Source organism: Amphibalanus amphitrite, unplaced genomic scaffold, assembly GCF_019059575.1.
Source record: "Amphibalanus amphitrite isolate SeventyFive unplaced genomic scaffold, NRLGWU_Aamphi_draft 001259F_arrow, whole genome shotgun sequence".
Taxonomy (NCBI): Eukaryota; Metazoa; Arthropoda; class Thecostraca; order Balanomorpha; family Balanidae; genus Amphibalanus; species Amphibalanus amphitrite.
The window spans coordinates 28-141,879 of NW_024882752.1; the positions used below are offsets into that span (position 1 = coordinate 28).

At 50.6% G+C, this 141,852-nt stretch overlaps 6 protein-coding genes and 1 non-coding gene across 11 annotated transcripts; 4 read left to right on the forward strand and 3 right to left on the reverse strand.

Moving 5' to 3' along the window:
• The first annotated feature begins 4,578 nt into the window (after positions 1-4,578).
• Positions 4,579-13,577, forward strand: LOC122371570 (transmembrane protease serine 9-like). Its single transcript, XM_043347991.1, has 9 exons — positions 4,579-4,844; positions 7,359-7,497; positions 9,470-9,588; positions 9,988-10,695; positions 11,015-11,118; positions 11,411-11,566; positions 12,040-12,346; positions 12,728-12,851; positions 13,038-13,577. The coding sequence occupies exons 1-9, from the start codon at positions 4,788-4,790 to the stop codon at positions 13,091-13,093; spliced, it is 1,770 nt and encodes a 589-aa protein (XP_043203926.1). The 5' UTR covers positions 4,579-4,787; the 3' UTR covers positions 13,094-13,577.
• Positions 13,578-13,828: 251 nt separating this feature from the next.
• Positions 13,829-25,922, reverse strand: LOC122371565 (E3 ubiquitin-protein ligase NRDP1-like). Of its 5 annotated transcripts, none has more exons than XM_043347980.1 (9): positions 25,857-25,922; positions 24,735-24,836; positions 20,638-20,745; positions 20,121-20,263; positions 19,577-19,733; positions 19,153-19,284; positions 16,420-16,575; positions 16,068-16,161; positions 13,829-15,658 (listed from the first exon to the last, which is right to left on the reverse strand). In XM_043347980.1, exons 3-9 carry the CDS (start codon positions 20,725-20,727, stop codon positions 15,456-15,458), a joined length of 975 nt encoding a protein of 324 aa, XP_043203915.1. In that variant the 5' UTR covers positions 20,728-20,745; positions 24,735-24,836; positions 25,857-25,922; the 3' UTR covers positions 13,829-15,455. The 5 variants fall into 5 exon arrangements, with proteins under 5 accessions (XP_043203915.1, XP_043203917.1, XP_043203916.1 ...); XM_043347982.1 differs by having other exon boundaries at positions 25,886-25,906; XM_043347981.1 differs by having other exon boundaries at positions 25,846-25,901.
• Positions 25,923-26,212: 290 nt separating this feature from the next.
• On the forward strand, positions 26,213-80,365 carry LOC122371566 (ATP-binding cassette sub-family A member 2-like). Its single transcript, XM_043347985.1, has 38 exons — positions 26,213-26,364; positions 29,287-29,390; positions 39,879-39,972; positions 40,230-40,347; positions 40,666-40,795; positions 41,034-41,121; positions 41,562-41,707; positions 42,193-42,282; positions 42,895-43,060; positions 43,418-43,590; positions 48,757-48,975; positions 49,295-49,485; positions 49,890-50,043; positions 50,433-50,637; positions 51,067-51,198; positions 51,547-51,730; positions 53,361-53,573; positions 54,015-54,211; positions 55,525-55,607; positions 56,122-56,477; positions 56,801-57,051; positions 57,249-57,454; positions 57,648-57,814; positions 60,812-60,954; positions 62,128-62,230; positions 62,784-62,948; positions 65,486-65,712; positions 65,962-66,197; positions 69,430-69,545; positions 74,171-74,318; positions 74,773-74,884; positions 75,076-75,196; positions 75,644-75,857; positions 76,204-76,442; positions 77,045-77,213; positions 77,639-77,938; positions 78,226-78,363; positions 78,733-80,365. Exons 2-38 carry the CDS (start codon positions 29,322-29,324, stop codon positions 78,811-78,813), a joined length of 6,144 nt encoding a protein of 2,047 aa, XP_043203920.1. The 5' UTR covers positions 26,213-26,364; positions 29,287-29,321; the 3' UTR covers positions 78,814-80,365.
• Trnar-ccu lies at positions 54,850-54,922 on the forward strand. Its single transcript has one exon. It is a non-coding gene; the product is annotated as a tRNA-Arg (tRNA).
• LOC122371567 (peroxidase-like) lies at positions 70,587-73,641 on the reverse strand. Its single transcript, XM_043347986.1, has one exon. It carries the CDS (start codon positions 73,430-73,432, stop codon positions 70,967-70,969), a length of 2,466 nt encoding a protein of 821 aa, XP_043203921.1. The 5' UTR covers positions 73,433-73,641; the 3' UTR covers positions 70,587-70,966.
• Positions 80,366-81,163: 798 nt separating the features above from the next.
• LOC122371564 (LHFPL tetraspan subfamily member 3 protein-like) lies at positions 81,164-103,810 on the forward strand. Its single transcript, XM_043347978.1, has 3 exons — positions 81,164-81,657; positions 101,565-101,760; positions 102,351-103,810. The coding sequence occupies exons 1-3, from the start codon at positions 81,418-81,420 to the stop codon at positions 102,764-102,766; spliced, it is 852 nt and encodes a 283-aa protein (XP_043203913.1). The 5' UTR covers positions 81,164-81,417; the 3' UTR covers positions 102,767-103,810.
• A 217-nt stretch (positions 103,811-104,027) lies between these two features.
• Positions 104,028-114,857, reverse strand: LOC122371563 (cilia- and flagella-associated protein 58-like). The gene is made up of 19 exons (XM_043347977.1): positions 114,495-114,857; positions 114,051-114,254; positions 113,468-113,683; positions 112,926-113,074; positions 111,263-111,437; positions 110,802-110,905; positions 110,430-110,502; positions 110,125-110,262; positions 109,385-109,646; positions 108,310-108,448; positions 107,961-108,156; positions 107,717-107,825; positions 106,833-106,957; positions 106,206-106,432; positions 105,815-105,977; positions 105,418-105,516; positions 105,066-105,191; positions 104,825-104,935; positions 104,028-104,575 (listed from the first exon to the last, which is right to left on the reverse strand). Exons 1-19 carry the CDS (start codon positions 114,510-114,512, stop codon positions 104,411-104,413), a joined length of 2,799 nt encoding a protein of 932 aa, XP_043203912.1. The 5' UTR covers positions 114,513-114,857; the 3' UTR covers positions 104,028-104,410.
• Between the last annotated feature and the right edge of the window lie 26,995 nt (positions 114,858-141,852).

Sequence of the window (141,852 nt, forward strand, 5' to 3'; positions counted from 1 at the left end):
TTTCATTGCGTTTTTCCAATTACGTTACCTAACCCTCACAAGCCTGAAGGGACAATTGTTGTCTCCCTGACAAATATTTGCGATAGCTTCCGAATGTTTGGGGATAGGAGTGTAAAACATTCAGTACCTTGTCCCCCATCAAGTTGACATCTTCTGGGGTAAACGATTTGGACCTAGTCCCCTTAATGACGGCACATACCGGGTGTCCCAAAAGTAAGGTCATGATTTAAAACTTAAATATCTCGAGAAGTAAGAGTCCGAATCACTTCCAATTTTAACACGTGCAAGGTACATCCATAAAATTATTTTTTTGCATGCTTAAACCATTTTTGATCATAACTACACCGAGCAGTAGGCATAAAATGAGAAGGTCGAAATTCAACTCTTAGAGAGGGTCCGTCATTAAAACAAAGGGTAAATACGCCCAGTTTTCGGCCCTAAGCAGACCCTATCAGCTCGCCCTATCTCTGAACTCATGCATAGTTTCGCCTCAACCGGTAAAACGTCAGAAAAAGGTAAAATGTACGCACAGGGCATGTATACTTAGCTACCTGTGCTTCGAGGTCCTGAGGACGACAGCGGGAATCGGGTGACAATAAATCAAGAGAGGTGGCCGAGAGTCCTCCCAGTGGTTCTTCCGCTCGTCGCAACGCAGCTGTGCCGACACCATCAGCCAGCAGTGGTTTCAGCAGGATGGAGACTATGCTTGCACCGTCCTGAAGATCATGCATTGTCTCCGAGAGTGGATGTGAGATCCCGTAGTTTTCAGTCAGGGCAACGCCATTGAATGGCCTCCGCGGTCACCTGACGTTACACCTTCATATTTTTATTCTCTGGATACACAACAGAAAGATTGTCTTTTAGGACAACCCAACGAGCCGGGAAGAACTAAAGGATGATCCCTTCGAGCAAACATAGGCGGCATCTCACCAGAGAATCGCTCCAGAATAGTGGAGGAAGTCAAACGTAGTCTATTCATGCACGCGGCCCGAAATGGTAGCCATGTAGAAAAGCAGCAAATGTGGGGCTACGAGCCAACGTATTGACTCATATGTATATCAGAATAAAATTTTATAAAATGTTCTTTCATATGATGTCCTATTTATATCTATCCATCGCGTATTTTTGGCAGTGTGGCCAAAACAAATGATGACCTTACTTTTGGGACACCCTGTAATCGATTTTTCTAGACCCTTGTACGGCAAATTTCGATGTCACAGACGTGCACCTCACATTGCTGGCAAAATAGAGTTCTAGACATAAATAGGCACAAAGTAGCCGTTTTCATGACGGCCATCTGGTACACATTTGGTGCACCTCTGGTGCAGATTAGGTGCAGATTTGGTCAAATTAGTTTCAGTGTGTCTCTTAGTAGCTATGAGCTAGGGTTGCACTTATTGCTTATATGCCTACTTTGTCATATTATCAGAGAGCATCATCGATTAAAACACTGAAATAAATTCATAAATGAAGATATTTGCTGTAAAAGAGATAAGGTGCAGATTTAGTCAAATTAGGTGCATTCGCCCGTCGTGAAAACGGCTATTACCAGCACTGTTTGTGCAGTAGATGGCCAAGGGAAAAATAGAAATACTTTTCGTGTCCTGACGTCAGAAGTCAAGTCAACGAACCCGAGCTGAGATTTTAGATTTTTTAAAGGAAATAACTTCAACAAAAATGATCCCAAAGTTAGGGTAGTAGTACCAACGCATTTGTCTTTTCAAGACGCATCGAATGCAATATATTTTGGGTGGAAAAGGTCAGATCTTTTGTTGCCTTTACGTGACCTCAAATGACCTATGACTGACCTTGACTCATGACAGGCGTTACATGGTGCATTCGTAGCTGCTGATAATACATTTTGGCATTCATTTTGCTCTAAGCGCTCATTTAGAGCCTCAGAATAGCAAACATGGCTGAACTTTTATGGCTGACTTGAATCAGTGAAATAGCCTGTAGCAATTATAATTGTGCGTGAGCTTGACCTTGGGGCAGCCTTGTATCGTAAGATGAACCACAAATAGGGGCCTGATAAGCCTTACAACATTTCAAAATATTTTGGAATTTAGTATATAACATAGTGCAAGTGTGCAAAGTTTGAGGTCAACTTGGAGCATGCCTTTGACCTTAATCTTGAATTTTGGGCACAACATCGGATTCTTCAGTTTTTTTTTTCGTTTCTCATCCGTTTCGACAGGCGTCATGCATCCTGCCCTGCCGTCCTCTGAAACACTCAGTTTGAGATAAATCACTACGTATTTGCAAGTTTTGGCTTTGACATTGACCCCTGGGCCTTGACCTATAAAATGTATATAGGTCAAAATGTTTTTGCTGGTTTAGAGTTGTCTCGTAGATAACTTTTGCTACCCAGTAAACATGACGACGTCGGCCCAACGTCGGTTTAACCTCGTCCCGACATCGGTTGGACGTCGGATATGCCCGCATGTTCCGACGTCCAGCCGAAGTCCAGCCGACGTCGAGCCGACGTTGGGCCGAGATCGTTTGCCGAGGTTGACGAGATCGTTTGTCGTTGGACCGACGGGGCCGACGTCTGCATGTTTATTGGGACAACGCGCCAAAAATATCAACCGGCGGCGGGATTCGAGCCCCCCAGTCGCCGACGTCGGCATGTTTACTGGGACAACACGCCAAAAGCATCAGCCGGCGATGGGATTCGAGCCCCGTGCTACTCGAACGCAAGGTTAGGGCGCTAACCACTACACCACGCAGCCAGCTAACGAATGAGGTTTGTTTTGTTGGGTTATGCCCTTTCGGTCTGACAAGACCATTTCAGAGCCGGAAAGATCATAGGATGGAGACATTGGTCTTCTTGGCGAGCACCCTGGGTCCAGTTCATATAGAGTCCCTGGTCCCATTGCTGTTACGTGACACTTATTGGAAAGGGCGACCCCACAATGGGTTCATATAGCTACTCTTATACACCTGCACCAACGTTTCCCAAAGTGTCCCTTTGATAAGTGGCACTTTGGCAAAGTGACACTTGCCGACTGGCCTTTCTATATGAACTGGGCCCGGCCCTCGTGAGTTGCCGGGGCTGAGCCTGACCAAAGGATAGGCCGAGCAGCCCCCAAGCACTCACTGCACCCGGCTACGGGCGAGCTCGGCTTACGGGCAATCCCAAATGGGATAAAGTTTCCCGTCCAGTCCGGATCAGGGGGTTGCGACGTGGAGGAGGATTTGAGTTTCCTGAGGATATTTTGAATACAGAAGCTCTTTATTAAACATGAAACATGTATTTTATATTATTTTAACGGTCAAAACAGCGGCCGATGTCGGTCCGACGTCGCCCCGACGTCGGCCGACGTCGGCTGGACCTCAGCAATTGATCTCGGTCCGACGTCGGCCCGACGTCGGCTGGACCTCGGCTGGACGTCGGAACATGCGGGCATATACGACATCCAGCCGACGTCGTGCCGAGGTTGGACCGACGTCGGGCCGACGTCGGCATGCTGATGCCGAGTTGCCGACGTCACCCCGACGTCGGGCCGACGTCGGCATGTTTACTGGGTAAGTACCTTATATCGCTTTCCTTTCCGTGTCTTCCTTATTTACGGATTTAGACAGGGAGACAAACAATGTCCCCTCCGGGCTGCTGTGGCTGTGTTACCCCCGGGCCCGGCCGGGCTAACTATTGTACCTTTTGGCTAGAAAGTAGGCATTACAAATATTTGACTACTGGCTCATTCCAATTTTTTGATTCACTTACTTCATTTGGTTTAGGTAACACTTTTCTTCTTGTTCCATTGACGTGCATTCAACACCTCTGTGTATGTAACTTGGCCTTCGAGTTGAACTGAAAAGTTACCAAAACACTTTGATTACTTAGTAAGTACACGTTTTTAACGCTCCTTCGAAAGCCCCTCTTTGTGTGCTGTGCTGTGAAATATTCTTTTATCGCTACGTAGCTGGGGACCGATTTAGAGGGGGAGGTGTAAGCCTCCCCCTCCGCCTCGATGTGTTACGATCCGACGTCCGACAACCGCATTGACAAGTATTCCGTTTTCGACATTCATGGTATCGGGACCGTATCAGATTTCCAAAATATTTGAAATGTAAGAAAGTAAAACAGATTATGTCCGTGTATTCATATGCTCGCCCTGGCATCCGGTGTGGCACCATTTGCAAACAGTTTGGAATGTGTTTGCTAACACAATTTGAGCCAGTTCTGAGGCATTGCGCTGCTTTTCCAGAACTATCGGCAAGTGTATAAGCTCACTGTTGCATTTCTGTTCTCAACGTATGATTAACTATTGCACGGCGGTGCTAAGACAGCATTATCGCCTGAAACGTTGCAGCAACGAGTGTTGAAACCGCCAGTCCATCATGAGCGATTCATTTCCATGGAGAAATCAATGCTAATCGACTGCGCTCTGTCTCGAGAACAGGTTGAAACGCATGCATATGCTCGGCCAGGTATCCGCCGCGGCGGCCCCGTTTCCAGAAGTGCAATGACACCCGCGTCCGGCCTCCAGCAGACCTCGCAATCCTCCTGGCCGCAGAGTCTGGGCGGACCGGCCCCTGGGCGCCGCTGACGCCGCATACATTGACCGGTGCGTCGGCCGGGGGCCGGCTCCGGCGGCGGTCGCGGTCGGCGGTCTCCGACCTCTGGGGGGCCGGCCGGCCGGCCGACGGTCGCCGGAATTGGCCGAGCGCGTCAGCCGGGGAGCCCGGCTCGGGGAGATCAGGTCGCCGCCGGCCGCCTCCCGCACTGCCAGTCGGTCACAAGGCGCTGAGCCGTCCACAGCCGCGGACAGCTGTAGGCAACAATGACGTCATCGACTCTGCCTGCGGCGCTGGCGCTGCTGCTGCTGCTGCTGGCACAGGTGAGGTCACGGTGCTGGCACGGGTGAGGTCACGGTGTTGGTCTGGTTGAGGTTCTGGTGCTGATCTGGATGAGGTCCCACTGCTGCTCGGGGTAAGGTCACGGTGCTGATCTGGGTGAGGTCACGGTGCTGATGTGGGTGAGGTCCCGGTGCTGATCTGGGTGAGGTTCTGGTGCTGATCTGGGCGAGGTCACGGTGCTGCTCGGGGTGAGATCCTAATGCATCCACGTGAGGTCTATGTGAGGTCCTTTTGCAAGGTTAGGTGGGTTCCCCTTGCAAGCTAGGTCAGATTTTTGCAAATCTAGGTGAGGTCCTCTTGCGAACCTAGGTGTGGTCCCCTTGCGAGCATAGGTGTGGTCCCCTTGTAAGCCTAGGTGGGGTCCTCTTGCAAGCCTAGGTGAGGTCCTTTTCAAAGTTTAGGTGAGGTCCTCTTGCAAACCTGGGGTCCTCTTGCAAGCCTAGGTAAAGTCCTCTCGCAAGCCTAGGCTAGGTTAGAAGCTCTACGTCAATGTGAGGTCCTACTGTTCACTTATTATGCCAGGCTATGATGTTAATCCACGTCATGTTACACAGCTGACCTATTCTAGATTTCACTTGTTATTCAGATGAAGTGCTGATAAAACCCCATCTGAGATCTTACCACATCCAATGAGGCTTTTCTGTCGTCTTAGATAAAACAATGGTGCTGATGAAGTTGATGAAGTTATGACGATGGTCCATCTGAAGTATTATTGACAAGCCAGCTCAGCTTGAGCCTCAAATGGCATTTGTGATGCTGCTATTGCCAATATTCAGATATTCGCCTTTATAGCAAGTCGAGTTCAACAGCCAATGATCTCAAGATTCTCTCAAAGTGAATTGCTGGCGGTTTCATGAATTCAAATAGGAGATTAGCTCCTCACTATCACCGTATTAGCGCCTTTTCCCCTAACTGCACAATCTAAATCGTATCTGAAGTAGGTATAGCTTGCATACGTCAACCTAATTGGTCAGCTTCCGACCCCAAGATCAATCTCCTGGTATGTGTGCGAGCATTTTTATTGGAGCACTATGCGGTTTATCATAATCTGACCGCTACTTTTTTACAGGGAAAAACCATTGGTCTTGTTAGGTTATATAATGGAAGCGTCGGAGACATCGACATTTTCATATTTTTGGGAATTGTAAATGTGATCTGACCTCCCAATATTTTCATCTTATTTCTCATTTCATATTATTTCCATGCATACAAATCACTCATAGGTATGGGTGTTTTCGCCAAGATCCAGTTGTATCATGCCTTCGTATGTTATTTTTAACTGAGAAGAACAGGATAAACATTTTGTTCCGTTCAAAACTCACGCAAAAGTTATTCTTTCCTATAGAACTCAGTTGCTTTGCAAGCTGGTCCTTGAAATCGTCATTTTTCAGAAGAAACCTATGTATGATAAAATACTTGCAAATACTTGAAACTATGTGCACGGAGATGATCTGCAATTCGCTACCTTATTTTTTGTCTTCTTCCCGTTAGGCTCATTTTATTACCGTTATCTATAGTTTTTGCTCTTTCGATATTTATTAGAAGCATCCCCGCCTGATCACTAAGCTGCTTAACGATGCCTATCAGCTGTTCAGAGGCACATTTTGGTGAACACATCACCGAGAAAAATCACATCTTTTGCGGAGCAAGCCTGTTCTGCCGTCATGACTTTTTATATTGAAGCTACCAATGTCATTCTGAACTGATGGGTAGAATCACTCTACCGTCAAGTCGGGCTATATTTACTCCCACGTTTTATCGCTTCCAAGAAATGACGGTTTCACCGGCGGGTGCACACGGCTCTTTGCATTAGCGATATTTTCTGTTTTCACCATTGGCTTAGGCTGCACTCATCCTGCCGGAGCGACGTGTCGGTTTTCAGATTAACTCTGCACGGAAACACGCCAACCGGCAGCGGCAGCAAACCTGCCTGTCTCGGGCTAATCGGTCGTTTTTGTGGATGAACAATGCTCAGTGCCGGTGGGATGATGACTAGGGGCACTGAGCCTGGTCAGGTGGCCTGACGGGTGGCATTCGTGTAGTGCGGTAGAGCTTGTGTGCGACAAGAAATTTCCGGCTGTATACATGTTGATAACCTGCCGTCAACCCAGGAATTTAGGATGCATAAAAAACATACATGCATTCTTAGATGCTGAATTAAATCCAGAACATGAAGGAGGTCACAGGGGACAGTTCGTCAAGGCAGCAGCTGTGATCTCATGTAGATTAGTAGAACACATAATTTACATTCGTAAGTACTCGTAAGTAGGTTCATTTTTGCCAGTTCTGATCTGTCAGTGCGCATGCTAGACTGTTATCTTGTAACCAATCAGCTAAGCCACCTACAATGCCTATCTTTCTCTATATCTCCTTCTCTTTTCCTCTCTCTCTCTCTCTCTCTCTCTCTCTCTCTCTCTCTCTCTCTCTCTCTCTCTCTCTCTCTCTCTCTCTCTCTCTCTCTCTCCCTCTCTCACCGTCCCTGTTATCTGTTCCAGGCACAAGGCCAGCTGTCGGCGCAGGGCCGGCTGCTCGGTCTGCGCGCTGCACCCGGGGTCCGTGGAGGGGTCAGAGACTGGGTCACCTACTTCATGCTGCCGCAGCTGCCGCTTCAGCAAGTCAGCCAGGATGCCACCGGTGAGACTCAGCAACCAGCGTTCGTAAAAAGATGACACGCCAGGGGATAGAGACTGTAATATTGCACACACCAGTAGTATCATCGTATAAACTTCAACAGCACACAACAGTAACACCATGATATGGAGACTGCAATAGTGCACACTACAGAAACACCAAAATATGGAGACTGCTACAGTGCACACTACAGTAGCACCAAAATATGGAGACTGCTACAGTGCACACTACAGTAGCACCAAAATATGGAGACTGCTACAGTGCACACTACAGTAGCACCAAACTATGGAGACTGTTACAGTTGACACTACGGTAGCACTACGACATGCCTGCTACAGTACACACTACACACAGCAGTGAAACCACGTGATGGAGACTGCAATAGTGCACACAGCAGCAGCACTACGGCATGGAGACTGCAACAGCACACACGACAGAAGCACCAATATATGGAGACTGCAACAGAACACACGACAGAAGCACCAATATATGGAGACTGCAACAGTACACACGACAGAAGCACCAATATATGGAGACTGCAACAGTACACACGACAGAAGCACCAATATATGGTGACTGCAACAGTACACACGACAGAAGCACCAATATATGGAGACTGCAACAGAACACACGACAGAAGCACCAATATATGGAGACTGCAACAGTACACACGACAGAAGCACCAATATATGGAGACTGCAACAGAACACACGACAGAAGCACCAATATATGGAGACTGTAACAGAACACACGACAGAAGCACCAATATATGGAGAGTGCAACAGAACACACGACAGAAGCACCAATATATGGAGACTGCAACAGAACACACGACAGAAGCACCAATATATGGAGACTGCAACAGAACACACGACAGAAGCACCAATATATGGAGACTACAACAGAACACACGACAGAAGCACCAATATATGGAGACTGCAACAGTACACACGACAGAAGCACCAATATATAGAGACTGCAACAGCTAACACACGACAGAAGCACCAATATATGAAGACTGCAACAGTACACACGACAGAAGCACCAATATATGGAGACTGCAACAGAACACACGACAGAAGCACCAATATATGAAGACTGCAACAGAACACACGACAGAAGCACCAATATATGGAGACTGCAACAGAACACACGACAGAAGCACCAATATATGGAGACTGCAACAGTACACACGACAGAAGCACCAATATATGAAGACTGCAACAGTACACACGACAGAAGCACAAATATATGGAGACTGCAACAGAACACACGACAGAAGCACCAATATATGAAGACTGCAACAGTACACACGACAGAAGCACCAATATATGGAGACTGCAACAGTACACACACCGCTAGCACCACAGTATGGAGACTGCAACAGTGCACTTAACAGTAGCACCATGGCATGGAGACTGCGACGGTATACAAGACAGTCGCACCAAAATATGGAGACTGCAACAGAACACATGACAATAGCACCGAAATATGAAGACTGCAACAGTACCTACACAGTACACACTACAGTAGCACTAGAGGGAGGAAGATTGCAACAGCAATCAGATCAATAACAGTCGGAACCGAAAATTAAATCCGTGGCAGAAATATACAAGAATGATTCTTCTGGTTGGCGTGGGGTTGGAAGACAATTAAATTTCACATGAAAAAACCAAAAGATAAAACTGGTGTATCGATGCATTACGAGTCTGTGGCGCTTGCTTTTGTGATAATGTAAAAAGGTTGAACACCATTAGATATAGCTGGGGAAGAGCACAGGATCGATAGATGTATGACAATCTCAAGGTATTCCTTACATCGCGAAAAAATCCTATGTTATAATTATGTCAACAGTGATCTATCAGTAATTCTAGGGCTCTAGCAGGATAGCTGGCCGTTGCGATGACTTACCAATTGAATGATCTGTGCGATGACTAACCAGATGGCTAACCCGTGCTGCCCCCTTCTACTGCAGTGTCTGGACCGGGCCGGTACGAGCTCAGAGACGGCGTCACTGCCACCCTGGAGTCGCCCAACTACCCCGAACAGTACCCGCCCAACACCTGGGTCACGTGGCTTTTCAAAGTTAGCAATGTAAGTACCCACATGGCGTCTTCGGTCGTGACTGCATTTTTGCTATTTTCCATTGGTTTTCAATACAATATAAAAACATACTGCTTTGCTTCTCAGTACAAGTGACTGTCATTCGGCTTACAGGGTTTCAGTGTGGATCGCAAAATCACTTTTTGAATTACCGCTATCTAAATTATTGCTTTCTTATGTTCAGCACGTTCACAGGATCCTATAGCGCTTGTTTGTCTCGGCATCTGTTTTTTCTCTTCCTCTTTAATCTTTATATTTATCTGTCTCTCCTAGTCTCTTTTTCGTTGAGCTATTCTCCTCTGTTACGACTTGAGAGTCCAGAATTAAGTTCTTTCATCTCCTCCCCCCTCTCTAACCGCGCTCTAACCGTTCTACCCTGTCTCCCAACAGTCCGGGACCGGTCGGCTTCAGCTGCGCTGTGACGACTTCAGCCTGTCACGTAACGACTACGTAGTGCTGCGTCCCTCCGACTCTCGACGGCTGATCGTCGACGCCGGCAGCGTGGCGCCCGACCTGGGCGTCAGTGAGTCGATCGTCCTGGAGCTGCGCAGCGCGCGCACCGGCACCGGGCGACTTCGGTGCTCCGTCACCGCCGCGCGCGACGGAGACGCCGCGACCGGCGGAGAGTCGCAGCCGGCGGCGGCCAGTCCTGTGACGCCGGCGACGACTCAGTCCACAACGCAGTCCACAACACAGTCCACCACAACAACCACTCAGTCTACGACCCAGTCTACGACCACTCAGTCTACCACTCAGTCTACAACCACCCAGACGCCAACTCAGTCGACAACCCAAGCGTCGACTGAGCCGGAGGGGACGACTGTCAACGCCTGGTGGCTCACCACGACGACCACCACGACGACCACCACCACCACTACTACAACCGAGAAGCCAGCACCGGCGGAGGGGACGGATGCTGCCACAGCAGCCGCCGCTGCCGCCGCTGCCGCCGCTGCTGCTGCCGCTGCCGCTGCCGCGGGCACTACTACAGAGGCGCCGGCAGCGTCGGCCGACCTGAACTCAATCTGCGGCCGAAACAAGTACAGCACCAGGATTGTGGGAGGTGCTGAGGCCAAGAAGGGAGAGTTCCCCTGGATCGTAAGTACGCTTACATAAATACAGTCGCTTGGGTAAGTGTCGCATTTAGCTCGCTTTGTTTGAATGTGCGTTGTTTATACAGAAATGTGGCTTCGTATACAGATTCAATATTGGCACCGACGAAACTTATCGAACGATGAGGCATCCGCACGCATGCGGTTGCTGCAATCGGGTATTTTCCCGACTTCTTACGCCAAAAGTCAGCGAATCCTTTTTATTTTTCGTAATTATCAGAAGAGTTTCAGCAATATTATATTATTTTTTCAGCTGCCAATTCCCTATATGCAATATGCTTACATTACCATTTGTGTCTTCTCAGGTGGGATTGGCGAGTCCATTCAGGAGCAAATTCAGGAAGCCTTCTTGCGGCGGCAGCATCATCAACCACAAGTTCATCCTGACTGCAGCTCACTGCACGACCAGGTAAATGTCATCTACCTTTATGCGCCTCCATAACGCACTTCACTATCGCTATGCATGATAGTGAAATGCGTTGATAGTGAATGCATCGATTTGTCACAGTCGTTTATTTTAGATCCATCACAGAGTGGGAATGGTAAGACGATTTAAGGGTGTTTTTCGGAGGTAATATTGCTCATTTCTCCGTTGCTGTGATGCGCGGACAATTGTTTCTTTGCTTTATAACGCAATGTTATCGTATCGTGCATTTCATCGTTGAGGAATGCGCTGGCATTTTACGAATATTTTCCGGCAGACGTGGCAAGCCGAGGCCGGCAGTCTCCACGGTGGTGCTGATCCGGAAGCACACGACCTCGACTGACCCGGAGGAGATCGAGTTCAAGGTCAAGCGGATCATTGTGCACCCAGGGTACAGCAGCAGCACGCTCAACAACGATATGTCACTGCTCGAGTGAGTGAACGTGTCGCAAAAACAGCGACAGAACAGCTTGTCGATCTAATAAAAAATATGGTCAGCAGTAACATATATGACTTCATATAGATTCATATAGATGACTTCACATAGATATAGATAGATCACATCTTTCTGTTGAAAATGTTGTACCATAGAAAGGTATAGATATGCCGTTATTGTCTTTACTAGCGTGTTTAACCGTGGCTTTTGATGGGTGCTCATATTTATGATTGGGTATTTGTGTATTTTCTGAAGAAAAACACATTTTACCGTTGTCCGAGACTTAATCAGTTCGCGTACCGCTGTACCTCACCCCACACTGCTGTTTTTTCTCAGGCTGGATTAGTCTCCACAGCTGCTGTACCCTGTCTCTAACACCACACATTGCCGTTTTTCCCAGACTGGAGGAGTCTCTACACTCTACAGTCGCTGTACCCCTGTCTCTAACACCACCCCTCTTCCACCCCCAGACTGGAGGAGTCTCTGCAGCCGCTGTTTGACGCCGAGGACGGCCGGGTTCGCCCGATCTGCCTGCCGGAGACGCCGTGCTCCGGCAGCCGTACCAGCTCGGCCTGTTTCCCGGACCGGACGGCCGTGCTGGCCGGGTGGGGCGTGAAGCGCGCCGGCAGCCCCGAGCGGCCGCCAGTGGTGCACTATGTGCATGTTCCGGTGGTGGATAATGATAAGTGTGTGTCCAACTATGAGTCTCTCGGTCTGACGGTGACCGATCAGATGATCTGCGCAGGACTGGAGGCTGGCGGAAAGGATACCTGTCAGGTAAGGAGTAGGGATGGGGAAATGACGGGAATTGCAAAGCAAAAATGTTATGACTCCTCGGCCTGGGTATGATTTTCGTGTAAAATGAAGCTCGAGCGAAATCTACGTAGATTAGCTTGATGAATGATCGAGGGTCGGCTTCGGCTGACGTTCTCAATACGCGTCATACATGGTGACAGATGGTTGAACCAGTGACACTAAAAGAGCCGGAGACCGGACCTCCTTCTCCTGTTCGAGCGGCCGCCCGCTGACCCGTCCACAGGTTCAGGAGAGACCGACATCTCCCCGTTCTGCTGATCGTGCCGTGCGCTTCCTAGGCTAACAACAAAAGCATCAGATGTCTCTCCTGTTCTGACTGGTAGCTTGATGTTCTCCCCACAGGGTGACAGCGGCGGTCCGATGATGATGAAGTCCAGGGAGGAAGTGTTCACCCTGGCCGGAGTGGTCAGCTTCGGAAAGGGCTGCGCAGAGGCCGGCTACCCGGGAGTTTACGCCCGCGTCTCAGGTTAGTGGTGGCGAACACAAGGTTTCATTCATTCAGTAATTATGCTCTTTTTAGCATTATGATAATTGATGGTCGATACTTTTCCGACGTTTGCTGTTCAACTGTGCCGCTCCACCTAAAGGTCGGTGTCAGTTGACTCTGTAGCGCACCTTCCTCGTGTTGACTAGTAATGTGCTCCCCTTCCAGAGTTCCAAGACTGGATCGAAGCAAACGCCGGTAATGTCGGCAGAGCTCTGGAATAACAGAGCGACACCCACCCAGATCCAGAGACCGTATCACCTTGAATCTTGATAGCCGTGGCCAGCAATCGTACTGACTGTCTAACTGTCCAGCGTAGTTTATGGACAGCTGACCTCGCCTATTTTCGGATCGTATTGGTCTCAGTATACCATCCAGTTCGCGTGCTCAGTTTAGCGAGCATTGCAGCATGCAATGTGCTCATGCCATGGTGATAGGAAACAATGCACGAGCTCAAAGCTCCTGCCCTTAGAGTGAGCTGTGGGATCCTCAAGGTTCACTGCTTAGCTGCCTTACGATGTTTGCCGGTAGGGCAATGGCATTACGTAGTAGGAATAGTGGCCTTAATCCGTAAATTATAGCATTTCATGGTTCGTATTAGTGCTGCTTTGGCAGGCGTACAGGATGTCCGGATCGACCGAAGCTAAGCTGGACATTTCCATATTGACATACGTCAATGTCGATGTGAAATAAAATATACAAAACCGTAAAATGGATTATGACATCAACGACATGCGACCGACCTCTCACATACATCATCGGGTGTTTTTCTCAAGACCGCCATCCACCACCAAAAACAAATTGTTCACCCATCCGCCCCCCCCCCCCCCTAAATAAAAACTCCTAGACCAATCCACTGCGCTGCTCTATCCTTTGTAGAGGATGAACAGCAAACGTTCATACAATGCAATACTGTGACGTTCTGTGAAGAGGGATAACCGAATAACAATACGCTTACATTTAAAACATATTGTCATTTATTCGCACATGAAATGATCATAAAAAGGCAACAAACAAAAATGATACAACAGCGGAACTGCGATAAAACTTACGGAGCGCTCGAGTCATTCAATCATAGTACACCTCATTTACAGACGGTCACATGAACTCTGCCAGTCACAGTACATCTTTCACATGCACGGGCCCCTTCCACATTCACAGGACCCCTTCCACAGTCGCATGATCCCGCCTCATACTGTCACAGTTTCACCCCCCAAGACCAGACACTCGGGCTCGCCGCCGAGCCGGGCCGACCGCTCAGGAATGTGAACAGTGCGAGCCGGCCGGCACCCCTGCACAGCGGCGATAGCTGCTCTCTCTCAGATCAATATATCACAGAAGGGAAGACCTTACAGCGCGGCGCGGTGCGACCAGACCCGGCCGGAGGGTGTACTGGGTGTCCAGGGTGTTAGACGGTCTGAGTGGACATACAGCGGCTAGGCAGGCCTTCAGGCAGCGACTTCACCTCTATCCCACCCTAGAAGGCTGTGATAGCTGGACCTGGTTGCCCGGACACCTAGCCGACCGACCCTGGCTGCACCGTCACCGACAGTTACACCGAACGGCCTCTCAAATACAGCGCAGCTCACTAACATAGTGTGACGTCACAGTCACACAATAGCGCAGATCCTGGCAGCTCAACTCACTACGACGGCGACACGGTGTGGCGTCAGTAGGACGTCATCATCAGACGTTAGAACATTTAACACAACCAGTCTGCGGCAGTTACTAAGACAGCACAATTATGCACCTGATACCGTTTGCCCCCCCCCCCCACTCTAACAGGCGGTCAGTTGTAGCCGGTAAGTTCACCATCAGTTCAACATTTATAACCACGTGGCCCTGACGTGCCTGACGTTGGGGCCCAGAGGGGTAGATCCACGGTGAGAATGACTGAATAGCGTCCAAGAGAGAGAGGCGATCCGGTCGGGCTCTGCCTTTGGACGGCGACGGCAGGTGGCAAAATCAGAAGGGAGATAGTTCAACGCAGGAACACCAGCAGGGCAGCTTAACACCAGCAGTGGGGTGGCTCCAGCAGCTGTATCTAGCCGTTAGGAGCCGGAAGCACAGAGCATGCATGATAAGTCCCGCAACAGTGCCCTTTACTGTAGTGTAGAGAGGACCAGCGGCCGCCCGACAATGACCATCACCGGTGCACTCGGTCTGTCAGGCCTCCGGCTGGAGAGGTCTCAGATCAGCGTTTCGACCATATTCAGTAGTCCGCAGACCGGGGACGGGCGACACTCGTTTATCAGTAGGGACTTAAGATGCCGACCTCTTGACTCCCTCAGTTGAGTACCACACCGATATCGGTGGTGGCCCACAGTTCGTCGACAGAGTTCCAGACTGACCAATCGCACTGGCCACTCCTTCCCTACCACCGACCGGCACCAGTAGCTGCTCTACCTTTGGACACCTGGCCGGTCACAGGGCCACCTCCAGCGCCACTGGAGTCCTGACTCCTCCCCGCCGCAGTGCCCCTCGACTTACCAGTCCACACACGAGCGGGTCGTCTGTCCCTTGGCAGCATGTATCACCACATACCGGCTCGCCCGAGCCGTTTCAGACCGCTCGCTCTTGGCCCTCTCAGGCCGGTGGCTGGAAGTTGGCGTCCGTCTCCACGCCGTGCGCGAAGATGAGCACCAGACCGGGCTCGAGGATCATGTCCTCGTTCATGTGCTGGTTCTCGCAGGCCATCACGATGACGGCCTGCTTGCCGGGAATGCGGCGGCACACGTAGTTTTCGTAGTGACGCCGGTTCGCCTGGCGCGTCTCCAGTGTAGACAGACCTGAAACCGAAGACACAGATGGTGGGTTAGTACTGAAGGGGGATCTCCTGGGGATGGGTGGACGATGGCTTGGACGGTATTGCAGGCGAGAAAGGCGAATGATGCTCTTCGGTGTCATAAACGAAATGTCATCATCAGCAGTATAGTACACCATGAATGGCATTTAGTGAGCACCGCTAGCGGTCTGAGGCCGTTCGTCGCCGATCCCCTTCCAACAGTATCCAGAGAGGGGAAAGATAGGAAGGGAAAGAGTGAGAGGGAGAGGAAAGGGAATAGGAAGAGGGAGAGGGAGAGGGCAGGAAGATGAAGGAACAGAGAGGAGGAGAGCTAGGAGGGAGAGGAAGAGGAAAGGAAAAAGAAAAAAGTAAGAGAGCGAGATATTGGAGAGGATATGGCGAAATAGTCTTACCGGTGGGCCAGCGTCGTTCGTGCGAGTTGTCCATCAGGTCCTCGATAATGTGCGGCGGAGAGCCGGACTCGCACAGCGCCCGCTGGATCACCACCTGGATAATAGATGGCATAAATAAGTCATAGGTGGTGCGTACAAATACCATTAAACATGTCCACTTAGACGCTTTTCTGTCATGTAATTTTACATCACAGCGAGCTGAAGCTGTATTCACTACTAAATTCTGAGCCAGCACAGCCGCAATTAACCGAGAAGAGCCCAACTGCAAACAGTCCATGACCGCCTGTAGCTTATCACAGCTCGTAGAGCAGCAAGAAGTACCCACTATTCCGCTCGAGTACCCGCTCCATACCTTAAGGACCGCGTCTGGTGTGGAGATCATGCCTCCCCAGCGGGTGACCCGGGCGCGTGGCAGGGACGCCGACCACCGGACCACCTCGTCCTGCTCCATACGGTCAGCCAGGGTGCGCATACGCGGGTCGCTGCCACGCATCGCGTGCATAAACTCCTGCCGAGCGGGGAGAGAGGAGGGCCCAGTGTCAGCAACACCACAAAGGGAAAGAGACAGTGTAACGGTAACAAAGCGGAATGGAAATTGCGTAGGCGTACACAACAGAAACGCTATGGGAGAAATATGTAACGATGTGCACTACAGTAGCACAACGAGAAACAACACATCAGTATCACAAGAGCACTGCGTGACAAATAATGTCCCGCAAAAACATTAGGGGATGATCAGAAGACTACAGAACCATAGGCGACGGAACGGGGAGGGCACCGGGGCACCGTGCCCCCCTTTGATTTTGGCATTTTAACATTATTTAACATTAGCCCTATGGGCGTTGCAGGGAAAGAATGGGACCAAAAGTCGGAAGTGCCCCCCTTAATTGAGGGTGTTCCGCCGCTACTGTACAGAACAGCACATACAAACAGAAACACCCACGAGTAGACTACAACAGAAGACAGTTAGCCATGGAGCTGCAACAGCCCGCACAGCAAGAACACAGGCAGGGAGACTGCAATGGCCCACGCAACAATAACTTGAGCAATGGAACTGCAACAATACACACCAGTATAACGCCTTTTGGGGCGACTAACGGAGCGAGCGAGAGGGTGGGCATTGCACGTGCGAAATTGTGAGGGGGTACCTCCAACTGACTTGTGCACGGCACCCTACTAACCGGTTTCTACCGACGTGCCAAATTTGGGCACAATCGGCCCAGCCGTTCTCGAGATCTGGAAGCGGCACCCTGCACGTGCGCACGTGCAAAATGGGTCCCAACTGACTTGTGGACGGCACCCTACTAACCGGTCCCTAACTGTGTACCGAATTTGAGCGCAATCGGTCGAGCCGTTCTCGAGATCTGGAAACGACCCCTGCACGTGCGCACGTGCAGCAGCACCCTAACTCTGGCACATGGATATGCAGTACCTAGTGGGTGCCTACCTACATGCCAACTTTCAGCGCAATCGGCCAAGTAGTTACCGAGATATTGCAACAATTACAAAACGGACACCTCTTCGTTTTGCACGTGGCACGTGCATAAGGGGTCACCCACATGCATCAGGAATAGTCCAATACTTGGTAGAAGGAATGAAGCTACCCTACAAAAATTACCGCGTGTAAATCGGTCAAGTGGTTGCTGAGATATAAGCCTCGCAAAAGCGTGACCACGGCCGGCCGGCCGCTCATACTCAGAAATTTCCGTTAATCTAAGGAAAGACTACGCTCGCTTCGCTCGCTCCGTAAAGACAGTATCACCACTCTCTGGAGATCATCTCTGGAGACTGCAACTCATACACCAGTATAACGCCTTTTGGGGCGACTAACGGAGCGAGCGACAGGGTGGGCCTTGCACGTGCGAGATTGCGAGGGGTACCCCCAACTGACTTGTGCACGGCACCCTACTAACCGGTCTCTAGCGATGTGCCAAATTTCAGCACAATCGGCCCAGCCGTTCTCGAGATCTGGAAGCGGCACCCTGCACGTGCGCACGTGCAGAGTGGGTCCCAACTGACTTGTGCACGGCACCCTACTAACCGGTCCCTAACTGTGTACCAAATTTGAGCGCAATCGGTCGAGCCGTTTTCGAGATCTGGAAACGACCCCTGCACGTGCGCACGTGCAGCAGCGCCCCAATTCTGGCACATGGATATGCAGTGCCTAGTGGGTGCCTACCTACATGCCAACTTTCAGCGCAATCGGCCAAGTAGTTACCGAGATATTGCAACAATTACAAAACGGACATCTCTTCGTTTTGCACGTGGCACGTGCATAAGGGGTCACCCACATGCATCAGGAATAGTCCAATACTTGGTAGAAGGAATGAAGCTACCCTACAAAAATTACCGCGTGTAAATCGGTCAAGTGGTTGCTGAGATATAAGCCTCGCAAAAGCGTGACCACGGCCGGCCGGCCGGCCGGCCGGCCGGCCGGCCGGCCGCTCATACTCAGAAATTTCCGTTAATCTAAGGAAAGACTACGCTCGCTTCGCTCGCTCCGTAAACACCATGAAATGGAAACTGAAAGAGCACAAGACGAACAGCAGTAGCATATGGGGATGGATACCGCTACAACACAAAAACACACCACCATCACACTAGACTGGAAATTGCAACGATATGTACAGCCCTCTGCAAACTGCGTGGTAGGTATTCTTTTTTCGACAAAAATGAGAATAACGGGAATACTATGCTGTCGGTCATTCGGAAATCGTAACAGCAAGACGCGCTAGACCCCACCCCTTAGATTGGCATCATCACCGTATTCATTTTTCATCTAGTTCGGCAACTAAACCCAAAAGTTTATATTTGCCCCCAAAACAAACTTTGGCATTTTGTTGCCACACAAGGCGTATATTTTGTTTATTGATAGACCTAATCGAAGGAGTGGAGCATGGCGCATCTATTTGCAGTGAGTTCCGACCGACTGATAACATAGCCTTTGAGTTATTATCGGTTTTGTCGAAAAAAGAATACCTACCACGCAGTCTGCAGAGGGCTGTACATACCACATCAAACAGCGGCAAGAGCGGATAGTAAAAAAAAAAAAACTGTCCCCGTCCGTGCTCCCGGCGCGTCCCACCTTGACGAGGTTGAGCTCGCGGTTGAGCTGGCCGATCTGAAACTTGTTGTCGGCCAGCTCCTGCTGCAGGGTGGCCACTGTCTCGTTCTGTCGCTCCACAAGCGCCCGCAGCTCGCGCACACAGTTGTGCTCCTGGTGGGGTGGAGGCGAGGGTCAAATAATGATGAGTTTATGGGTTAAATAAGATGACACATCAGGTTTAAGGGTAAATCAAAGGTCATCGTAAGCCAGGTCACCGCTTAAGGACATTAGTAATTAAATTCGGGATCAGGTCAAATGCAGTCGTGAGACGAGTGGCCAAAGGAAAGGTCACCTGCAATCATCAACGAAGTCACGCATCAAGTCACGTTTAGCTTTGATTAACTGCTGTGATCCATACCGACTCATCAATCGTCACGCGCCCCTGCCCCGAGTCGTCTCCTACCTTGACCTCGTCCATGGGCACGACCATGCCGCAGCCCTGTTCGCACTGGACGGGCCGCTTGGGGTTGTGTTCGCACTCCTTGAGGTGGCTCTCCAGCCGATCGAGGTTGATGACCACCGTACAGCCGTACTGCTGGTTGTCGCACACGATCAGCAGCCTGGAGGAGACAGATCAGATCAGTCAGCGGGGACAGCAGGTTAGCACGGGTCAGTCGTCGTGAGAACGACTCATAGCTCGGTTTACCAAGGTCCAAGAATGGGCAGTTCAGCACTTCAGGTAGTTCAGGGTACTAAGTTCAGTTCTGGGCAGTGTTCTGGGCAGTTCAACTGGGTAGTTACTAGCTTCAGCCCTTAATCGCTACGGACCATCAGCATCTCCCTCTCCCGTCATGCAGGAATCAAAGGGCAGCCCGACGACCCTCCCGCCGACCAGTGGTCAAAAAGAGGCTGTCAGCCGCTCCTAAGAGTGCGGTAGCCGCTCAACAGGGGTCAAAAGATGACAGTCAACCGCTCAGCATGGCGTCACACCGCCACGCTTGTCTCACCTGGCGAGCAGGTTGCGCAGTATGCGCGGCACCGGTTTCAGCTGGGCGGCCGTGATCTCCTGCCGGTCCACGGGACAAATCTGCTGCCGTGACAACCACTCGGTGATGCAGCCCCGGCAGAAGGCGTGCTCGCATGCCGGAGCCTGCGGGAGGGAGACATGGGGGTCAGAGGGGAGGTGGGGGCAGGCGGCACAGTGGGCGAAAACCATTCCGCGGCGACGAAATCCAAAAGGTTCAAAAGTAATTTGTTCAGCAATACCTGACACAATTTCCCAATAGGCAATAAGCCATGAAAATTAGCATGAGAATGCTAAAAAAGAATTTGCAAATACTCAGGTAGGTTAACTTCACAGTAAAAAATATGCTACCTCAGCAATTGTAGTATTGAAGTATTGAAGCTAGGCATTGAAGTTCCACGACATGGACTATGACTCTTACTTCATATTTCCCGACCAAGCTTCCATCAACAGTTGACCTGTTCCCTTGTCCTGACCTGCAGATTCTACAGGTGTCCTACCTGAACGGGGTCCTCGAGGACCGACGAACAGATGGGACAGATGAGCTCTTCATCCACCGGCCCCTCGAATCGGTTACTGTCGATACCCATCACTGAGGCTGTGAGGGGCTGGAACAATGAATGGAGTCGTTATCGGAGTGGTAGAGGTGCGTGCCCGTGGCAAAGTCGGTGGGCGGGCGACAGGGGGCTTATGATACCATTTCCCTAGCTGCTGAGTGGCTGGAACAATAAAGGGGCATGAGCACAAGGCAACATATGCACAAATTGATTATACCTCATCACCATTTCTTTGTACAGTAGTACTAGACATAAAGCATTTTAATCAGTAACTTCAAATGTCCAGAATATCATGACGTCTTTCAGGTGGTCGAGTACTCGTAGACAGGATGGAACCATTCTCTAAACCTGATGGCACAAGGTTCGAAGGTTCGAGAGCAGCAAGTCATTGACCCACACACGTAGCTGCATGGGGCACACTTGTGTAGGTCTATACTTTCACAAGTATAGGTGCCGCTGGTAGTCGACGAGAGTGTCACACTGCATGGTAGTAGTTATAACAGAGACATTGAACCGATTGCTTATCGATTGCCTATGAACAAACTGAAAACGCAGCATAGTTTGAAGGTAGAGCCCTCAAGATCCCCCCCCCCCTTCAGTGCACCGTGCATTCCCGGTCGCTCTGAAGTGTGCGAACAGTAGTGCAGGCATATGGCATGAGATCGAAAAAGCGGACATGCAGCAACTGCAGGCACCGAAAGAATATCGCGACACGAAAAAATGAATATCGATACAGTACTCCCGGTCCCCGGACTCCCCGTCCAGTAGTGAGAGCCCATGTCTGTCGTTAAAGTCAGGCACTGGACATACCCCGTAACCCCATGCTGCTCTGCATGGCTCGCAGGTCAACGGGGAGTACTGGCTCAAGTTCAAAATCCGCACCAAGCCTTCAAACAGAGCCGAGAAATCCGCACCTAAGCAGACTGGGATAAAACAAAATCCGTATCGAACACAAAAAGACCAGTCTAAATCCGCACTAACCTCAGTTAATAATATGAGCCGCATGCCTACCATCTCCATAGTACGGAAATGGAAACGAAAAAATACGCACCACATGAGGAAAGCAGGTGATGCCAATGCAAGAACCATGTTCAGTACCTGCCCCTGGCGATCCATCCAGCGTGATTATTGTGCGATGTAACATGGTTAACCCAATAGCATGGATGAAGTATTTACTGGATTGGCAACTCTCCCTCGATTCGCGACCAAATATCGCAGTGCGCATGCGCCAACTCCAGATAGGACGCCGGTGTTTGGCGGCTATGCGTTCCAATGATGGGACGGGGTGGTTGGGTGGTTTTTGAGCAGTTTATCTTCGAAGTTCAACTCATAAAGGATAACGGCACTGTTTTTCATGATCTTTATGTGTTGATAAGCATTTAGCGTCAACATCTTAACCCTCGCCGGCCGACGGGGAGGGGGGCGGGTCACTCAGGCGTCGCCCCACCCTGACGGTTTTTTCGCGATTGATCGGATTGCGCTGGGGATAAAGAGCTGAAACTTGGAACACCAGGCCTTTGATTCAAGCCGGACCTTGTGACATCAACCACATTTTCAGGTCATGTCAGGTCACTGACCTATGACGTCATACGTAAACCTCTGCCGTCCTGCACGGTCCTAAAATAGTTCAATGCTGCAACTTATCAACGCCCTCAGTGCCAGACGATTTTCACTTGAAGATGAAACTTAGCAGGGCTGCAGAAGTGCAGAGTCGATGGATTTTCGATGACTCCGACTCCGACTTCTACTCCCACTCCGGGCAGATCTGTCGACTCCGACCGACTTCAACTTCGACGCCGACTCTGCAGCCTTGCCAGGTCTGCGGAGTCTGTGGATTTTCGGCGGCTAGACTCCGGTTCGCAAAATCGACTCCGACTCCGGCTCCGGCTCCGGTCAGGACTGTCGACTTCGACCGACTCCGACTCCGCAGCCCTGCTCCCAAGACCTCTTCACTTGTATATATTGAATTCACAGGACCTCACCATTATAAGCCTCTAAGTCAGTGCGGGGAACTATGGAAACTGTTATTTTGGCGCCGAAAATGATCTAAGACTAGGTATCTCGCATGCGAATCGCATGAAATCGTAACTATATGTACGCTCCGTGCGAGGTACGATGTTTAACTTTTGCATTATCTATTTAACCTTGCGTGACGTCAACAAGGTAATCAAAGTTCTTCGTCAATTACTCCCTATCAAATCGAGTTAGCGGGTCGCGAAAGTCATCACTGGACTCAGGAAGACCTATTGAATCGAATAAAAGGTATGCAATACAGCCTCCTTCAACCAACTTCCTGACCCAAGTGACTTTGATCTGACCTTGACCTAATGTCAACACCCGATTTGACCTTAAGTACCCACTAAGCAAAGAATATAGCATTCGACGTGCCTAAGTAAGAAGAGCCCGTCAGTGCCGAAATCGCGGCTCCGAGATTGTTTTTTTTTTTTAGCGAAGTGATTTGTTGCTTTGTTTGTTTTGTTGGGTTAGGCACTTTCGGTCTGACCATTTCAGAGCTGGAACGATTATAGGAATTAGGGGGGGGGGGGGACATTGGTCTTGGCAGGCACTCTAGTGAGTCACCGGGGCTGAGCCCATCCGAATGCACGGGTCGATCAGCCCCCCCCCCCCCCCACACACACACACTACTCACTACATCCGGCTACGGGTGTGCTCCAGTGGACGGCTGTCCGCATGGGATTAAGTTGCCCGTCCAGCCTGGATCAGGGGGTTGAGGCGTGGAGGAATAGGATTTGACTATCCTGAGGATGGAAAAGATGGAACAGTGTGTTTTCAAAAGATGGCGATGAGTGCATTTTACGCCGGCATAAGAGCCTGGCGACTGCACACGCATGTCCTCTACCGAGGCAAAATGTCTTACCCCAATGCTCCGATTACTTTGTTGAGGACAAATATGGACTTACTGGACGTTTCCGACACCATAACTTCGTTTTAACACACCGCACCCAGCCGTTCAATCCCTAAATTCGATTGAGCTTGGCCCGCAGTTTACGATAGGGTTTAGCGCCCAACCCTCCGCCGTCCTATCTCACCAAGCTTCACCACTCCGCCGCTAGATGGCCAGCCGTGGTCGCTTACATCAAAGGCGCCGACGGAGAGTTGCCGATCCAGGAATCTCTAATCCATGCCCAATAGTGTCGACGCTGCCATCTAGCTAAATGGCTATACAATCTAGTGATGCCCCAGTTATAAAAATAAAAATATGAACGGCTAAATGAGGGACCGGCACCTCGCTTCAGGTAACAACAATGTGTCCTCAACTGCCCAGGCAGTACGTTTCGACTTTCGTGTTGTAACAGTGCAAACTTGCTGCCGGATACAGCCAACAGCGTGGAAACATGAGTCGGGCTGTATCATCCCTCCCCCGTCCCATGCCACCCTAAGCCTCGGAAGTCGGAAGGGGGCGTGAACATACGTCTTTGTGATTTAAGCATTAGCATCTGACTGGGGAGCCAGTTTCAGTAATTAACCTGCGTGCCAGTGATTTCAGCTAACCTCTGCCTGGGTCACAGCGAGGGCTGACCCACATGATTGATGAGACCACCAGCACTGGCATATTCCAACCTGACTACAGCACACTCATTTAGAAGAGACAACACACTGAATTACATGTCAACAGTCAAAGCTCCAGCAATGTTTTTTATATTCCTCATCTATCTTGTCTGGTCTGCCAGGCCTGTCAGTTACCAAGCCAGCTCTGCAAATGCACCAGATCCACAGCAGCTGAACAAGCCCACACCCACCCTGAGCCCAATCTCACCAGTGCAAAAAAAAAAAAAATTGGCAGCACTGGCCGGATGTTACGGCACTGATATCAAAGATATCTCTTTATTTGCCTCCAAGCTAATCTTGCCCAATTATTTTGATAGTGTGAAGGATCATAAATCTCGCCTGAAAGAATGAATAAATGAATGCTGAATAGTTTTGAATGTTACCAAATGTGGTAAATTCACATTTACGGCATTTGGTAAGATTGAACCAGATCTCATCCAAACTGCCATACTTTGCAGGCTGGGACATACCTTCAACTTGCAAGACTGCTCGTAGGTATGGTTGTAACTAATTGGCGACTACTGGCTGGTGGGAACAGTTGCCTGTCACAGCCACTTGAACTTTGAACTCAGCTGAAAGGGACAGAAAGAACAGGTGAGTCACAGTGGTCATCAGCAATGATCGTCATCATGTGTATCAACAATCAACATCAATATTTAAACTGCCCCACTGCAATAGAGAAATTCTGGCATCCATAGCAGGCATCACTCTGGTTATGCTTCACTTACTTACTTAACTCAACTTACAAAGTACACACTTTGGATTGGTCAGAGGCCTTTAGAAACATTTCAAGTTGAGCTCCTCATGCGTCTGACTATTTGTATACGTGAGGGGTGTCATGTGCGAGACGTGCCCAGTGGGCGTAAAGCCAGAGCTATGTTCGCCCCCCGTTTCTTTGTCAGCAGCCTGCGAGCATGCTGCTACTTCTTGGCCCTCATTGGTCGCATTCAAGTGGTTTATTCGTTAGACCAAGTCACCAACGAATCCGATAGGCCAAGAAGCGCCAGCAATAACTTCCTTATATGGGGAAAACTGACAGCACGCTGATATAAGAACAGAGACAGAATAGAGCTCAGTTTTTGAAATGGTTCAGGGTGGTGTTTCACGGGATGCTGCTACCACGCTGCTATCAAATTGCGCGAGCTGACGTCACACTTGTAGTAGTGTTGGAGCAATGGGCCTGTTGATGTTTCCATGGAAACCCAATTTGACACGTGTAAAAGCAGCGTGCTGCTATCACCGGTGAAACAGGGCCCAGGGTGTCAGAGATGACACCCTGAACATAGGTGTTCGTTAAAAAGGTGCTGGTGCTTGCCAAACTGATCAGTTGATTGTCAATATGCTAAAATTACGAAAAAAAACAACTCAACCTCAGGACTGGGACCTGAAACTGAAACCACATAGACATTGATATGCCCAGCCACCATGCACATTGCACAATTCATTATTCACTTATGTCACTATGACCAAGCAAAATAAAAATGCTTAGGCAGGTATTCGACCAGATCAAAATAAGCAGATAATACACAGGAATACAAATAGGACAAATTGAAAGGTATATGGAAAATAATTAAAATTCACTGTCAGCCAACCCTCTCTCGAAAAATATTTTGATATATTCATGTGTCTGAATGTCTGAATGCGTTGACAAAAGTGGTTTGTAGGTCAACCGTTTATGTCTTGTTTTATTATTTCGCTTGCAGTTCACTTGTTGAATAAGCGCATTCGTTCATCTTCCCTTTTTAAAAAAATCGACAATCCTTTCAAAGTATATAGGACTAATTTTCGATACTTTAGAAGAAAACAACCTTTCGGGTGCCGCTCATCCCTCGATCATTTGCAAAACTGCAATATCTGCAATGGCCAACTTGTTTGATTATTCCAATTGCAGCATTTCGCAGCATCTATAGAACATGATCATCTAAGGAAACATCAACAACGGCGGACAACAACAAATGGCAACGACTGATACGGAACCGGACGGTTGCCGGACGTTTGGACAAGAATGGACGTGAGCAGCTTGATTTCTAATTTGTTTTGAATTCAAGATAAAACCAGGCTTTTTAAAAACCCTCAAACAACAACACCAGCAGGCAGCAGGTGGGGTAGGGCTAGGCGATAGAATAGACGTTGAATGTTGGTCCTTCTTTTTGCTGTGCAACTAACAGCAAAACTGTGACCTGTGGGCAGTGGGCTAAGGCCTAAGTGGGCAACTTTTGTGTTTAAAAAATACCTAGGCACGCATATATCAGTAGGTATCATCTTGATGGCCGATCTTAAAGGGACCCTCCCACCTTCAAAAAAGTTTATGAATTGGCATGAAAGTGATGTCGCTCGGTTCAGAAAGAGCGAAAACGAATATCTACCAAATTTCACCGAAAAATATTCACCGGTTTTCAAGATATTAGACTTCTACTTTTGTTTACTTTTTGGGATCTCCGCTGTTCCTAGCGACTTTATTTGAAAGTGCGGCATTTGTTGCGCGCAAAGCAGCATATACCACCGCGTGCTACAAAACGTTTTAGTCAAACATTTAAAAATCGTTAGATATCTGCGCTGACGTCACACATTCAGAGGGGTATTCCTATGCATTAGCCCCTCTGAATCAAAATGCTGCAATATTGAAATTCAATATTTCCGATTTAAGGCATTTCTCGATGTTGTGAGTGCCGAAACCGGTAATTGTAAGCCAGGGACCCCATTTTGGCTATCTCAACTCAAATCTAATGTTAAGGTGGGAGGGTCCCTTTAAGCTTAGATCAACTTTGTCAATGTTCAAACTGACATACATATAAGCCATGCTCAAGCTTCACCCAACACCAAGTCAAAATATCTCATTTTGATTTCAAAGACCTCAGCAAGACAATGTAGTTGGGTACCTACCTATGGGTCTGTTCCAGCGCCTCCAGAAACCTCCAGAAGGCTCCAGAAAGCTCTAGAAACCTCCAGAGAGCGTTCCAGCGCCTCCAGAAAGCTCCAGAAAGCTCTCGCCAAAGCTCCAGAAACCTCCAGTAGCCTCCAGAGAGTTGGGAGGTCCAAATTTCTCTGGAGGCTCTGGTCTACAATTATGGCGCACATGTGACAATCACGAATGTAAACAAAGGACTTTTGACTGATTATTTTACAACTTGAATGCAAAGAAAATCTCATTGCTATAATTTTGTTAATCTTTCTTAATAAAATTGAAAACAAATTTTGCATTTCAAGAGAGAACAATCATCATTCTTTTGGTATCTGTGATGCCAATCTCCAGAAATCTCCAGATTGCGTTCCAGCGCCTCCAGTGAAACCTCTGGTAGAGCCTCCAGTCAAGAATTTCTACTGGAGGCGCTGGAACAGGCCCTATTCCTTCACTGTGATCATTTTTGGTGGTGTTGGTGACAGTGAACCTTACGGGCTCCTTCAAGGCCAAAAAATAATTGCAGGCACAGAGAGAGAAGAGGGAAAGAAGAGAGTGAGAAGAGAGAAGAAAGAGTGAGAAGAGAGAAGAGAGAGCGAGAAGAGAGAATGAGAGAGAGCGAGAAGAGAGAATGAGAAGAGAGAGCGAGAAGAGAGCGAGAAGAGAGAAGAGAGAAGAGAGAGCGAGAAGAGAGAAGAGAGAGCGAGAAGAGAGAGTGAGAAGAGAGAAGAGAGAGTGAGAGTGAGAGAGTCCTTACGGTATCGGGATTGGCTTATAGCCTGTCGTACCCGATCTCATCGAGCTCCTGGTATTTGGCTTGTCGAGGATCAATCGGAATCGGGAATGGTGTGTCGTAAGTGGGACCAGTGTGCATCCATCCTCGCCTTGAAGCAGTTGATCGATGGGGCGCAGACCACCTCAGCCGGGAGTCGGTTCCAGTTGTTCACGACCCGTAGAGAGAACGAGGATCGTCGCACTCTCGAGGTTGCCGGATATTTCCTGACTTTGTATGGATGCCCACGAGTAACTCAATCGGCCAGCGTGAAGAACGTTTCAGGGTCGGTATCGAGCCCTCCGTGAAACAGCTGGTACATGAATATCATGTCTCCTCTACCTCGTCTGTAGTAGAGTGAGCCGGCATCTTCAGCATTCGGAGCCGCTGCACGTAGGGTTGGTGACGGATGTTCTCAACCAGTCGGGTTGCCCTGCGCTGCACTCTCGATCAGTCGCTGGTCCGCTTTGTTAAACGGTCCCCACACGAGGTTGCCGTATTCTAGGTGCGGACGAACCAGAGTCTTGAAGAGAAGAGGCAGGGTGATCTCATTAATGAGGGAGAACGACCGCCTGATAACTGCGAGGAGCTGAGTTGCCTTTGCCGCTGCTGATGCTGCATGTTCACGGAACTTCAGTTCGGCGTCCACATGAACTCCCAGATCCTTTTCAAGGCGTGTGCTGGCTAAGGAGGTGTTGCCCAGTGTATAAGTAGTTCCACAATTTCTTGTTCCTGGATGCAGCACTGTGCACTTCTTCTGGTTGAATGGCATCATCCATAAATCAGACCATCGTGACAAGGACGTAAGATCCGTTTGTAAGGCGGCCGAATCGCTAGGAAGACGAGTGCAAGCGTACAGCTTCGCGTCGTCGGCAAACTATTTCATGGTACATAGTAAATTATATCTAATATCTAATGTAGTAAATTAGATGCTACATTGTTTGTGTATCTACAGCCCATCTGTGTGTGTTTGCATACAACCACTAGAACCCACTTGTGTCTGTGTTTGTGCCCTGTCTGACTCTGCTGATAACGCGGCGCGTTTCCAATGTGACGTCACTGACGCCCAACCACCCAATCCGTGTGTCAGCGACTCGACACCGACTATCAGTTGGCCTCGCGGCGCACTGGGCGCAAGTACGAGTGGTGTCGCTCCGGGACCGACGGGTGCTCTGCGGCTGCTCTGTGACGGTGGCAGGCGTTTTGTGACGTTCCGTGACGTAGGTGCTCCGTGACGGTTTTGTACGGTACCACAGCCCTCCGTGACGGCTGTGTAACGGCGGCTGGCGGTCCGTGGCTGCTCTTCAACGTTCCTCGGGCCCTCCGTGACGGCTGTGTGACGGTCCCACAGGCGCTTCGTGACGCCGCCGTGACGCGGCTGGCGCGATGGCGTCCACGGCCACCCAAGTGGGGCTGCTGCTCTGGAAAAACGTCACCGTCCGGAGACGAAAACCGGTGAGTACTGGAAATAAATCCGTCCGTAGTCGGAGACGAAAACCGGTGAGTGTTGGAAATTAAACCGTCCGGAGTCGGAGACGAAAACCGGTGAGTACTGGAAATTATCACCGTCCGTAGTCGGAGACGGAAACCGGTGAGTGTTGGAAATTAAACCGTCCGTAGTCGGAGACGAAAACCGGTGAGTGTTGGAAATTAAACCGTCCGTAGTCGGAGACGAAAACCGGTGAGAAGAAATTAAACCGTCCGTAGTCGGAGACGAAAACCGGTGAGAACTGGAAATTAAACCGTCCGAAGTCGGAGACGAAAACCGGTAACCTAACCGGTGAGTAGCTCTCTGCGGAAATGTTTCCCCCGCTGGAGACAGTGACATAGCGGACGTGTTCCGGACGATAAGCGGCTCTTAGCCGACGCGTTTCTCCCGCTGGAGACAGTATTTGTATTGTATTTGTATTTACATATAAGAGCGATCCACATACAAAATGTGTGGTGATTACTGCTCAGTAATTCTCAGCGGGCGTGTTTCTCCCGCTGGAGACAGTGAATAGCTCTTAGCGGACGTGTTCCTCCCGCTGGAGCTGAACATAGTGGCAGCTGCTATGGGACGGTGGTCAGTCACCAGCACTTGCTACCCATCACCCCCGGACGGCGGGGGAGCAAGCTACCACCGCCCCTGCGAGACTAGCGCCGCCATGCGCCAAGAAGTGGAAACACCACGTGACTGAGGCCACGTAAGGGCAGGGTCACGTGATGGAGGGGCGGAGCATAGTAGCTTTTGCGCCCGACACTAAATGAAATGCGGCGCTGTGATTGGGCGCCTTAGCATGAATGAAGCCCCGGCGCCAGAATCAGCCGTTCGCCTTATATGGAAAGTGAGCCTGTGCGTTTCACTGTTCTGTGTTGGTTTGAGAGCCACGGCACCATACGCATTGTGAGCCCCTTTGAACGGGCCACCGCCCGAGGCACTGAGGCGACGGCTGTGCCGGGCAAAGCCTAGCCTGGTGGGAGAGGTGGGCCAGGGAAAGTGCGATCGAGCAGCCACTGGGACGTGGATTGGTATTATCTAACCGCGACAAACGATGTCAGCAGCCTCTTCTCGTGTCATAGACAGTGTCTATGACACGAAAAGTTAGACAGACAACGTGGGCAGTGCCCAATCAAAAGCTGCTAAACGATTCAGTTAACGAGGGTTAAGAAGTTGGCGAGGTAACCAGACCCAATAAAAAGTTTTTAATTCGATTTTGATTGACAAATGACATACAAGCCCGCTGTGATGGACCAAAAAAGGAGCTGAACAGTTCATGCAACTTCTAAAAAGCTCAACGGTTTAACAATTTAAAAGTTAAATGCTAAAATTCAGCCTGCATGTTTTAACTCTGGTCCGGCGCTGGCATGAAGCTTATATAGCCACTTGCAATTCCATTACGTTGTAATATAATCAAGACTTATGTGAGAGCAGCAACTGAAAGCATCGAGCCCCGTTGGGGGGGGGGGGGGGGGTGAAACGGCCCCCTTGCCCCTCTGTCCTTTTCAGCCGATATCTCCTAAAGTATAGCGAATGTCGCCACCAAACTTGCAAGACCCTTCCGGGCATCATTTTACACCTTGTGACCAAATTTTTCCAGACCTCTTATGAAAGGTTAGTCACAAATGACGTCAGAGTGACGTCATGTTCTGTCATTTTCTACCCGATAAAAGGTTTAGCGGAAAGAGCTGTCACGCTTACGGTTTTGAAGATAACGAAAAATATTCAAAAGATGTAAAATAAACAGCGCTACAAAACTGCTAGCTCTGATTTCTAAACAAAAATTGATTTCGACCATCAAAACTATAGAAGTATTACACCCCGAAAATACCAACAACTTTCAAAATTAAAAGTGGAATATATGTTATAGAACTATCTGCTCTAGATATGCCAAACTCAAACTCGATAGCTCCATCTTAAGCAAAGTTATGGCAAAAAATAACTACTCAAAATGTATTACGTAAAATTTTCAAACTCAATTTTTAGCCGTCACAGAACACACAGCAAGCCAAAGACCGCCATTGGATTTCCCGTGATGAGCTGCATCGAATAGATACCCCTTTTATGCAAAATATCAACTTTGAAACTTAACCTTCCTTGACCTGACCTTGACCTGACCTTCACCAGAACGTAACCTTAACCGTCCCCAATGGCCGTCTAGCCCACACCATTGAATTTTAAATGTAAAATTAACCATAAAACATGTATCACACGACCCTAGCATAGTTGGGCTCATATTGTGACCCTTAGTGACTTGACCTCTGTGACCTGACCTGGCATCAGTGACCTCTTTAGGTAACATATGTATTAGGCAACTGCAACGCTCCATCGATGCTTTTCGATAGCATGCCTTTTATTTGATGTGTTAACTGACTGTAACGCATTCTATAGACTAAATCGGTGAAAAAAAATGCCACTGTGGACCTGACTTGTGCCGTCATTAGTTGCACCTAGGTCAACGAAACCTGGTAATAAGGTAGTTCCCTGGTGAGGCTATCGAACGTTCTTTGAATTTTCAAAATCGGTCGGTAACTTTCCGAGATCTCAGGTGGAGGGCGAAACGGCTGCACCGCCCCATCGCACAGTGGGGATTTTTCCGATCTAGCACGTATTTATTCGTAGAGGGCAAACCATAGGTAGTATTGTAGCCAGATTGTGCACAGATGTTGGCTGGTGTGTTCTGGTGAGAGTGTTACCTGTAAATGTGCATAATCAACATAGTATAGGGGGGTCAACTGGACCCCCGGCTCAGCCGTTTGGCCCCTGATCAAGCTAGAGCTTCTCGGAAAAATCAAGCGTGCTGTCTATGACGAGATGAGGTCGAATATATCCAATTTCAAAGTCCAAGGTCATTAGTTGACTTTCCAAGTCAAGTCAATGACCCAACTAAAGATGGAAAATCGCGACCTCTTGGAACTTCGTAAAGTTAGGATGTTACGGGGTATTTTGGGGTGCTGATCACGAATTTCATGTTAGTTTTGATCACAGACGATGTATTCATGCATTTAAGCCAGGTCGGGTCAGGTCAGGTCAGCCAGTAGACGTCCTGCCGGCTGCCGGCCATCCATAATAGGTGTCACCTACTACTGACAGCTTCGTAACATGGTACGAAGGCACCAGAACTACTTCGTAAATATTCAAATGGTTGCTAAATTCGAAATCAACACCAAAAACTACCCTAGAAGCAAGTAAAACTCGAAAAAGTGAACCAAGGTCATCAAAGGTCAATGACCTTGACCTGACCTTCACGTGACCTTGACACCCACCATAATGCATGGCACCAGCATCATTTCACATATTTGAACGTTTAAAACCACAAAAAGACTGGAAACCGCGGATAATGTGAGCTGGCATACGCCGAATCGCGATTCCGGCCAAACATGGTCTCGAGAAATATGCCACAGGTCAAAGGTCAGTTGGGTCAGAGTCATGAAATTTTTAGGTTAGATGTAAAATTGATGATCTCGAGGGCAACGAAAGTTTCGTCGCGATCGGCTGCTTTTTGCGCGAGTGATTTGCGGAAAACCATGGGGTTTTATCCGACCCCTTCCCCCTCCCCCTCCCCACTAGTGCTAGGGTTAATAAGATTGCGGTATGTATAATTTACGCCTGTCATCCTATTCCTCATGAATGTGTCTCAGAAAATATGCATCATATAAGTCAGGAAGTAAAATTATTCGCCCATGTCTGGAACATACCTATATCGTGCTGTTTGCCCTAGTGCTCCTAGAGTGGGGTATTAAGATACTCTAATGCGAATATTCCGTGTTCAGGCAAGTTCCGGCAGCCAAACTAGGCGTTGTCTTGTGCAGGAGAAAGTGGCGAATTCGATAGGATATGTTTCGGAGTGGAAAAGTGTGGAAAACATTGTTGATTTCCTACATTTATCTAGAATACCATTCCTTCAATATGGTGTCTGTAAGGGTTTTTTGTAAATGGCATTTTTGTGACCTTAGTAAGGTTGTGGCATACTTTCTGTTTGCCATTCCATTCCTAATATAGGTGCCTTTCAGAAGATATGCAACTTTAAGAACTCGCAAGAATAAAACCAACAGGACAGGACAATGAAATTGAGCCATACTTTCGGTCCTTACTGAGCCCATTGAGTAATCACGCATGAGTTTGAACTTTGGGCGCATTTTTCCTAGTCTTGCTGTGGACATACAGATAAAACAGTGCCATATATGAAAAATTCAGACATTTCTTAGCCCCACTGACACATAAAATAAACAAAAACCAAAAAAGATTTTTTGAATTAATAGGCGCTAGATCGGAAAAATCCCCACTGTGCATCGGGTGGTAGGGTCCGCCACTAGCCCAACGGGGCACGGATTATTTACTCTTTCATACACTGTCATCTATTTTGAGAAAACCTTTCTCACGCCATGACATGGTCCTCTCGTAATAGATCGAGATGAGGAGAGTGTTTTCACGCCTCCTTATGCACGGTTCTAGTGTCATTGAGCTATCAACTGTCAGCGGTTTTCGGACAATGAGGGAAGGTTTTTGGTCGTTTTTAGGTCAGATCTTGGGTCAGATCATTTCAGTGGCGGATCCAGGGGGGCATGGGGGCCATGCCCCCCCTTGGGCCTCCCGGGGGCACCATCACAGAGTTTTTTTTTTAATTCATCACGGAGGTCACCGACGGGAGCTTCAACCCAGAGGTCTCCTAAGGGGGCACCATCCAGAAGGTCTATCGGAATAGGGTACCGTTTTCGGGGTCTCCCGGAGGCCCATTTCTGTCCCTCGACTCGTTTTTTTTTTTTTAGTTAATATTGTCCATCTATTTCCATTCCGAGGTTCGCGGGGGCACCATCTCGAGTTCTCCGGGGGCACTATCCCGAGTTCTCCCCGGGCACCATCCCATGGTCGGAGGGGGCACCATCTCGAGGGTCCGGGGGCACCATCGCGAGGTCTGGGGACACCATCCCGAGGTCTCCGGGGGCACCATTCCAAGTTTCCGGGGGCACTATTCCGAAATCCGAGGTCTGAAGGAGCACTCTCCCCGGGTCTGAGGGGGCACCATCCCGAGGTCTCAGGGGCACCATCCCAAGGTCTCAGGGGCACCATCCCGAGGTCTTAGGGGCACCATCCCGAGGTCTTAGGGGCACCATCCCGAGGTCTCAGGGGCACCATCCCCCTGAGTAAGTGGCCGAATTCCGTGGATTTTTTTAGGGGTGGGGGGGGGGGGCACCAAATGCAAGGGGGCACCATAATACAGTATGCTCCCCCTTGACGAAATCCTGGATCCGCCACTGCATCATTTTCCACCCATCTCAACTTGAATCCTTAAATAAATTTTGGTAAAATGTGTTATTACAATTTCACGTCTTGTTTTTACATCCGTTGCGCACTTTTCGGGGAAAGAGCCATGCTGCTCATCAGCTGATCTGTAATGATGATATGAGCACATCAGATGTGTTTTCATATGCCTTTTCATTGAAGCTAGAGCTTAGAAAAAGCTTTGAACACGAAGCTAGCATATGTATTTAAAATTGTAGTATAAACCATCGCTCATGATCTTTCCTGACATTAGATGGCCTAGGATGTAAAATAGGGCAACCGATAATATTTTTTAAATAATTGTTCGAATTTTGCCTGCAAAACAAAGTTTGAAATGTTTCGTATTACAACGATGTGCAGCTGAATTTTCCCTCTTGAATGATTATGGACAACTCGCGAAATCAACTTTAACCTAAGCTACCGACAAACAAGAAAAATCCGATACAAACCTTCCTCAATCCTCTCACCTTAATCCTTATTGAACCGTTGATACGTTTAAGGCATTTGTTCAGTCCGAGTCGCTATGTCGACCGTTTAACCCGCGCCGTGCTGGGGGAACGTTTTTACGCCCCCCCCCCCCCCAGGTTTTTCGCGAATATCTCAAAAACGGCGACGCGTAGCGCCGCTGTTTTAGATACACCTGTTACATCTTTTTCGGACATGTTATGAAAATTTCAGACCTCGGTCATTCAAGGTCAGGTCACCAGGTAACGTCAAGTGACCTTACCTCAGAAAAGGTTCGAAAGCTCGCTGTAGCTACACCGACTGAGCGATCACTTTGAAACTTTTAGTACTTGCTCAGGGTAACAGTATGTATAAAATGGATATCTCGGATTTTTTTTTTATCTGTGATCTAAGGTCAGGTCAATTTTGCGACTGCTCCATTATAAGTCAATGGATGAAAATTGAAATGCGCCTCTTTTGGACGAATGTCGTTCTACACCCTCTCAAACATCGGTTCATAGGTAAACATGACACACTGATTCGGAAAATTGCACCTGTGAACCCTTTGTGTGAGGTCATCTCGGGTCATGAAATGTCTTCAGCATTTTTTTTTTTTACTATAACTTTTGATTTGACAGAGACGTGCTAGAGCGGTGAAAACGTGGGGGCTAAACCTTTGATCTGAGGTCAAATTTGAGGACACGTTGGCGAAAGAGCGTTAAAAGAGCTATCGAATGCGCTTTTCCGCGGCGCTGTAGCTCTATTGATTCCAGAGTTAGCCGTCGGGTGTTTAAAATCGTTGAAATCGACAAAATTTGATCTTTGATGAACTCTGGTGACCTGACCTTTGCCCTGACCTTAAAATGACCGAGTGTTTTCCTCCTTATTTTTGACGCTCTTTCGATTGCCGCTTACCACGTGTCGCTACGTGGCCCAGGAGCCGAGTTAGACGGAGGGGCGTGAAACGCCCCCCCCCCCCAGCACTCGACGGAAAGTTCATGCCACCAACACGGCGCGGGTTAATTGTTATGTTAGCTAGCTCCTGTTGTAAGCTGTGGAGTCGTGGACCTGATCTTGAAGGAACTGGGCCTAACATTTTCGTAGCAAACGTAAAAAATGTTTAATAAGTTGTGCAAAAAAGCATCTCTTTTATGAACTATTTGCGAAACCCTCCACATCATCCCCATTATTGCCGAGCTCCCAACGACGACCATAAAAGCGTCGTCCCCATCCCGTCAGCGTGGGTTTATCATAAGGATGCTAAGATTTAATTTCCAATCCGAAGCTAAAATGATGGAAAGCAAATTTACATTTCACATACGAAGCAAGCTGACAATACTAAATATTTTCTATCTCGCTCCCTCTCACTGCTTTACCCATAACCCTCTTTCTCATTTTACCCTCCCTGGTTTTCCTTTTCTGTCTCTCTTTTCTCTTCTCCCGTCCTTATCCCTTCTCTCCAGTCTTTCTTAGCTCTCTCTCTCTCTCTCTCTCTCTCTCTCTCTCTCTCTCTCTCTCTCTCTCCTCTCTCTCTCTCTCTCTCTCTCTCTCTCTCTCTCTCTCTCTCTCTCTCTCTCCCTCTCCCTCTCTCTCCCTTTCTCTTCCTCTCTCTTCCTCTCTCTTCCTCTCTCTTCCTCTCTCTTCCTCTCTCTTCCTCTCTCTCCCTTTCTCTTCCTCTCTCTCCCTTTCTCTTCCTCTCTCTCCCTTTCTCTTCCTCTCTCTCCCCCTCTCTTTCTCTCTCTCCCACTCTCTTCCTCTCTCTCCCTTTCTCTTCCTCTCTCTCTCCCCTTCTCTTCCTCTCTCTCCCTTTCTCTTCCTCTCTCCTTTCTCTTCCTCTCTCTCCCCCTCTCTTTCTCTCTCTCCCACTCTCTTCCTCTCTCTGCTCTCTCTCTCTCTCTGTCTCACTCTCTCTCTCTCTCTCTCTCTCTCTCTCTCTCTCTCTCTCTCTCTCTCTCTCCTCTCAATATTCTCGACTGCCACAGCGTTGTAGGACTTGTTTCCAGACAGGTCCAGGCGCTCCCCACTCCGCAGGCCCCAGCCCACACGGCTCAACCGCCCAAACACCCTCCGGCGGATGACCTCTGACCTCGTCGACCCGACCCCAGCCGACCGATCGCGTCCCTCTCCACGCCTCCGCCCCGCTTCCCCCACTACAGCTGCGTAGTAATTGTAGCGTGTGCAAAGGTCATGTGACATTATTTACTTCTGCGGTTTGTTCGGCTGACAAGAGATGGCACTAGTGGTCTGTGGATCAGAGGCGTGGCTAGGTTCTACGACTTCTTGGGGCACACTTTAGTGCAAAAAAGAGGTTTTTTGGCTCCTCATCCCAAAATGCTTCGAATATACAAAAACAAGTCAGATATTCGAAAATCAGAGGACCAAACCGATCGTTTGACGTATCTTGCTCGACTGCGAATTGATCGGTCTTCAAACTACTGGACAAAAACGAGGTGATTAGTAGCAAGTGCTGGTGACTGTACATACGTTGCGTATCACGATTCGATGTGCTTGAGGTGGTGTTAGATCATTTCCGGTGCCAAAATAACAGTTTCCATAGTTCCCCTTCTGACTTATGATGATGAGTACCTATACGTGACTGACCTGACCTCAGGCGACCCCAGGAAAACCGAGATATAAATACAAGTTGTGAGACTTCTGGAGGTTACTAACTCCTGTTAGTTTGATCTCCTTGTGAAAGTTCCTCTGGCACTGCGGGCGTTGCTAAGTTGCGACAGTTTAGGACCGTGCAGATGTTCATTTATGATGTCATATCAGTGGCCTGACCTGACCTGAAAATACGGGTGGTGTCACGAGATCAGGCTTTAATAGACGGTCAGGTATGCCAGATTTTAGTTCTCTATCGCCAGCTTGTTTCGAGCAATTACGAAAAAACGTATGAGGGACTCCCCCCCCCCCCAGGACTCGCCGGCGAGGGTAAACCTTCGCCTTGGGGACCTTAGGCCGAGACGGCCTTTGGGCCGCCCGAGACGACCCTTCCTGCCTTCTTTCGTCGATGTTTCCGGGACAATTGCTCATACCTCCACCAAACCTTCGGTCCCCTTTTACGGGCTTTTGCGTCTGGTTCATGGAATTCATGCGGTGTTATGAGCTTCTGATCCTGAAGCATCAGCGTTTCTCAAACTTTTTTTGTTTCCGGCTTGCATCGGGAAGTTCTCTATGGCCTGACACCAAAACACGTTCGTTCATCAATCATCTCATTTCCCATCGCAAGGTTTCCACAGATGCTTCCACAGATAAGAGCGGTATAGCCGAGAATTTTGTCACATCCGACAGGGCCGCGGTACAGCCTCCCGTTGTGCGTCACCACAGGCCTTTGTCTCTCTCGTCTGACACGATGCCGTTGAAAACCACCGGTCTCCGAGCACCTGTGCGCCCATACAGGTGTTCGTCCGTCCCACATATAGCTCCCATCAGGTTTGAGCGACCTGCAAATCTCGGGAACAATGGCGGTCGACATTGAAGTTTACAAACAATTGACACAAACTGTACAACAAATTTGCCACTATTCCTAAAATAGAAATAACGGTGAACATTTCCGGCACGCACCAAATTCCTTATCTGACGTCGGGCCATTCTATTTTTAGCACGCGTGTGGCCAGAGGGCACAACCCCTGGCCATTGGTTCCTGTGAGATTTAGAATTACCCAGTTTGCAAGGTTGGCTAGTTAGTAGGAAATATCGCCCTGGCATGTACAGCTTTTGTAGGACTTTACCCTCGCCTGCACAGGGGAGGGGGTTGATGCAACCTCCCTAAGGTTTTTCGCAAATAATTCGGGTAAATAGCGGCCGATCGCGACGAAACCTTCAGTATCCTCGCGTTAATCAATTTGACACCTACCCTGAAAATTTCATGACCCTGACCCAAATGACCTTTGACCTGTGGCCTACTTTTCTATTTTTTTTATGTGATGACCAGCACCCCGAAAGCCCCCTTAGCAGCCACACTTTACGACGTTCTAACAGGTTCCGATTTCCCGACTTTTGGGTCATTGACTTGACCTCAGAGGTCACCATTTCACCCATGAACTTAAAACCGGGTACCGTTGGCTTTGTCTCGTGACGACCTGCACGATGTTTTTACGCGAGGCTCTAGCTCAATTAGGGGGCAAACGCGAAGGGGGGGGGGGGGGGCGTGAGGCGTCGTACCACCGTCGAAAACGGCACCGTCGAAGGGCGCAAAATGGCCTGTGCCGGCGAGAGTCAAGCTCAATATTTAGGGATAGGGGGAGGGGTCCGTTGATTCCGTCGATAGATTTTAGTAAGTGGACCAATGAAAATGCTGGCGCTGACAGTGTTTATCGTCGTGTTTCAGCCGCTGTTTGCTTCCTGTACTGGCACTTGTGTGTTGCCATGTTTCAGCTGCTGCTGGCGACGGAGCTTCTCCACTGTTTTCTCTGGTGCTAATTGTTTTTTCGTCATGTTTCAGCTGCTGCTTGCCACGGAGCTGCTGCTGCCTCTGGTGCTGTTGCTCTGTTGTACCGTGTTTCCTGTCGTGTTTCAGCCGCTACTGGCCTGCTTTACGGACAGTTCTGTCGTGTTTCAGCTGCTGCTGGCCTGCTTTACTGACAGTAATCTGTCGTGTTTCAGCTGCTGCTGGCCTGCTTTACGGACAGTTCTGTCGTGTTTCAGCCGCTGCTGGCCTGCTTTACTGACAGTTCTGCCATGTTTCAGCCGCTGCTGGCCTGCTTTACTGACAGTAATCTGTCGTGTTTCAGCTGTTGCTGGCCACGGAGCTGCTGCTGCCACTGGTGCTGTTAGCCGTCCTCTGCGGCATCCGCTACCGGCAGCCGGCAGAGAGAATGGGCCAGAGTAAGTAGCTTCACCTACCCCTCCAACTTCTCACGGTGCCATGAACTTTGCAACTTCTGCAACAACGTTCCACCTACGTTTTGCACTACGTTACATTACGAGTAGGCAGAATCCCCAGCTTACCTATTGTAATCGCTTACACCACTGTGATTGGTTCTCTAGACGTACATGCCGTAAAGGGCTCGCAGTGTTTGCGGTCGTATTTCCGAGTGATTATGTCGCCGTCTGACTACCCCCGGTGCTGCCGCGGTCCTCAGCCAGCTACTATGGCCGCGTGCTGCCGTCAGCGGGCCTCATCCCCGTACTCGAGTCTCTGTTCTGCACCTCGAGCGGCGAGCCGGACGGATTCGGCTTCAAGCGCTACCCTAACTCGTCGTGAGTACCGCTGTACCAAGCAGGAACACGCGGGCGACTCGAGTGCTGCGATATACCCTGTGACGTCAGTTATCCGTCTCTCAGCAGAGATAAGACCAAGTCTGCGTGCCACAGACCTACTTGATTGGGAATCGATAGCACATGTTTGAGTAGAGTGTGGGTGCTATCAGGTTTTGCGTTGGTTAATCGGGACGCGTCACCTCGAGGGTTTGTTTTCTTCGTATATGTACAAGTATAGGTCAAGCATATTACAAGCATAGTTAAGTGGTTTTCTTGGCGTGATTTGATCACCGCTCAAACAGCTAACTATTATCACAGGAGCACCGCCATATTGGAGTACCTTCAGCGCCATGGCGGGCGCTGGCCACCTGGCGGTGACACGGGGAACCACCCTGGTGACCTCGGCCAGTCACAGGACGTCTGTGACGACTCTCTAGGGCCTGCGGAGGTGAGCGAACCTGCACTGTCAGTGGGAGTGTATCATACCCGGTCAATGGGTCGTCTATCAGCTCACTGATTGTTGTTGAAAGAGAGGCGACACAGCTGAGTGGTTTGTTTTCACTAATGGTGGGATTACGGACCTATTTACGCTGTGTGGATTGTGTCTATCTGTTTGTCGTGGCGTTTTTACCCTATCGCTGCGTACAATGAGTGAGAGGAATGACGTCCTGACGCCTGTTTTCCAGAATCGGACAGCCACCCAGAGTGTGGTACTGCTCTGGGGCGCGGTACAGATGATTGTCTGCGGACAGACTCCCCCCGTGCCGCCGCCCAGTAAGGACACAATCACTGCCGCTGATGGGGCAAAGTAGGGCAGTTAGGGGTCGCAGTATAAATGAATGGCATTCATCCAACGTAATAAGAGTTTATTTTTCATAAAACGAAAATGAAAGCGAAAAAGCATGGAAATGTTTGTTTCAAATTGCATGGTAATGATCGCGAAGCTCGACATGCAGGATCATCAATACAAAACCAGTGTCAGGAGATTTATACTGTTCGCTACTGTTCATTACTGTTTATTACTGATGCAGTGTTCACTATGGTGTTCACGCCGTCTTCATTCATTGGCCACACAAATGATGGAAGTTATTAATTCATTGCATGACGGTTGCAGCTATACATCGAATTCTTCAGCCGTTTTTACCTTTTCCATGCGCCATTATTTTGTCGTCACCGTCTGAACTCTTACGTTTTCCGTTCTATGTCCGCTTCAGTGAACTCGACGGCCGACTTTATCGACTACCTGGGCGTGGACCCGTACCACCAGGGCCGGCTGGCCATTCTCTTCCACATGATAACCACTAATACCAGGATCCCGTTCGCGCCCAACACCACACAGGCCTGGAGGATCGTCAGAAAGGTGAGGTGATCGGGTAAGAAAAGACGATCAGGGGCGGCTGATCCACCGTCTGGGCCTGAAGCCAGTTGGAGGGTCGCGAGGGGTCATCAATGGGCTGCCAGTTGGGGCCACGGACGGGCTATGCGCTGTGGCGGCGGAACACCTTCAATTAGGCACTGCCGACTTTTGGTCCCACTCTTTCCATGCAACGCCCATAGAGCTAATGTTAAAATGCCAAAATCAAGGGGGCACGGTGCCCCGGTGCCCCCCCCCCATTCCGCCGCCTATGCCTATGCGGAATGCGGATGCATGTGTGTTTGGGCAATCGGCTATGTTTGTAGAGGTTATCACACCACGTTGTTGACATGGTGGCCGCATTTCCCGTCATAGTGTCGTTGACACTCATGCTCTGTGTTTCGCCATGCTATCGCGGCTTCTCGGCGCTGACTGGACGCCCTAACGCCGGGCTGTGGTGCCGGCGCAACTGACTGATGATGCCTCCGCAGGTCAATGAGACGATGGACTACGTGGCTGGACTGAGTGATGCGGCGCGTCTCTGGCTGCAGTCGCCCCCGCCGCCTGATCACACACTGCCGGTAAGAGCAAGTGTCCTGTTATAACAATGAAAGAGTTACATATAGACAGACAGAGCCACAGTCAGGGCGTAGAGGAGAGGTTTTATGAGGTGCAGAGATGAACACGGAACAAGTTTACACATAAAGGATATCGCGGACAGGAACGTTTTGCATCTCTACAAACTAAAGACATTGCACATTCGTCACTGCAAGCATTCGTAAGCAGGTTTACCGACTCACACTATTAAAAGCGAATGCCGACGCAGTATGCTGACAGGCGTATCGCTTTAGCATGTTTTCACAGCGTCAACGTCACGTCTTTCCGACAGCTGGGCAAAGCGATGTAGCCTGACCTTGGCCTTGAGACGCCGATAACCGTAGCTGTATCGCCAAAAGTGCACGGTTGGGGTCCCGAATGAAGTACATAATCGCCTTGTTTGACCTAGTCTCTGGCAAGTGGCAACCTACTCGTACGTCCAGCCTTGACTTTCTCTGACCTGTCCTTGGCTCAGTTCAACATATCTGGCTCATATCCTGTAAGTCTGGCCGTACTCTGTGGTCTGCGTATGACCGCCGTGACCGCGTATCACCCACATATGACCCATCTGTAACCCGTCTCTCTGTCTCCGTCAGGTGCCGGCCGCCCAGCTGACCCTCATTAGCTGCGCCTGGCTGCAGCTGATGGGCGGTGCTGACCTGGACTGGTTCAGGCCGTTCCCGACAGAGGAGGCGGCCGTTCAGTACTTCCTCGGCGAGGGAGATACGACCGCCGCCGCCGACAACGCCACCGTGTTTGCAGGTAAGCTGACTCAGATTGGTTGGGGTTAGGAGGGGTGCTGTGATCACCCCCCCCCCCCCCACCGCATGTCGAGCCTGCGTAAGGGTAATTCGTCGCAAACAGGACCGTGGATGTTTGCCTCTCAGGTGTTTTTCCTTGTAGTCGCAAATTATACGCTTGGTTAGTGTGTTGCTATCCGATATTGCGCTGTATGCGTTTTACCATAGCTCATTGTCACAGTTTTAAATGACTTTTTGTCACAGTGAATGCCAAATGCATTCTGTAAATGAAATCAGGTTATGGTACCAACAGCCCTTCCGCTTCCCACCGTCGCTCCCCTCCCTGCCGCTCACCGGAGCGTAATTCCACTGTGCGCAGTGCTGGCGTTCGATCTACCGCCGGACGACAGCCTGCCGAGCCACCTCACTTACAAGATTCGTCAGAACGCCTCTCTGACGGCCAACACAGCGGTGGTGCGCGACCGCGCCTGGCTGCCCGGCCCCAGGAGCTGGGACTACAACTACTACGAGTTCGGATTCTCCTGGCTGCAGGTTAGCGTCGCTGCGACCGGCACACTGGTAGTGATCAGAAAGATGTTTTTTTTAGGATGACTTTTTCGATTTACTGACATTTACTGCTTTCAAATTCTATGGGCTACTATCAAAGTTATTTGGTTGTCCAATAGCAGGAGCATTATGGACGATTAACGCGCTGCCTTGTGTTTTGGCTGATCAACAAAGCGCATAGACTCATGAAACTGTGATGAGAATTGTCAGAGCTCTGCTAACTCCTCGGTCTCCCTGGCTGTTGCGACTAGCCGACAATTTATCCGTGTTTTTATTTAGTGGTCCGTCATCTCAAGCCGGAGGTATTTCATCTGGAAAGCCGCGAGAAAATATGTGTTCAGCGATATTTAGTTGCAGTGAGAACGAGCGAATGTAAATCATGTAAAGGAAGAACCTAGGCCTCTTGCACCAAATTCCTCTTGCACCAATGCTTGGATTATTTTGCATCGTATACCCAGTCCAAGTCTCAAATGTAACAATGTACGTGCAAAATTTAGTAAGCACATGTAGGATTATGTATTGGGCAATAGCAAACAAATTTACCACCGTTAGATTAGCTTATTCTGAAACCGGTTTTTCGATTTTACCTAGCTAGGTAGTTTGGTGCAAGAGGCCTCGGCACTGATTTACCTGTTTGCATATACGTGAAATGCCATAGAATGAGTTAAGTGGTAAATGTTGCTTAATTTTGCTCGGAACAGTTTAAAACCTATTCAATCATGTAAACTAAAGCTGCAATGATCATGTAGTCGCTGTTGAACCGGCTCTGATGCTTTGGTGTTGAATGGAGTTAATAGAAACCGTCATTTTAACCCACATTTTTTCCCGAATGTCGGAACAGTTTTAAACTCCGTGCACTGTGCATTGTGCAATCAATTGGAAGACAGATACAAGACATGGACGAGACGAAAACGTTGAAATCCGTGCGTGGTAGAAGGCTGTGCAAGCTAACAAGAGTAAGGAGACGTGCATTGATTCTCATAGATAGTAAAGGCAGCCGAACTCAACTCGCCGAGACGCTCAAAGAACTTGATGTGGCTTTGGAAGAAATCGAAGAAGCAAACGGCAAGTATGTGGCCAGCCTCAAGGAGGAAGGCGAATTGCAGGCTGCCGAACTCTATATGAAGGATGTAAGAGAGCAGCATGAGGCTGCTGTGGTCCGCATTCAGGAGCACCTGGCAGGTAGGAAGGACGAAGCGCCTTCAGTGACTGCAGAGAGTCGCGTCTCATCTAAGGCTACTGACCCCGGCAGGGCGCGAATAACAGCACAGGTGAGGCAGCTGGAGCTCCAACAGCTTCGGCGACGACTGGAGCTGGAGAAGCAAGAACAGGATATGAGGAGAAGACGCCAGCTTCAGGAGGCTGAAGATGCGGAAGCATCTGCACGGCTGGAAGAGCGGCTGTTGAAGGACGCAGAGGGAGGTCTCAGCTGGGAGCGGAGGGACGACTTTGTCGGGGAGCCAGCTGTTCTATGCCCAGTGGATTATGAGTGCCGCCCCGTGGAAGCAGAGTCAGTGTCTCAGTGTCCAGCTAATCAAGCTAGTTCAAGACCAGCCGATCCAGTGACAAGCAGCGACTCGCCTAACTCAGCTGTGCCTCGCCATCCTACGCCTGATGACAAGAGACGATGTTCTACTCCGGGTGTAGCAGAGACAGTGCCGCAGCGTCCAACTAGTCCTCCCAGACCAGCCCATTCAGTGGTAAGCAGTGATCCACCCGACCCGGTCGTGCTTTGCCGTCCCATGCCTGAGGATGCGAGACGGTACTCTACCCCGGGTGCAGCTGCTCCGGTGCAAGTTGCCCCTGTCTACCAGCCTGAGCATCTTTTCCATCGCAGCCTCCCCAGACTCACTCTGCCCACATTCGCCGGCGACACGAGCGAGTGGGTGAACTGGTTTGCTTTGTTCCGCACTTTGGTCCATGACCAGCCAGCTCTGACCCCCACGGAGAAAATGGCTCATTTGCAGGCCGCTGTCACTGGCTTGGCCCAGAGGACCATCGGAGGGATGCTGTATAGAGGGGAGCTGTATGAGGAGGCAGTTAGAGTACTAAAGGACAGATTCGGCCGAGATGATGACATCATCCACTCCAACCTCGACAGCATCTTCTCCTGTCCGGCACCTTCTCATCTCGATCCTGCCAGCCTGGAACAGTTTCAAGCCACAGTCCACTGCGCTGTAGTAGTGTTCCAGAGTCTGGGGCATGACGGTGACCTGTACAGTTATGAGAATTTGAGACGTGTGGTAGAGAAGCTACCGACTGAACTGAAGAGAGAGTGGGGTGAACATGTCTTAAACCTCGAACCAGAGAAGCCCAGCCTGCTCCATCTAGACTCTTGGCTGTGCAGACAGGTCAGGATCGCGCTGAACTTCGCGGCTGTTTCTCAACAGCATGGAGGGCGGTCAGCCGAAAAGAAGCGTGAAGCAAAGACGCAGGGAGCCAGTGGAGAACATGCTCTTCAGCGGACGGCTCTGGCGACTGAAGCACAGAACAGAGCCGGCAAGACTTGCATCTGCTGTGAAGCTGCCCATGACGTTACTGTATGCCCCGCATTCCTCAGCAAGTCAGTGGATGAGAGAGCTGCCTTTGTTGCTAGCTCAGGTGCCTGCTTCTTCTGTTTAAAGACAGGTCACGCCGTCAGAAAGTGCCGCTTTGCAAGGCGATGTGGCATCGAGGGTTGTGAAATGAGGCACCATCTGGTGTTGCACGGCAGCAGGAGGGTCGGTCTCGGTACAGAGGCCAGCCGGTCGGTGCCGAGCTCAGAGCCTGATGGCCAACGGGTGGTTGCTGCGTCGTCACTGCCTGTGGAACAGGTCACTACTCTTCTCCAGGTTGTGGAGGTCACCGTCGTCGGCCAGAACGGCAAGACCAGGAAGGTATGTGCGCTGCTAGACCCAGGATCACAAACTTCTCTCGTTGCAGAAGATGTCGTGGAAGAACTCGGACTCCAGGGGGAGCGCCAAACTTTGCGACTGAGAAATGTTGAAGGGAATGGCTCCCAGCAGCGCACGAGACGTCTGCAGTTAAATCTGCTGACTGAGGGAGAGGAAGTCTACTCTGTTTCAGTGCCAGAAGCCTTCTCAATAAAGGAGATCAATCTTACTGTGCCGCATTATCCTGCAAAACAGTGGCGGCATGTGCATGATCTGAAGCTGCCGGACTGCCGTGGGCGCAAGGTGGAACTCCTACTCGGAGCTAACGTGATTGAGGCGGTCCTACAGCTAGAAGTGAGAACCGGCAGCCCCGGTGACCCTGTCGCGATCAGAACTGTGTTCGGTTGGACACTGACAGGCTCTGTAGCTGGACTCGTTCCCGGACAGATGCGTGATGTTATGCTGATTCATCACTCATCTGAGGAGTCCCAGTTGTGTGCAGCGATAAGCGACTGGTGGACGACTGAGTCGTTTGGGAGCATGTTTGAAGGCCAGGCGTCTTATTCTCAGAAGGACACTCGAGCCCAGACTATGCTCGATAGCACCACGAAGCTGCAAGATGGTCGCTACGAAGTAGGACTCCTCTGGAAACAAGAAGACACGAAGATGCCTGACAATCGCAAGATGGCAGAGAGGCGACTGGAGTCGCTGGAGAGGAGCCTGTCGCGGGATCCTACGAGAGCAGCAGCGTACGAAGAAGCTCTGATGGGCTATGTCGCAAAGAATCACGCTCGCAAGGTCTCCTCGGAAGAACTGTTGAAGAACAGAGACAAGAGATGGCTGCTACCGCACCATGCGGTGGTCAGCGCAAACAAGACCAAAGTGCGAGTTGTGTTCGACGCAGCGGCCCAGTTCTCTGGCGTATCTCTCAACGATGTCTTGTTAACCGGCCCAGACCTCCTCCGGAACTTGGTTGGTGTCCTGTTGCGCCACAAGGGAGGAGTGTGGGAGCGACTAGTATCCTCGGTCAAGCGTGCTCTGCGGGTCGTGCTCGGAAACCAGTGCGTCTCAGAAGAAGTGTTGTGTACTGTACTGACGGAGATTGAGTTTGTACTCAATAGCCGTCCGCTGACCTATGTCAGCACGGACATTGGTGACCCGGAGCCCCTCACTCCGAACCACTTCGTCTTGGGCTACCCGGAGGCCGCCTTCCCGCCTGGCATCTTCGCTGAAAGTGATGTCCTCGGCCGTGGAAAGTGGCGGCAGTCCCAAGCACTCGCCGATCAGCTATGGCGAAGGTGGCAGAAAGAATACCTACCACTGCTGATTCAACGGAAGAAGTGGGTGCGTGAAACCCGAGATCTACAAGTTGGTGATGTCGTCCTCATGGTGGATCAAGAGTCGCCCAGAGGTTACTGGCCGCTGGCGAGGATCACAGAAGTAACCACAAGCGATGATGGTCGAGTGCGCTCAGTGTCGCTGCAGACGGCAAGAGGATCCGTCTACCGTCGTCCGGCAAACAAAGTTTGCTTCTTGGAAAGTTGTGAGAGATCCCAGTGAAGCGGGAGTGGAGCTGAGCTGAAAGCTTGAGCGCTCGGGCAGTAAGTTGGAGGATGTGCATGCTGCAAATCAATGGACTAAAGGGCAGTGTTCGTGTCATGTCATATAGGCCAGTAGTCGCACGTATTATTGGTGTTCTACCCAGTAGAACACTGGGGGGAGTGTTGCGACTAGCCGACAATTTATCCGTGTTTTTATTTAGTGGTCCGTCATCTCAAGCCGGAGGTATTTCATCTGGAAAGCCGCGAGAAAATATTTGTTCAGCGATATTTAGTTGCAGTGAGAACGAGCGAATGTAAATCATGTAAAGGAAGAACGGCACTGATTTACCTGTTTGCATATACGTGAAATGCCATAGAATGAGTTAAGTGGTAAATGTGGCTTAATTTTGCTCGGAACAGTTTAAAACCTATTCAATCATGTAAACTAAAGCTGCAATGATCATGTAGTCGCTGTTGAACCGGCTCTGATGCTTTGGTGTTGAATGGAGTTAATAGAAACCGTCATTTTAACCCACATTTTTTCCCGAATGTCGGAACACTGGCCACCGCCCGTGGGCCCGCACCTGTCCCCCGGCACCTAGCGGAGCCCGTGGTGACCTCGCCAACTTCAGCCCTCGCAATGTCTCCCCTCTGATCGCTGTCCCCCGCCCTCTCCACAGGACCTGGTGGAGCGCACGGTGACCTCTCTGACCCCCCCCCCCCCCCTGTTTCCCCAGGACCTGGTGGAGCGCGCGGTGACCTCTCTGCACGCCGGCCGGCCGGTGCTGGAGCCGGCCTCGGCCGTCCAAGAGATGCCCTACCCGTGCTTCATCCGCGACTCGTTCTTGTTCTACCTGCAGACGGTGATGCCGCTGTGCGTCACCCTCGGATGGGTGTGCGGTGTGACGCTGCAGGTGCTGCTACTGGTGCAGGAGAGAGAGGACCGGCTCAGAGAGGTGAGTGGAAAGAGGGAGAGGGGAGGATTGGAAAGAGGGAAGGGCCAGGGAGGTGAGGAGGAAGTACTTAGGACCAGCCAGAGAGGCCGGGATGGCACCGAAAGGTTAAGACCAGTAATCGGGACGAGGACAGACTCAGATGAGTTACTGTGATTGGCTAATCATAGGTAGTAATCAGGTAGGTAGCAGGTAGTGATCAGGTAGTTAGGTAGTGATCACTTACCGTTGACCGCTCGCTACTGGTCATTGACCTTTACTACTAACCTCTGACAACTAACCTCTAACCGCTGACTTCTAACCACTGACCACTCTCCGTCAGGTGATGCTAACGCTCGGTATCAGCGTATCAGCGGTGCGCCTCTCCTGGGTCCTGACGGCGCTGGTGGTGACGCTGCCCTCGGTGGTGGCTGTGACGCTGGTGCTCTGCTACGGCGGCATCCTGCGCTACAGCAGTGTCTCCCTCGTGTTCTGTCTGCTGATGCTGTTCGCCGCCGACAACATCGCCGTGGCGTGAGTGAATATTGATCGACCTGGGGTCGGGGCTTTTTCGGTCGACTGCTGACGTCTGGAATATAGGAGGGAGGAGACTAGGCGTGGATTGGGTGCTCAATTATTAGTGGTGTGCGAATGGTGAAGTGCCAACGTTTTTGTATGGCTCATGGTGGCTTTAACATGACCATTTGATTTTTTACCGCTTTGCTGTCGTTAACTGAGCTAATTGTAAACGTGTCATGTATGGTTTGAATAGTAAGTTTTTGTCAAATAATATACTGTTGAAGAATCATATGACTGCAGTCGTAACATTCAGATCTTTGAACGGTAATCGTAAAATAATCATCACTTAATTGCCCTACCGTCATCATGTGCGCCTTCTCACTGCCAAATGCCAATCGGTCCCGTCGTCTCTCCGACAGCCACCTGCTGAGCGCGCTGTGTCCGGGCCGGGCGCGGACGGCCGCCGCCGCCTCCACCATTCTCTACTTCCTGGCCTACGTGCCCTACATCTACGTGTCGGTCATCGAGAACACGGCCATGCAGCCCGTCTCCACACCCGTCAAAGTCATCACGGTCAGTTATAGCGGTGGTGAAGGGACGCTCAAGGCGGTTCTGCTACTTATGTAGATTAAGTTGTTTCACATTGAAACGCTACGGGTGCCTATACGCACATTGGCTCAGGCGGCGGCTTAAATCATCTTAATCAAGGGCGTGTTTGTACGCCGTGGGCCCTCTCAGGGCTATGGCAACTAGCTAGCTAGTGATAAGTCTAAGTGAAGGGCAGCTCTCTTTTTATCCTGATTGCGAAGTTCGATTGGAGCCGCTTTCGCTTGTGCCTTCATTCATGACCGTAGACCGTACTGGTGAGTTCACCCAGCATAAATGACCCTTGGTTATGACCAATGTCTTCCTGGCTGATATCACGTGCAGCTGACCTATATCCGCTCTCCTCCCGTCGGCAGTGTCTGCTCTCTCCATCAGCGTTCAACCTGGCGTTCAAGTACGTGGGCTTCTACGAGCAGCAGGGCAGCGGGGTGGACTGGAGCACGTGGACGGTGTCGCCGGTAGAGAACGACCAGTTCAGCCTGGCGCTGACTATGCTGCTCATGCTGCTAGATATCCTGCTGTACGCTGTGATCATCTGGTACGCCGAGGCCGTCTGCCCAGGTACGATTCGCTGTGTCACACTCTCAGAATAATCCGTGCAGGTTGTCAATGCCATTGATTTTCGCGTTGGCTTTTACCAACGCTGGTTCTTATAGAGCCCACTGAAATAAAGCTAAACGAAATTAATGAGCGACGGATTTGAGCATGGCTGGCTGACCCTGATGCCTCCGTTCCCACCCAGACCCATTTCGGAACTATTGTTGATGTGCTCGTTCTTCCGCGCTGCCTCGGATGTTTTCTCGTCTAATGCCTACGCTTGTGACTGCAGTATTGCAGCTTCCATGAGTCTCCCAGCTGGTGGATCCACCACTCTTTCTCCCGGTTCCAGTGGAAGTTACCAGTCACCTCTGACCCTCTCCCTCCCCCAGACGCGGCCGGTGTACCATGCCAGCCGTCAATCGTCACTCACATGTGCCTCTCCTTCCCCAGGCTCGGCCGGCGTGCCCCAGCCGTGGTATTTCCCCGTTACGGTCCGGTACTGGTGTCCGTCGGTGGCGAGGAACAGCGACAGACGAGCTGGAGAGGAGGGGAGCGGCGCAGAAGAGGGACCAACAGAGGACGGTACGGGCTAGTCGCCCCACTATGTAGTTGCTGTAATTGAATGTTAAATCACTATTAGTTTCTCGTAGACGCTTCTAACTAGCCTCTTCTATTCAGGGATCTGACCTAGTTAGGTGTCGCTTTGCTCTGTCAAGTGAATGGCTCTAAGGTGTTCTGATCTTGATGGCCTGACCCGACGTAAGCTGTTGTCTGTAGGTTGTACAATAACCCAGACTAGTCGAGTAGTAAAGTAATCTTGGGCTAGTCTGCTCACTGCTCAGGTGCTCAATGTCCTGACCGGGGTCCTCTCCCGCAGCCCTCAGACGACGCCGATCTGCTCACAAATCTAACCCGCCTCCCGTCCCACAGGCGAAGCTGGTCTGCTCAGTGAGCGCGAGCCCTCCGACCTGAAGCTGGCTGTAGAACTCAGCGGTGTCAGCTGGAGGTTCCGAGGTCAGCCCCGGCCCGCCGTGGACCGTCTGAGTCTGCGGCTGTATCAGGGGCAGGTCACCGCACTACTGGGGCACAACGGAGCCGGGAAAACCACCACCATGTGAGAATGGGAACGGGAGCACCGGCTGGACAAACGCCCTTTAACAGTGTAATGTTATATGCAGGGATGCGGAGCCGTGGAAATTTCAGACGGCTCCGGCTCCGGCTCCGGCTCCGGAGAAAAAATCGGCTCCGGCTCCGGCTCCGGCTCCGGGTAAAATGTTATGGCGGCTCCGGCTCCGGCTCCGGCTCCGAGTAAAATGGTCCGGCTCCGGCGGCTCCGGCTCCGACTCAGTACATCCCCTATGCAATCAATTAAATACGGGTGGAAGAAAAAATGGATTGGTTATACGCGTTACTCTTTGCCATGACCGGCTCACCGCGTCCCCGCGCAAACGCACCTCGGAGAGAACTGGCAGAACAAAGGACTAGGAAGCGATGGCATTGGAAACGCAGTCGCCGCGAATTAGAGTTCACTGAACCATCGTAAGCTGACACCCGTCTCGGCTGCATTGGGGGGGAGGGGGGGGGGGAAGAGACGGTGCTGGGAGTCGCAGTCCACTGCACTGGCTTCAAAACAATGGCCGTCACCTGATGACCGGTCCTCATGTTCTGGGGATGCAGTAGACGTGGGGGGGGAGGGGGAGGAGCAGACAGGAAGTTGATCGCGTACTGTGGGATACTGGGGATATTCGGCTTTTTTCATTCACTTGATGGCCCATGACGTACTTACCATATGTTTTACTGCCTTGTACTGTCAAAGCGAACTAAGCCAATTATTTTTTTTCCTCTTCAAAAATAAAAAGGAGCCGGAGTCGCCCCCTTTTTGGCGGCTCCGGCTCCGGCTCCGGCTCCGGGCTATATCATTTCACGGCTCCGGCTCCGGCTCCGGCTCCGGGCAAAATATGCCGGCTCCGGCGGCTCCGGCTCCGACTCCGGCTCCGGCTCCGCATCCCTGGTTATATGTGACGCTAAAGATACGCTGTTTGAGACAGGGCAGTTGCAGTTAATATGTCCAGTGTGATATTTGTACAGTTTAAACGGCTTTAGTCGCTACAGCTATCCGATTATGCTGTGTAGGGAGCGCAGGGTTACACCAACAGAAGAATCGGGCACGGACGGTTATATGTCGTACGCAAGCCGAGCTTGAAGCATTATGCTCCAGCTTCAGGTCGACGATGTGTGGTGTGCTTCCTTACATAGTGGGCTCTGGTGGTGGACCACCCCTGTCCCTGTCCCCAGGTCTCTGCTGTGCGGCCTGCTACCCTGCCAGTCGGGCACAGTGATTGAGTGCGGTGTAATATGTACGGTCTCAGTGACTGTATACGGTCTCCCGCTGTCCCCAGGTCAATGCTCTGCGGCCTGCTGCCCTGCCAGTCGGGCTCAGTGACGGTGTACGGTGTAGTATGTACGCCGTACGGTCTCATTGACTGTACTGTCTCTCTCTGCCCCAGGTCAATGTTGTGCGACCTGCTGCCCTGCCAGTCGGGCTCAGTGACTGTACTGTCTCTCTCTCCATATCCTCAGGTCGATGCTGTGCGGTCTCCTACCCTGCCAGTCGGGCTCAGTGTAGTCTCTCCCTGCCCTCAGGTCTATGTTATGCGGCCTGCTCCCCTGCCAGTCCAGCCCAGTGACTGTGTGCGGTGTAGTATGTACGGTCTTAGTGACTGTACTGTCTCGCTCTCCCTCAGGTCGATGCTCTGCGGTCTCCTCCCCTGCCAGTCGGGCTCGGTGACGGTTTACGGTCTGGACACGCGCCGCGAGCTCTCCGAGGTACGCCGCGCGCTCGGCTTCTGCCCCCAGCAGGATGTACTGGTGGACGGCCTCACTCCGGCGGAGCACCTCTGGATGTACGCCAGGGTCCGCGGCGCCACTGATGATGAGGCGGATATGGAGGTCATCAGGTCAGTCTGGTGGGGATGTTACAGGGAGGTTGGGGGTTTCACGCACGGGAGGATAGGTCATCAGTGATCGTTAAGGAAAACAGCTTGTCAGCGCGGGGGGGGGGGGGGGAGGGGCAACTAGCGGATCTTTACAATACCGGGATGGCATGCAGTGAAGTCGCAAAAGGTCCGTTCTAAAGAGATTCACTGTCACGTTGTTTGTCACGATCAGGGCTTGGGACTCTGACTTTGTCGATGTTCACGAATCAATATGATTCATCTGCGTGAAGCAAAATCGAAGTGACTCGTTTTTAGTGTGTCCTCCCGGCTCACTAGATAGCCTTTTTAGTTGCGCATTTCCGCAACCGCATCACTGCATAAATCGTTACTGACCAGTTGACTTTGGGCGTGCAGTAATATTGGCCCACCTAGTCTAATCCACCCCTCCCTTCCTCCACCCAGTGTTCTGGCCGACATCGACCTGCTGACCCGGCGTGACCTGGACGTGCGCCACCTGTCGGGCGGCCAGCGGCGCAAACTGTCGGTGGCTATCGCCTTCCTGGGCGGCAGCCGGTGCATCGTTCTCGACGAACCGACGGCCGGCGTCGACCCGCACTCGCGCAGGGCCATCTGGAGGCTCATTGCCAAGTACAAACACGGTGAGAGTGACGTCCACTGCTAGTTTTTGTGCCGGGGAGGGCTGGGATGGGGGAATGTAGGTACTGCTCGGTGTGCTTTTATCAGCTTCAGGTGATTGAATGTTCAACCCGTCCGTCGTTTCCAATCCTCAGGATGTTTAAATCCTCCACGCCGCAACCCTCGGTCCGGGCTGGACAGGCACCTTAATCTCATGCGGGCGGTCCCCCAATGGAGCGCACCGCTGCTCCCAAGGGAGCCCACCCGTAGCCGGGTGCAGAGAGTGCTTGAGGGGCTGGTCGGCCTGTCCATTCGGACGGGCTCAGTGTTGACTCTCTAGTGCCTGCCCAGACCAGTGTCTCTCCGTAATTCCTATCATCCTCCCGGCTCTGAAATGGTCTTGTCAGATCAAAAGGGCCTAACCCAAGGCGCCCAACCCAATGAAACAAACAAATTGAATGAAAGATTTTCGTCCGGTGCTCGGTTTCGCGAGTGATCTGCTAATGTTTCCAGATGGTTCATTTGTGTCTTAGGTTTGGGAAGTTTTTATTATCGCCAGGCACCTACTCCATAGTTGAATATAATTTACACTGGTAATGGAAAGCCTAGTAATTCAGCAACTTTTCATTATAATCAATATTTGGAGCCCCGGTTCCTCGCCGCCCGCGTGGCCTAATGGATAAGGCGTCGGTCTCCTAAACCGAAGATTGGGGGTTCGAGTCCCCCCGTGGGTACACCGCTTTTCGTCTGTATTACTTGCGCTGTCTGCTTTTAGCGCCAAGGGAAGGACCGGGTGAGAGAAGTTGCGGTCTTGGCAATATCAATTTAACCGTAGTCACTTCTAACACTACGTTTCATCTCACTACTCTCACGAACTTTGTGAAGCGTACGAGGTGATATGAGTTCGGGAATAGGTGTGAAGAGCGCCACCTACCGTCTCTTGGCGCCACTACGTAGACTGTAGACTGAGAGCATTACAGCTCTCACACGTCTGACGCCGTGAATTGCATACTAATTTCACTGCACTCATATCACGAGCACTGAGGGCACAGCCTTGATCCATCTCCCTCTGACAGCGAGCTGGCTAAGGGAGGGGCACTGGTCAAATATGGGGCGACATATCTGCGCTTGGGTGGGGTAGGGAGGGGGAGGGGGTAGGTTAGGCCAGGGAGCGAGTGTAGGAGCCGCTACTGCACTCCGAATACTACCTCCTTATTTATACGGCGATTGTGTATGTGCGGACCGTCCTATGACCCTGTAACATGGTATTTTAGGCAGAAACATATCAGTCTGTGTCTCTCGGAACGGCTTATTGACCTGTATTATGACGTTTCAGGTCGGACCATCCTACTCTGCACCCACCACATGGAGGAGGCCGACATGCTCAGTAACAGGATCGCCATCGTCGCTGATGGACGGGTGAGTGCCAAAACGTGTGGAGAGTGGATGAGGACAGACTAGTGGATAATCAAGTGACGAATAAACGCTTTCGGGGTGCGCTCAGAGGGGGATTAGACGTCCGCAGAGGGCTGTCAGAATATGACGGCAGCTACATACACGTAGAAGATGGTCATGAAAACAGAATGTGATGCTGCATAGACAGTAGACACCCAGATGGGTGGCATTTCTTTGAGGAATTAGGAACGAAACGACACGGATAACGGTCAAATAAGGATAGTCATTAGTCATCTCACGGGGGGTGGCTGCCACAGAACTTAAGCGAGCAGGTAACGGCCAGTGAATATGTATTATTCCGCTGTATGTCCTCGCTGGTCTTAGCTGATGTGCTGCCCCTCTGACCCCTCTGGTCCTTCTTTTCTTCACGTGAATTCCGTTGACCCTCGCCCACGTGGTCTTCAGGTGTGACGTATGTACCCCGTAGACCAAATCCAGTTCCCGGCGCGCCGCTAACCACCTTTCCATCGGTTTACAGGTGCGCTGTGTCGGCTCCCCGATGTTCCTGCGCCGTCAGCTGGGCGCCGACTATCACCTGCACGTGGTACGCACCGTCGCGACCTCCATCCCTGGAGAGGGACAGAATGAACCAACATCCAGGCCTGGAGAGGGAGAGGAGGGACTGACCTCCGGCCCTGGAGAGGGAGAGGATAAGCTCCTGACCTCCAACCCTGGAGAGGGAGAGGAGGGAACACAGATTGCATCACTGGCCACTCCAGAGGTCACCAATGTCACCGAGTCGTCACCAGAGGTCACCAGGTCACTCCCGGGCGTCACAGAGGTCACCGGAGCGACGAGCCACCTGACAGCGACAGAGGACTCCGCTGTCGATAGGTGAGTTATGGGATTGGTTATTGATGTTTGTGTCGTAGATGGTCTCGACTTCTGCAGTTCTGTTCATATTAGAAACAATGCTCGTAAGATGGAGAATGGAGATACAGCTGCTTAATTATTGACCGCTCATAATGTGCTGATCTAAGCAGTTTGTAAACTAAGCGTCAACATTGTACATGGTTTGTGGTGCCCGAGAATATGTTTTTGATTCATGGTTTGTGGTGCCCGAGAATTGCCCCACATGTTCATTGTGTCGATGTGACAGGCTTCTCCAATGGCCAAGAAAGCATCCCGAATAACCAGCTGTGACTGTTTGCCACCAGTAACGCGGCGTCGGTGCTTTTGCTGCTGCGGCGCCGCTGCGCCGGGGTCCGCCTGCTGCGCACCTCCGCCCACGAGCTGCACTTTCTGCTGCCGCCCGTGGCGGCGGCGGGGGCGGCGGCGGGCGGCAGTGGGCTGCCCAAGCTGCTGGAGGAGCTGCAGCGTCACGGCTGCCGGCTGGGCGTCACCAGCTACGGCCTACAGACCACATCCATGGAGGACGTCTTTCTCAGGCTCACACGGCACTCGAACGGTTAGTGATGGCGCGGGGGACGAGGAATGGGAGCAGGCACAGGCCACGTCAGAGATAGGCGCCAGTGGTACGGGTTGTTGTTGTTGTGAACGGATTGTTGTGTATCCAAGCTCCGCTGTCACAAACAATATACAATTATCGCTGTGCATTTGACCATTAACCGTTTATTAACTTCTAACGCTTCCGTCTCCTTCCAGGCGCCCCAGAACCGCCGCCCGACCCGGACTCGGACCGGGCGACCCCTCCGCCGTGTGACGTCACCTCTGCAGCTGACGTCACACCGCGCAGTGACGTCACCGAGCCGCCGCTGTCGGACCGCCGTCTGCTGTGGCAGCAATTCGTTGCCGTGCTGTTCAAACGGTTCTACTGTACGCGAAGAAATTGGTCACTTCTTATTAGTCAGGTGAGAAAGCAGGTCATTTTGTCACGGTAGACTGCATCATTGCCGGTGTGGACAGCAAGGATGGCATTATTGTTGTTTTGCGTTTGTCCTGCTGTTGCTGTGTGTTGAAGGTTGCGATGCGCTTATTCTTAGCCAAACCTGCCCTACCAGCCTCCAAACAGTCAAATACGCTTCCGTTCTCCCGTTCCGTCAGGTGCTGTTGCCGGCGTTTTTCACGTTCCTGGCCATGTCGGTGGCTATCGTGGCGCCGGTGGTGACGGACAAGCCGGCGCTGGTGATGGCGCCCACGCAGTACTTCAACTACAGCTGGCCCGATGTGGTGCCCGTCGCCAGCAACCGGCTCGACGTGCTCAACCCGGGGTGAGTACAGATGGGGAGGGGCTGACTGAACTGATCCCGAGGTCAGTGTGCAGGGGAGGGGCTGCTGAACCCGGGGGAGTGCAGGGGAGGGTCTGAGCTGGACCCGGGGTCAGTGGGCTGGAAATGTTGAGAGGGGGGCGGGGCTGGAGAAGTGTCTGGAAGGATTGGACTACATGAAACCGGGGCTAGAGTTAGATGCGCTCAGTGGCTTTCTGGGGCTAGTTCAGAGGGTGAAGCGAAGGAGCGATCAGTAGGCTGTCCTGCTGGGTATCCAGTAGGGTGACACTTATTTGTAGGGGGAAATCCCAAAATGAATATTTCAACGCGCGAAAGCCTGCACATGGTGTGAAACTATGAGAAAACACCTCCCGTGAAGTTTCAGGTCAATCGGACATATATAAGAGGTGCCCCAAAGCCAATATGGCGTCTGATGCCCTCTTCTGCTTCCTCCCCCCAACACGTCGCATAGCTCGAGCCTCGGCGGTGACCCCACAGATTGCAGCTGCGCTCGATCGAACAAGAACATCTAACCGGAGTGTTGTCCACATCCTCCACGCTGCTGCTGAGGCGTACAACCCAATCTCTCAGAACCTTGTAGTCAACCGGGAGTCGATCCAACGACACCGGAGGGAGGCGCGTCAGGGAGGATGAGGCGAAGGAGATCCGGAAGACGTTTGCTCCGGGCGTACCCCTCGTCGCCCATTGGGACGGAAAGATCGTCGACGATATCACCAGCACAAAGGCATCTGAACGCCTTCCCATCCTCGTTTCTGGGGATGGCGTTAACAAGCTCATGGGAGTCCCACGCTTGCCCAGCGGGAAGGGTGACGATGTTGCCACCGCGGTTGTCAGCTGCCTGGAGGATCGGGGCGTCGCCGAACGCGTTGTGGGAATGTCTTTCGACACTACCGCTTCCAACATCGGCGTGCGCGGCGGAGCTTGTACTTACGTCCAACAGCGACTCGGGCGGAATCTCCTCCACCTGGCCTGCCGGCACCATATTCTTGAGATCGTGGCCGACAAAACGTTCGGCACCTGTCTCGCACCGTCGTCTGGGCCCGATATCCAACTATTTAAACACTTCAAAGCCGAATGGGAATCCATCGACCAGGCGATGTTCGAGCCAATCGAGCCGATCCCGTCCACCAGTGACGAAGTCATTATGTTCTGCAAGGAGAAACTTGCAGTACGCAGCATCGGGATGACTATCGAGAACTCCTCAACTTGACGATCGTTGTCTTGGGTGGCGTTCCCCCTGGAGGAATCAGGATGTCCAAGCCCGGAGACTACCACCGCGCTGGATGGATGGGCAAACTGATATACGCATTGAAGATCTTATTCCGCTGACAGTTCAAGCTCACCAAGGCGGCGGAGAAGAACTTGGCCCGCTTCGTCCTCTTCTTCGCGACGCTGTATGTACCAGCGTGGTACGAAGCCCCGCTGGCAGCCCGTGCTCCGGCCCAGGACCTATCTTTCTACCGCTCACTCTTATCCTACGAGGACGAGGAAATCGCAAGGGAAGCATCGAAGGCGTTTGGGCGTTATCTCTGGTACATTTCCGAGGAGCTGGTGTCGCTCGCTCTGTTCGACGTGAGGACCACGTTGGAGGAGAAGAGGCTGATCGTGCCTGCCTTTGGCCGCGACGGCGCAGAAGATCCGCCCAAGCGGATTTCACTGGAGCCTGACCTGACTGTACTGACGAGGAAGACGCTGCATCGCTTCGTCAAGCTCCAAGTTTCTCGTGGACGCCCTTGGCCCGTCGTAATTCCTTGGGGTGGACCCGGCCGAGTGGCCGGAACGCCAGGACTACCAGCTCGCCCGCCGCCGAGCCGAGTCCTTCAAGGTTGTCAACGATTTTGCCGAACGGGGCGTGGCTCTGATTCAGAGCTACAGCGCCATCCTCACGAAGGATGAGGAACAAAGTTCCTTCTTCAGGTCGTCGAGGAACATCGACGTCGTTTCCGCGACGTCCGCAAGTCGACACTAGATGAGTACAGTCTACAGCAGAAGTAATGTGGGGTTTCAGTCATGGGTATGTTCTGCTTCTGAAGCTTAGGAACGATTAGCCAGACTACAATGAAACTTTGAATGTAGCTTATATGTATCGTCACCCTTGCAGCTACAACTTTAGCTATTGACATCTTCTTTTCGATCACTCCGCATTAAACAATCGCCAGTCAAAGCCAACCGTTGAGATTGGTAAAACCCTACATTACTTTAGCGGTGGGCTGTACCTGTGATTGGGATTTTGGTTCCTATGAGACCCCCAGCGAGGATCGAATGTACGCAGGTCAGCATGGTGTGCTTTTTTGTGTGCCAGGTGTGCCTTTTTCACTTTTTGTCGGGACCCCATCGACGGTCTAATACACGCAGGTCAGCGTGGTGTGCCTTTTTGTGTGTCAGTGTGTCTTTTTGACTTTTTGTCGGGGAACATCGGCACTTCCCAGACGTGCGCTATTCGACGTTAGCTGAGCAGCAATGAGTGGGATTTAGGCTCCCATGAAACCCCCAGTCAGAGGCTAATACACGCCGGTCAGGGTGGTGTGCCTTCATGACAGCGCGTGTCAGGTGTATCTTTTTAACAATTTGCCATTGGTTGTTGGAGGGGTGGGAATTTTTTATCGACGTTTTACACCCCTAACGATTCGTTTAAAGCCAAATTGCATGTGCACTTTATCAAAAATTGAATTAAAAATGCGCTATCTATTTTTGGTGTACGTTTCCAAAAAATTGGCTTTGGGGCACCTCTTAAATATGTTCGATCGATGTGAAAATTCACAGGAGGTATTTTCTCATGGTTTCACACCATACCCACTACCCAGGCCTTCGCTCCTGAAAAATCAAAAGTTCAAAAATAAGTGTCACCCTAGTATCCAGGTCTCGGGACTACCCGTCCCGTATCCAATCACACAAATTACGTCCCGTTTCGTATTGCAGCATGCGCACCATTACTTTCTTATCGTTCTCGGATACGACGTCCCTGCCTCTCCTTCTCAGGTTCACCACCGACGCGCCTTCCACTAACGTGTCTCACACGCTGCGCCTGGTCTCCGGACTGGGAGCCACCTGTGTCCTCCGGGACCCGCATAACGCCAGCGCCGGCTTCGACCCGCTCTGTGACACCGTCCGGCATCACGGAGGTGAGTCTGACACCGTGTGACACTATATGACACCGTCAGTGACACCGCGGCGGTGAGTCTGACACTGACAGTGACACCGTGTGACACCTTCTGTGACACCGTGAGACACCACGGAGGTATCACATCGTGTGAGCCACGGACTTTGACACCGTAATTTGCTTGCATCGCAAGCCAACGTTACGAACTGTCGTATTTTCGCTGATTATCTCATGTTAACCCTATTAGTGGCAGGCTCCTGGCTACCCCATATTAGTGGCAGGGGGGGCTGTTTACGACCCCCCCCTTGATATCTCGAGATCTAACCGGCCGATTTTCAAAATTCAAACGGCATTCGATTTGGCTCAACGAGATCTACATTTCTAAAAAAAAAAAAAAAATTAAAAAATGTCAATAGGGGGGTAGAGGGGGGTAAAAACGGGCAAATTGCAGATACATTTTAGACTGTTTATCACGGCCAGGTTTCTGAACCAATCTTAACGCAACTTTTGCCGATCGATAGAGAATGAACCAGGAATTCACATGGATCCTAAAAATATGCATTTTCAAAAATCATAGGCGGATACAGATCATTGAGATTGGGGGTACACAAAAAGTATAGTAAATAAGGTTTTTGTTGGTACTGTTTCTAAAAAGGGTGGCAATGGTCTTGTTATGTTACAATTTTCTTATGAGAGAACGACTAAAATTGTATTGGTCATGCATAGGCGGTGTCAGGGCACCTATGTTGGGAGGTAAAAAATAACCCCCCTTTTTGGACTCCTGGATCCGCCTATTATAGCAAAAACGTGTCAAAAGAGGATGCACAATAACTTTGTATATGTTATCACATGATACCTTTCATTCACTGTTCGTAAAACTGGTGCAGCATTATGATCTTCGCCCAAATGACTCGCTTCACGAATAGGACCCCCAATTCCCAGTGCTCTGGAGCCGCCCCTGGTAAAGTTATGAACTTGAAATTTTCAGGGAATGTGCCCAATTTAGTTTTAGGAAAAGTCAGAAAATTTCAGCATCGTAGCTTCAGCGGTTTCGGAGATATTTCCGAAAAACCTGAGGGGTGGATAAAAACAACCCCCCCCCCTGCCACTAATAGGGTTAATCAGGTTCAGTTCACGGTATTATTCCCCAGTTCCTGTTTTAACGTTGCCTTTTATCTCACTCGCTCCGTTTCAGATGTATCGGGTCATCACGTGTTCCGACGGCGGGAGAGGTCATTGGCCCATAGGAGCCGTCGGTCGGCCGGTCATCTCACCACGCTGCCCCCGAGCCAACAGAGGTGAGGCACTGCACCCGCATGGAGACTCGTCAAAGCATGATACATTGCATAAGGTGCTCGTGAAATCGTCCCTTTACTTTTATCCCGTTTTACAGCTGGTCATTTACATAAGTGCTCAACTTGTCCCTTCACTGCTTCGGAATATTAAGTATGACGCCGTCGTTTTGTGATTGTCTTTTATTTCTGAATGTCATGACGGTGCCATCGCCATCTCTCCTCTTTCTCATCGCTACCCCTTCTCTCCTCTCTTCTCGCTCTGACCCGCTTTGTTTCGTCCGACTGTACCCCGAGTGCCGGTGCGCCGGCCACTTTCTACCTCCCTCTCCCCCTGATTCTAACTCACCCCGTTCCCTAAGATTCTACCCAGACTGCCAAGCGTGCCTGGCTTAGGGCGCTCTCTCCCTTCTCTCCCGCTCTGACTCTCTCCCTATCCCTCAGACTGTACCCGGAGTGCCGGTGTCGCGCGGACGGCGCCGGCCAGGAGTGTCGTGTGGGTAGACTGGCTCTCTCCCTCTCTCCCTGTGTGTCTGATTCTCCCCGCCCCACCCCTCAGACTGTACCCTGAGTGCCGATGTCGCGCGGACGGCGCCGGCCAGGAGTGTCGTGTGGGCGGATACTCCCTGCCCGTCTCCTGGCCGGTGACGACTGGAGACCTGCTGCAGAATATCACCGGGCAGCCGGAGACGGAGTTCTACCGGGCCACCACCGATATCTACCGGTGAGGGTGGGGGTGGGGCAGTCGGAGACGGAGTTCTACCGGGCCACTACCGATATCTACCGGTGAGGGTGGGGGTGGGACAGCCGGAGACACAGTTCTACCGGACGACCACCGATATCTACCGGTGAGGGTGGGGGATGGGACAGCCGGAGACAGAGTTCTACCGGGCGACTACCGATATCTACCGGTGAGGGTGGGAGTGGTATGGACTGTGCGGGCTGAACTCTACCGGGCCACTACCGATATCTGGGGCATTCCACGATAGATCGTACCAGGCCCGTCACCCTCATCTCTCAGATTTTAATGAAAATCGGTCCTAGGGGTAATCATAGGCCCCAAAGACGCCTGGCAAAATATCAGACTTCTCAGATCAAAACTTTTTGAGTTATATTGCATTACATTTTTTTAACTTCGGTATGTAACGGTGAGTTTGATGGCCTATAACTCAAGAACGGGTTAAGCAACCAACAAAAAGTAAACAACACTAAGCTTGCGATGAATCAAAAATTAATATTACAATTTAAAAATTCCAAAGAAAAAATTTCATTGTTGAGCAAAAACCTGAATCTTCTTTCATTTGCCTCTAATGACTTTTGGGACCAAAATTTTTCACATTTTTATTTTTTCAAAATAATTTTCATGTCATTGCAAATCGACATACAAAAAATTAGAAAGGTGTTCTTTCTATAAGTTCCTCATTTTCCCGCAAACAAAATGAGTTTCGGAGGGGTTGATACGACCCCAGCACGCCGTTTCGCTTCTAATAGAGCTAGAGCCTCGCGGAAAAAACGAGCGTGTGTGCCGTTACAAGTCGCAGCGATTGATACCCGATTTTAAGGTCTCAGGTTAACCGGAAGCGTCTGAGGTCAGGTCACGTGACTGAAGTTACGGGTTCGGTTTTTAGTAAATAACTTCGCAAAAAATGGCCGCAGAGCCGCGATTTTGGCATCATTGTGTTCGCCTAGCTCAGGTGCATCGAATGGTATACTTTTTGCTAGGGTGAGGTCAACTTAAGTAGTTGACCTTGGGTCAAGGTCAGGTCAGAGCCCCTCAGGTCACGAAGCTGGGCAAAGGGTATCATATGGCATATCATTCGATTCGGAAGGTCTTCCCGAGTCCATTGGTGGCTTTCCCGACTCTCTAGCTCCATTTGATCGGGAGTTATTGACGAAAAACGCGTACGACCCTAGTGACGTCATAAATGACGTTACGCAAGGTTAACAATGCAAAAGTAAAGCATTGGACTTTGCAAGGAGTGCATGAAATCACGATACCATGTACGTGGGATAGTTTTAGATCATTCTCGGCGCCAAAATAACAGTTTTTATATTTCCCCATTGATTTATAACAGTGATGTCACGTGACCGACCTGATCTCATGTAACCTTGAAAAATTCCCAGGTATACAAGTTGTGAGACCTCTGGAGGACACCATGTATGCGTCCTGTAGCTTTCATCTCGGAAAGCTATGGTCATTGGCGTCCAAAACAATGTCAGAACCAAACAGCCTTTTTCACCCTCGTGCTTATAGGAAAGAGGGTTGAATGAACCCTCTTTTCACTTTTTTCAGATGACTCAGACTTGAATTGAAATTTCAGTGACCCGTGATGTCACTAGGCAGCTTTACCACGCCATTTGTAAGCTCCCCTCCCGAAATCACTATTCGAAACCGTTATCGTGACGTAAAATAAATACATTTATAGAAAGAACACCTTCCTAATTTTTTGCATACTTCTTAACAATGAGCCAAATATTTTTTCAAAGAAATAAAAATTCAAAAAAAATTGGTCCCAAAGTCCAAAAAATACAAATGAAAGAAAACTCGATATGTCATATATCAAAAACAGCGTATTTTTCGAAATTTCAAAAATACATATAAATCTCTGTTTCATTGCAAGTTCAATGTTATATAACATTTGGCATTTGAATAATCCGTCTTAGAGTTACAGCCTGCCAAACTTAGCGCTGCAAAGCAAGATCCAAAAAATGTTATACACCATAACTCAAAAAATACTTATCTGATAAGCCTGAAATTGTCACAGGTGGATTCAGAGCCCCTGATTACCCCAGAGACCAATTCTCGTCAAATTCCGAGAGATGAGGGTGTCAAATTGGAAAAAAGTGGTACGATCTATCGTGGAATGCCCCATCTACCGGTGAGGGTGGGGGGTGGATCAGCCGGAGACGGAGTTCTACCGGGCCACCACCGATATCTACCGGTGAGGGTGAGGATACTAGTATAGACTGTGTGGACAGAATTGTATTGGGTTCTACCGAGTCGCCACCAACACTTTCTGGTGACTCAGGTGATGGTTTGAGTGATACGGGTCGAGCTATACTGAGTTCTACCAGCGTAGCGAAACACATTATTGTTATGCTCTAGTCTCATCAGTGCGGAAGGCCTCATTCTGCTCATTCTGATTCTCTCAGTCTGATCAGTCTAACCTCTCCCTCTCCTGCAGACTGCGACGTTACGGCGGTCTCAGTCTCGTCAGTCTGCCCCAGCCTGACCAGTCTGACCTTCTCCCTGTCCGGCAGACTGCGACGATACGGCGGTCTCAGTCTGGGTCTGGTACACGACGTGACGCCGCCCCAGTTCGGACAAGGTCTGTCCACCCGACTGAGACGCACCGCGGTCCGTCGACTAGCGAAGGCCTGGTTCAACAACAAGGGATTCCACGCGGTACCGGCGTTTGTGAACGCTATCAACAACGCCGTGCTGCGGGCGAACCTGCCGGCGTCGGCTGGAGACCCGGCGGGATACGGTGAGTGGGGGAAGGAGGGCGAGAGGGAAGGAGCTAGAGATAAAGAGGCTATTTGAGGAGGATGAGTGGCGTGCCAGGGGCTTTTATACCTCTCAACACTTCAACAGTGCTGTCTACTTACCCAACGGCCAACATATCTCTCCTCTGGTCAGGGTCAGTTATCTGAAATGTGGAAATATGTCAACTCCTGTCGTGGACCAGCACCCCGAGTCCCGACTGAGCCCATATCTGTCTCTTTCCTCTCTTCAGGTATCACGTGTGTGAACCACCCGCTGCCACGTACGAGTACCTTCTTCCTGGAGGAGCAGATTCGCCAGGGAACGGACGTGCTGATCGCACTAATGGTGCTGGTGGCTCAGAGCTTCGTACCGGCCTCGCTGGTACTGGCTCTGGTGCAGGAGCGGCGGCGACGCACCAAGCATTTACAGCTGCTCTGTGGGCTGGACGGCACCGTCTACTGGCTGGCCAACTACTGCTGGGACCTGGTCAGTGGCAGAGGGGTACACAGACAGACAGACAGACAGACAGACTGTGTGGGCTGGACGGCACCGTCTACTGGCTGGCCAACTACTGCTGGGACCTGGTTAGTGACAGAGGGGTACACACAGACAGACAGACAGACTTTGTGGGCTGGACGGCTCCGTGTACTGGCTGGCCAACTACTGCTGGGACCTGGTCAGTGGCAGTGGGGGGTACACACATACAGACAGACTGTGTGGGCTGGACGGCACCGTGTACTGGCTTGCCAACTACTGCTGGGACCTGGTCAGTGGCAGAGGGGGTACACACATACAGACAGACTGTGTGGGCTGGACGGCACCGTGTACTGGCTGGCCAACTACTGCTGGGACCTGGTCAGTGACAGAGGGGGTAGCACACAGACAGACACACAGACAGACAGACTCTGTGGGCTGGACGGCACCGTGTACTGGCTGGCCAACTACTGCTGGGACCTGGTTAGTGACAGAGGGGTACACAGACAGACACACACACACAGACAGACTGTGTGGGCTGGACGGCACCGTGTACTGGCTGGCCAACTACTGCTGGGACCTGGTTAGTGACAGAGGGGTACACAGACAGACACACACACACAGACAGACTGTGTGGGCTGGACCGCACCGTGTACTGGCTGGCCAACTACTGCTGGGACCTGGTCAGTGGCAGAAGGGGGAAATACACAGACAGACACACATACAGACAGACTGTGTGGGCTGGACGGCACCGTCTACTGGCTGGCCAACTACTGCTGGGACCTGGTCAGTGGCAGTGGGGGTAGCACACAGACACACATACAGACAGACTGTGTGGGCTGGACGGCACCGTCTACTGGCTGGCCAATTACTGCTGGGACCTGGTCAGTGACAGAGTGACAATGATCAGATTCACAGACACACAGACAGACAGACAGACAGACAGACTCTGTGGGCTGGGCGGCACCGTCTACTGGCTGGCCAACTACTGCTGGGACCTGGTCAGTGGCAGTGGGGGTAGCGCACAGACAGACACACAGACAGACAGACAGACTGTGTGGGCTGGACGGCACCGTGTGCTGGCTGGCCAACTACTGCTGGGACCTGGTCAGTGGCAGAGGGGGTTATATACACACAGACACACAGACAGACAGACTGTGTGGGCTGGACGGCACCGTGTACTGGCTGGCCAACTACTGCTGGGACCTGGTTAGTGACAGAGGGGGTACACAGACAGACACACACACACAGACAGACTGTGTGGGCTGGACCGCACCGTGTACTGGCTGGCCAACTACTGCTGGGACCTGGTTAGTGACAGAGGGGTACACAGACAGACACACACACACAGACAGACTGTGTGGGCTGGACGGCACCGTGTACTGGCTGGCCAACTACTGCTGGGACCTGGTTAGTGACAGAGGGGTACACACAGACAGACAGACAGACTGTGTGGGCTGGACGGCACCGTGTACTGGCTGGCCAACTACTGCTGGGACCTGGTCAGTGGCAGTGGGGGTAGCACACAGACAGACACACAGACAGACAGACTGTGTGGGCTGGACGGCACCGTGTACTGGCTGGCCAATTACTGCTGGGACCTGGTCAGTGGCAGAAGGGGAAATACACAGTGATTCAGGCTGGCAGTTACGTTGTTGAACCGCCCAGTGCTCCCACAGACACAGCGATAGGCACATACGCACACAATTGTAGACAGGCAACCTATGGGCGCAAAATAACCATGTAGTCAGCGCGCTCTAGAGCCTCAATAAACAAACAAGCTGCTGAATGCTGATGCTGGCTAAGAACATTTGTTAACCATACTGACCGTACTTTGTTATTGTCAAAACGCTACTTAGGAGTTAAAAACATTTTCTCGTAATCTAGCATTGCGTCTTTACTGTTAAGGATAATGAACCTTGAATGACGCAAAGGTGGAAACCTATCCCCTTGAAATGAAGTTTTTTGCACCGGCGATCAAAATCTGTAACGGCCTGACACTGACATCGACCCAGCCAGGGAAAGGCCAGGATGGCTGCGCGGCTCACGGCTCCACCATGGGTTACCGCCGCGTTTGACGTGCCGAGGCCGGGTCTGCCATCGGTCCCGGAGCTAGTAACTGTCAGAGCCACGGTGGAAGGGGAGGGTGGGGGTGTCACTGCGCTGCCGGCGGGTCACTGTTCGGTGAATCCGATCACCGTATACCGATCAGGGTCACTGCGTGACGTTCGCTGACCATCTGTCACCGATGACCTCTATTTCGTCAATTTAGGGGGTATGGGGGGTTAAACTGGAGGTAATAGGTCACCACCAATGTGTGGCACCGCTAAATGAAAATCATGGGCGTTGAACTGTGTAGGATTGGCGGAGTCATGATCAGCGTCAGCATGCTCATGAATTTTTCCCGCTTTTACGAGAACACCAACCATCAGTCAGCCTAATTGAACATTGTACTTATTTGAACATTGCACTTACTTATTTGCACTTAGTCAGCCTAATTGAACATCGCACTTATTGAAAGTATAAAGTCCCATTTTAGCATATAGTCAGAAGTACCATTAACAGAGAGCCATCACAACAATACTACAACCGAACCAGCACCGGCATTGCAGGCACATGTTCGCTTGAACTATCAGATTCGGCTCTGACAGAAGCGGTGGGGATGTGATTGACGTGTCATTTGAAGTCGCACGTGCCATTTCTGGCTAGTCGGGTGCTGGCTGCTGCAATAGATTACTTTGAAACGGCTATTCCTAAATTCTTTCCTCATCTTGTATTTAATTTGCCAAGTTATATTATGTGTAAAATGATGGCTGACTAAACGTAACCATAAAAACTAATATCAAAACGTTATTTTAGTGATGTGATTTTTGCGATAAATGTCCCTATGATATTGTAATAATTCCGCTTTCTAATCGCTACCGACTACATATAGGCTGTTCGATTAAGAGAAAATGAAGTCAAATTGGTATGGTTCGATGTTTGGTACTTTGCCTTTGGCTGACTACACTGCGCAGTTGGCACAGCTTATCATCCGCGCCGTGAGTGTTTGTACCGTACCGTAGCTCGGTATCTAGGACTGTGTCTCATCCTTACCGCACCTCAGTATTTTTATAATACCCTGGTAATTATTCGTACCTGTGACATATCCCTCTCCCCGCCTGTCCTTCATACCGTACCCTGCCTGTGCCAGTCCCAAATGCATTACGTCGCGTTACGCCGTGACGTCCCCCTTCTCCGGCAGCTGAACTGTTCCCTACCGTCGGCGGCTTGTGTTCTCATCATCGTGGCGTTCGGCGACCCGGCGTACGCGTCTGCCTCCAACCTACCGGCTGTGGCCCTGCTCATCTTCCTGTACGGGTGAGTCTGAGTAGTTGTGAGTCACCGAATCGCAGTCACGCGCTGCGGCGCTGCTCAGTGCTCATCTGCCTATACGGGTGAGTATAGTTGTATCAGGCTGGCTCATCTTCCTGTACGGGTGAGTAGTTGTGAGTCACCAAATCACAGTCAGGCGCTGCTCATCTTTCTATACGGGTGAGTAGTTGTGAGACACCAAATCACAATCAGGCCCTGCTCATCTTTCTATACGGGTGAGTAGTTATGAGTCACCAAATCACAATTAGGCGCTGCTCATCTGCCTATACGGGTGAGTAGTTGTGAGTCACCAAATCACGTCAGGCGCTGCTCATCTCCCTATACGGATGAGTGACTCGAGTTAAAGGGACCCTCCCACCTTCAAAAAGGTTAATGAATTGGCATGAAAGTTATGTCCCTTGGTTCGGAAAGAGCGAAAACGAATATCTACCAAATTTCACCGAAAAATATTCACTGGTTTTCAAGATATTAGGCTTTTACTTTTGTTTACTTTTTGGGATCTCCCCTGTTGCTAGCGACTTTATTTGGAAGCAATAATTTGGCAGCCTTAAAGTGCGGCAGACGTTGCGCGCAAAGCAGCGTATACCACCACGTGTTAACGATGGTTTTAGTCTAAGATTTAAAAATCGTTAGATCTCCGCTGACGTCACAAATTCTAAGGGGGCATTCCAATGCATTAGCCCCTTAGAATCCGAAAACTGCAAGTTTGAAATTCCATATCTTCGAATTAAAGCATTTTTCGATGTTGTGAGTGCCCAAACCGGTATTTGCAGGCCATGGCCACCAATTTGGCTATCTCAGCTCAAAACTAATGTTAAGGTGGGAGTGTCCCTTTAACTGACCCTTGCTCAGGGCCGCTCATTCGACACACGTCCTTCCCCTGCGATGAGCGGTTATGGTTCACCACCACTACCCCCGCTTATGGCTGTGTGCTGGAGTAGATGAACGCACGACAAAAGCGCAGAATAGTAGATCACATGTGCGACTAGTTCTGCTATGTTTCGTAACCGTTTAGGAACATTTAAAAGACGCATGTTTATTTCGAAGACACCGTCATACCCACACCGATATCGTTATCATTGCCTGATCTGTAAATATAGCAGACAGTGCAAACACAATACACATGTGCTTAGAAAATCAGTTGAAGACTCCTCTTGCTGTGGCAAGAGCCAGCCTGCCATTGCGAAGAAATTCGGGTGGTACCCTACAAAAATCTGCCCTTATAAAATGTGTAGCAACTTCATTCCCTCCTGACGCAGGCTGTCATTCATTATACTGCGCAAAGCTAGGTTCACGCACACCTTGGTGGTGTAGATTATCCGACGATTATGGCGTGATTTCAAGGGTGATTTCATTCTTACCCAATATAAAAACACCCCTTTGGCTCTACGAAGCGCCGCGACCGCTCAGAATATGCTGAGGTCGACTTTGGGTATGCGGTAGGACTGGCAGTCGACCACGGGGTTCAGCAGTGGGATGGGCCTGATGAAGGCCAGCGGCTGGACGCTGTCGAAGCCGGCGCCCACGTTGTCACAGAGCAGGCGCGCCATGGAGGAGCGGCGCAGCTGCTGCAGCTGCTGCCAGCTGAAGCTGCCCGCCTGGCCGGCCTGGTCGTAGAAGAAGCGGTCGCCGTAGCGCAGCCGCAGGAACTGGTCAGCGATCACGCAGCGGGCGGTGGGGCCGACCATGGCTCCCGGCGCCCGCTTCTCGAGATTGATACCGGCGAACAGGTCGACGTCCCGCCAGTGGGCGTACACCTTCTTCAGCCGCAACACGTCCGCCCAGTCCATGAAGCTGAGGAAGCTGAACCAGCCGGTGATGCTGCGGGAGCCGCAGGCGGCAGCCACGGTGGCGTAGGTAGGCAGGGCGTGATCCCGGCCCCGCTGAATGTTAGCCGCCACCAGGTCCAACCCGAACGCTCCGAACTTGAACAGGTCGCCGCGCACGGCCTGTACAAACCGCCGGTCGAAGCTCTGAGGCCGCTGCTGGGTCATGCCGCGTGCCATGTTGGTGAACAGGCTCGTAATCACCAGCGAGTCGGGTCGGAAGTAGTTCTCGGTGAGTTTTAGCTGGCGCTGCAGCGTGCCGTGCTGGGTGACCAGGCTGATGACACCCTGCACCAGGGAGTGAAGACGGAAGGCCGCAGTGGAGAACTCGGTGCTGATGTCGGGCCGCAGGGCTGGCGTGTAGGTGTACCGGCCGAAGCCGCGCAGGCCGACGCTGTTGGCGTACTGGAATCCGACGATGGTGGGCAGCCACTCGCGGTAGACGATGTGCTGCCACTGGGCGATGTTGATGCGCCGCGCCTGCTGGTAGAGACGCTCGTCACTCCAGCTCGTGTGTCGCGCGGCCAGCGCCGCCGCCACCCGGTTGTGCTCGCGCACCAGCACCGTGTGTAGCAGCGTCAGCAGCGTGTTCTCGTTGGCACGCGTGTCGCCGGCCAGGAAACAGATGCCGCTGACACACTCGCCCGAGGGGGGCGGCTGGCGCGGCAGCAGGTTCCCTGTACTCGTCTTCAGCCGCCCGCCGGTACTGGTGCGCAGACCGCGCGCCTGCTGACCCTCCGAGCCGTACACCTGCGACAGATCCAACCAGGTGGTGATGTCGTTCAGCTGCGTGGCCGGCCGCGGTAGACACTGCGGGTCCGGCGCCGGGATGCTGCGTACGAAGTTGTGGCAGCGCACGTTCCAGGTCTGGTAGAACGGGTCGTTGGCGGCCACGGGGATGGGGAAACACTGCGGATGGAGCGGCTGGGCCGGGAACTGGTGGTTGGGCTCGCAGCACTCGATCGGGCTGGTCGAGCCGTATCCTCCGCTCCGGTGGAAGATGGGAGATATGGAGAGGTCGTGATCGGCGAACTGACCGAACACGGTCACTGCTGTGGTGAAGAGCTGGTGCTGCACGCTGCTGGAACTCATCACCTGGGCGCTGACCAGCCGGGCGCTCGGCAGCAGACCGCCAGCCGCAGAGTGGATCCGCGGCGAGTACACGCTGTCCCAGTAGGTGCTGTCGAAGAGACGGCGCAGACCGCGCAGCCGCCGGCCCCAGTGCGTCTGATACAGGTTGTTGCAGCTACCGTCGTAGGTACGGTGAGGAGTGCCGCTGTTGCAATTGAGCGGCTTCTCAGGTACGCAGACACCGACCGGCCCCTGGATGCTGAGTCCGGCCCGGGGCGCGCGGACATTACGGAAGTTAGTTGGACTGAATGAGGGCAATGTGGGGATGCCGATCCGACGCAGGCTGGAGGTCAGGAGCCGCGGCGGCCGGGTGACGCGTGGCGGCCGCGTGGTGCGCGGAGCCGCGGAGGCCGCTCTGGCCTGGACGCGCTGCAGGGTCCGCAGGGAGCGCGCCGCGCTGCGCTGTGCCTCTGGGGAAGTCCGCGCATTGAGGGCGTTCAGTCGTGTGGTCCCGCTGGGCTCCCGGGGAGACTGTCTGGCCCGGACAGAGAACAGGGCGGTCTGATCAGGAACGGCCGCACTGAACTGACCCGGCCTGCGCGACCTGGCCGTCTGCTGGGGCACCCTCTGGTCGGCCGAGTCCAGCGGGAACTTGGTGAGGAGTCGACGGGCGCCGGTCGGTAGCGAGCCCAAATCACCGCCGCTTGTGCTCACCGTGCGCGGGGCCTGGCTCAGGAACGTCTGGCTCGCGGTGCGGGACGGAGCGCGACGGGAGCCCTGCGCGGTCGCCGCCCGGGCCGCGGTGACTGCCTCCGTGGGACAGCAGACACCCTGGCGACCGCCGTCCAGCTTACAGAGCTCGGGCGACTCGGACACCACGGCCTCTGGACAGGCTGTGGGCTCCCGGCAGGTGCAGCCGAGGGCGGCACTAGCCAGCGCCAGAAGCACAGCAAGACGGAGCAGTGAGTGGCCCATCACGGCCTACACACGAGGTACTGGTGCGGACACTAGACGGAGAGACAGGCAAACAGACGGATGGGAAAGGTGTATGGACGGAGAATCGGGTGAACAGACGGAGAGACGAATCACGGATAGACAGGTAGACGAACAGACGGACGAGCCGGCCGTTTCGCTCCGTCCGAGAGGAGAGCTTCAGTGCGTCAACCGGCGGCGCCGGCGGTGCGTTGACCATTGACCAGTTACCAGTGCGGGGTCCCGGCGCCCCCGTGACCTTATCGATGTACGTCACAGCTTGCATAACGCCCACGGTGACGTGACAGGCCGCTGTTTGGAGGTTCCACTGGGGGCTCGGGGGAGGGGGCGGGAAAGGTTTAGCGGTGTCCTCTGGTCAGTGGGCGCTGATTTGACAGCCGCTTCAGGAGAATGGAGTTTTAGTTTTACGGTCCGATAAATTCACCGCGCAGATGATAATTACAGCTAGCGCTTGTTCTGTTTTCATTGTTCTTAGAACTCGATTGAAGTGTCAAAATGAAAGCTTTCTCAGGATATTAGATTGAAATTATTAGTTTTATTTTCGAGCATTTTGAGAGGATATAAATAGTTACATTTGTTCAGATATTTCGGTAGGTACTTGTAATTTCGTACTCGCACTCGTACCTTCGTCGGTGAGCTTCGTTACACGTGATTCTTCATTTGTCGCGTCTCGACTCCTCTGACCGAGCCTCACTCCGTCTTCTTCGTCATGTTCTGCAGGTGGTCGATGACGCCGCTAATGTACCCGGTGACGTTCGCGTTCCGGGAGCCGGCCAGCGCCTACATTGCCGTCGTCATCTTCAACCTGTTCGTGGGCGCCGCTGCGCTTCTCACGACATCCATGTTCGAGAGTCTGGACGATACGGAGGTGAGAGCACTGAGAGGACGGGGCGGGGCTGGGCGATATGTTTTGAAGGACTAGTGGATGTAAATACTACATCGGTGCTTTTTCATTTCAAAAGTTATTTTTTAAAAGAAATTTTGTCCGAATTGATGAATCGGTGGCTGTGAGTCCGGGTGTCCCGCTAAGCAGTGCCTGTTGCGAATGACACCTCGGTGTGTGAAATTGGTTTAAACGATTTCAAATATCATCCCACATCGCTCGCTGAGCCGGCTTTGTAACAGAAGCGCTATTACTCTGATTTTTGACGCTGCCAATTCGTAAATACATTATACTTGGATGTGTGTGTTTTACTCCTTATTTTTTTTTTTTCATCTCGTGCCATCCAATGCTAGTCTACTATGTGAGCTGTGGTCGGCGCCATCTCTTTCACCACTCGGTTCCTGATGATGACGGAGAATGCCTGTCCTTTCCTCTTCAGGTGGTGGACGTGCTGAAGAAGATATTCCTGGTGCTGCCCAACTACTGCATGGGCCGGGGTCTGCTGGAGATCGCCTACAACCAGTACCACAACGAGTTCCTCACCAAGACCGGTGAGCCGACTTCACTGCCGTAGGTAACCGATTCCTTCAAAAATGGCCAATTCGTGTGCTTCGGCGCATTATAACTATCTGTCGATATCCGATCATTGTATCTGTGTCGGTATTTGCAGGCAGCTACTCTCGGATGCTGTCCCCGCTCTCCGTGGCCCGCCGCTATCTGATCTCTGTATCTGTTTATGCAGGCAGCTACTCGCGGATGCTGTCCCCGCTGTCCGTGGCCCGCCGCTATCTGATCTCCATGGCTGCCATGGCGGCCGTCGGACTGGTGGTCACCCTCACCCTTCAGCTCCGGCCGTTTGCGAGGTAAATGTCATATTCTCGTATACCACTGGAGGTTGAGGGAGACTTTATCGTAATAAGCCGGGTTTGACCAACAATAAGCGCAACCAGTTTCTCATTCAGCCCCAGAGAAGCGACCCCGTGAATGAGTCGTAATGGACACATTCAAATGTCGTCTTACTTCATTCATTCATTCATTCATTCATTCATTCATTCATTCATTCATTCATTCATTCATTCGTCCTACGCTGCTACTTTATTGCGGAATAGTTAGTACCTTTTCCACGGATAACTCTTACGTTTCAATATTTTACAAAGAACAAACACAGGGCCTTAAAGACAAGGGCACTGAGCACTAAGCGTAAGGGCTGCTCAGTGATTAGTGCTCTTGCATTACGTGCTAGCTTTTGGCCGTGCTGCACCATAATGCGTGTTGACGTCTGGCTATGTTTCGTTTCGACTTTCTCCCAGGTTCCGTCCGTGCTGCTCTAAACCCGAGGACTATACTCGAGAGGACGGCCCCTCCCCGCGAGAGGACGAAGATGAGGACGTGGCCGCGGAGGGGCGCCGGGTGACCAGTGGCGCCGCCAGTGGCGATGTGCTGAAACTGGAGCGGCTGACTAAGGCGTACCGCGGCGCCGGCACGGCGGTGGACCGGCTCTGTGTCGGAGTGGCGCGAGGAGAGGTGAGAGGGGGAGGGCGAGACATATAAGAGGAGGGAAATTGATGTTACCGGTAGAGAGGAGCCCCGTGCTTATATTGCAAGTGAGATTTTAGTGAGGCGAGCAGACTTTCTTATACAGCGAACGAATAGCGATTCTTATACAAGAGTGTATTCCAAGCGTGCCATGAATCAGGGTAGGTAGATGGTTTGTATGGGAATGCAATTAATGATTGTGTTACTTTTTACGTCTGATGGGTATCGCCCGATATATAACCTTCATCGTTCCGTGGTATTGGTACCACGACAGTGTTTTTGCCAAGGTCACCACCACCAACCTTTATCTGAGTACGTTTTGTCCGTGTTGCAGTGTTTCGGCCTCCTGGGCGTTAACGGCGCCGGCAAGACATCCACATTCCGAATGCTGACGGGCGAGACGGCAGTGACATCGGGCGACGCGCTGGTAAAGCTGCAGCGCCGTTCGCCGCCGCTAGATGTCAGTGTGCGCTGGCGGCTGTCGGAGGCGCTCAGCGAGGTCGGCTACTGTCCGCAGCAGGACGCGCTGCACGGAGAGATGACGGTGGCCGAACACCTCCGCTACTACGCCAGGTGGGCTGCCGCTGAGGGGATGGGGCAATGTTCCCCACGGAATCACCCTGGGGACCTAAGATGCCTACCGTTCTCAGCGTTCTTTCACACATGACTCTGTCCCCTCTTGGCTCCGTAAGGTGACACCATCTTATGTTTCCTTATTCCCGTGGACTTCTCACCGTTCCGTGCTTCTATCCTCAGGATACAGAAATCCTTCTCCTCCACGCCGCAACCCCCCTCCGGGCTGGACAGGCAACTTTATCTCATGCGGGCTGCTCCCTTGGAGCGGCACCGCTGCTCCCGAGGGAGCGCACCCCGTAGCCGGGTGCAGTGAGTGCCTTGGGGCTGGGTGGCCTGTCCTCTGGACGGGCTCAGCCCCGGCGACTCACTAGGGTGCCTGCCCAGACCAATGTCTCCCCCTTTATCCTATCATCCTCCCGGCTCTGAAATGGTCTTGCCAGACCGAAAGGACCTAACCCAACAAAAAAAAAAAAAACGTGGGCTTCTGGCAAGAATACTTTATATTTTGTTTTCTTCTTCTGCATGGAAACAATTATTGGATCCTGACAGTGAGCGCGTTGCGATTCCTTTTCTCATTGGCGTTCCCCTCCCCTCGGCAGGATTCGCGGTGTGCCCCCGGCCTCCCTTCTGGTGGAAGTGGCCGGCCTGCTCACCCAGCTGGACTTGACCCGGTACGCCGACCGACCGGCGGACGCCCTCTCCGGCGGCAACAAACGCAAACTGAGCACGGCACTGGCGCTGGTCGGCGGCCCGCGGCTCCTGCTGCTGGTTAGTACCACTGTCTAGTGTGCGCTCTGGTAGCCAGTGCCGCTCTCTTCCCTTCGCTATTCATGGTTTCAGTCCCCCCCTCTCCTTTATCCCCGCCGTGGCTCGTGCTTCTGGTCAGTACAGCCATGGCGTTCAGTCAGATACGTGGCTTCTGCGACCTGTGTTGTCCCATCTTACATTGCATTGACTGGTTTATTGACTGGACTGGCTTATTATTTGTGGGTGCGTCATCTGTAAGTGTTTTGGCAGTTACTCCAATGTCCTTTGCAGCACTTATTGGCCTGACTCTGCTATCGCCGTACATGGTAGTCTCTGTTCAGTATGACTCATCATGCCTGTCCTCTGCCTTGTGTAAACGCCTGTTTACTATGTGATCCCTGTGTGACCGTCGTTCGCCGTTTTCTCCCCCGTGTCTTCTTCAACAGGACGAGCCGACGAGCGGAATGGACCCGGCGTCCCGCCGTTTCCTCTGGGACCTGGTGCGCCGCCTGGTGTCCTCCGGTCGCTCGGTCCTCCTCACCTCACACAGTATGGCCGAGTGTGAGACGCTCTGTACGCGCCTAGCGGTGATGGTAAACGGCCGGCTGCGCTGCCTGGGCAGCCCGCAGCACCTCAAACACCGGTTTGGGGACGGGTATACGGTGACCATACGATGCGGCGCCGGAGCTGACCCTTCCGCAGTTGATACGGAGCTGAAATGCAGACTGCCGCTCTCCAGACTGAAGGTGGGTGGAACTGGTACTGCAGGGTGGTCCCTGGGCTGTCCGGTGGCAGTTGGTTCTATAGTTCCGAGGTCACGTATGTGGCTCAGTGGAGAAGCGGCGGGGGGGGGGGGCAAAGTTGTGTGTAATTTGCTTTGCACATTTCCCGACCTTTGACTCTAACCTTTGTTTAAGTCATCGTGCGTGATAGCTCGGTCAGCCAGCTTGGTATATGTTCTGCCGTCGTCCGAGCCCTGACTCTTGCTGACCTGCGCTGACCCGACCTGACCTTCCACCCTCCGTGTGCCCAGGAGTGCCACCTGGACGTCTGGACGTACGAGGTCGGCGTGGGCTCGGCTGAGCTGCCTGACCTGCTGCGACAACTGGAGAGACTGGCGGCTGACTGCGACATCGACGACTGGTACATCTCGCAAAACACGCTCGATAGTGTAAGTAGGATATGAGAGGGAGAAAGTCTCAGCTCGGGCTGTATCATATCACAGTTGTGTTGGTAGATACCATATTAAACACCGTATCTTCAGAGAGAAATAATATTTGTACGTCCTGTGGAACCCTGCGTGGGCATGTTTCACATAGCACACTTGGCCCTCGCAGAAATGCTGGGAGTATTTCTGTGACACCCTGCTTTGTGCCAATTGATATAGGACCGCTCTCTGCTAGCTTATCTCTAATGGAGCAGGTAGAGAGTCATCCGACATACGACACGTATTTAGGCAAACCCCGTTTCTGTGTCTCTGTGTCCATCCCAGCCACGTTTTCGTCTCGACCTAAGTTCATACTTTCTGTTTGGTTTTCAGGTGTTTGTCAGTCTGGCTCGACACCAGAGCGAGTGTGTGCCAGAGAAGGGAGAGGCCGAAACGGAGCTGACGTATGTATGACGTCACCCGCCGGTCTCAGGTGTGACGTCACCTGCTGACCTATGTATGACGTCACCCGTCGTATGATCAGGTGTGACGTCACCTGCTGACCTACGTATGACCTCAAATATTGGCCAAATGTGACGTAATCTCTGCAGAGGACTGTATCTGGGATCTTCTGCCGCTGACCTGAGATCTTACTGACCAACCAACTGAGGAGAAAACAGAACGATATACCTACTGATCTGGTTCGCGCCTATCAGCAGCTACGGCTGCTTACTGACTGAGGCTGGCGTGATCGTGTTTCAAGAGAAAACTGCCGTGAAGTTACATCCCCTTTCTTTCAACGGAAGCCAGAACGGAGGGCCATGACTGGACCTCCGTTTAGTTCGCAGGTCCAGTTCAGCACTGTATACGATCTCCAGTTTAGGTTTGCCAGTTGCCAGTTCGGCTGTGGTAGGTCCGTTTGAATTCCAGTAGCAGTAGCGGTTCTTAGATGGATCGTCCGCCACTGACCAAGCGTGAGAAGATTCCGAAAAGTAATCGAACAGCCCACCTAGCCGTGTACCCACTCATTTACCATCATTTGCGTATGCAAACACACATTGCTGTGCTCGATTCACTGGCGATTGATGGATAGCTCAAGGGATAGCTTACCTACTTGTGTTATCCTACGGTTTAAATGTAAAATTCAAGGGGTCTGTGGGTGATCTGTGGGTGCACTACAGAGGGGTGTGATGCTGGTGTGTTTATCTTTAGTGTTTTGCGGTTTATGTCGCCGATTGTTTTCTATGTTATTTGCTATCCAATGCAGCCATCTTTCCACGTGTTTGTGTGTTTTTTTTAGGTGTTGGTGTCAGGTGTAGTGTATTCCGATCAATGTTGTAACATTCCCTCAAGCAGTTGGATGACAGTGTTTGGTAGTTATATTTCTGACACCACGTATGCAGTTGTCCTTCAATCAGTGTTCTATTGCATGCCGTTGTTCGGTGTACCAGTGTCTTTGAAGCATCGATAGCTGTCGGTGTCAGTGTCAAACCGATTTCAGCAGTACATACCTTCCCAATAGTCTCAGGAAATAGTCTCTTTTGTAGCAGCGTAGTGATGGTAGGGTTAGTCATGGTGATCATGTACGATATTCCAGATCAGTGATTGTACCAACGTATCCTAGTTGCTGTATAGTCGACCATTGGTGTAAACTCGCTGTGAAGACGGTCGCGTTAGCTAAATTTGTGGCACCGTACGTACCAACCCAATGCAGTGGTCAAGTTGGGAGTAGAACAGTAAGTCGCGGCCTCCTCCGGAAATGTTTCGGTTGCGACCTAAGATCACAATGACAGAGAGCCAGGAGATCCTCGCCAAAGAGCCAAGAGAACTACAAAAGTCACCAAAGAGCTGCGCTACGCTGTGGGGTTAGTTATGATTTGTACCGGGGTTCCAGATAGGCCATGTTTGTAGTGTGTTCAGTGGGAGGTGTTTTTGTGATATTTATCAGCACATACCTCATTACCGCGTCGATGTGCAAACCCTGTGATGTGTGTGCCACTTTGCGAATATATTTGTGTCCTGCACAGCTTTGGGTGTTTCTGTGAAAAGCGATGAAGTCCTAGCGCATTGGTGAGAGCTTGATGGACCACGTATATACGCATCGGGCGATACTGATCTCAGGCAGCTTTTGCCAAGTTGTCAGGGAACTCAGATTTGTTTTTCAATAGAAAAACACAATTCTAACGATAGTGTTTTAACTATTGACAACAAACCTTCGGTTATGAGCTCTAAACCTCTACTTCACATATCCGGACAACTATAGGAATTACCCGATCGGACCGTGCCGAAGTCGGGCCAGATCGGGCTTGAACAAATTGCTGGCTCTACTTAGCTACATATCAAGTCGTTCATTGGAAATATTCGGATAAAAGTTGAAAAATAAAAATATCCTAGGTCTGCTGTTTCATTTCAATGCATGCCATTCCAATGCAAATTAATGCGACCGTCCCAGTCGAAACTAGCCGGCTGGTAAACCCCAGTTCTCAAGATGGCGCGGCCCTCACCCTCCCCTCCCAGTTATCCCATGCTGACCGTCCGCTCCGCCGCCGCCGCCGCCTCCTCCTCCCTAGCTAGCCCATGCCATCGTCCCCCCCCCCCTCCCCCGTCTCCCTCAACTATCCCAAACTCCACGGCCGTCCGCGACTGCCTCTCCCTCCCCAACTATCCCATACCCACCGTGCGCGCCACGAAACCCTCCCCTCCCCAGCCTCCCTTCCCAGCGCGGTCACCTGTGCCCGATTACCGAGTCCCACCTGGCGCTCCGTGCCGTATTATCGAGTCACTCCGAGCGCCGGCGGCGTGGAGCCTCCAACCGTAACGGTGCGACCGGCCCCGGCCGGCCCGGTCTGCGCGGCGCGTCCGGCGAGCGACCTGTTTGTCAGTCGCTGAGGCCGGGCAGGGATAGAGCGGAGTGGTTCTGCGGCCAGTCTGCCGGCGCGTGGGAGTGGGCTGAACGGTTGGACTGTGAACTGAGAGCTGGAGCCGAGAGCTTTTCTATCGAGTTACAGCGGTGTGATAGCGGCCGACTGTAGGTGCTGAGTAAATTGAATCGACAACGCCCGCACCCCAGCCGCCGCCATGGGATCCGGCTCCAAGCAGGCGCTGGACTATTCGTCCGACTCGGCCGACAAGTATTCGGCGCGCTACCTGCGCAACAGCAAGGCGATCGGCGTGCTGTGGGCCGTGTTCACCGTGTGCTACGGCATCCTGAGCGTGGTGGTACTGGTGCAGCCGCAGTGGGTGGGAGACACGGCTGACTCGCCCGGCTCCGGGTACTTCGGCCTCTGGCGGCACTGCGTCTACTCCAGCGCACTGCAGGTGAGTACTGCTTCGGCATCTGGCGGCACTTCAGGTAGGTGCTACTTCGGCCTCTGGCGGCACTGCGTCTACTCCAGCGCGCTGCAGTTAGGTTACACTGTCTTCTCCAGCGCACTGCGTCTACTCCAGCGCACTACAGGTAGGTACGGTGGAGGCGACGATTGGTGGGTCTATAGGTGTCTATAGGTGTCTATTACTATACTCACTGTGTCTATAGGTATAGGTGGTTTTAAAAACGCAACTTGAGTCAATGCTCAATATTTTCTTTACGTATGCTCATGATGTATCAGCTATGATGCGATGTTCAAACGTGCTGGAAGGCAGAGTAGGTACCTGCTTCACGTATATGTAGCACAAATAAAATATGGCCGCCCTTGTGCAACCCACCGGCCTGCCAATTGGTTTCTATGCGTGTTGTCGGAGCGGTGAATTCTTCCGTTCGCTGCATTTTCACAGTCAATAATGGTTTTCCGGTGGCTTGTGACCCGCAGTCACGCACGTTTGTGTGCGGATGTGCCAGCAGTGCTCATCCGCTTCCAACCTTGCCAAAAGGACGGAACCAATGGATGCATGCCGGCTGATTTGGAACGCGAAAGGCCGCAGCGAGCCGTGAAAGCCGCCCGAACAACATTGCTGCCGATCGGGAAGCGGGTCACTGCCGGCCGGTTCTGGGGAGGGGTCGGGGTAGGTGGGGAGGGGAGGGGAGGGGTGGAGCGCTGGCTGCTGCAGCACTGACGTCCAAGGCCAGTGTTGTGCCGCGCGAACCGGGAGGCTGCAAAGTTGCCCCGTCCCGTGGCCGTGAGAGGCGGTTTATCGTGATCATCGGACGGGGCTGCACCCGAGGTCATCTAAAGATTGAGCTCACGACTGTGCAGGCGACGAAAAATCGCGTAAACACAATCTATTGGAGTAAACACAACTTTTAAACCTACAAGAATGCACCAATTCTTGCTTCGTGATGACCTATCCCGAAAGTCTGAACCTTTCCCGGCCGGTGGCCGTGGGGATCGTAGTTTTGGTGCCATACCCTTTCCTAATGGCTCGGAACGTGTTACTGAGAAAAACGTTAGCTTTTGGCATGCTTTTTATGCTTTGGTATAAAAAGATGAAATGGCGCCTGAGCATGAAGAACACGATAATGCAAAAATCGCGGCTCTACGACCATTTTAGGCGAAACTATTTGCTAAAAGCCGAACATGTAGGTACCTTGATTCACTTGACCTGATCTCAGAAGTCACCGGTCAGCCTGAGACCTTAACCCGCGACCTGGTGGGGGGGGGCTATTTTTTGCCCCCCCCCCCTCCAGACTTTTCGATATATCTCCAGAACCGCTGCGCCGATCGTCACCAAACTTTCAGTACCCTCCCGGACATCAATTTTACACATTGTGACCAAAAATTTTTCCAAAAGCTATGATAGGTTGGCCGGAAATGACGTCAGAGTGACGTCATGTTCTGCCGTTTTCGACCCAAAAAAGGGTTTCGCGGGAAGAGCTGTCAGGCCTATAGCTTTGCAAATACCGAAAAATGTTTAGGACATAAAAGCTGTAGAATTGACAGGGCTACAAAACTGCTATCTCGGATTTTTGAATTTTTTTGATTTTGACCCCCAAAAATCAAAAAATAGATTTTTGGGATAAAATAGTCAAAAAATCCAAAAAGTTTTTTGAATTTCGCAAAAACCGAAATATATGTGATAGTCCTTACCGCCTTCCATCGACATACCAAATTTTAGATTGATACCTCTTTTTTTGGCGAAGTTATAGCGAAAAAACTGTTCAAAATTGATGACGTCAAATTTTCAAACTCAATTTTTAGCAATTCTAGACCTCGTAGTGCAAAACAAAGACCACCATTAGACTCCCCGTGACGAGCTGCATCGAATCGATACCCATTTTATGCAAAAATATCAACTTTGAAATTTGACCTTTTTTGACCTGACCTTGACCTGACCTCAGGGGTGTAGGATCGCAAAATAGGTTGGGGGGGCTGAACCCCGGACGCCGCGCCGGTGGGGCGGCGACGAAAGGTGCTGAGCGGGGGGGGGGAGAAAAAAACCAGCAGTGGAAAAGGTGTTGAACGAGGGGGGAGGGAGCGTGGACCATGGTGGTGAAAAGCGGGTCTATGACTTGAGTGATGTGACTTATTCTCTGCCCCTGGATCCAAGTTCAGGCTTATAAAATAAGGCGTAGGTATTTATATTCCGGCTCAACGTTTTGCAACTGCACATTTATTCAGTGTATGTTCCCGCTCTTTTCAAATGCAAAGTGATGCCACTAAAACGGTATATGTATGCTCTTCTTATACTTAAGGCTGATGAGAGATTCAATTTCTTGATTGATTCAGTATTTATATTCCTATCCCCTATTTTGGCAAACTGTTTTAGGGGTTCCTTGGAGGTACCCCTGCAATTTCCTAAAATCTAGGTAGGTACTCATTTTTCACCAATCACCCACTTCATTTCGGAAGGGTCAAGTTTTTGTGTAAAGATTGTAGACTGTTTAATGGCTCCCTTTTGGCTGTTTCAGGGACCTCCTCGACTACTTCTAGGGCCACGATAGCGGTATCGACAAAGTAGGCGGATCGTGATCGGTAAAACAAGACAGTCACAGAACAATTTCTGTTGTAGTATTTCGCAAAACCCCCGCATTCTGCATATCATTGGAAGCATAATTTTGTTTTTAAAGTTGTAGGTCGTGTAGCCACACGAATACTCCCAAAATGCACGAAACAATTGCAGGCACGTACCTAGGATTTGGCCAAGGGGGGGGGGCGGAGGATCCGGGGGGGCTTCCTCTCTACAGGGCGCCTCCTCTCTACAGAGGGCAAGGGAGGATCTAGGCGAACGTTTTTGTGGGGGGGGGGGGGGGTTACAGGTCGGCCGACATGACGGGTCTGATGGATGAATTCTGACGACCGGGGGAGGGGAGCGAGTATGTCGAGATCAAAAGGCATTTCGTCTTCGTCGTTTCTATACGATGAAGCTTTATCGTTATAAGTCACTCGGCTCAGTAGTTTTAGTTAAATCCACCTATGCAAGTGCGTCGCCACGGATTTCTTACTGGGGGGAGGGGGGGGGGCGTATCGACCGACTTAAAAACATAGAAGTTGATATTGTTACCGCACTTTTAGCCTAATGCATTAGTAGCATACAGTAGCGACCTCTCTTATTGACCTGTTAACGAACCGGCGGCGCGAAGCGCTGCGAAAATTTGCAAAAAAAAACGTTTTTTTTTTAGAATGATGTTCCACTTTTCACAGGCAAATATTTGCCTGGAGTGGTAGGCTGTGCCGCATCACACGGGCTGAGTTCACAAATTATAACTTTGTCCTAATGCTCACAGTCGACAGGCGCATAATTGCGTGATAAACGGCACAACTAGCGCTCCAGTCAACTGATAGCTTCTGAGGAGTATATTGTATTGTATATTGTATTAGCGAAGCATTCCAATGATGGATTAGTGTCAGCTTCTAGTCAATGACAATAGTAAAAACATATAAAACACAAGCACACACACGCATACACATTGTACTAAAATACCAAAACGCTAGTCACATGTCGAGTTTAAAAGTCGTAAAAACTCTGCTCTAGTTCGAGAGCCGGTGGTGGCAGGCGGCAGGCGATTCCAGGACGAGGCCGCTCGGTACGACAAGGCCCGGCGCGACATAGACAGCCGGTAAGCCGGCAGCTCCAGCACACCGGCACACGTTGCCCGCGTTGAGCGCTGCGATACAGCGGCTCGCCGAGTGAATAGGGAGCGGATCGCCTCCGGAGCGCAAGGGTCACTCAGCGCCCTGAACACAGTGGAGCAGTCACGGTGGACGACAAGATCAGCAATGTCATGCCAGCCGAGGGCTCTCAACACCGGTGAAATATGTTCAGAAACCCGCGCTCCGGAGACGACCCTAGCACCAAAATTCAGGATCTTCTGCACCTTATGTAAATGACAGCGAGCGGCCCCGCCCCAGACGGAGAGGCAGTAAAGGATGTGGGGGAAACATGGCACTGGATAAGGAGCTTACGGGTCTCGGGGGTAAGATGATGGCGAATTTTATACAAACATAGAAGGATGGAATTGCACTTTTTGACAACATTTGAAATGTGCTTTTCCCAGGATAGGGTTGAGTCGACCGTCACTCCCAGCATCTTCACAAAAGGGGATGGTTGTAGTGTGTGACCGGATATGGTAAGGGAAAAGGATGAGGTTTTCTTGAGGTTCTGGCCAGTACCCACAAGAAGCAGGGTGGTCTTACTAGGATTCATTTTCAAGGAATTGGATGTGTAATAGGACTGGACAGCGAGCAAGGTGTCTTCCTGTTGTTTTTTAAGGACAGGTAAGTCAGTGGGAAGAGCGGAATCGAGGAGTTGGGTATCGTCTGCATAGGAAATGAGCCGTCCATGAGGAAGGTAGGAAGGTAGGTCATTTGTGAAGATGCTGAAGAGGATTGGGCCGACCAGGGAGCCCTGCGGAACGCCATGGGACATAGGAAGGGATAGGGAGCCGCCTCTCACCACCTGCCGCCGGCCACCGAGGTAACTCGCGAACCACCCGGGGTCAACACCGTACCAGCTCAACTTGGACAATAAAATACCATGGTCAACACTATCAAAGGCGCGACTGAGGTCCACCGACGTGATGGCAACAATGTGACCCTTGTCGACGCGGCGCGTCACCCACTCGACAGCGTCGGTGAGAGCATCCTCCGTTGAGTGATATCGGCGGTACGCATACTGAGATGGTGATAAAATAGAGGACGTATCAAGATAAGAAGCGAGCTGATTGCAAACCACCTTTTCACATACTTTCGATAACACTGGTAAAATTGATATAGGTCTAAAATTAACAGCGCTGTCACGGGAACCAAACTTATGAAGCGGCACGACAGAAGCAAGCTTCCAAGATGAGGGAAACGTACGTAAAGAAAATGAGGCATTGACTAGATGGAGAATGTGGGGTCCAATCACAGGAAAACACTGGCGAATACCAAACAGTGGTACACCGTCATGTCCCACCGCACGGGAGGACGACAACTGCCGCAGGGCCATAGACAACTCCGGGAGTGTCGCCGGCCGCAGACACATGCTGGCCGTGGTGACACAGGGCGGCCTCGGCGGGAGTGGCGGGGGGTTGCCGGCTGCCAGTTCAGCGGCAATACGCGGACCGACTGTCGCGAAGTGCCGGTTGAACTCATCCGCCCGGGCCTGCGATAGGCCCTCGCGGGAGTTACCACCCCCGCCCCTCCCCGGACGCAAGGCGAACTCGCGCACGTTTCGCCAGAAACCACGGCGGTCCGACAGCATACCGTCACACAGAAAAGCACGCTTACATTCCGCCAGGCACGATTTCACTCGGTTTCTGAGTCGCCGGTAGCTGTTTCTGTCGCTGTCAGCGCCGGAGTGCCGCCACACTCGGTAGGCCTCGTCTCTCTCCTGTAGCAGGCGCTGCAGCTCCGGGCTGTCGTCGAGCCACGGACAGCGCGGACGGCGAGGGGTCACTTTTCTCAGCGGGCAGTGACTGTCTATCACGCCCCACCAAAGACGCATAAACTCACCGACCTTATTGTCCAGGTCAGCGGCACTGTATACCGCGCTCCAGTCCGCCCGCAGAAAATCAAGGCACACGGCGTCCCAGTTCACCTTACGCCAGGAGCGCGCGGTAAACGGGGCGGGCCGGCGGCTCCCCCGACGGAACGGCACACGCACAGTCACAGTGAGGTGGTCGGCCACGGCGTCAGCCGGCGGCAAGACGTCAGCGTCCAGATCGGGCACGTTAGTGATGACGTGGTCTATGAGACTCTCGGACGGCTCCAGGTGAGTAGGGACTCGCACCAGCTGAAACAGACCCAGCTCGTGCAGCGCCGCACCGTACTGGCGCACACCTGGGCCGTCCGGACGCAGTAGATTGATGTTGGTGTCTCCCAAGCAGAAAGTGGGTCTCCCGTATCCCAGGGCCGCTCTCAGCTGATCGTGTAAATCGCCGATCGCGCTGGCCACCGGCACCGACGGGGCTCGGTACACCGCGCCGACCGTGACAAACCTAACCTAACCTAACCTAACCTAACCTAACCTAACCTAACCTAACCTAAGAGTGGAACATCATTCTGTAGTCGACTATACACTTAGGGAATTTTGATTCAATTTGACACGGTTGGTGTTATTACAGTCACGACCTTTCTTATTGATTGGTGTATGAATCGGAGGCGCGGAGCGCCGAGAAAATTTGCAAAAGCATTTGTCAAAACACTGCTCCAAATCACAAATTTTACAACTCTTTTAGTATGGTAGTACAAGCCGGAGTTCCTTCACACTCCATAGTACACATATGAATTCCGATTCAATTTGACACGGTTGGTTGGTGTAATTACAGTCACGATCTCGTATTGACCTGGACGTACACAAATTTGCAAAAAAAATCAAAACACAGAGGGGCCTCCTCTCTAGAGAGGACCACCTCTCTACTGTGGGCCTCCTCTTTTCACAGGGCCTATCAACTATAGAAGGCCTCCTCTCTACAGAGGACTTCCTTTCTACTGAGGGTCTATCTCTTTCAGAGGGCACCCTTTCTTCAGAGGACCTCCTCTCTACAGAGGACCTCATCTCTGCAAAGGGCCTCCGGCCTCCTCTCTGCAAAGGGCCTCCGGCCTCCTCTCTACTGAGGGAGTCCTCTATACAGACGCCATCCTCTCTTCAGAGGGCCTCCTCTCTAAGCGGGCCTCCTCTCTTCAGAGGGCCTTCTGCTTTCAGGCGGTCTCCTTTCTACAGAGGGCCTCCTCTCTACACAGGGCCTTCTTTCTACAAATGGGCTCTTCTCTACAGAGGGCCTCCTTTCTACAGAGGGCCTCCTCTCTAAAGGGGCCTCCTCTCTACTGAGGAGTCAGAGGGGCCCTAGCGGTCAGACACAGACACTAGCAGTTATTCACAGGAGGCTCCAGGAAGTAAGAAGGACCCTAGCTGTCAGGCTGGGCAGAGGCCCTGAATATCCTGACGTGATTTTTGGGATTCCCTTGAATTTCTTTCGCCTCCGACGTGATTTTGGCCCCGTGGCCTTCGGCCCACGGGGGCCTCCTGAAAACCCCGAGAGGGGGGGGGGGGCACCCCGTCCATCTTGGGTACCTCCCTGAACAATTGTCCTCATCGTTCGTCCTACCGTCCGAGTTCCACCCACATGGCCTTGCACCCATCCCTAAACAAACGAAACGAAGCTGTTAAGTGTCGCGCCTTTGTTTTGTTGTGTTTTTCTGCTTTCTGCGCCGCTTTAGCGTGCGTTTGGTATCCGGAAAATATCGTTTGGATATTCTCGGCCGGAAAATTATTGGTGGGTGCCTACTGCCTATCTTCAACATGTCTCATTATCGCGATACCGAACGTAATCCCCGATAATTATCGCTGATGCCGGATAATTTTCCCTGATTATCCGGATGTCGAAGGCACGCATAGTAACATCCAAAGGTTTTGTGCTGTATCGTCAGCTGATTATGCCTGCGATGGCGTCAAATTCCGTAAAAAGGATTTGGCCTTCTTCTGAAGGCGAGACATAAGAGATATCTTAGAAAAAAAGATGAAAAAACATTTAAAAGTTAGTGAATGTGCAAATTTCTTTCACCAAATCCTTTTAAGATAATGCCAGTTTATTTGTATTCATTATGACGTTATCCAGGGTAACTTTTAAAGGGGGAAAGGGGGAATTTCCCTTCTTCGAAAATTCCGCTCCCCCTTTCAAATTGTGCGTGAACGGCTAGGGAGGGAAGGGGGAATTTCCCCCTTTCAAATTTATTTTTGAGCCTATTTTCATTCAATTCGCTACTCAGATTCTATAGAATCTATTGACCAAATATATAATCATCGTTGAGCAGACTCTAGTCATCAATCAACGTTGCTGGCGCTTAGATAATTTTCAATTTGAGGTTCCATCCAACCATTTTACGTTCAGTGCAGGGGGAACTCCAGATTTGACCCGATACCGATGGATGGTCGGTGGGACGGTGGGACCGTCTCTTGGCTTGTCTCTTCCGTCTTTTCGCAATCACTGACATATCGCTACAGGCGTAGAAACCGGCGGGGGACGGGGGTCATGACCTTTTCGAACCAAGGGTCTTCCTTCGAACCAGGGTTCTTCAATCGGTCTTGGCCTAGCAAAAATAGTCACGTGCTAACCTCTTTCTATTTAGAAAGGCGCTACTTGATGTTTGGCCAGGGTAATAGGTTGATACTACTGATTGACATTTGCAAGGGCACAGTCAAGTTGGGACCTCCCCCGCCCCTTACCGCCAAGGTAGGTACCGGGCTTCTCAAAAAAGTTAGACTGATTTCTTTTTCGAATAGAAGACCCCTAACAACATTTAAGCAAAATCAATGCACGTTGAAAAACGGGGAATTGTTCGTAGATTTATATGACACCATGGTTTGAGCTTAAAAAATGAAGCCGTGGTCTTAGGAAGTAAAAGCAAAACTCGTGAAATTATGCTTTCCCAGACTATGAGTCGGTCGGTTCGACACCACGGAAGATCCTCAAACACTTTAGGGCAAAGAGAGCAACATCTTGAAACAAAATTTTCCACATTGTTGACAAGTTTCTGGCTCGAGGAAGTGTTAACAATAGGTTCACGCAATTCAAGGAACACAGCGGCGGCCATAAACCCAATCAAAGGCTCACGGCGAACACCACTCGTGTGAGAGATGCGCTACTCAGACTGTCAATGGTCAGCGATATCGGTGGCTCTGGCGACGTTTTGGAGGGTTCTGCAATATCAGGATGAGCTGAGATCCGGAAACGCTTAAGATCCAATGGTTCCAGCAAGACGGTGCCACGCCAATACCGCTAAAGAAAACCGGGAGGGGCTGTGGGAGCGCTTCGGGCAGCGCGTGATCCCGAGGTTCGACACACGCCCGTGGTCGGCGAATTCTCCGAACGGGGCATTCCACGTCAAATCGAACAAAAATCGGCTGTTTTGCACCTTACCATCAGCGATTTCATTATAAATTTGTGAGCGAGTTCCTGTGTGGCCCCGGACATTATATTGATGTTTTTTGCACATTCTGACCACAGGTCTTCTAAATATAGGGCATCAAATTTTTACAAAATGTTGCATCTTTATATTTTTGAACGACCATAACTTTGGTTGTACTTGTTTGATTTGAATGAAATAACCCTTACTGTTTAGGTAATTTCTTAAGCATTTGTTTAGAATTGCACCTACTTAAATATATGACCTTGAAATTTGCTTAACTCTGTTCTTAAGCACAAATATCGAAATAGCAAAAAACACGTCACCTTCGATTTGGCTCATTTTCATATATTTTATTGCCTACCATATTCTTAACAACCTGTGAAAAAATTAGAGTGGGCCATTCATAAGTTTTGAAGAAAATCGCACATATGCAAACATATGTTAGCACGCGCAGTGGAGGAGGAAGAGCGAATTTCGCCCACCCCTCCTGTTTTTCTCCAATATCTCATAAGATTAATGCGAAATTAATTATGGCTACCTGTCAAGAATTGAATTGGACATCTCATCGTGCAAGCAATAAGAAAATCGGTTCACAACTGTTCTAGTAATAGCGGTGTAAAGTGAACATCCTGTCGCCGCAGCGACGCGGCGACTCGGCAGCCGGCGCCGACCGCTACGCGCCGCCTGAATTGTAGACTGTGCCGGGACGGAACGGAGCGGTTCCGTCTTTACATCGCGCTCCTTACCGCTGATTACGTTCGATTCGCGTCCAATTTTGTGAGAAGACTAAGAAATGTACAGGCAATCTTATGGTGAAAGAATTTTGAAAATCGGTTGGTAAACAATTGAAATATGAACGTATAAACAGAAAATTGTGATTGCTGCATTTCCCGCATCGGCCGAGCCCGCCTTGCAGCCGGCGACATGTTACTCTTAGCAGGCCTTTAACTGCCATATTTATTATTGGATTAACTAGAAATTCCCCATACATACTATAAAATGTATGTTCTTTCGTATAGTGAAGATCAAAAGACGTGAAGTAATCGTTGCGTGATAATGTTTTCGTTGAATTTACTTCATGATGCATTTCCACACGGCTCAAAATTCACCGCAAAATACCGTTTGCCTGAGACACTTTTACTATGGAACGTGAATGGTTGACTACGATGACTATGCATTTCCATTCTCGCAGAGTTTAGGATATCACTAATCAGCAATCATTCATTTCAGAAAGTGTACACAAGCAAGCATGTCTTGACTCTGTCTTTCAAGGTCACGCGCTGTTGCGTGATGTTGATGCATGAAAACGGCGTTTGCCGCGAAAGTTATGAATGGCCCACTCCAATTTTTTCACAGAATGTTAGGAACATTGTAACGGACATAATATGTAAAAATTAGCCAAATCGAAGGTGACGTGTTTTTTGCTATTTAAATTTTACTGTTTTAATTCAAGGTCAAAAGCATTTCAAGGTCACTTCAAATTAATTTTATAATTAAAAATCAAAGCCTTATCAATTGCCTATAAGACCCTGTTAACATCATTTTGATACCAGAAAAGGAACCAGAGTTATAGCCATTTAAAAAATTGATGTGTGGCATTTTTCGCTATATTCGATGACCTATATCTCAGCGATACGTTATCAAATTTCGAAAATATTATACGTAACTCAGTTTTGAACCATGCCCAGTCTGCCTACAAAGTTTCAGAAAAATCGAAGGGGATGACGGATTTCGGTGTTTGATTTGACGTGGAATGCCCCGAACGTAACCCCACCGGACTTTTTCCTATAGGACCACCTCAAGTCCCAGGTGTACCGAAACCACCCAAAAAGTTCCGAAGATCATAAGGATGCAGTGGAGTCAGCGGTGTGCCGTCTGCAGCCTTCCGTGGGTCGTGCTGCAGCAGAGGTCGCGCTGCGCCGGGCTAAACTGTGCATCGAGCAAAAAGGGAATCATCTCTATTCTCGAACATGACCTAGGCGCGGCTCAGAAAGGCGACTGCCGAGGGTCCAAATCCCCTCAAACGAAATGTCCTTGATGAGGCTTTTAGGTGATACCCAATTATGTTTTTACGGAGCGAGCGAAGCGAGCGGAGTCTTTCCTTAGATTAACGGAAATTTCTGAGTATGAGCGGCCGGCCGGCCGCCGGCCGGCCGTGGGGACGCTCTTCAAAAGCTAATATCTTAGGAACGGGACATCCGATTGACAAGCGGTCTTCTTTACTGAATGTCACTTGGACGTAAAAGTTCTGTGGTGTGATGGCCACCATGCGTTCTTGCCAACCACCGCACGTGGCGCGTGGTAAAGTTGGACATTTTTTAAGAACCCCCAAAATTGCAACCTCAATAACGGCACAACGGTTGGGCCGATTGAATTGAAACTCGGTAGACAGTTAGGTCTCCATCAGATAATTCATCTGCATGTGTTAAGGTTGGGGTGCTGCTGCACGTGCGCACGTGCAGGGGTCGTTTCCAGATCTCGAGAACGGCTGGACCGATGGCGCTCAAATTTGGTACACGGTTAGGGACCAGTTAGTAGGGTGCCGTGCACAAGTCAGTTGGGACCCATTTTGCACGTGCGCACGTGCAGGGTGCCGCTTCCAGATCTCGAGAACGGCTGGGCCGATTGTGCTCAAATTTGGCACATCGCTAGAGACCGGTTAGTAGGGTGCCGTGCACAAGTCAGCTGGAGGTACCCCCTCGAAATTTCGCACGTGCAAGGCCCACCCTCTCGCTCGCTCCGTTAGTCGCCCCATAAGGCGTTATACTGGTGTTACACTGATACACCCTTCAATACGTTAGTTATAAAATCGTCAACTTTTTTAGAAGCCTGGTACCTACGTATATTTTTAGCTAATTTTTTTTTTTTGGCAACCTAACAATATACATAAAGTGGCCAGAATCCGGGGAGAGAGTAGGATTTGGGGGTAGGTAAGGTTCTGCAGGCGCCATCCTAACAAAAACCTAATGGCATTGGGCCCCCTTTCAGATGCCCCTGGATCCGCCCTTGCCCCGAACTTAATTCCCCTCTCGACTTTTCCTGTAAAAGTAACCCTGACGTTATCATTTTAAAGATTTGACATAATCATAAACATAATCAGCTGACGATATTTCACCGGCCTTGATTTCACCTCTATTTTACTATTTATAGTCTTGTTACAAAAACAGTGTGACAACGTTCGGGAGGTGAGATAACCGTTCTTGTAAAATACCGCAACGGCAACCGAAGTTGCTTGGTGACGCCTGCTGTACTGGTGTAATATGCTGACCAATTGATTATTTCAGGCTTGCTAAAACCACAGTTGATTTTTATGTGTACCCTCCTGGTTTTGTTTTGCTAGTATGTTCTTTCTAATGACTCGAAAGTCATTTTATAAATTAAATTTACTCCCTCCATTGTAGTGCACATTTTCAAAGCCCCCAGTTAGTTTTAAGGCAAAAATTGGGTAGTTAGTCGTAAAGCAGAGAGACGCTTTACCAAGACTCCAGAGATGCTTTCTAATCGGACCAAACCAAACCAAACCTAACCAAACCTGACCTAAACTCACCTACAACCTACAACCAAAAACATGCAACCTACAAACTAAAATCTACCACCTAAAACCTAAAACCCACACCCTACAGCCTAACCTACAGCGCATCTCCTTGGTTGCAAAAAGAAGTGTGACGCCTGCTTTACTACTACCCAAAATTGTAACTTTGCCAAGTTGAGCTTTCTTTAATTTGTCCATATTTTATAATGTTGGGGGGGCTGCCTGGCAAGTTGGGGGGGCTGACCAGCAGGTTGGGGGGGCTGAAGCCCCCCCAACTGTATAGGATCCTACGCCCCTGCCTGACCTCCACCAGAAAGTGACCTAAACCGTACCTGATGGTCTTATAACCAACACCATTGGGTTGGAAATGAAAAACTGGCCATAAAACATGCATCGCACAACCTTAGTAAAGTTGGGTTAATGTGGTGGCCCTTGGTGACCTTTGGTGACCTGACCTGTGACCTGACCTGGTATGACCAGTGACCTCTAATAGCAACATATGTACTAGACAACTGACGTCTTATCGCTGATTTTCGACAAAATGCGTTTTACTCGGTGTTGTAGCGCTTTCCCTAGAAGCCCCGTGAACGGTGAAACATTTTATCTTTGACCTGACCTGTGACGTCATCGGTGACCCCGAGGTCAATGAAATTTGGTTTCCCTCGACAAATTTGACAGGGCTATCGAACGCCGTTTGAATTTTGCGGATCCGTCCAGTAGTTTCGGAGATACGAGGGGGGGCAAAAAATAGCCCCCCCCCCCACCAGGTCGCGTTATAAACAGACCCCACCAGGGCGCGGGTTAATATTGGGTACCAGTCGCTGTGTCTCGTAACGGCACACACGCTCATTTTTACACGAGCCTCTCAGCTAATTAAGGGTGAGGGAGGGGGGTCGCACCCCGCTCCCTTTAAATTATTCATGTTTCGTTTTTTTTTTCCTCTCGCCGTTTCGCCCCTGATGGAGCTAGAGCGTCGCGGAAAAAAAAACGAGCGTGGCGCCGTTATGGGACGCAGCGACTGGATTTTAGGGTCTCAGGTCAACTGGTGACGTTTGAGGTCAGGTCAAGTGGCCCAGGGCATCGGTTCGGTTTTTGATAAATAACTTCTCAAAAAAGCGGTCCCAGCGCCACGATTTTGGCACCACGCCTTGCTCAGGCGCGTGGAATGATGTTCGGGTGAGGTCCTCAACTTGAGGTGTTGATCTCGGTTCAAAGTCAGGTCAGAACCACCCAGGTCACGAAGTTGGTCCGAAAAGGTTATATTGCATATCATTCGATTCGGCAGGTCTCCTGAAGTCCTGAGTCCATTGGTGTCTTTCGCTACTCGTTAGCTCAATTTGATAGGGAGTTATTGACCAAAAGCTCTTATGACCCTAGTGACGTCATAAATGACGTCACGCAAGTTCAACAATGCAAAAGTGAAGCATCGGACCTTGCAAGGATATCATGGTAACAAGGATAACAAAATCACGATTCCATGTGCTTGAGATAGTTTGAAATCGTTCCCGGCGCCAAAATCGCAGTTTTAATTTTCCCCCATTGACTTATAATGGAGGTCGCGTGGCTGACCTGACCTCACGTGACCTTTAAAAAAATTGAGATAGAAAAGTTGTGAGACCTCTGGATGCGTCCTCCACGTTTTATCTCCCTGTGAAAGTTCCTCTCTGGCACTGAGGACGTTGCGAAGTTGTGACATATGAGGACCGTGCTTATGACTTCTAGGTCACTGACCTCTAACGTCATACCTGAACCTCTGCACGGTCCTCAGATGTCGCAACTTAGCAACGCCCTCAGTGCCAGAGCAGTGAGCAGCTTTCACAGGGAGATGAAACTTACGGAGCTTATATCCTCCCGAGGTCTTACAAGTTACAACTTTTATATGTCAGATTTTTCCTAAAGTTCACATGAGGTCAGGTCGGTCACGTGACCTCACCGTTATGTCATTGGGGAAGTTTAGTTTATTGAAAAAAAACATCCACGGGCATTGCCAGTGGTCATTCAAAATCCTTGCAGGCGTAGGGGGGGCATTTTTTACCCCCCCCCTTAGTTTTTTCGATATATCTCCAGAACCGCTGCGCCGATCGTCACCAAACTTTCAGTACCCTCCCGTGAATAGCTCTTGCACATTGTGACCAATTTTTTCCAAAGGCTATGATAGGTTGGCCGCTAATGACGTCGGAGTGACGTCATTTCTGCCATTTTCGACCCAAAAAAGGTTTCGCGGGAAGAGCTGTCAGGCCTACAGCTTTAGAGATACAGAAAAATGTTGCGAACAAAAGAGGTGTAGAATTAACAGGGCTACAAAACTGCTATCTCGCTTAGATTTTGACCCCCAAAAATCGAGAAATATATTTTTTGAATATAATAGCCGAAAAATCCAAAAAGTTTTTTTTTTCGATTTCGAAGAAACGGAACATATGCGATAGTCCCTACCGCCTTCTATCCTCATACCAAATTTGAGATCGATACCTCTTTTTCTGGCCAGGTTATAGCGAAAAAAAACTGTTCAAAATTGATGGCGTTAAATTTTCAAAATCAATTTTTAGCAATTCTAGACCTCGTATAGCGCAAAACAAAAACCACCATTAGACTCCTCGTGACGAGCTGCATCGAATTACCCATTTTACGCAAAACTATCAACTTTGAAATTTGACCTTTTTTACCTGACCTTGACCTGACCTCCACCAGAAAGTAACCTAAACCGTACCTGATGGTCTTATAACCAACAACATTGAGTTGGAAATGAAAAATTGGCCATAAAACATGCATAGCACAACCTTAGTAAAGTTGGGTTCATGTGCTGACCCTTGGTGACCTGACATGTGACCTGACATGGTATTATCAGTGACCTCTTATAGCAACATATGTACTAGGCAACTGACGCCCTATCGCTGATTTTCGACAAAATGCGTTTACTCGGTGTTATAGCATATTCCCTAGAAGACCTGTGAACGGTGAAACATTTTATCTTTGACCTGACCTCAGACCTGTGACGTCATCGGTGACTTGAGGTCAATGAAATTTGGTTTCCTTCGACAAATTTGACAGGGCTATCGAACGCCGTTTGAATTTTACGGATCCGTCCAGTAGTTTCGGAGATACGGGGGGAGGAGGTAAAAAATGCCCCTCCCCACCGCACGGAAGGTGGTCGGGAGGCCCACTGCCTGCCGGGATATTTGACCCTCGCCGGACGAGGGGGGGGGGGGGTGCCGCCCACCGGCCATCGGGTTTTTCACGAAAGCTCCGAACACGCTGGCGATGGAGAGCTGAAACTAGGATACCTGACCTTTGATTAGAGATGGCAAAAGATGAAAATTTTGGGAACCAGACTCGAACCAGACCCGGCTGGACATTTCTGGAACCAGTCGGACCCGGTCTTAATTGGAATCGGAACCAGTTAGACCCGTTCCCCAAAAGTCAATTAATGCAAACTACTTGTAGGTATCATTAGTTGCATCATGTAAAACAGCCTATTTCCCACAGGGAATACTCATGAGATACTGTGTGCAAAGAAACATTCACTTCATATTTTGCGGTAATTACGAGCGAGCGAGCGCAGCGAGCGAAGTGAGTCTTTTCAATATAACGGAAAAATCTCAGTATGAGCGGCCCGGCCCGGCCCGGCCCGGCCCGGCCCGGCCCGGCCTGTAACGCTTTTGAGAGCCTTATATCTCAGCAACCGCTGGACCGATTGGCCTGCGGTCTTTTTTGTTGGGTAGCCCAATCCCTTCTACCCCGTAATGGACTACTTTTGATACATCTCAGTGACCGTCGTGGCACGTGCCACGTGAAAAGTCAAGGGTGTTCAAGCTGTTTTGCAAAAGTAGTGATTTTGAGAGGCTCATATCTCAGCAGCCGCTTGGGCGATTGACTTCCGGTAATTTTTGTAGGGTAGCAAGTCAACATCCCTTCTACCCAAAATAGGATACTCTCGAAGCATGTGGGTCACCCCCAGTGCACGTGCAAAATACAACAATAAGAGGTGCCAAATTTGTTCCCATTTCAGTAACTCGGTAATTACTGGGGCGATTTCGCTGAAACTTGGCATACAGGTAGGCACCCACCAGGCAATGCATTCCCATGTGTTGCGGTTAGGGTGCTACTGCACGTGCGCACGTGCAGGGGGCGTTTCCAGATCTCGAAAACGGCTGGGCCGATTGCGCTCAAATTTGGTACACGGTTGGGGATCAGTTAGTAGGGTGCCGTGCAAAAGTCAGTTTGGGCCCCGTTTGCACGTGCGCACGTGCAGAGTGCCGCTTCCAGATCTCAGGAACGGCTGGGCCGATTGCGTTCAAATTTGGCACACCGCTAGCGACCGGCTAGAGGAGTGCTTTGCGCAAGCCCGTTGGAAGTACCCTCTCGCCCTTCCGCACGTGGAGGGCAGGGCTCACTATCTCGCTCGCTCGTTCTTCGCCCAAAAGGCGTTTTACTGGTGTGTAGTGTGCAAGATGTATAGTTAATGGCAGGACCCGGTTGGACCCGTCAGAAAAGTTCCAGGAACCGGTCTGGACCCATATGGGTCCAGACTGGTTCTTTGGACCGGGTCCTCGGGTCCACATTTTGTCACCTCTACCTTTGATTCAAGCCGGATCTTCTAACAACAACCGAATTTTCGAGTCAGATTAAGTCACTGACTTCTAACGTCACACCTAAGTGAAACTCCGCACGGTCTTCAGATGTCGCAACTTCGCAACGCCCTCACTGCCAGAGGAGTTTTCATAGGGAGATGAAACTTACAGCTGACCTGGTATCTATTAGGAGTCTCACAGCATTTATTTCTCGGATTTTTCCTTAAGGTCATATGAGGTCAGGTCATTTTCGTGACCTCACCGTTATAAGTCAATGGTGAAAAATGAAAACTGCTTTTTTGGCGCCGGGAACGATCTCAAACTATCCCAACCACACGGAATCGTGATTTCATGCAATCCTTGCAAGTTTCGATGCTTCACTTTTGCATTGTTGACCTTGCGTGACGTCATTTATGAGATCACGGATGAGAGTTTTTCGTCATAAGAGCCATAAGAGTCATACGAGTTTTTTTCAATAGCTTCTGATCAAATTGAGCTAGCGAGTCGGGAAAGCCACCGATGGATTTGGGAAGACCTGCCGAATCGAATGATATGGACATGGCCTCATTCGACCAAGTTGGTGACCGCGGGAGGGGGCACTGACCTGACCGTGACCTGAGGTCAGTACCTAACATTGAACTCACCCAAATAAAAAAGTATACCATTCGACGCGCTTGAGCAAGGCAAACACGATGTTGTCAAAATCACGGCTCTGTGATCATTTTTTGCCAAGTTATTCGCCAAAAACCGAACCTGCACCTTGGGCCAGTTGACCTGACCTCAGAAGTCAGAGGTCACCGGTTGACCTGAGGCCTTAACCTTCCAGGCGGTGGGGGGGGGGGGCAATTTTTTGCCCCCCCCCTTTAGTTTTTTCGATATATCTCGAGAACCGCTGCGCCGATCGTCACCAAACTTTCAGTACCCTCCCGGGAGCAGCTAGCGCACATGGTGACCAAAAATTTTTTCCAATGGCTATGATAGGTTGGCCGCTAATGACGTCAGAGTGACGTCATTTTTGCCATTTTCGACTCAAAAAAAGGTTTCGCGGGAAGAGCTGTCAGGCCTACAGCTTTAGAGATACATAAAAATGTCTCAAACATAAAAGGTGTGGAATCAAGAGGGCTACAAAACTGCTATTTCGGTTTTTCGATTTTTTTTGATTTTGACCCCCAAAAATAAAAATAGATTTTTCGAATATAATAGCCGAAAAATCCAAAAAGTTTTTTGAATTTCGAAAAAACCGGAATATATGTGATAGTCCCTACCGCCTTCTATCTACATACCAAATTTGAGATCGATACCTCTTTTTTTGGCCAAGTTGTAGCGAAAAAACTGTTCAAAATTGATGACGTCAAATTTTCAAACTCAATTCTTAGCAATTCTAGACCTCGTAGCGCAAAACAAAGACCACCATTAGACTCCCCGTGACGAGCAGCATCGAATCGATACCCATTTTATGCAAAAATATCAACTTTGAAATTTGACCTTTTTTGACCTGACCTTGACCTGACCTCCACCAGAAAGTGACCTAAACCGTACCTGATGGTCTTATAACCAACACCATTGGGTTGGAAATGAAAAACTGGCCATAAAATATGCATCGCACAACCTTAGTAAAGTTGGGTTCATGTGGTGACCCTTGGTGACCTTTGGTGACCTGACCTGTGACCTGACCTGGTATGACCAGTGACCTCTAATAGCAACATATGTACTAGACAACTGACGTCTTATCGCTGATTTTCGACAAAATGCGTTTTACTCGGTGTTATAGCGCTTTCCCTAGAAGCCCCGTGAACGGTGAAACATTTTGTCTTTGACCTGACCTGTGACGTCATCGGTGACCCCGAGGTCAATGAAATTTGGTTTCCCTCGACAAATTTGACAGGGCTATCGAACGCCGTTTGAATTTTCCGGATCCGTCCAGTAGTTTCGGAGATACGGGGGGGGGGGGGCAAAAAAATGCCCCCCCCTCCGCGCGGAAGGTGGCTGGTAGGCCCACCGCCTGTCGGGTTAAAATCGGGTTTCAATCGCTGCGTCTCGTAACGGCGCACACGTTCGTTTTTCCGCGACGCTCTAAGGGGCAGAACGGCGAGGTGGGGTCGTAGCCCCCCCCCTTCCCTCGGTCGGCGCGTTTGTAGAAAACCAATAAGTCCGGCCTTGGGGCCAATAAGGGTCAGAAACACTTGTTTGGTGAGAAGGTTGAACATTTCCCTTATTGGATGGCTGGGAGTCTCGGTCAGTTAGGAAGACCCTTTGGTCTTTTGGGCCATGTGATGAGAGGATAGTGAGACACATTTATTTTAGTCGACCAACGACTGATGCTCCGCAGTGACTTTAATCAATGCAGGTGGACGGAACTGTCCCTGTGAGACCAACGGCCCAGTTATTCAAACAGTCATGGACTATGTATATTGTGTATGTAGTGCGGGCTAGCATAACTGCAGGCGCCGATAGCCGTGACATCTAACGGTTGTTTTTTTAGGCTTTGCGGTATAGCATAACTTCAGGCGCCGATGACAGTGCCATCTAACGACTGTTTTTGTAGCTTTGCGGCGAAGCATAACCTCAGGCGTCAATGACAGTGTCATCTAGCGGCTGCTGTATAGCTTTGCGGCACAGCATAACCTCAGGCGCCGACGACAGTGCCATCTAGCGACTGTTCTGTAGCTTTGCGGCACAGCATAACTTCAGGCGCTTGATCCTAGGGTGATATACTGATATAGCGGCAGCATTGTTATTGATTTTCAAGTGCTGGTCCGCCGGATAAATACCGAATAGAAGCCATTCACTGTGTACTGAGTGGGGCAGTGGGCAGCTTCTGCGATACCTATCTGACGTTTTTCTTACTTTTCCGCGCAGGTGGAGTCTCCCTTGGCCTGCGCCGGTCGGCTGACGGACCTCTCCAGCATCGTCTCGGCGCCGTTCCGCGCGGCCACCATCTTCGTGGGCCTGGCCGTCATCATTGCGCTGCTCTGCATCATCTGCTTCCTCATGTTCTGCTTCCTGCGCTCCAGCACCGTGTTCCACCTCTGCGCCTGGATGCAGCTGCTCTCCGGTGAGACTCGGAGCGCGGTGGGACGGGATGGTGGGACGGGAGGGAGGGAGTGGGGTTTTGGAGGGGATGGCCGATGGAGGAAGCTTGTTGAAACCGGGGCGAGGGCTGCGTTGTACTTTGACAGGTTAAAAATGTATATAAGTAAGAACAATCTGCGAGGAATTCCCAGTAGGAAACTTATATGTAGATGAGCAGTGATATTGATGGCCAATGCCAATGGGTGGAAAGGATACGTGTTCTATGCGATGCGATGAACCCGGACCTGGCCAGGTCTGTAGCGTTTCAAGTATTTGTAAGGCGTAATGGTTTCCAATCGGCTGACCTGCCCCACTCCTCCGTTGTTATCTATCTGCTGGTTGCTCTGCTGGTGTTGACCTAACCTGACCCGCCCCTCCCCCGCAGTTATCGGTCTGTTGGTCGTTCTGCTGGTGCTGACCTGCCCTGACCCGCCCCTCCCCTGCCTCAGGTATCTGTCTGCTGGTGGCTCTCCTGGTGATGACCTGCCCTGATCTTCCCTTCCCCGCATAAATCTGTCTGCTGGTTGCTCTCTGCTGGCACTGATGTGACCTGACCTTTCCTCCCTGTCGCAGGTATCTGCCTGCTGGTGGCTCTGTTAGTCTTCCCAGTCGGCTGGGACGCCGGCCGTCTGCGGGAGGTCTGCGGACCGGAGGCCGACAAGTACCACCTGGGCCGCTGCGGCATCCGCTGGGCCTACATGCTGGCCATCGTGGGCGCCATCGACGCCCTGGTGCTGGCCGCGCTGGGCTTCGTGCTGAGCTCTCGCGAGGAGCAGCTGTGGCGGCAGCCGGAGCCGGCCGGCGTGCCGGCGCCCCCCGGATCGGTGCTCTATGAGGCGGCTTCGGTGGCAGGCTCGCGTCGCTCCATGAACCTGCAGCCCGTGATGCTGATGCCGCAGCTGGACCAGGACCGGTACTCGGAGTTCTCGCAGAGGTCGGCGGTGTCGGCCCGGTCTCCGCCCGCCCCGGCCCATAACTTCCACCTTTAAACGGCGGTGAAGGGGGAGACAGCTGTCCGTCCAAGCTGCTACCTACTTCTGTCCGCAATCTCTATCTATAGCTGGCTATGGAGCAGGAGACCGTTGTCGACTAACCTACAACGTTCATCCGAAGGTGATGAACGTTCAAGGGACACACCAATCGGTCTCCGATAGGGCTTACTGTGGCCAGCCCCCATCTGTGGGGCGTCGGTGGACCGGTAGGAAAACATCGGTGTCATAATCGCCATTATCCGTCCACGACTTGTGTTGACGATTCCTGCTGTCACTGAATTATTTTACCGAGATGCTGTACCTATTGCCTTATGTGGAATTTGCTTGTTACTTGTTTTTAATTTCAATATTCGGTACGCGTCAGTTTAGGTCAAGCCATAGCACCATAGCGTTGCTCTGTGTATGAAATGTTTTTCTCAGACGCAGTTGAATGTGTTCAGACATGTTCGGAAAATGGACCCACTTCATGACTTCATTACATACAACAGCGCAAATGTTTACTCACTAATATTCTGCAGCTGGTAAGTAGCTTGTGGTGTCGTGATGCATTACTGCAGACACCGTTAGTACATACTTCCTGCCACAGTGCTATGCGATGTAGTCCCTGACGAAGCAACGGACAACACTCATTTGTAACTATGTGCCAATCAAAGGCCAGAACAGGATCACACACCACTGGAGCCACCTGCATACTATGTAGTGTGAACAGAGTTCGAGAGATCCGTGCCAGGAATCACCGTTTGACTTTTATGGGGAAGCCGCAGTGGAATCAATGCCACAATGTAGAACATGATTGCTTACTAGCTGTGTTCTGCATTGGTTGGCTTTTCTGTTTTGCTCCCGACCTTTCCGCTGGATATTTGTGGGTGTGTTTGAACTCGCATTCGTGAGCACGCGTATGTTTAATGTTCTTTTGTCAGATTTGTGTCTTAGAAAAACATAGTAAGAAAGTGCGTAGTGTAAACCTTACGAATGCACTTTATGTATCTTATTATGAAGCGTATTGATCTTTTAGTGACGTAATAAACCGAGTGAACCGCCTTTAGAAACGTGAGCATGAAGTGTTTACTGAGCGTGCTGACTTGTATGTCTCTATTTATATATGCATGCTGAATTATGCAGTTTGAATGACTGACTTTGTTGTTAGTTTTGTATCATAGCTCTGAAAGTCTGAAAATAAATATTTTTAGATCCAACATTTTATCTAATGCTTTGCAACTGGAAATTCCAATGCGTTGAGTTTATGAGACATGTTTTGTGATGACCAATCATATATTACATTACATAGGTCGAAGGCAGGCACAAGATACACGAGCACACAAACAACCAATACACTCAATGCGTCGCCTCTGTCTTCGAAAACACAATAACAAAGCACCAACGCTCATCGGCTCATCTGGACCGATGCTCCTCATCCTTCAACTAGTGAAACTGACTCTCGGAGTCATTTCACAATATTACATCGGGCATTCATACTAGGCTCAGTTGCGTCTATGTGACAAAGCGTACTTTTCGCCAATCGCTTCAGCCATGGCTCATGATACACTGATGACCATTTCACATCCATCAACAGAGGCTGTCGTACGAAGAAAGAATAGCAGGGCTCCACGCGACAGCGCCGCCACCTACGTGAAGCGCCCCCTACGTGTTGGCGGCGAGCGAAGGTAGCTTGAAGCCTCCTCCTAGTGGGGGCTGGTTTCGACCGGTCGTGGCGGGGCTGCCGATGGCAGGGAACCGTGTGGGAGGCCGCAATGCCTCGGCGCCGACCGGCACTCCGCTCCGCAAACGACTCCTCTGCTGCTTCTTCTGTCGGGAGAAACAAAACGTTACCGGCGTGGGGAATGGGGAATATGGGCTGATAAAACAGATCATATATACATAGGTATAGGCATTAGTATTTGGTAGAACAAGGACAATGTAAAAAAGAAAAAATAAGCAAAAGTGAAAACCAACCCGATAATTGCATAATACATGATACGAAGAAAAATGCTGAACTCTTGAAAACGGACCATTGCACCAAATTCAAAATGATATGGCAACAAATCTATTACCTACCTGGTTGATGAAAAGTTTCTTGAACTCGGCGAGCTGGCCCGTCAGTCGGTCGACGTCCCGTTTGTACTCTTGGATTTGTGATTCGTACATGTTCAGCTCAGACACCAAGCTCTGTAGGGAATGGAAACAACAGAACGAATTTAGGTAAGTAATACGCATCCGTAGAAGGTGAAGATGATACACCGGCGCTTTATTCATCGGCCGCTATCTACATACTTGACCTGCCGTGTCGCTGCCTAACCTTCATTTGCCGTGTCCTCTGTCGTAGCGTGTCCTGACAGAGCAGCAACTTCTCCGCCGTCTCCGGACCGGGCTGTCGGGCCAGCACCTGCTTCAGTTCCAGGTAGAGACGCTGCTTCTCCTGGATCTGGGCAGATGTAACACCACATTTATTCGCTAGAAAGGCCAACATATTTCCGTACACAGCTGACTTTTTCTCTTTTTTAGCCATGCTCTATCAACGGCTGGAAACAAATTTATTTATCTTCCTGATAACAGAAAACATGTGCCATACGAATAACTTTCCTCAGATGGAATTCAAAAGCGCGCCAAAAGTATGCGATTGGATATCAGAGTTACCGAAACATACAGACCTCTAGTTCTTTCTTCGTTGCGTCCTGTGTTTTAGCGATGAGTCTCCTCTGTAGTGTCTGGATTTTTAGAACCATCTCGTATGTTCCGGGATCAGTGCCCTGCAAAAGGTGTGTATAAACGTGACAGTGACCGCAGCATAATTTGCCGATTATTTTTTATCTTTGATCTGTTGAGCGCATTCCAAAATGTCCATTTCTTGCGGCATAGGTAGGTATGCATCTGTATATCCACAGTTTACTGAGCAGTTACGAGTGATTTACGTTCCCATTTACCAGCAGTGTGATTCTGATCAAAGTTATGAAATGCAGCGATAAGTATTCATATAATTGCAGCGCACCAGCAGTGGAGTCGTTTCCCTTCCCCAACATATCCACCGGTCTGCATTCCCCGACCCACCTCGAGTTTCCGCCAGCGGTGCACGTTCTGCGGGTTCTGCAGCTCGTCTTCCAGCGCCTTACACATGGAGCGCTCCTTGAGCAGCGCTCTGTGCATGTGGTACATCTCCCGACGCATGTCCTCCAGATTGTGTACGCTCCGACTCAGCAGACTCTTCTCGCGTCTGTTGGAAAATAGGTGTCAAAGATGTCATGATTGATCGTCATAAACGTAACAGCTTAATACTATTTCGCTAGAGTACAACATTTCATCTAGGACATGCCCATAACATTTTACCGCGTAACTTGGTTCCTTTCTTTTTGCCTGTGCTCCAAAACCACATGTTACGGATGAAATGCAAAGCTGTTTAGTGTTTACCCACTAGCAGTTCAATTGACCACACGTCAGTCACCTGAGTTTTTTGATTTCCAGTTTGAGCAGTCGGATGTCGTTGATGCGGTCGCGGTACTGCTGCTCGCCCTTGCTGAGCGTACTCTGCTGAATACGAATCTTCTCGTACAGCAGCGCCAGCTCGTCGTTCCGACGCACCAGCTGCGTCCCCAGGATGTCCCGCTCCGTCATTATCTGGTTCATGTCCTTCCGCTGCTTGTTCCTCTCGACCTCGCCGTCGGCCAGTACCTGCCGCCAGATAGGTCGGGGCATTCAGACTGCGCTTGTCGAAAAGCGTAAAAAGGTGAGCCACTCTGCCTGGCGCGCAAGGTTAACGCTGCTGGCGCTACTTGCTTGAATAACCATGCACTGCCACATCTTTATGACCCGGCGGGATTAGTTTGACATAGGTAATACTTGAGAATACCTATGAAACCAAAATAGTCTTTCATTTGGTCATCGTTCAATGAACAAGTGAATCGCGCCGTAGTATCTTTCCTAAATTCTGCTTTCAATTGAACTTTTGGTCCTCTACGTATTTGGACACAGTCAATCAGGACATGGCTCGCAGGCTCGCGTGAAGGAGTAATGTCCACGTGACAGATTTTACACTGCTGGAGTCTGCGCATTCCTGCCTGCAGCCTCGCACCTTGACCAGTTTCTGGTGTTCCATCTCCATGGCGGTGATCCTGGCTTTGAGACTGGCCACGGTGACCCGCTGCTCCTCCAGGTCAACGAGTAGAGCCTCTTTGTCCTTCCGAACTCGGAGGAGCTCTGAAACCAAACCGTGGGACGTGGAGTCAGGCCAAGCGGAGGTCCGTGTAGGTGTACACTCCTGCTAATTTTTGGCTGGTAGTTTAAAACGCAGTATGTTACATAAAAGTATCTTCAATAAAAGTTTGCCCTGAATTTTGCTTCTAAAGTTTTATAGCAGCGCAAAATCTTCCAGCACCTCTCACGCCTCCATGAGTCAAGGGTGTGCTGCGTACCTGCAAAAACACTCACCATTTCCGGAACAAAAAGGGGATGTGTGCCTGCATATGTAGTGGAATTTCCAGCCGTTGGCGATCGTTTGACAAAAATAATACGCAGGCACGGTTTCGATGTTAGACGAGTAAAAAGGTGGGATCATAATAGTGTAGGTTTGGACCGAGTCGGATCATTCATTCCTGGATATTTTTCATATCCAGGAATTCCAGGAAAGGAAGGACCCATTTGCGCCTTTTGCTCGCTCATGCCTAAATGAAGGAACATTGGAAATATAATATTAAAAAAGAAATACTTTATGCGAGGCAGGCACTGATTCCCCGCATGGTGCGACGTGACAGCTCCTTCAAAAGTCACTTTGCTGTAAAAATAAAAAGTATAAAAGTGTTCATAATTTTGCCGGATCAGGCTACTCGGTGTTAACCTTTAGTTATTTTATCTTCTCATTTTTCTTTTCACGTCGTCTCCTAGAAGAAAAGCTCATGCATTGGTGTGTGTACATACAGACCATTTAATAAACTGAATGAAACAATTGTCTTGTATTACCTGTTTGGTCCTTCAGGAGCAAAGTCTCTCTTGCTGCAGTCTCCTCTTTCAATTGATTAATCTGATGGACGACCATTTTGAATTTTCTGTTCATTTCAGTAACTTCATTCTGGAAAAAAAACATTGGTTTTACTCGATAATGAGCGAATGCTCAGTAAGATCGATAAAACCAGTTTCTTTACCTGCATTTAGGATGCATTTGTCTATACATTACCGACCACGACGTCTAAATATGCGAACTTGCCTGCGATTCTATCAGGTTCTTGCTGTAGAGGTTCCGATCACTCCGCACAGCCTCGTACAGACTTTGCTGCTGCTTCAGCCGACTCTCTGATTCGGCCACCCTTTTCTTCAGCTCAAAGATCTCCTGCTCCTTCAGCTTAATCAGACCAGTGATACGGATGTTCTTCTCTGCCAAGCCAGCTGAGTCCATGATGCACCTTGAAACAAGAGGGCGAGTGTTACAGACTGCGGTGGTCAGCTGCTTGGCCACAAATGCATCAACGTTGAAAACGCCACAAGGTTCTTCTTTTTACATACGTGGCATAAGTGGAGCCAAGCAAACATTTACGATCGCTAGTTGCGAGACTGACTTTTCTCGTTCCCTCTGCATCTGCGCCACGATGAAGCGCTGCTTGAGGATGGCCTGTCGCAGCTGGTCGCCCTCATGCTCCAGACGCTTCTTGGCCTGGTCGTGCACCTTCAGCGTATTCTCTTGCAGCTTATACTCGGCTGTGGGAACAGGACAAACCACAGCTCAGCTAAACACTCATTAGAGCTTCACCTGGCGTAACATACCTTTTAATGGCTTTTATGTTTCTCAGGTCCAAATGCTGATTGTATGTAGCCTGGCAAATAGTTTCTCATGTTTATTACGGAGCGAGCGAAGCGAGCGGAGTCTCATACTGAATTAAGGGAAAATTCTGAGTATGAGCGGCCGGCCGGCCGGCCGGCCGTGGGGACGCTCTTCAAAAGCTAATATCTTAGGAACGGGACATCCGATTGACAAGCGGTCTTCTTTACTGAATGTCACTTGGACGTAAAAGTTCTGTGGTGTGATGGCCACCATGCGTTCTTGCCAAACACCGCACGTGGCGCGTGGTAAAGTTGGACATTTTTTAAGAACCCCCAAAATTGCAACCTCAATAACGGCACAACGGTTGGGCCGATTGAATTGAAACTCGGTACACAGTTAGGTCTCCATCAGATAATTCATCTGCATGTGTTAAGGTTGGGGTGCTACAGCACGTGCGCACGTGCAGGGGGCGCTCCCAGATCTCGAGAACGGCTGGGCCGATTGCGCTCAAATTTGGTACACGGTTGGGGACCAGTAAGTAGGGTGCCGTGCAAAAGTCAGTTTGGACCCCGCTTGCACGTGCGCACGTGCAGTGTGCCGCTTCCAGATCTCGAGAACGGCTAGGCCGATTGCGCTGAAATTTGGCACATCGCTAAAGACCGGTTAGTAGGGTGCAGTGCACAAGTTAGTTGGAGGTACCCCCTCGCAATTTCGCACGTGCAAGGCCCATCCTCGCGCTCGCTCCGTTGGTCGCCCAAAAGGCGTTTTACTGGTGCTTATTTTTAACTAGGCGGTAACATCCAATCAGCATCAAACATCTCAGAATGAATCAGCTTCCAGATTCCCGTAAGATGACAACGACGATGACCGACCCTGCGTTTTGAGGACGCTCTTCTTGAGGAGCTCCCTCTCGTGTCGGAGGCCGTCCATGATCCTTTTCTCGGCCTCCATGGCGCGCTTCATGACGTCCAGCTCCCGCTCGAGCCGGCGCACCTTCATGACGGTGCCCTCGCGCTCCTGTTCGGCCTCCTCGCGCTGCTGCTCTGCCGAGCGCAGCTTCCTCGTCAGCGAGTCGCGCAGCCGCGTCAGGTCCAGCGTCTCCTGGTTCAGGCGCGCCGTCTCCTCCTCCTTCTCCTGAGGATGGGGATGGCGGCGTCAGTGGAATGGTCACGGTAAATCATTTTAAGTCGCTTACAGACAATCCGACATTTCGCTTTCTGTGTTACACTATGCAGTGCACTCCAGACTGGCTGGTCAATCTTTTCCAGTTTTCAGTTTTTTTTTTCAACAGTTTTTCCTCGTACCTTCAGCTCCTGGCCGGTCTGTCGGTTGTACTTTTTGTCTACTGTCTAGTCACTGTATGTACCTTCAGTTCCTGTCCGGTCTGCCGGTTGTATGTATTTTATGTCTACTGTCTAAGTCACTGTACCTTCAGCTCCTGCCCGGTCTGCCGGTTGTACTATATCTCTACTGTCTAGTCACTGTACCTTCAGTTCCTGCCCGGTCTGCCGGTTGTGCTGTGCCTCTATATATAGTTGTACACTACAGTTTCTCCGCGTCTCGCGCTGAAAGTCGCTCCGAATATATTATTCAGTATCTGTACCCACCGTACCTTAAGTTCCTGCCCGGTCTGCCGGTTGTACTGCGTCAGCTGATCGATGGACAGCAGCGCCGCCTCATAGTCCTGCTGTAGCCGCTGCTGCTGCTCGGCCATCTGCTCCGCCTCCTTCATCACGTTCTCGTTCATGAGCTGACGAAGAGACATAATTTCAGTCAGACATTGGTCACCGACAGCGTTCCAAAACGATAAGAATATATTTTTTTCGTGCAGCATGAGCAAAAGCATAGAATTCGGTGTCAAGTAAAGCAATGCAATTTATAGGGAGCAAGTGATCAATGAGGATTATTGCAACCGACCTTTTGTTCCTTCACTACCAAATTCGTTTTGTCCATCTGTTCATTCAGTTGGTCCATCTGAGCCTGTATTTTCCTGTGAACCACGACCGACATGAGCTAACTGAAGTCAATAATAAATGTTTCATTATCCGCAGCCCCCATTCATTTAGGTATTAGTTGTCTTCAGAATAGAGCTGCTTTTTATATTTCATCATTAACCGAGACACGTCGAATGCAAACTTAGGTCCTATTCGATTGCAAATGCACACAGCCAACTGAGCAGTCTAAGTGACACAACTTTACCTATACACGTTAAAAACTACGATTTATTAGTAAAAGATTTTAAAGGCTCATCAAATTATACATATTTTCATGAGTAAATGTAGAACTCACTTGACATCGGCCTGTTTGCCCTCGATGTCCGCTTTGGCGGCCTTCAGGTCTCTCTCAGCGCGGTCCTTTCTCCGCGTCTCGCGCTGAAAGTCACTCCGAAGCACCTGAAATGAGGCATGCATGAAAAATAACGTAGCAGGATGCATATTCGTATTCATGCACAGGTGATAACATCTTACGAATATAGGTAACATATAAGAATATTGGTTCCGCCACGCTAAATCTTCTGCATAAGTTGATCCAGTTCTATCATTGTCCCGCTTATCCACTACGAATAGTTTGCCGGGTTTGAGATGCATCTCCTCCGTAGAGTTCTGCAAATAGCATTCCCAATATACAATTCCCTTTATTCCCGGGGTACAGTGCTGCTGTATGACCTGCATCTTCTCTGTGAGGCTCCACAGGTATGTACATTGTACATATCCGCCTTCATTCCCTGTATCCCAGCGCCTCAGTCTGACCTGCATCTCCTCGGTGAGGTTCTGCAGGCGCGCCTCCGTTTCCAGCCGGCGTTTTTCCGTGTCCTCCTGACAGGCCATGGCTCGGTCCAGCTGAGAGCGCAGGCGGGTCACTTCGGCCAGCAGATCGGTCCGCTCCCGGGTCAGGTCCGCCTTGGTGGCCGACAACTCATCCATCCTGTCAGAGACATATTGCATGGTGTACATATTCGTATGGTAACCATTTGCAGAATCAAATCTAAAACGATGTCAAGCCCGGTAACAGTATCAAATGTCTCCTATGAGTATCTTCTCTGGAAGTACGGCATCGCCTGCTTCATCGTCTTTTGCTGTTGGAAAGGGTCATCTCCGGTGTCTCCTCCTGCGACATCAGCCCAGGTCACTTCTCCCTAGGAGGAATCCAGCGGGCAGCGAGCCGTTCTTACCTTTACCAATTTTCATCTGTCTAGTCGAAAGGCGTGATCCTTTCTTCCCTCCACCATTTCAACCTCTATCTGGAAAACAACTATAAAAGCCGTTTTCACGACGGGCTAACCGGCGAATGAACCTTATTTGACCAAATCTACACCTAATCATTTTATAGAAAATAACTTCATTTTATTAATTTATTTCAGTGTTGTAATCGATGATACTCTCTGATAATATGACAAAGCACTCAAAGCAGGCATATAAGCAATAAGCGCAACCCTAGCTGACAGCTACTTAGCCGTTTTCACGACAGGCTATTCGGCAAATGCACCTAATTAGACCAAATCTGCACCTAATCTCTTTTACAGCAAATATCTTCATTTTATGAATTCATTTCAGTGTTTTAATCGATGATACTATGTGATAATATGACAAAGCAGGCATATAAGCAATTAGCGCAACCCTAGCTGATAGCTACTAAGAGATACACTGTACCTAATTTGACCAAACCTGCGCCTAATATGCACCAAATGTGCACCAAATGTGTGCCAGATGCCGTCGTGAAAACGGCTACTAAGAGATACACTGAACCTAATTTGACCAAATCTGCACCTAATCTGCATCAAAATTTGCACCAAATGTGTATCAGATTGCCGTCGTGAAAACGGCTAATATATTCTCCCTTATTCCATTCCTTCCACTGTCCGATGGAATTCCACGATCCGTTTTAACTTATGTCTGCTGCTGTTTCGAAATCTACCCCCGTTTGCCCTAACTCACGTCCCTTGCTGCTGACATCTACTCCCGTCCGTTTCCGTCTCCTGGGCTCAGTCTTATAAACGCCGTGGAATGGATATGGCAACTGGCTGAAGTTCAGCCGCAGAAAACGACTATCAAATGCAAAATGGTTTTCACGCATTTTAGTCCATCGTATGTTGACGGTCCAAAGAATTATTTCGTTGACTCGGATAATCGTTTGTCGGCACTGGTATCACTTGTTACCAAATGTCGTGAATAGAATAGTACGGCATTTTATAAAATTGGGCCCTGCTTCCCGAAAGAGATCTGTGCTATAACTCACGTCTCCCGCTACTCCGATGAGATCTGCTCCGTCTATCCTACTCACGTCTCCTGCTGTTCTGTCCTGCACACGTCTCCTGTTATTCTGCCTAACTCACGTCTCCTGTTGTTCTACCCTAACTCACGTCTCCTGCTGTTCTGTCCTGCACACGTCTCCTGTTGTTCTACCCTAACTCACGTCTCTTGCTGCTCTGAAGAGATCTGCTCCGTCTGTCCGGCCAGCTGGTGCATGTGCGCTATCTCGGCCTGCAGTGACTCCATCGTATCCTTGGCCTCCTGTTCCCGGTCGTGCGCCAGGTCCACCATCTTCCACGCCTTCTCCACCTCCTGCGCTCAGAACAACACGCGGAAGATGCTGTCAAACCCTACGAATTATGTAATTTATGTTTTATCCAATTTCAAACAAGGAAGTAAATATGGGAATAAGGATACAAGCATATATGATATCGTCGTGAAAGCGTGATCGCGATCGTCGTGAAAGCGCACGATTCGTCGTAGCGTTTCTCCCAATGAATTCCGATAAATATTTATTCAAATGAGCATATGCTATGCACGGCAGACAGTAAGTGACGGCTAATTTATGTTCATTTAGTTCCCATCGGCCAACGTGTGTCAGACAGACATCAAACAAAATATTGTTAAGATGACCATTGTTAAAATGAGTCAAAATAACAAGTACCCTTTTGCATGCAGTAATACCCAGCTCCTTAGCTGCCATACCCGTTTGAGCGCCTCGATGGCCTGTTTGTCCTCGGCCGCCAGTTTGAGCGCCGTGGCCATCTCAGCCGAGTGGGCAGCTATCTCGGCCTGCAGCTCACGGTATTTGTCCATCAGGGAGCGCTCGTTCTGGTGAGACCGCTGCAGGGCACTGTGCAGCTTACGGTACTCGGCCTGGAACTTCTCCAGAGACGTGTCGGCCGACAGCTCCTGCAGCACCTGTCGAAACGGGAAACGCGTGGTGTTCGCATTAGACAGTCCTTGCATGTAGGTGAAACGTTTCACAACAAACACGGACTCGACCAAGAGACTGGTTAAAAAACTGCAAATAATTTATAATGCACTGGAGTTTCTAGAAACCGCTATAAATGCTCTGACACCGCGCTCTTATTAACTTGCCCGACAGTTTTGCATACCTATTACAAGAACAAGTTTAATGCTGACAGTCTCGCCTTCCTATGTATATCTCATGGTAAATCGACAGTCTCATCTCTTTTAACCCAGTGTCGCCTGTCAGTTCCATCTCGTCTATCGTCAGCCCTCCCTCGCCTGCCAATAGTCCCATCTCTCTCGCTAGCAGTCTCACCTCCTCGAACTCCATTTCCATGTCGTCATAGTTCAGCTCGACGACGCCCACCGACTGCTGTCTGTCCGGCTCCGGCTGACCCTCCTCCCCTCCGGAGTCGCTACCCGCTCCACCGGCATGGTTCTCTGCCGCCTCCGTCGACGATGTCGTGTGAACTGACCCCATCTTATCGGCGCCTAGCGACATCCTCGACTCTGTTGCCATCTGGGAAAGCGAGACCAAGCATGGTATGATCGTAACATTATGCAATAATAACTAAAAGTATTGCATGAGATGTTGCATAATGTTTAAATACAGCTTCATGCTATTACGTTGCGAGATCTCATGCATGCATAATACTTTCGGTTTTGATCTCAACTTTGTGACCGAAACACTCAGGATGGGATTATTTATAATCTTGGACATTGTCCGTAGCTCGCTCAATTTGTTTCGATTCATACTAACCTCCTTGTCGTTGTCCATGATGCTGTTCAGGATAAATGCAGGCCGGGTTTCCTAGCAGTGTGGAAATAGGCGTCTAAACAGCCGGCTCTTCAGTTTACTTCTTTTTCAATGTTTTATTCAATGAGTGCGCTGCTGTAAAATTAGACGTGAATCTAACACCGTTTCACTTTGCATCTTAAGTGCTTTTAGTTGATGAAAGTATACTTGCGATTACAAGCTGGAGCAAGTTCTCAACCTGGAGCACCTGAATTATGAACAATATCCTAAAATACAGCTTATTCTGATTTATTTCACGATTTATAGCAGACACCAAGCAGACACTTAGCAGACATTCGAGAACTTATCATACTGCATTCAATGTGTATCGGTGCACGTGCTTACCTGCGAATGCTGCTTTCTCTGCATGATATAATAGCCCAATGATGGGATACAAGAGTCGCATATATGCTCCGCAATATTCTGCATTTTAGGCAAAAGACAAAAATAATACAATTTGCAGGCATGAATGCACTTACTACGGATCTTCTGAAAGCTAAGATGACAGTGGCAGATTATTATGAGAATGACTTCTAAAACGTTTCATTCCTTCGGCTTTCCTCCAATCATTAAAAAATGTCGTCTAAAACAACTTATAGCGCACCAACTGTTCCAAATAGTATTGCAAGGAGAGTACCAATTGGATATAGGTACCTATTTTGCAAAAGTAACTGTTCCAAGCTGGTCCGCTACCCACTGTAATCTAGTTTCACCTTACCAGCAATAGCTGCAGCTCATCCAGTGTATAATGACCGGCGAGTTCCGGCGTTCAGTTGACGTTTCGGGCCCGAAATAGTCGCCGGTCCACAGGCTAGAGCGTCACGGCAGCTGACACCGTGATTCGTCATTGGGTCACGTGACGGTGCCGCCGGCCGGATGGGCCGCGATCGAAGGCCCCGGCCGCAGCTCAGCCCCGGGGCTGGCGCAGCTCGAACTGGCAGGAGGCGTGGCCCAGTCAGTCTGACAATGGTGGAGTGAAATAGACCAGACGGGCGTGGTCTTGGTAGTCTGTCTAAGGTTGAGCCTAACAGACCAGAAGGGCGTGGCCAGCCGGTCTGTAGGTGGACGGACGTGGACAATGCAGTCAAGTCTGTCTAAGGTAGGGGAAAACAGCCAGACGGGTGTGACCCACACAGTCTGTCTAATGGTGGAGTGCTATAGATCAGCCGCGGACGTGGCTGAGCCATTCTGTCGAAGGTGGGGTCTGACCGTTTTGCTGGCTGTTCAGCCTGTCCCACCGGGTAGCTCCCGTCCTTGTGGGATGGGCTATGCCACTGCAGCACTACTCGGTAACCGACTCATCCCAATGTGTCCTCTCCACCCTCTCATCGGAGTGGTCTATAAGGCCGAAAGGTCCTATAACCAAAGCCAGTAAAACAAGCAAGCAAAGATAAAGTATTAAGTTTAGTTTAGTTTGGTTTAATGAGGGCATCATCAACGGACATAAAAGGCTCAATTACAGATGAAGTCGAAGGTTAAAAATAAAAAGTATGTCTAACTATGGGCCCTGACCTGGCCTGACCTGCTACTGCTAGGCACGCAACTGTCGGCTGATATCCAAGCAGCAGAGCCCGGAGAGAGTCTACGACCGCGCTGCGTGTCGCCGAGCGCCTGCAACTAGACTGTGCCGCACAACACGCAGTAGCTGAGGCTGAGGCCTAGGATTTGTCAGTGAGGAGCCATTGTGGAATAATGTCATACACCTACGTTTGTTTTTCATTTTTATAGCAGTTTATTGTTGGGTTTTCTTTTGGTTGATACCAATTATCCCAACATTCATGAATTCAAAATCAAATAAAAAAAGTGATCACAAGAATCTGACGGCCGAACAGCAGCAACAGCCAAATTGAGATACACACGTTATTTATGCATATTCCTAGTTTATTTCGATGTCATGCGTAATCGTTTCGGCGTAGTGTTCAATAATCAGACATGAGTAAGGTTTGTACATACGCCATCGAAGAGGGAGGGGGGAGGGTCGGGGAGCTGCTTTCCAAAATAAAGGCAAGTCGCAATATCTTGACGTAATTTGATAATTTAATATGCCCTGCCTGGAATCACCTACCTGACGATGACGCCCTCGCAACTATGCTCACCCTCATTATATGCTGCTGTAAAATTTCTCAATTGAACATCACTAAGCAATATAATTCGCCTGATTATTACGGTTCACCATTATTTCTAGCTGGTAAGTACCTACCGAACGACGTGCCCGTTCAGTAAGTGCGGCGGCTAATTTGGGCCTCTCCACGCTCCAAGTAACAGGAACGGGATCCGGCGACCACACGAGTTCCGTTCCGGCGCTGTCTGACGCAGAGCCATGAAGTCATTTGTTCCGAGCTGCTACGCGGTGGGGCTAGGCCCCGCCCTGCGCTCTGCTTGCTCAGTTTGCCAATAGATGGCAGGGCTGTTTTGGTACGGCTCCAGTTTGGAGGTCCGTCGCCGAGACAGACACCAAGACAGACGGCGGGCTGACGCCATTCATGAGTCTCTCCCAGCTCAGTATGCGTCCAATATTTTCACTTTTTGTTTTCTATTGAATGTTATCCAGAAACCATCCAGATTATTTATTGGTCACTTATGTCTTGCAATAAATATGCGATTTGAAAACCAACGTTCAAAATCGAAACACGAATCGGGAGAATCTAATAGTTGATTTCGGAAGCTCACAAACAAAAAATTGATAGAGCTACAAGTCGGACGCCGCCTATTTGCAGCGCGTCTGTCGTCCGTTTCCTGGTCGGTGCCGCAGTGTGTGATTATTGTCTCTACACCTGACAAATTAGCCAGCGAGCAGAGCGGCGCGAGCGCTGAGAAACCGGCGCCGCCGCGTGCGAACTGTTTATCGAGTCTTCCGGCGCCGGTGGCGACTGCGGCGATATAATGGCGCTTCCGGCGGGGCTGCGCGCCGCCTCGGTACGGTGAATGGCTGACCGACTCGTCCGCGCTCCTCGGGCGCCCAGCGTCTTCCCACGCGACGGCAGGCGACGTGGCAGCGATACGGGAGCCCGAGGTGTGGGTAGGAGAAGCCGGGTTGGCAAAATGGTCTCCCATCTCTATCAGGTGCAGGCGAACAAAGCGCTAAGCTTTTTGTCAATGCTTTGTTGTTGATTATATTCGTTAATGCGGGTAACCAACTTTTACGGAAGTATCCGGTATGAGAACATTCGAATGAACTCATCGGACGGATCAGGTCCGATGGCTGATTCGACTGGAGGGTGCATTTGATATAAATATCAGCGCCCTCGAAGAGACCTATAAACAGATCCCAGATGTCATATTACAAGCACCAACGTAATCTGTGAGTAAATTTTATCATCCAACGATACCCAAACATCAACTTCTGTCTAATCCTGGCTGAAGTTGATGCTCTCTGAATGTGCATTGCAAAGCGATTCTTCTCTGCAATTATTAAATGCGTCGTCTTATCGTGTCCTGTTTACTAAATTCATTTACTGAGGCATTAGACATACCTAAACGAGGAAAAATCAGAAATATGTAATAACACTCACCCTCGAATAAACTGATTCACTAAATATTGTGCATAGAAGGTGATACGACACTTTGACGTCTACACTTGGGAAAGATGTCTGTAACCAGCATTCGTTGAAATAGTTTGCCATCTTACATCAGCAAATTGACCCTGTAATATTATGACACTCCGAGGAATGCGGTACTGAGCTGGTATGTTTGCTATGCAGTCGTAAAGAGACTACCGAGTACTGCCTCGGTAGCTTACATTTCTCAGAACAGAAGAGTCCGATCGATAGGACTGACATCCGGCAAAGGCAGCATTTGGGCTATCGCGTGTCTGTACGAATTCCATTGGAGAAGACTAAGTGGCCAATAGCCCATACACTCTTTGCACTGTAATAAAGCATAAAGGTAAGATAACATTGTCATTTTTCAAAAGATACCTTCAAGATACAGCTTTCCGTTATAGGTCATTTTACGTTTCTATAGCATATCTCTTGATTTCTATTACGAAAAATAAAACTTTCTGTCAAAATTCCAAAAAATGTCGCATTTTACAGACTTTGTTATATACTTTCTTATCTCGTTCTTCATTTTCACTTTTCTAAACTTCGGGGTCGTAGCTTTGTAGTTCTTTTCATGTTATGTCATATTATGCACAGATATTGGTGCTAGCTCAAGAGAGCAGACTTCTTGAGAACGATTGCCGTGGATACATGTTTTTCATCAAAATCGACCGAATATTATGTCACTTTGACGCCATTTCTGGACAGTGGACAACCTATAGCAGCTACGAATGTTTTTTTACAGATGTTGTCAAATTAATGCAGCGACTGCCTATAGGCACTGAAAGTTTTGTGATGGCATATTAGGTGGTTTAGAAGATACTATGTATATCAAAAAGCGGAAAGGGGTCTGTTGAGCATGCTCCCCATTGTCAAGGGCGGGGTTTAATTGGGTGAGGAAGGCGAAACATGCTCCATAAACCTAATTATTTTTCAAACCAAAGTCTCTAGTCAAGTGGTAGTAACTAGTAATAGTGCAACAACAGCAAATGTGAATATCAATGCCATATTGAAGTCAGTGATCATTTAGCAGTGCTTTTTATTATGATATACGATGCCAAGCTGTTCATACGTTGCTTTGTAATAACAACTCAACCCAACGTCGCTCAGAGGCACGGAAATGCTAACACGATTTATTCTACATCAGCGTTCCCTTTTTGTATCTGTATTCTGTTGGAGTCTGGTGCAATCTCGCCAGCTATGTGTCTGCATGTCTGTCGCAATGTCTGTTGGCCTGTCTCACTCGCGCCTGCTGTATGCATACCTGTGTCGTCTGCAGCGCCGGCCCGGCTCCTGTTGTGCGGGGCCGTCATGGAGACTGGCTGGGGGAGGGGCTACTGCTCGAGGGGGGGGGGGGCTGCACAGCTGTTTGGCCAGCTGAACTGCCCGGCGCCGTGTGACACGACCTGTGCCTCGCCGCCGTGACATCTCTGGCATTGAGTCACGCGGTACAAGCGTGCAATGATCGGGCAGGCAGATTTGTTGGAATAAGGTGAATGATGTGAATTCATGACCATTTTCATGTAATCTAAATTACTTCTGAAAGTTCATAGTGGTGCGACTTTAGATGAAAAGGAAATAGCCGATTTTGATGTAGTTTCTTAGGAATACCTAGGCTTGATATGACCATTCATTTACATATATTTTGCGTCTACTCTATGCGAACATTTTGTGATCGTGATACCTAATAGATGCGCATTTCCAAAGCATAGGTACTTTTCTGATTTTCTGAAGCTCATAACATTGTGTACGATTCTAAATATGCTAGGGTGGAAATGAGGTGGCAACAGATGGGCAATTCCGAAAAAATCATTCATCTTCAGCCTGGTCTGGACGTTTTTGATCATTTCCTACATAATACATATGTAGTTTTCTTTTTCAAGCCCAGGAAAACCTGCGGGTTGTAGCACCCTGAAATTTCATGTGAATTATTTTATGATTCATATATACATTTTTCTGCGGTGCTAAAATTTATGATAAATCTTCAGCATCTTTTGTCATTTTTACCAGATCAAGTTCAGTAATCCTGCCTCTAAAAGCTTTTGATCATGTCAATCTGCAGCTTCTTTTCCACGAGTTAGAAACCTTGGATATTGAAAGAGTCAACATTTGGTGTATCTCCGGATTTTCAAAATATGCTCGTATGAAGTAGGGTCGGATCACATTCGTGACCTTACTTTTACAAAACAATGGAAGGAAAAACTTTGCCGTTTCGACAACGCATGCGAAATCATAGCATATTTCCAGAGTCATCACATCCATATACAAAGGACAGATTGCAGTTATTAATTAAGGTCACTCTAAAGGTCATTTTAACCCTCGCCCGTGGGATGGGGGTCCAACGGACCCCACACGGTTTTTCGCGAATAACTCGCGTAAAAAGCGGCCTATCGCGACGAAACATTTGAGTTTTGTCGAACTTTTGAGTTGATCAATTTTACACCTACCCTATAAATATTTCATGACCCTGACACAAATGACCGTTGACCTACCTGTGACCTACTTTTTGAGACCATGTTTGCCCGGAATCGCGATTCGGCACATGTCAGCTCACATTGCCGCGCGTTTACACTTTACAGTCTTTTCGTGGTTTCAAGCGTTCAAACATGTGATATGATGCTGCTCCCATGCATTAGGGTGGGTGTCAAAGTCACGTGAAGGTCAGGTCATTGATATTTGATGAACTCGGCTCACTTTTTCGAGTTTTACATTATTCTAGGCTAGTTCGAAGTAAGCAGCCATTTGAACATTTACGAAGCAGCTTTGGTGTCTTCGTGACATGTTACGAAGCTGTCAGAGGCGGTTGACAACTTCTACGAATAACCAACAGGGCCCCTACTGGTTGACCTGACCTGACCTGACCCGACTTGGCCTTAAAGACATCATCTGTAATCACAAATAACATGCTATTCGTGATCAGCACCCCGACAAACCCCTCAGCAGCCACACTTTACGACGTTCTAGCAGGTTCCGATTTTCCCGACTTTTGGGTCATTGACCTGACCTAACCAATAGCCTAGGACCTTAAAACTGGGTATCATCGGCTTCCTCTCATCACGGGGAACACGCCTTTTTCTTGGAAGCTCTAGCTCAATCGGGGGCGAAACGGCAAGGGGAGGGGTCTAACGCCCCCCCCCCCCAGACCTGTACTAAGTACTTTGTACTCGTACGCTCGCGGCTGGCAAAACACTAATACGGGCGAGGGTTAATTCGGTCATGAAAGGCGCCAGCAACTTTGTGACAATAAAGTTTGATAGAGGCATGCAAGAGCAAAAAACACATAAAATGTGTTCAGCAACATTATCTACGGATCAATTAATATGCAGTATGACCTTTCTCGGTCAATTCAAAGCCTTAGCCTAGGGTCAAACTATTCATATTGCACGAAGTTCATGTTGCAAAGCATAGTTCCACTTGTCGCGTTTGACAGTCCGGTACTGACAGTTCAGCGTCGTGTTTCAGAGTAGAAAACACGATGCCATGGTGGAATGTATTACTATCAGTTTTTTTTTTGCAATCAAGCTACAAAAAAACACATTTTTTTATTTTTCACAACATTAATGGGTTGATTCTTTTGAGGCTGAAACTATTGACATTTGTTAAACATGATGGCAAAACTAGCGTAAGAGCGCTGTAAAAGCGCTATTGGATGAGATTTCCGTGATTCTGTAGCGTTCATGCACACAAGTTGCGCCCGGTCATGTGCAACCATGCCGATCTCAGTGACATTTGGTATTTGCTGATCTTCAGTGGTCTCGGATTTGGACTATAAGATAAATAATTGGAATGTTTTATGCATCCTTTGAGGGCTAGTGGTCACTTTTTCGCGTCCTTCAGTTTTCTAAGTTTTTGAGGAAATCGAATGCGCGGAGGACCAAAACCCTCGCCCCGTTGGTGGGAGGGAGATGGGGCGAAACGGCCACCTCTACTTTTATGCCGATGTCTCCAAAGTATTCGAGATATCGTCACCAAACTTTTAGGACCCCTTCAAGCATCAATGTGGCCAAATCGTTTTTTAGAGACTATAATAGGTTGGCCGCAAGTGACGTCAGAGGAACGTCATGTTCCACCATTTTCGATCAAAAAATAGGTTTTGCAGGAAGATCTGTCAAACCCATAGTTTGATATATGAAAATGTCTGAAAAGAAAAATGAAAAAAAAAGAAAAAAGAAAAAAACATAAATCTATGCTATCTATGGATTCGTGCTATCTATATCTATGATCTAGCACAAAACAAGCGTAGAATTAACAGGGCTACAAAACTACTATCTCGGATTACAAATGTTTTGACCCTCTAAAATATAAAAAGTGATTTTTACGTAATAACCTCAAAGTCCAAAAATATCTATATTTCGAAAAAAAACTGGAATACATGTTATAGCAAACAAGGTCATTCATCGATATACCAAATTTGAGATCGATCGATTCGATCGATCGATCGATCGATGTTCAAAAATATGCCTTTCATTTGATGATATAGCACATTTCTTAGAATGTCTGTAAACAGTCCAAAGTGAGTCCTTTGGCCCGACCTGCGGCGTCATCGGTTGCACCCAGATCAATGAAATTTGGTCACAATGTAGTTCTGCGGTGGAGCTATCGAACGCCGTTTGTATGTTGAAAATAGGTCGGTAGCTTTCCGAGAAATAAGTGACAGGGTCTGCCAGTTTGACAACGGGGCGCGGGTCAAAGAAAATATCGGCTGGCTGAGAGAGAGCGGTTTTATTTTGCTATCAGTTTGGTATATTAGAGTGCATATTTGTTTTTCTGCCCGTTTTAAGCTTTCTTCAAGACTGTAGAGGTGCCATTTATTCCAACAGAGATGGTTTTTACCCTGAAATTTCAAAACAAGACGTCGCTCTTACGTCATTTCCTTCGCATTTTTATACCCCTCTGGGTTCATTTAACCCTCGCCGGCAGAGGGGGGAGGGGTTGTTGCAACCCGCTAATGTTTTTCGCAAATAACTCGCGTAAAAAGCGGACGATCGCGACGAAACTTTCAGCACCTTCGCATTTATTAATTTTACACCTACCCTGAAAATTTCATGACCCTGACCCAAATGACCTCTGACCTGTGACCTCTTTTCCAAGACCATGTTTGGCCGGAATCGCGATTCGGCGTATGTCTGCTCGCATTAGCCGCGCGTTTGCGAGCTTTTCGTGGTTTCAAACGTTCAAACATGTGATTTGATGTTGCTCCCATACATTAGGGTGGGTGTCAAGGTCACCTGAAGGTCAGGTCAGGTCATTGACCTTTGGTGACCTCGGGTGACCTCGGTTCACTTTTTCGAGTTTTACATGTTCCTAGGCTAGTTTTTTGGAGCTGAATTCGAATTTAGCAACCACTTGAACATTTACGAAGTAGTTTTGGTGACTTCGTAACATGTTACGAAGCTGTCAGAGGCGGTTGACACGTATTACGAATACCCTTCACAACCCCTACCGGTTGACCTGACCTGACCTGACCCGACCTGGTCTAAATGCTTAAAGACATCATTTCTGATCAAAACTTACACGATATTCGTGATCAGCACCCCGGAAAACCACATAGCAGCCACACTTTACGACTTTCTAACAGGTCCCGATTTTCCCGGTTTTCGGGTCATTGACCTGACCTGGAAGGTCACCCGATGACCTAGGACCTTAAAATTGGGTATCATCGGCTTCCTCTCGTGACGGGCAACACGCTCGTTTTTCCCCCTAGCTCCATCAGGGGTCAAACGCGAGGGGGGGGGTCGTACCAACCCCCCCCCCCCCCTTGTGCCGTCGAAGGACTCAAAATGGCCTGTGCCGGCGAGGGTTAAGTTAACATTTGTAGAATAAACAAAAGAAAGTGCATTGCGAAATGGTTATATTGGCATCACCATAGGAAATATCGAGGGAAGGAGACAGGCTATGTCGTTACCATGAATAAATAAATAAATAACACTCTGGGTTATGGTTATTATTACACCTACAATCATCTTCTACGTGGCTAGGGCTAGATATGAAAAAAAATCTCACGTATTCAATAACGCCAACAACATGCTTACATAACCAGCTTGGTTGCCGTCATTGATTCAACAGCTTACAAGCTGTAGGCGCCAGTACGTTGATCCTTACCATCATTGAAAGATGTTCTGGAGGTGAGTTTATTGACATCACAGAACTGGTAAAAACACAGACACCGAACTGGTGTTCAACAGAATACCTAATCAACCACCTCACGGAAACAATCGAACTACACTGTAGAAATGTTAACTTATTTCCATAGATATCCGGGCACTTTTAACTAAACAAAATGCGAGCAGACTTTTCACTAACCTAAAGTCTTTTCGTATCTTGTTAGTGAAAAGTAGCCGGATAACAAGAAATTAGGAAGCACTTTTTACAGAGTACCTGATGGGCTCGTGGAAAAGGGAAATCGTCCACCTATTGTGTATGTAGGTATTGACGTCGACCTAGCGCAAATATCGATTTAGTCGATCCACTCACACTTACGAAAGCCGAGTCGGTCGTCACCTCCGTTCTTCCCGAGTTCCTCGAGTTGCAGCATCGATGAATCATGTCCTCTATCTTTGGCACTAGCGAACCCACGAATCAAATAATCTGTGAATTCTTCCAGTGCCAAGGATGTTTGGACAAGTAAGTGTTGGGTCGATTTGACGATGGTGGTTTTTCAGTCGTATCGCAGAGCAGATCACTTTTCTTCTGACGTTACTGCTACTTACCTCTCAGCAGGTTTCTCATGCAGGACGTAACTTTAGCAGACTAACAATGGAAACTATGACTTGATGAAAGACTCTCCTACCTCCCGTATGCTCAAACTACTGATATTTGTAATTCCTGGCACTACCGCTCCCACACACCTACCTTGACACCCACAGCTCACACCACTTGACGTCCTCCTCAGTCGGGACCTACCTGTCCACTCTCACCCGTCGCCGCCGCCGCTCCAGTGTCGTCGCCGCCGCCGCTGCAGTGCCGTCGACTCCGACGGGGCAGTGCCGTCGACTCCGACGGGGCAGTGCCGCCGCCGCCGACGGGCGCGCACTGGCGCAGGGCCGCGCCGGGCGGATACCGGGCGCTGGCCACGCCCTGCCTCTAACTTATTCAACGGCGTCGATACGCCCCTGCCCGAGCGGTGCCGCGCCGCCGCCGACGGCGAGGAATGTGGCCGACGTGTGCAGCGCCCGACCCAGCGGGTCACCCGAGTCGCAGCGACAGCCATTTTCCCGCTGGGCTGGGAGACACAGGATGAGGCTTCTGTGGTGACCTGCATATGTAAATATAAGCTTCTCTGAATAACTAACCGCCGAAGAAGGGATTTGACAGTCATCTGACCAGAAAATAGTTTCAGAAAAAGAAGCGCGCAGACGAAATCTGAAATGAACCAAAGCAAAAGCACGAAAATGTGACAGGAAACCGCCACAAATCGAAAGAACTAGCCGCTAGGCCTCCCGCTCCAAGCACAGCCACCAGCAGCCTTTGCCTCCACGTCTGGGCCGCTGCTGTCGCCCCTGGCCGGTGCGCTGGAATCCAGTCCCTATCGACCGATGGACGTCGGCCTCCCGCTCGCCAGTCGATGAATTCTAAATACGAGCGTCGACGACAGCAGCGTCGTGCGGCGGCCACCAACCATCGGCCTTCTATTGGTGGCGAGACCGGACTTAGCTGACGCCATACCTACAAGGGCAGTTTCATCGAGAGTCGGGACCCTGCAGTGCTGCTGGGATTCCCCAGTTATACCATAAGAGGGCACTGGAAATCGGAGACACTGAGAATTACTTGAGTAACTAGGCTTGCTTGATCCTAAATAGAAACCACTCCTGCATGTAGTTACCTCTCAAAGAAGTACTGGCAGCAGCGTTGCGATGTTGCGTTTGGTCGGGAGGTTCGGTAATACCAGAGCACGTGGGCACTCCGTGCCAGAGCCCGTCAGAGACAGACACGACTGGTGCCGAGAGCAGCACTGCGTGAAGTGATTCTGCAGGTGTCGACACGGTCTACGCACCGGAGCAATGTGCCGGCCCCCCTCCCCCCAACCAGCTTGTCTCAGTTCAGCACGCATTGCAGCGATAGCCTGGAGTCCTACAGACTCCTCGCTGAAAACATATCAAAGTTTCTGTCCAAAATGATTCCTACTGGCCACTAGAGTCAACCGAAAGGATTGGCTAGACGCTTCTCTTGCTTATGCTGCTTCTCTGTTTCTGAATACTCCCTAGTAGCATTTGGTGCAGCCGTTGCTCCAATCTAGTTCTGCCACAGTTACCGCTACAGCTCAGTGCCGCCGCAGTTTTTGTCACAGTGTGCAGCCGTGCTTCCATCAGCGTGCAGTGCTGCGCAGTCTGACTCCAGCTCACTGCAGTGCCGGCCCAGTGCGCCTGCCCCGCCGCCGCGCCGCCGCGCCGTGCCAGCCCAGTTAATTGGAAGGGGCCGGCGGCCCGGGCGGCGGCGCGGCTCGATACGGAGGGTGGGCAGCAGTGTGACTCCGCGTCCCGCCGCTCCGCTGGGCACGGCGCCGCCGGTCACCGGCCGGCCACAGTGGACTGAAAACCTCCACCGGAAACAGCGCAGGGCCACAGTGGACAGAAACTCTGCACAGGACCCGGCGCCGGGCCGACTCCTGAACCGACCCCGCCCCGCGCCACCCCGCCCCGCCCTGCACCCCGTCAGCGAAAACAGATCAATGTGTTGGCCGGGGACAGACTTCATAAACTAGCGGCCTGTCGGATCAATAGCAGCGCGGCGCGGCGCAGGGCCGGCCCGGGTGTCATGTCCTCGCCGTCGTCACTGGGCAGCGGAGTGACGTCACTGACCGCAGGCAGGTGCCGGCGGGCCGGGCCCCGTCGGCCGCGACGGGGCTGACTGGAATGAGGATCGGCGGCACTGACCGCAGGCAGGTGTCGCCCTCCGGGCCGGCCGGGCGCAGACCGCAATGGAAGGGGGAGCAGCGGTAGCGGCGCCGTGAAATGACTATATCATACACAGAAACTCATATCGATCCTTTTGTTATCGATCAATTGCTATGAAATTGACAAATAAGCAAGAAAATCAAATCATTTTTAAAGAAACTGGAGCAGTCTGAATTACCAAGATATCTGCGACTAACTTATTGGAGACAGTCATATTTTACATTGCACTAAGAAACGCTACTTCAATTGCGACAAGCCTCCATATCTCACCGGCTATCCAGAACTCAGTCGTGAGAGCTCGATCCGTGCAGACGTGTCCGTCTCCAACACCGACTCACCATTTTTGTGCAACAGAGCGTCCCTCGCCTCCCGGGGCTCTGCGCGGCGGCACCCCACCGCCCCCTGCGGCGTCGGTGACCGGTCGGCCGCCGCGGGCGCCGGGGCCGACCACTCGCCATTAGGCCGGATAGTCCAGTGGCGTGACGTCTGCCGCCGTTTCAGGCCGACAAAATGGCGTCGGATCGGCGGCCGGGCGGCGGCGGCGGCGGCGGCGGCCGGCCGGCACGCGAGCCGACGATTTGACCCGGCGTGCGACCCGCCGCTGCCCCCGGCACGGTCATCGGCGCAACCCGCGCCCGGCGCCGACCACTCCGTGCTAACCGCCGACAAATAACGATAATTGCTGCCGGCTGTTATTGTCACACGCGCTGTTTGACCATTAGGCAGCTGCGGCGCCTTCGACACGAGACATCGTGCAGGGAAACAAACACTTCATCATCAGTTCCCTCGGAGAACGACGAACGGAAACCCTAGCGCCGGTGTCCATATGCGCCATGAGGGTCGCTCAGAGAAAGTGTGTGGCCAGGTCAGCCGGCTGGGCGGTAGGTCAGAGGTCGCTCGCCCGGCAGCTGGTGAAGCAGCTGACGACTCCATACCACCCGGAACGTCCTTGTGTCTCAGGGACCGTCCAACGGCCGCCACCGCGCCGGAGGGTCGCCGGCATCCGGCCGCCCTACCGCCGCCGCCGCGCCGCCGCGGGCGGCTCCCAGACTCCGCCAGCTGGACTCCGGGGCGGAATCGGCCGACGACGTCCGGTGGTTATCACTGGCGTGGTCCCTTCCGCCGCGCCGCCGACTTCCATGGCCGGTCTCGGCCGGACGTCTGACGCTCGAACGCAGCACACTGCACCAGTGCAGGGCGGGAAACGTCAAGCCTGGTACGCTGTTCAACCCTATGTAGTCCTCGACTGGGTGCTGGTTCAATCAATATTCGCAGCATCATTGCGATGCGACATTCACGTCAAATACTTTACATTGCAGAATACCTCCCACTAGTTCCACCGATCTCAAACGCCTGCAGAAAGCACGGTAGAAGCGCGAGCGGAGACGAGCAGAGAAGGTGCATTGCGGCACAGCATCAAACAGGCTGGGTGCCCGGCGGGACAGTATACCACCGCAGTAGCTCGCGAAAAGCTCTCTCGTGGCGCCCACTGGCCACTGCTCAGTGAATCTGCACAGCGGTGAGAGGAATTGCGTGAGAAAACACGGTGCTGCAAATGCATGTTTTCAAATCTGCATATTCATACGAGCTGAGTGCGCAACAGGTTTGATTTCCCTGGAAACTATAGCGCTTTTCCTCTGTATATGCTTAGAAAAGTATACATCTAGAACGTATCGTCGCTAGTCTAGCGGCTCGGCATCTGCAGTGAGCGTCCCAGTGGGTATCTCTATGACAGTTTCGCGTCCCGGCGGGTGTCGGGCGCGTTCATCTACCATCGGAAGTGACCCAGCAGGTGCGCGGTCGGCCGGTCTCGGCCGAGGACGGCCCTTTGTCTGCGGGTCGTGACGGCGTGTGCTGGCGGTGACACGCTCCGCCGGTACCGCAGGTGGAAACAGGAGCGGCAGAGAGAGAGAGAGAGAGAGAGAGAGAGAGAGAGAGAGAGAGAGAGAGAGAGAGAGAGAGAGAGAGAGAGAGAGAGAGAGAGAGAGAGAGAGAGAGAGAGAGAGAGAGAGAGAGAGAGAGAGACAGAGAGACAGAGAGAGAGAGAGAGAGAGAAAAAAAAATAGAGAGCGAGAGAGGGAAGAGGAGAGGATGCATATTGCACAACCTAATTCTCGATATCGTCGGGAGGGATAGTATACTGCACCGTGAAAAGGACGGATGAAGATAAAGAATTTTTTGCTGGTTTAATAAAAGTTTCATTTTCGATATGCCAATGGGCCATATATGTATAGGTATTTTTGCTTAGTCGTCATTTTTTTTTTACAATGAAATGTCCAGGATTGCGACTTTATAGCAAATTTACATGCGTTACCTGAGTACCTTACTACATTGAATGCGATATAATCAAAAATCGTTATCGTTTCATTCAGACATAAACTTCAACGTTCATTAGTTTGATATGACTTTGACAAGTCGTATCAGCCGGCCCACCACTTCCTGTGCAGCTCGGCGAGCACCGGAGGGAGCGCCGCTCACAGCAGTGAGCTCAGTGGTCGCTGTTTTACATGGGAGGACGGCTCGCGCGGCGTAGCCACCATCCCGGCTCCGCGGCTCTGATGGTGGGAATCCTGGGAGCAAGGGCCGGACGACCGCCGCGCCTGGGAAGGAACGGACACAGCCGGTGTCGGCCCACGCGGTTATGGCTCATGTCCAGTCAAAACTGTCTGCATGAGGGTTTTCCCGTGCGGACAGAGTGCTTGTAGACGTTGACACGTTATTTTGATATGAGCTGTCGGCTCCAAACCGTTATGCAGCTTAGTATGCAAACTCTGCATGAACGGAAGAACTACGCATGACGTGGTCCAAGTTTCAATTAAAAGCGCAGATGCTGAATGGCCTGCTACCGATAAGCTAATCACCCCACGACGCCGGCCGCTAATGACCAGTCGATTACCCGGCTGGTGACGTCACGTGTCTGTCTCGTGCCGGTGATGTCACAGGAGCAGCGCGGCCATCTGTCGCTGGGGAGCAGGTGACAGTGGACAGCTGACGCCTGACAGGCGTGGCAGCTGTTGACAGTCCGGACTGGTCCAACAGACGGCCGCGGGTCCAGGCGAGACTGGAATCCAGAGACCCCGAGCGGAAGGAATGGGATGAACTTTCAAACACGACCCTAATCGGGAAGATCCTCTTGGAGATTAGCCTTTCGTCAATAGATACCATTCTAAAATTAGGGTAAAGCCAGAAGGTGCTATTGATTTGGCTCTAAATAGAACTCTGTCTTTGATACGATTATAAACAGAGGCGGATCCAGCTCAGAGGTTTGGGGGGGGGGGCAAACCATAAAAATTTATCGATTCTTTCCATGCATCGTCCATAGGCGTAATGTTAAAATCATGCCGTTTGGGGGGGGGGCAAATGCCCATTTTGCCCCCCCCCCCTGGATCCGCCACTGATTATAAATGCGAAACATTAGCTGTTTACTTGTGTACGCGGTTCCATAGCTAAATCGCATTCAAAATTAAAGGTAAAAAGAGGTGAATTATGGCAGTGTTTTCTCATCCTTGACAATTGATACCCAAAAACATCGGAAACAATCACCATGTGTATCATGTTGTTCAAATTCAGAACGGTGAACCCCAGCGCACGGAATGAGGTACGCTCCCATTTTTCTGTCCCATCGCAGGACACGAGAGTTAGGTTTTTAGTCGGGGCATTGCCAGGTGCTGCGGTGTTTTTAGAGGGCGGGAGGGCCGCCTCTGACAGGGTAATGAGACCGCGTGTGCCGGTGACGGGGACGCTGCCGACCGACCCCAGTAATTGCCCTCACCCTCCCGTCTCGCCGGCCCCGGCCGGAATACAGCCCTCCGGACGACACAGAGGCCGCCAGGTGCCGCACAATGGCTAGGTGTTTTAATAAAAGGCGTTTGGGAGGGGGATGCGACCGATAAGAAGTCGCGACAGTCCCACCGTCAGCGTATCGCTGACAAGAACTGACCGCCATTGTGGATGCCGCCCTAAGAATAGCCTGATGAGGTATCAACTGAAACGGTCTGTCCAGGTCACAGTCCGGGTGACCACTGCAGCCCAGAGGCCAGATGGGTCAGTTAGGCGATGTAGATCGGATCTATTTGACAGTCAGGAACCCAGGTCAAAGTGGTCTGAGTGGCCGCACAGACCTGAAAGGGCAGATCTCGCCTTGAAATGATCGCCAAGTTGGTCCGGCACTGCTGTCGTCGGAAGCGTGCAGTCAGTAACATGTAGGTATAGTCAGAATCGGGACTGAGACAGGAGCAAAAAACGTGGTCTAGTTCTCTGTCCGTTGAACTAAACGGTGTCTCAGACCCCGCGGGTCCGGTCCACTGTGGGACGACTCGGCGTCCCAGACCCGGCTCTTGGTCCGTTCCGGGCCCGGTATGACGGATGCTACCGGGTCCGCCTCGTAATAGGGGCTACCTGGCGGCGACCGGCACCGGTCCCAGCCGCCCCGTGACCCCGGCCTGACCCCGGTCGGCGCTCCCACGCCGCTACCGGCCGCTACCTGCGCCTAATTGGCCCACCGAGCCACCGGCGCGCCGGTCTCGCCAACGCGCCACGACCGCCGTGGCCGGGCCGCACACGCCTCGGCGCACAGTTCATTATCGGCTGGACAGCGTCCGACACCGCTTTAGATCAACACGGACAGCAAACAGAGCGGTGTGCCGCGCCCGTGAGGCCGGCACTGGATTAGCGCCGCCAAACGGGCCGCCCGGAGCCGCCAGCGCCGCCGCCGGGGTCAATAGTTTCAAGGTCGGAGCTGTGACCCGGCCGGCCGCCCCCGGCAGCGGGCCTTTGTGGTGGCCGTGTGTGGCGCGCCCCCCGCCGGGCGGCCGGCCGGCCCTGCCTCGACTGGGAGGTGCGGTAAACCAGAGCGGGCCCCAGAGGGATCGAATCCCTCACAGTCCAGAGGGACTGGGAGGCCAGTCGTGGCACAGGAGGGACGGCTAGCTAGCCTGTTGAGGGAGGGGCGGGCCGCACAGGGACAAGTGGATACACGAGGGACGGCAGACTGGTCTGCTGAGGCCTGAGGGAGGGACGGGCCACGGAGGGATAGCAGGGTGTTCTGCTGGGGGCGTGGCGGGGCGGTAATCAGGGTGGTGGTATGGTCTGTGTCAGGGATCAACCACCTCCCAGTCTGCGTAGCGTCTCCGCCTCCGTCCCCGCAGTAGCGAAGGCGGCCAGCGCGCCTGGAAGGAGATGCCAGTCTCTCAGTCTGGTTACGGCCCAATGCTGCGTTGAAGTCTACCGGACGCTCGCGAAAAGGAACACGGGGTCGCTGATCCGGCTGTTTACACTGTGCTTCAGCTGGTGAACCTTGCTGCTTAGGATGTTGTTGTTGGGCAAACTGAGTGTCAGCTGACGATCTAACCGTCACGTGAGTTTTTCCATCCAGTCTTTTGTACCATCTAGCAACACCAGATGAATTAGCAAATCCATTTATTAGGCAGATTGTGGAGCACACAGAAGTAATGACAAACAGCCAGTCCGGCGCTGGCACCATCAAAAACACGTGACGATCAATAATGGCGCCATTAGTGGCCATTGACGTCAGTAGATGACTTATTATGCAGTCTCTAAAGAGCCAGCCGAAATTAGATGGACACCAGGCTCAGTCTAAACAGTTTTCTCTAGAATCAAAAGTCTGGTATGAATCACAAGACCTGTCACTTACACTCGATGTTTGCACATACACTGTCGAAAAGAATATTTATGAAAAAGCTATAAGTCAAACATCGTCCATTGAAATATAAATGCAGCAGTACGAAGGGAAACTACACCGTTACAATTCGCAAGAGGACAGTGAATCATTACGTAATAAGTAGCACTAAAACTAACATTAGTCCGATCACATCCTACAAGAGCTTACTGTCTTCAGTTCTTGAGTTTGCAAACAGCCAAGTCGACTAGCTCAAAGTCATTGAGCACTGTTTGCACAAACACTGATCGTTTGCAAACACTGGTCCAAAGGCGCCGCCCCCCACACTGAGTCCGCTCGCCTGCACTTCCGAGCTGCACTGAAGAGGCACCGACTGGAGACCGCGCTGCAGCCGCGTCCGCCGGCAAAGGCACTGACGAACCACGGGAGTCAATGTCCCCGTGAATTCTTCCAGTGCCATTGTCGGCAGACGTGGCCCGGTCCGAGTCGCGTCGCGGAGTGACGGAGCGCGGCACGGCGCGGCGCGGCGCCCGCGCGCGTCCGGGCCCGGCCGGCGACTGGCGCCGCACCGGCCGCGCGGCGCCGCCGCCGCCGCGGCCGCCGCCAGATGTGTGTGTATCCGGTACTTAAGGACATGTTCCACGCTAGACTGCGCCGGCGGCACCGCACCTGCCGTCGCCACCGCTCAGGAAGTGAAGACCGACCGCGGAGCGCTGCGCGCAGCGCGCGGAACTGCCGCCAGCGCCCCGTAAAAAGCGACGCTCGCGGCGCGCCGCGGCGGTCGGCGGCGGACGCGGCGCGGCGCGCTGACCTCGCCGCCACGCGGCACCGCTTCAGCCGACGGTAGCGACGCCGAGACGACGAAATGGAGTGGTCAGCACGAACATCTTCAACAGCGCTTGTTTTCGGAAATCGGCACTATGCATTTCGATTTGGTACTGCAATAAAACTCATAGCTATGATCTTCTTCTGAAACCCTTTCTTCAATTCAGCTGATAACAATAGCAAATATCCTGGCAAAGTCTTACGTGCTCTTAACTTTGGCGGTAAATGTTGTCACTTGTCAGCATTATGCGTAGTTCATCATAAATAATCCCTCTCTGTTTCACTGATAAGATCATAATTCGTAACAGCAACGTGAAACCAATTATCGCTCGTTTGTTCTTCTAACAGCTAACATCTTCTTAACGGCTCCGCTGTTCCGAACATGATCTTACTCATCTTCAATTGGTTCTAAGAGTATGTAAGGTATCTACGATAGCATCTTAAATTATTGATTGGTTTTAGCTAACCTTGCAAAAGGTCACACCGAAGGCGCATTTGATTCGATAAAGTCGCTTCAACTGCGTTAAGTTTTCTTTAAATCTGTCTGTACGTACATCCGTCTCCCCGTCTGTCTATCTACCTGACCGTCTGTCCGTCTGTCAGTCCGTCTGTCTTTAATCCATCTGTCCGTCTGTCCGTCTGTCCGTCTGTCCGTCTGTCCGTCTAATAGTACCGGTTCGCCAGCTGTCGCATCTCATCAGGCCATCCTCGGCACTCGAACCTGGCGCATGCGGTGCACGCGGCGCACGATCGCCAGCTGCGGCGAAGGCGGCGCGCCGGAAACGCCACTGCGCTACCATCGCCGCAGTCAGCTGAAGATCGCGGCGCGGCGATCGCGGTCCAGCAGGCGGGAGCGATGACCTGGCAATAAGCGTGCGAAACCAGCGACCGAGCGGTGGGAGCGAGCCGCCAGTGGCCGGTGGCACCAGAGGCCCTCCGTTCGGCACCAGAGGGCCTCCGTCCGGAACCAGAAGGTAACGGAGGTGACCCTCCGTCCCGGCACCAGAGGGCCTCCACCCCGGCACGTACGTAGAGGCCCTCCATTCCGGTACCGGAGGTCCCCTGTCTCGGCACCGAAGTTTTCCGCTCCGGCATCAGAGGGTACTAGAGACCCTCCGTCCCGGCAACAGAGACCCTCAGCCCATGCACCAGAAGGTTTCGTCAAGGCATCAGAAGCCCTCCGTTCCTCCAGGCACCAGAGGCGGAGAGGAGGGCCTCTGTCCCGGCACCAGCAGATTCTGCTTGCGATGCGGGATCAAATACAAAACACGGCGCTTTGACTACACTTTGTCAGGGCCCTGACGTTCGAGGAACTTTGCTGAAGTTTGTGTTCAGCATGCTATTGATTAGTAAATTCTCATCGTTTTGACGTCCACGACCACGTGCCCAGCACATGCCGCCTTAGTTCATTCATGAACTAAGCATAAGGAACAACATTTCCGTAAGCTCTGAAATAGCCTGAAAAGTGGAATACTAAGCCTTCGACAAAACCCACTTAAATAGACTTCAGTAGTTTTCGTACTTAAAACAAAACTTTCATCATCTGCACATACGTCAAGCTCCGATAAAAGAACAGCCACTGTTGTTGGGGGAGGGGAGGGGGAGCGCTGATGTTTCATTATGCAGTTGATGGGCGGCTCGCCGGCACTGGCCGCGTCCCTGGAAATGTATGGGGCGGTGGCTCCAGCAACCATCCCCACCAGTCGGCCACTGGTGGACCGTTGCGTTTGAACATGCTGCAGGGCGGCACGTCCAGCGGGCGGCGGCCGTCGCCGGCAGGTGCGGCCGGCACCTGGATCGGATGCGTCGCCGCCGGCACGGCCGTGTCCAGGTGGACTCCCTGCCCGGCTCCCAGCGGCGCGGCCGTCGCCCGGCGCCGCTGCCGGAACAAAGGACTTCCTGCCGGCTCGCCCGACCAGCTGACGTATGCCCGCCGCCGCCGGGTAATTAGGGGTCAGCGGCAGCGGCGGCGACGCGCTGGCCGGAACACAGGCCGAGCGGCGCCGAGCCGCGCGCGAGCACCGCCGAATTCCGATTCCACATGATCAGCCAACTGGGAATATTTGTCTTGAGGCAATATCAGCAATCAGAGGCCGCGTAATTGGCCGGAATCACGGTCAGCCAGACCGTCTGAGTACCCCGTGGGGGACGGTGAGGGATGTGGGGGATGTACACTGTACACCACAACCGCTGAGAAGCGCTACTTGGGTGCGAAATACATTCAGCACATGTGTAGCACATTCAGATCTCAGCCATTCCCGCGCTCCGCCTGTTCATTTTCCAGCATAAGCTCGAGAAGCTGGCTTTACAAATATAAAATCTGGCTCCATCAACATCACCCGTGTATAACATAGAGTTTTTGTATAAGATAGTCCTTAATCATGCGAGATAAGGACTAAACTAAAAAAAATCGTAACAAACTTGTCTTCTGTATTGGCATGACATTTTAACCGAAGTTGCTTTCAGTAATACCCCAGCGCACGAATTTATCTGTCAGTCAAGTAACAACTGGTCACATCGTGATAAACTGCTTTATTCGTAGATAATTTCAAAAGGTCAGCCTGATTCGATTTTCAGCAACAAATGGCAGTGCTCGTTATGAAACTCTGGAGACCGACGGCGCTTCTGACTTCAGAGGAGATACTGCGCCGCACGACACGGAAACTGCGACGACCGGATCGCTCCGCGGGAGATGAGAAGATTTGGAGACTGCACTTGGGGCCAGAAAACTAGCACCAGTTTGACGTGCAGCGCTCTGCGCTGGAATAGCCAGAAGCTCTTAACACGCGCAGTGGAAGGGTTGCGAGTACTACGCCCAGTGGAAGGGGGGGGGGCGGATGTCGCCCCCCCTAAGATCTCAGCTCCCACTGGAGCTAGAAAGACGAAATTTGGAGGGTAGGTGGGGGCCATGGGGAACTCTGTTGTGTGCGAATTTCATGACCCTAGGTCAATATCTTCAAGGTCAAATGAGGTCAAATGTGGTCAAATCTGCCATATTAGCGACTTTTTTGCGTTTACACGCCGATAACTCAAAAAGTTACCGGCCGATTTTTTTTAAAACTTTCACTATACGAAAGAGCAAACATTTGTGAGTATGTATGGTGAATTTCTAGATAATCCAACAATAAATATGGCAGTTAGAAGCCTGCTAAGGGTAAGATGTCGCCGGCTGAAGCGGCATCGGCCGACGCGGGAAACGCGGCAATCACAATTTTGTGTTTACGCACTCATAACTCAAGGCCGATTTTCAAAATTCTTTAACCATATGATTGCCTGTACATTTCTCAGTCTTCTCGCCGAATTTGACGCGAATCTAATATAATCAGCGGTAAGGAGCGCGATGTAAAGACGGAACCGTCCCGCCCCGGCACAGTCTACAATTCAGGCGGCGCGTAACGGCTAGCGCCGGCCGCCGCGCCGCCGCGCCGCCGCGGCGGCATGATGTTTGACTTTACACCGCTATTACTAGAAAAGTTGTGAACCGATTTTCTTACTTCTTGCGCGAGAAGATCCGCAATTCAATTCTGGACAGGTAGCCGAAATTTCACATTGATATTGTACTTGCGGCGCGAGTTATTGGCGAAAAACAGGAGGGGTGGGCGAAATCCGCCCCCCCTTCCACTGCGCGTGTTAACAGACTTTCAGCTCTCGATTCATTTACGTCAATGTTTTCCATTCATCTACATTGTTCATTGTTCTGAATTTGCTATCAAAATAAAGATATGTTGAATGAACTGGCGAAATGTTTTTATTCATCTAAAATAATGAATCGAAATAAAATAAGTAAAACAGCCGAACAACTTGCCCGGATGGTCCGCTCTCAGCTGTGAGTGTAGGGACCTGTGTGCGAGTCTGGGCTGTTCAATATTCGCTGCGTGAACGGCTCGTGGTCAGCTGATTGGAGCAGAGGCGAACAGCCGGCCGGCCGGTCGGGGATGTGCGGGGGATGAACCGACGGACGCCGACGAACGAGAGTAGAATCTCAGCACCGCGCCACATCCGGCTCAATTAGAGAATGGTCCACTGAGATGGAGAGAGAGAGAGAGAGAGAGAGAGAGAGAGAGAGAGAGAGAGAGAGAGAGAGAGAGAGAGAGAGAGAGAGAGAGAGAGAGAGAGAGAGAGAGAGAGAGAGAGAGAGAGAGAGAGAGAGAGAGAGAGAGAGAGAGAGAGAGAGAGAGAGAGAGAGAAAGAGAGACGATAGTCCGGACTGACCTTGCTGAAACTGTATCTGCTATTTCACCGGCTTGCTGCGTTCGCTCTTGTTCAGACCATAATGGGCCGGGCACCGTCGTTCATCTAAAACTGTTTTAGTCCGGCGTGTTGTGCAGGCACCCGTCCATCACCTGAAACACCAAGGGATTCTGTGTCACAATGTGAACAAGTGAGCAATAAACGGAATTGGACGGCTTGATGTAGAAATGTATTTCTAGGGTAACATGTCAAAAAGAAACAAATAAAAGAAAAATACGGGTTAACTCCAACAGCTATAACTCAGAGAATGTCACGATGACATTGATTATTGTTCCCTCCAGATCAATTTATTAACCCTCGCCGGACCTATTGGTTTTCTACATACGCGCCGGCCGAGGGGGGGGGGCGGGTACGACCCCCCCTCGCCGTTTCGCCCCTGGTGGAGCTAGCGCGTCGCGGAAAAAACGAGCGTGTGCGCCGTTACGAGACGCAGAGATTGGTACCCTATTTTAAGGTCCTAGGTCAACCGGTGACCTCTGAGGTCAGGTCAAGTGCCCCAAGGTACGGTTCAGTTTTTGGTGAATAACTTCGCAAAAAACGGCCGCAGAGCGCCGATTTTGGCAGCATCGTGTTCGTCTCGCTCAGGCGCGTCGAATGATATACTTTTCGTCCGGGTCAGGTCAACTTGGGGTGTTGACCTCAGGTCAAGGTCAGGTCAGCACCTCCAGGTCACGAAGTTGGTCGAAAGGGGTCATGTCGCATATCATTCGATTCGGCAGGTCTTCCTGAGTCCATTGGTGGCTTTCCCGACTCGCTAGCTCAATTTGATCAAGAGTTATTGACGAAAAACTAATATGACCTTGATGACGTCATAAATGACGTCACGCAAGGTCAACATTGCAAAAGTGTCGCATCTAACCTTGCAAGGAGTGCATAAAATCACGATTCTGTGTGCTTGAGATAGTTGGAGATCGTTCCCGGCGCCAGAATAGCAGTTTGAATTTTTCCCCATTGACTTATAATGGTGAGGTCACGAAAATGACCTGACCTCATATGACCTTTAGGAAAAATCCGAGATTGTTCCAAGTTGTGGGACTCATAATGGATACTAGATCCTGCAAGTTTCATTTCCCTGTGACATCTCCTCTGGCAGTGAGGGCGTTGCGAAGTTGCGACATCTGAAGACCGTGCAGAGGTTCACTTATGACGTCATAGGTCAGTGACCTGACCTGAACCAAAAATGCGGTTGGTGTCAAAAGATGCGGCTTGGATCAAAGGTCAGGTATGCCAAGTTTCAGCTCTCTATCGCCAGCGTGTTCGGAGCTATCGCGAAAAAACCCTATGGGGGGGGGGGGGGGCGGCACCCGCCCCCCCCTCGGCCGGCGAGGGTTAATCTTTGATCTAATAATATGACCTAAAACTACAAATTTAATTTATTTATTTTCTAGCTTGGGATTCAATTAATACAATTGAGATCGAGTCTGATATTTCAGTGTCATTATGTACTTTAGTGTGCATCCCTTGATGAATGGTGACCCTGGTAGCATGAGGTGAACCATACAACATTAACTTTGGGTCTAGGTAAATAATATGTATGCTGAGCCCCCTGATAGCATGATAGCACCCTCATGCATGAGGGTGGTGGACGGTGGTATAGCGTTAGCTGGCTTCGTTCAGACATCAGGTTTAGGAAAACAATTTGGTACGAGCGGACGAATTGATTGATCTGCGTTCCAGTGTGGCAGCGGGAAGGTGAAGCGAGGTCTACATATAGTGGCGTGGTAGAGTCTGTCAGATGAAAGACGGCTCACAAACTGCATACGACCGCTCGGCGAGTCTGTGAAATAAGACGAGGAAAACGGCGCGGGCTGCTGCACCACGGCCGCGTATACCCGGTCCGAACCAGTTCCAGATCAGATCTGCAGCCGATCTCGACAGTTCAGCCCCTGGAACTTCCACGTCTGAGGTCGGATTCGTGGTCATTTGTGACCAAATGTCTGATTTGTAACATATGTAGCCGGGTCTAGTCTCTGCCGTGCCCATTGAGGTAATGTGTTGTCACTTAAACCAAAGAAAGGTTCATCAGTACCCGAGCTGACAATATCCCTAAAAATGTGACCAGTTCCAATACCGATCTGGCTCTATCAGTTTCAGTATGTATCTATCAGTTACCAAGTCGGTCTGAGCCTGCTCGTCCCAGCCAGGAACGGGGACTAAAGATAGATCCGAACTAAAGACTGTCTGTCGCTCTGAACACGAGACATATCGGTCGGTCTGACCCTGAGACATGTCTGCCGGCCTGATTCGGGACTTTCGATCGTTTCGATCCATGACTGGCGGCTGCTCTAAGCCTGTCGATCCTCCCGCGGAGCCAGGACGTCCATGTCGGTTGGCCTGAGGTGGACTCTCGACCAGTCTGAGGCGGGCAGCTGCCATGCGGCGGTAGCTCTGATCGCTCGATCGGCAGGTCGGTCTGATCTGAAGGCTGTCGGTTGCCCCGACCCAGAGTCTCTCGGCCGCTGTCCGGGCCGAGCAGCTGCCAGGCCGGCAGGACGGCGGCGCCGCTCCGTTATTAGTCCGAGCCCGGTGGCCGGGACCCGTCATTACAGACACACAGAGTCGGACGACAAAAAGCAGATCGGCCGGCGACTGACCGGGCCCGGCCGGCACGAGGAGAGTGGAGGACGGAAGAGAGAGGGAGAGAGCGAGAGATAGGGGGAGATGGAGAGGGAGAGAGGATGGGAAATGGATAGAAAGAGAGAGAGAGAGAGAGAGAGAGAGAGAGAGAGAGAGAGGGAAGGGAGGTAGATGAGGAGAGAGGAAGATAGAGGTAAAATAAGAGATATAGCGAACGACGGAGGGAATGGGAGAAAGAGAGGGATACAAAATATGTCATAGCAATAACTGAACTACTGCAATGGAGTGCAAGCTTACCGTCAGCAAGTATGCTGTAGTATAATAAATGTAAAGGTATCAATAGCGGTAGTACCTAATCCAATGCCTACAAGTTTGTTAGTACTAAAAGAAGAGAGAAGTGTTCCGGCTTGTGAATAGGAAAGGCTAGTTCGCATCGGATTGCATGTAGCCGTTATAGCACATGAGTCACATGTACCGAACAGGAAAAAACAGCTTCTTGAATGCAGAATTTATGCGTGGGATAGCCAATGCTCGTGCAGGGGTCTGCAAATTTGCAGACGCAGGATAAGTGGCTAAAGATTTACATAAGTGACTGAATAAGACATGCAAGACTGAAGGTTAAAGTACCTTTCGGGGTGAGCACCTATAATATATCTAAGCTGGTAGGTACGTAGGCTGGCAGCCTACGTACCAGCTTACCTGCCTACGTACCCATAGGCAGTCTAAGGCTGCCTATGGATATCAATATGTCCAATTTACGATGAAGGCACCTTCCTACCTCGTTTAGGTGATAGGTGGCTGTTGGGGTGCAATACACATTTCCGTTTCCATTCGGTACCAGTGTGGGCCTATCAATATTTCGCGGTGAGTGGTAGTTGTGCAAACACGGATACCCGACATATACCAATCACAACAGATCGGTCCATTACAGAACACCCGGTGATTGGTGCATAGCGGTACGGTCAATCACGCAGTCACGCAGTCGACTGCAGGCGCAGGCAGCGCCCCTGGCGGTGGAAGTAGGAACTACACAGACCGAGCGCCTGTCGGCTGGCACGCCCTATAAACGACCTTCCTACATGTTCATTGTGCTGAACACTGATAGTGGTTAGAAGGGGACTCGGGTCGTAGATTTGTTATGTAACGGGAACGGATAGTTCATCGAAGGCGGGAGAGTCTAAGTGAATGCCGCTATAGTTGCGAATCAGGGGAATGTCATAGTCATTCGTCAAACTAAATACAGCATGGCAATACGTGGCTTCCCATCACCGTCATTGCCTGGGTGAGTTGGTCGTTGAAAATAGTGATGCACTATCAGCGATAGGAACTCATGTCAAATAATATGAACCATCTAATCCATTGTTTCGAGTGCAGTGCATAAATACTGTATCTGGTACTGATGTGCTCAACATAGGCGTGACTTCAGATTGAAATTTGAAAATGCCATTGAAAATGTCTGAATACATTTCACATTTAAACGAATCACGCACCACAGATAAACATTTTCCTCAAAATTGAACGAAAGCACAACCACGTGGCTGATGATCAATGCTCGCTCTCTTGGATGCGGTGATCCATCAATGTCACTTTAGCAATTG

Coding starts and splice junctions, on each gene's coding strand:
- LOC122371566 (XM_043347985.1), top strand. CDS start 29,322: ATGGCGTCCACGGCCACCCAAGTGGGGCTGCTGCTCTGGAAAAACGTC. Junction 50,638..51,066: donor CGCCGAGGCCGTCTGCCCAG/GTACGATTCGCT, acceptor CTCCTTCCCCAG/GCTCGGCCGGCGTGCCCCAG. Junction 75,858..76,203: donor TCGGAGTGGCGCGAGGAGAG/GTGAGAGGGGGA, acceptor TCCGTGTTGCAG/TGTTTCGGCCTCCTGGGCGT.
- LOC122371570 (XM_043347991.1), top strand. CDS start 4,788: ATGACGTCATCGACTCTGCCTGCGGCGCTGGCGCTGCTGCTGCTGCTG. Junction 4,845..7,358: donor TGCTGCTGCTGCTGGCACAG/GTGAGGTCACGG, acceptor TATCTGTTCCAG/GCACAAGGCCAGCTGTCGGC. Junction 11,567..12,039: donor AACGATATGTCACTGCTCGA/GTGAGTGAACGT, acceptor TTCCACCCCCAG/ACTGGAGGAGTCTCTGCAGC.
- LOC122371563 (XM_043347977.1), bottom strand. Junction 110,263..110,429: donor TGGTAGTGAAGGAACAAAAG/GTCGGTTGCAAT, acceptor TCTCTTCGTCAG/CTCATGAACGAGAACGTGAT. Junction 105,978..106,205: donor CTGGAAATCAAAAAACTCAG/GTGACTGACGTG, acceptor ATTTTCCAACAG/ACGCGAGAAGAGTCTGCTGA.
- LOC122371564 (XM_043347978.1), top strand. CDS start 81,418: ATGGGATCCGGCTCCAAGCAGGCGCTGGACTATTCGTCCGACTCGGCC. Junction 81,658..101,564: donor TCTACTCCAGCGCACTGCAG/GTGAGTACTGCT, acceptor TTTTCCGCGCAG/GTGGAGTCTCCCTTGGCCTG. Junction 101,761..102,350: donor CTGGATGCAGCTGCTCTCCG/GTGAGACTCGGA, acceptor TCCCTGTCGCAG/GTATCTGCCTGCTGGTGGCT.
- LOC122371565 (XM_043347980.1), bottom strand. CDS start 20,727: ATGGGTATCGACAGTAACCGATTCGAGGGGCCGGTGGATGAAGAGCTC. Junction 19,734..20,120: donor CTGCGCAACCTGCTCGCCAG/GTGAGACAAGCG, acceptor TGTCTCCTCCAG/GCTGCTGATCGTGTGCGACA. Junction 19,285..19,576: donor TGCCCATGGACGAGGTCAAG/GTAGGAGACGAC, acceptor CCACCCCACCAG/GAGCACAACTGTGTGCGCGA.
- LOC122371567 (XM_043347986.1), bottom strand. CDS start 73,432: ATGGGCCACTCACTGCTCCGTCTTGCTGTGCTTCTGGCGCTGGCTAGT.